The sequence below is a fragment of the Chrysemys picta genome, chromosome 12 (assembly GCF_011386835.1).
Source record: "Chrysemys picta bellii isolate R12L10 chromosome 12, ASM1138683v2, whole genome shotgun sequence".
NCBI classification, from domain to species: Eukaryota; Metazoa; Chordata; order Testudines; family Emydidae; genus Chrysemys; species Chrysemys picta.
The window spans coordinates 13999594-14130605 of NC_088802.1; the positions used below are offsets into that span (position 1 = coordinate 13999594).

Sequence of the window (131012 nt, forward strand, 5' to 3'; positions counted from 1 at the left end):
GCAGCATGGTCTGTTTGTAGTTGGAAACGCCGTCCCCAAACATATGGGCGTAGCTTTTCCAGCGCGTACACAATGGCATAGCATTCCTTTTCACTGATTGACCAATGGCTTTCCCTCTCAGACAGTTTCTTACTGAGAAATACGACAGGATGGAATTCTTGATCCGGTCCTTCCTGCATTAAAACTGCTCCCACGCCTCGCTCGGACGCATCTGTGGTTACTTGGAACGGTTTGTCAAAGTCTGGGGCCCTTAGCACAGGGTCAGACATGAGTGTTGCCTTAAGCTGGTTAAAGGCCTTTTGACACTCATTAGTCCACTGAACTGCATTTGGCTGTTTCTTTTTGGTTAGGTCTGTCAGCGGGGCGGCGATTTGGCTGTAGTGGGGTACAAATCGCCTATAATATCCAGCCAAGCCTAAGAAGGATTGGACCTGTTTCTTAGACTTTGGAACCGGCCACTTTTGGATAGCATCCACTTTGGCCTGTAGGGGATTTATAGTTCCTTGACCCACCTGGTGCCCCAGGTAAGTCACTCTGTTTTGGCCTATTTGACACTTTTTAGCCTTAACAGTTAGTCCTGCCTGCTGGATGCGCTCGAAAACTTTTTCCAGGTGCTCCATGTGCTCTGCCCATGAATCAGAAAAAATGGCCACATCATCGAGGTAGGCAACTGCAGATTCTCCCAATCCCGCTAGGAGACCATCTACAAGTCTTTGGAAGGTGGCGGGTGCATTTCGCAACCCGAAAGGGAGTACATTGAATTCATACACCCCTGCCTGGGTGACGAAGGCTGACCTTTCCTTAGCGGGTTCATCTAGTGGTACTTGCCAGTACCCCTTGGTTAAGTCCAAAGTAGAGATGAATTGGGCATGTCCCAATTTCTCCAATAGCTCATCTGTGCGTGGCATTGGATAGTTGTCAGGACGAGTTACAGCATTTAGCTTACGGTAGTCCACGCAAAAGCGTATTTCCCCATCTGGTTTGGGAACTAGAACCACTGGAGATGCCCATGCACTCTTAGAGGGGCGGATTATACCCATCTGTAGCATGTCCTGGATCTCCCTTTGTATAGCCGTTTTGGCATGAGGTGACTCCCGGTAGGGTGGGGTTCTAATAGGGTGAGCATTACCTGTGTCAATGGAGTGGTATGCCCGTTCGGTCCATCCTGGAGTGGCTGAGAAAATTGGTGCAAAGCTTGTGCACAGCTCCTTGATCTGCTGTCGCTGCAGACGTCCAAGGGTCATGGAGAGGTTCACCTCTTCCACGCCACCATCCTTTTTTCCTTCGTAGTAGACACCTTCAGGCCACTCCGCGTCATCTGTTTCCTGGGCTGTAAACTGGCAAACGTTTAATTCTCTGGAATAAAAGGGCTTAAGAGAATTAACATGGTATACCTTAGGCTTTATGTTGGAGGTGGGGGAGGCTATGAGATAGTTAACAGCTCCTAGGCGCTCCTGGACCGTGAATGGTCCTTCCCACGACGCTTCCATTTTATGGGCCTGGATTGCCTTTAAGACCATGACTTGGTCTCCTACTTTGAAGGACCGTTCTCTGGAATGTTTATCATACCAGGCCTTTCGCTCTTCCTGAGCATCCTTTAGGTTTTCTTTAGCAAGGGCCAAAGAATGTCGGAGGGTGCTTTGTAGGTTGCTTACAAAGTCTAGAATGTTTGTTCCTGGAGAAGGCGTAAACCCCTCCCATTGCTGCTTCACCAACTGTAATGGCCCCTTAACCTCACGGCCATACACAAGTTCAAATGGTGAAAACCCTAAACTGGGATGTGGTACAGCCCTGTAGGCAAAAAGCAACTGCTGCAACACGAGGTCCCAATCATTGGAGTGTTCATTTACAAATTTACGTATCATGGCCCCCAAAGTTCCATTAAACCTCTCCACCAGGCCATTGGTTTCATGGTGGTAAGGGGTGGCAACCAAGTGATTCACCCCATGAGCTTCCCACAGGTTTTCCATGGTTCCTGCCAGGAAGTTAGTTCCCGAATCTGTAAGGATGTCGGAGGGCCAACCTACCCTGGCAAAAATGTCTGTTAATGCCTGGCACACACTTTTAGCCCTGGTGTTGCTTAAGGGTACTGCTTCCGGCCATCGGGTAGCAAAATCCATGAAAGTCAGTACGTACTGCTTTCCTCTGGGTGTCTTCTTTGGGAAAGGACCCAGAATATCCACAGCTACGCGCTGAAATGGGACCTCAATTATGGGTAGTGGCTGGAGAGGGGCTTTAACCTGGTCTTGGGGCTTTCCCACTCGTTGGCACACCTCACAAGACCGGACATAATTAGCAACGTCCTTGCCCATTCCCTCCCAGTGGAAGGACTTCCCCAACCGGTCTTTGGTTCTGTTCACCCCAGAATGGCCACTGGGATGATCATGGGCTAAGCTCAAGAGCTTTACCCGATACTTAGTGGGAACTACCAACTGTCTTTGAGGATGCCAGTCTTCCTGGTGCCCACCAGAAATAGTCTCCTTGTATAAAAGTCCTTGTTCTACAACAAACCGGGATCGGTTAGAAGAGCTGAGAGGCGGTGGGGTGCTCCGCGCCGCCGCCCAAGCTTTTTGAAGGCTGTCATCTGCTTCCTGCTCGGCCTGGAACTGTTCCCTTGATGCTGGAGACATCAGTTCCTCCTTGGACTGTGGACTGGGGCTTAGTCCCTCTGGAAGTGATGCAGGTGCTGGGGCTGTTTCCATTGACTGTGAACCGCTGTCCGCTGGTGCACTATGTGGTAACTCAGGCTCTGGCTGAGCCTCTTGGGTAGGGTTATCTGCTGCTTCTGCCAGTTCAGGCTCGCTGGTGCCCTCTGGCATTGGAGTTGTAGACGGGTTTGCAAGCGCTGGACTCAGGGCTGGCAATGGTTCTGGTGCTGGTTGCGTTGCCAGTTCCGGCTCTGGGACTGGCTTTGGCTGGGTCTCTGGGATTGGATCCACTACGGCTGTTGCAGTCGTTGGCAGAGGATCCAGTTCCACCACCTTTGTCTGGGTCTCCGGTAACACAGACGGGGCCCTGGTGGACGGCTCAGGAACAGGGATGGGGGTGAAAGCTTGCTTAGCCTGGCTGCGGGTGACTATTCCCACCCTCTTGGCTACCTTCACATGGTTGGCCAAATCTTCCCCCAGCAGCATGGGAATGGGATAATTGTCATAGACTGCAAAAGTCCACATTCCTGACCAGCCCTTGTACTGGACATGCAACGTGGCTGTAGGCAAGGTTACAGATTGTGACACGAAGGGTTGAATTGTCACTGTAGCCTCTGGGTTGATGAGTTTGGGGTCCACTAGGGATTGGTGGATAGTTGACACTTGAGCCCCAGTGTCCCTCCAAGCGGTAACCTTCCTTCCGCCCACTCTCAAGGTTTCCCTTCGCTCCGAGGGTATGAGAGAGGCATCTGGGTTTGGGGATCTTTGGTGTGATTGGGGTGTAATGAACTGTAATCGGTTGGGGTTCTTGGGGCAGTGAGCCTTTATATGTCCCAGTCCATTACATTTAAAACATCGCCCTGCTAAGGTATCACCGGGACGAGGTTGGTTGGTGGAGACTGGTGTGGTGGGGTGAGAAGGCGTCTGGGGTTTCCCTTGGGATGTGGGTGGGGCCTTGGGTTGTCCCCGGTGGTAAGGTTTTGTTTCGGCTTGCCCCTTCTGATATTCGCTCCAACTGCTACTAGTTTTTTTTCTTTTCTGCCACCTCCACCCATTGGGCTCCAATCTCCCCCGCCTCAGTTACAGTTTTGGGCTTCCTATCTAGGATGTACCTTTCTATTTCCTCAGGAACACCCTCTAAAAACTGCTCCATTTTTACTAGGGAAAGCAGATCTTCCAGAGATTTAACATTTGCTCCTGATACCCAGGCATCACAATTTTTGTTAATGTGGTAGGCATGACGGGTAAATGACACATCCGGTTTCCACTTTAGGGCTCTGAACCGCCGACGGGCATGCTCGGGTGTTAGCCCCATTCTGAGTCTGGCCTTGTTTTTAAAAAGTTCATAACTGTTCATGTGTTCCTTAGGCATTTCAGCCGCCACCTCTGCTAAGGGTCCACTGAGCTGCGGCCTCAGCTCTACCATGTACTGGTCTGCAGTGATGCTGTATCCAAGGCAGGCCCTTTCAAAATTTTCTAAGAAGGCCTCAGTATCATCGCCTGCCTTGTAGATGGGGAATTTTCTGGGATGGGAAGTGGTACCTGGAGGGGGGTTGTTAGCATTGGCTGGTGCATCCTGCTTAGCCTTTGCTACTTCCAGTTCATGCTTCCTTTCTTTTTCTCTCTCCTCCATCTCTTTTTCTTTCAGCTCTATCTCTCTCTTGTGGGCCTCCTCTTTGGCTTTTTCTTCTCTTTCTCTCTGCTCTGTCTCGAGTTTTGTTAATTGAAGCAGTCTCTGATGTTTTCTTTCATTTTCTTCTGCTTCTAGTTTGGCCAGTTCTATTTTGTTAGCTACTTCTTTGGTAGTCATTTTCCTGTTTTCTTGTGCTGGGTAACCCCCTTTGCAGTTGACAAACTGGGAAGCTCTCAGCTCTGGCTGCTGCAGAGTTAACAGTAACTTTCTAACTAGCTACTCCCGAGGATGTAAAAAGAAAAAAAAAAAAAACAATTCAGCTTGTAAATACCTTTTACCAGTCATTTGCTAATTGAACCCTTCTCTTAACAAAGGACCTGTAAAAAAAAAACTTAACACCTCTGCCTTCAGGCAAGGAGAGATAAGATATGCATCTATCTACTTCCAGCTCGGCTTTCCAAGCAGCTAGAAGGAAAAAAAAATCTCACTGGCTTTTGGGTTTAAAATGATCCCACCGCTATTCACCATGTCAGGACTGAGATCCCCACTTTGAACTTTAGGGTACAAATGTAGGGGCCTGCATAAAAACTTCTAAGCTTAATTACCAGCTTAGCTCTGGTTCGGCTGCCACCATTTTCAATGGATTCCCTCCCTGGGAAACCTTGAAAAACCTTCACCAAATCCCTGGTGAAAACAAATCCAACCCCTTGGATTTAAAACAAGGGGAAATTAACCATTCCCCTCCTTCCTCCCACCAACTCCTGGTGAATCAAGATCCAAAACCCCTTTGGATCTAAAACAAGGAAAAAATCAATCAGGTTCTTAAAAAGAAGGTTTTTAATTAAAGAAAAAGGTAAAAATCATCTCTGTAAAATCAGTATGGAAATCAACCTTACAGGGTAATCAAACTTAAAGAGCTCAGAGGACTCCCCTCTAGTCTCAGGTTCAAAGTACAGCAAACAAAGAGAAACACTCTAGTAAAAGGTACATTTACAAGTTGAGAAAACAAAGGAAAACTAACACGCCTTGCCTGGCTATTTACTTACAAGTTTGAAATAGGAGAGACTTGCTTAGAAAGATGTGGAGAACCTGGATTGATGTCTGGTCCCTCTCAGTCCCCGAGAACGAACACCGTCCCAAAACAAAGAACACAAACAAAAGCCTTCCCCCCCCCAAGATTTGAAAGTATCTTGTCCCCTTATTGGTCCTTTAGGTCAGATGCCAGCCAGGTTACCTGAGCTTCTTAACCCTTTACAGGGAAAAGGATTTTGGAGTCTCTGGCCAGGAGGGATTTATAGTACTGTACACAGGACAGTTATTACCCTTCCCTTTATAGTTATGACAGAAGGGTAGAAGGGAGAACAGCAAAATAGAGACAATGGATTTCAGGAAGGCAGATTTTGGGAAGCTCAGAGAGCTGATAGGTAAGGTCCCATGGGAATCAAGACTGAGGGGAAAAACAACTGAGGAGAGTTGGCAGTTTTTCAAAGGGACACTATTAAGGGCCCAAAAGCAAGCTATTCCGCTGGTTAGGAAAGATAGAAAATGTGGCAAAAGACCACCTTGGCTTAACCACGAGATCTTGCACGATCTAAAAAATAAAAAGGAGTCATATAAAAAATGGAAACTAGGACAGATTACAAAGGATGAATATAGGCAAACAACACAGGAATGCAGGGGCAAGATTAGAAAGGCAAAGGCACAAAATGAGCTCAAACTAGCTACGGGAATAAAAGGAAACAAGAAGACTTTTTATCAATACATTAGAAGCAAGAGGAAGACCAAAGACAGGGTAGGCCCACTGCTTAGTGAAGAGAGAGAAACAGTAACAGGAAAGTTGGAAATGGCAGAGATGCTTAATGACTTCTTTGTTTCGGTCTTCACCGAGAAGTCTGAAGCAATGCCTAACATAGTGAATGCTAATGGGAAGGGGGTAGGTTTAGCGGATAAAATAAAAAAAGAACAAGTTAAAAATCACTTAGAAAAGTTAGATGCCTGCAAGTCACCCGGGCCTGATGAAATGCATCCTAGAATACTCAAGGAGCTAATAGAGGAGGTATCTGAGCCTCTAGCTATTATCTTTGGAAAGTCATGGGAGACGGGAGAGATTCCAGAAGACTGGAAAAGGGCAAATATAGTGCCCATCTATAAAAAGGGAAATAAAAACAACCCAGGTAACCACAGACCAGTTAGTTTAACTTCTGTGCCAGGGAAGATAATGGAGCAAGTAATTAAGGAAATCATCTGCAAACACTTGGAAGGTGGTAGGGTGATAGGGAACAGCCAGCATGGATTTGTGAAGAACAAATCATGTCAAACCAATCTGATAGCTTTCTTTGATAGAATAACGAGCCTTGTGGATAAGGGTGAAGCGGTGGATGTGGTATACCTAGACTTTAGTAAGGCATTTGATACGGTCTCGCATGATATTCTTATCGATAAACTAGGCAAATACAAATTAGATGGGGCTACTATAAGGTGGGTGCATAACTGGCTGGATAACCGTACTCAGAGAGTTGTTATTAATGGTTCCCAATCCTGCTGGAAAGGCGTAACGAGTGGGGTTCCGCAGGGGTCTGTTTTGGGACCGGCTCTGTTCAATATCTTCATCAACGACTTAGATATTGGCATAGAAAGTACGCTTATTAAGTTTGCAGATGATACCAAACTGGGAGGGATTGCAACTACTTTGGAGGACAGGGTCATAATTCAAAATGATCTGGACAAATTGGAGAAATGGTCTGAGTTAAACAGGATGAAGTTTAACAAAGACAAATGCAAAGTGCTCCACTTAGGAAGGAAAAATCAATTTCACACATACAGAATGGGAAAAGACTGTCTAGAAAGGAGTACGGCAGAAAGGGATCTAGGGGTTATAGTGGACCACAAGCTAAATATGAGTCAACAGTGTGATGCTGTTGCAAAAAAAGCAAACATGATTCTGGGATGCATTAACAGGTGTGTTGTGAGCAAGACACGAGAAGTCATTCTTCCGCTCTACTCTGCTCTGGTTAGGCCTCAGCTGGAGTATTGTGTCCAGTTCTGGGCGCCGCATTATAAAAAAGATGTGGAGAAATTGGAAAGGGTCCAAAGAAGAGCAACAAGAATGATTAAAGGTCTTGAGAACGTGACCTATGAAGGAAGGCTGAAAGAACTGGGTTTGTTTAGTTTGGAGAAGAGAAGACTGAGAGGGGACATGATAGCAGTTTTCAGGTATCTAAAAGGGTGTCATGAGGAGGAGGGAGAGAACTTGTTCACCTTAGCCTCTAAGGATAGAACCAGAAACAATGGGTTTAAACTGCAGCAAGGGAGGTCTAGGTTGGACATTAGGAAAAAGTTCCTAACTGTCAGGGTGGTTAAACACTGGAACAAATTGCCTAGGGAGGTTGTGGAATCTCCGTCTCTGGAGATATTTAAGAGTAGGTTAGATAAATGTCTATCAGGGATGGTCTAGACAGTATTTGGTCCTGCCATGCGGGCAGGGGACTGGACTCGATGACCTCTCGAGGTCCCTTCCAGTCCTATAATCTATGATTCTATGATTCTATGATCTATTATTGGGAGTGGACTACATCCACCCTGATTGAATTGGCCCTGTCAACACTGGTTCTCCACTTGCAAAGTAACTCCCTGCTCTCCATGTGTCAGTATATAATGCCTGCCTCTGTAAGGCCTGGTCTACACTACGACTTTAATTCGGTTTTATCAGCGTTAATTCGAATTTACCCTGCAACCATCCACACAACGACGCCATTTATTTTGAAATAAAGGGCCCTTTAAATAGATTTCTGTACTCCACCCCGACGAGCGGAGTAGCGCCAAAATCGATTTTAACATTTCGAATTAGGGATAGTGTGGCCGCAATTCGATGGTATTGGCCTCCGGGAGCTATCCCACAGTGCATCATTGTGACCGCTCTGGACAGCAATCTAAACTCGGATGCACTGGCCAGGTAGACAGGAAAAGCCCCGCGAACATTTGAATTTCATTTCCTGTTTGCCCAGCGTGGAGAGCACAGGTGACCACAGATAGCTCATCAGCACAGGTAACCATGCAGGCCGATAATCGAAAAAGAGCACCAGCATGGACCGTGAGGGAGGTACTGGATCTGATCGCTGTATGGGGAGAGGATTCAGTGCTAGCAGAACTTCGTTCTAAAAGACGAAATGCCAAAACTTTTGAAAAAATCTCCAAGGGCATGATGGAGAGAGGCCACAATAGGGACTCAGATCAGTGCCGCGTGAAAGTCAAGGAGCTCAGACAAGCCTATCAAAAAACAAAGGAGGCAAACGGTCGCTCTGGGTCAGAGCCGCGGACATGCTGCTTCTACGCCGAGCTGCATGCAATTCTAGGGGGGGCCGCCACCACTACCCCACCTGTGATCGTGGATTCCGGGTCGGGAATAGTCTCATCAGCTACACCTGAGGATTCTGCCGATGGGGGAGAGGAGGAGGAGGAGGAGGAGGAGGAGGATGAGCTTGCAGAGAGCACACAGCACTCCGTTCTCCCCAACAGCCAGGATCTTTTTCTCACCCTGACTGAAGTACCCTCCCAACCCTCCCAAGCCAATATCCAAGACCCTGACCCCATGGAAGGGACCTCAGGTGAGTTTACCCTTTAAAATATAAAACTTGTTTTAAAAGCAAGCGGTTTTTAATGATTACTTTGCCCTGAGGACTTGGGATGCATTCGCGGTCAGTTCAGCTGACAAAGCCTGGCAGCGTATGGTCCCAGTGTTTGCTGGCATTCAAGCAACATCCGTTCTTTATCTTGTTGTGTAATCCTCAGGAGAGTGATATCACTCATGGTAACCTGATTGAAATACGGGAACTTAATTAAGGGGACAGAAGTGGCCGTTCCTACTGGGCTGTTTGCCTGTGGCTGAAAATAAATCCTTCCCTGCAGTTAGCCAAGCGCAGATGGGAAATTGGCCCTGAGCTTTTCACGTTTGGCTAGCAGGGATCTTCCCTGTTACCAGCCACACGGTGGGGGGAGGGGTACCGTGATCATCCCAGAGAATTTATGGCGGGAGGGAGGTGGTGGGGGGGGTTAGTTTGGTTCCTGCAGGGATCTTCACTGATACCAGCCACGCGGTGGGGGGAGGGGTACAGCGATCATCCCAGAGAATTCATGGCGGGGGGGGGAGTGGTTAGTTTGTTTTCTGCTGCTTCTGAATGTTAACAGAAAAACCGCAGCACTCTACGGGCTTTGCTTGGTATGTGGGAAAGGAGGGCGCAGAAGCCGAAAGACAATGGCTTACCATGGCCGCATGCAAGCTGAATTCTGTTGCCCGGACCTGTGATCCCTAGCAGCAAAGCCACAGGCACTCAGTATTAAGAGGCAAAATGCGACCTTGCACAGAAATCACATGTGCTATGTAATGCAAATAGCGTTGGTCACCGTGAAAGAGTATAAGCATTGTTCTGCAAAATGTATCTTTTTAAACAATTCTCTCTTCTTTCCCCTCCCTACAGCAGCTGCAAATTCCTCAAGCCTCCCTCCTCCATCCTGAAGGCTATCACAGATAAGGCGTCATAAGAAGAAGACGCGAGACGAGATGTTTTCAGAAATTATGGAATCCAGCCGCAGTGACAGAGCTCATCTGAATGAGTGGAAGGAAACGGTTTCAAAGTATAGGAAAGAAGCCAGTGAACGTGAGGACAGGAGGGACCAATGTGAGGACATGAGGGACCAACGTGAGGACAGGAGGGACCAACATGAGGAAAGGAGAGACGCTCGAGATGAGAGGTGGCGGCAGGAAGATCAGAGGAGGCAGGATGCAACGCTGGGGCTGCTGCGTGAGCAAACAGACATGCTCCGGCGCCTGGTGGAGCTTCAGGAACGGCTGCAGGAAAACAGACTGCCGCTACAGCCCCTGTACCCCCCTCCCCCCTCCCCATGTTCCATATCCTCCTCACCCAGACGTGTAAGAACGCGGGGGGGGGGGGGGGGAGGCTCCGTACACCTTCCCATTCCACCCCAGTAGACAGCCCAAGCAAAAGGCTGTCATTTTTTTAACCTTTTTTTAGTGGCCTTTTCCTTCCCACGGATCCTCCTCCCAAATCCAACCCGGGTTCCCTCCCTCTTTTCCTAATCTATTAATAAAGAATAAATGATTTTTAAATGATAGTGACTTTATTTGGTTTGAAAGCAAGCTGGGGGAAGGGGGAGGGTGGGTTCCTTACAGAAAATGAGTCAATAAAGGGGGCAGGTTTTCATGAAGGAGAAACAAACAGATATTTCACACTGTAGCCTGGCCAGTCATGAAACTGGTTTTCAAAGCTTCTCTGATGCACAGCGCTTCCTGGTGTGCTCTTCTAATCGCCCTGGTGTCTGGCTGCGCGTAATCAGCAGCCAGGCGATTTGCCTCAGCCTCCCACCCCGCCATAAAGGTCTCCCCCTTACTTTCACAGAGATTGTGAAGCACACAGCAAGCAGAAATAACAATGGGGAGATTGGTTTGGCTGAGGTCAGAGCGAGTCAATAATGATCGCCAGCGACCTTTTAAACGGCCAAATGCACATTCTACCACCATTCTGCACTTGCTCAGCCTGTAGTTAAACAGCTCCTGACTCCTGTCCAGGCTGCCTGTGTATGGCTTCATGAGCCATGGCATTAAGGGGTAGGTTGGGTCCCCAAGAATAACTATTGGCATTTCAACATCCCCAACAGTTATTTTCTGGTCCGGAAAGTAAGTCCCTTGCTGCAGCCTTTTAAACAGAGTAATGTTCCTGAAGATTCGAGCGTCATGAACCCTTCCCGCCCAGCCCGCGTTGATGTTGGTGAAACGTCCCTTGTGATCCACAAGTGCTTGCAGCACCATTGAAAAGTACCCCTTGCGGTTTATGTACTCGGTGGCTTGGTGCTCCGGTGCCAAGATAGGGATATGGGTTCCATCTATCGCCCCACCACAGTTAGGGAATCCCATTGCAGCAAAGCCATCCACTATGGTCTGCACATTTCCCAGAGTCACTAACTTTCGTAGCAGCACCTGAGTGATTGCTTTGGCTACTTGCATCACAGCAGCCCCCACCATAGATTTGTCCACTCCAAATTGATTCCCGACTGACCGGTAGCTGTCTGGCGTTGCAAGCTTCCACAGGGCTATCGCCAAGCGCTTCTCAATTGTGAGGGCTGCTCTCATCTTGGTATTCTGGCGTTTCAGGGCAGGGGACAGCAAGTCACAAAGTTCCATGAAAGTGCCCTTATGCATGCGAAAGTTTCGCAGCCACTGGGAATCATTCCACACCTGCAACATTATGCGGTCCCACCAGTCTGTGCTTGTTTCCCTTGCCCAGAATTGGCGTTCCATGGATAGAACCTGCCCTATTAATAACATGATCTCCAAAGCACCGGGGCCCGTGGTTTCACTGAATTCTGTGTCCGTGTCCATGTCCATGTCCATGTCCTCATCATGCTTGTCGCTGCGCTGCCGCCGCCGCTGCCTCCTCGCCTCGTTTTTTTGGTCCTGGCTCAGCATAAACTCCACGAGAACGCGCGAGGTGTTTACAATGTTCATGACTGCTGTCTTGAGCTGAGCGGGCTCCAGGCTTGCCGTGGTATGGAGTCTGCAGTGTTCACCCAGGAAAAAAGGCGTGAAATGGTTGTCTGCCGTCCGTTGCTTTCATGCAGGGAGGGAGGGAGGGAGGGAGGAGGTGAGGCTGTACCCAGAACCACCTGCGACGATGTTTTTTGTCCCATCAGGCACTGGGATCTCAACCCAGAATTCCAATGGGCGCGGGAGACTGCGGGAAATATGGGATAGCTATGGGATAGCTACCCACAGTGCAATGCTCCAGAAATCAACACTAAACCCGGTACTTGGACGCACACCACCGAATTAATGTGCTTAGTGTGGCCGCATACATTTCGACTTTATACAATCTGTTTCCCAAATTCGAATTATATAAATTCGGATTAATCCCGTAGTGTAGACATACCCTAACTTTCACACTATGCATCTGAAGAAGTGAGGTTTTTACCCACGAAAGCTTATGCCCAAATAAATCTGTTAGTCTTTAAGGTGCCACCAGACTCCTTGTTGTTTTTGTAGATACAGACTAACACGGCTACCCCCTGATACTTAATGACCAAAGTGGCAGCAGCTCTGGATGACCCCACCCCCAGTTCCCCTTGCTGCAGGGGCAGCTGTGTGACTGCTGCTGGTGTCAATGGGGTTCACGTGGCTCAGGCCAGACACCTGGGCTGCGGAGCCCCCCACCCGCCATATCACTGGGAGAGCGTCTGGGCCCAGGGTGTTCACATCCCCGTCCTCACCCCTCCCTGAGCCCAGCCTGGCTCCTCACCTGGAACAAAGCAGCAGCGTCCACCGGCCTCGCTGCTGCCAGAGTCCCAGGTGCTGTTGCTGTCCCATGCTGAGCCTCTGGTGCTGGGACAAGGATCTTCTACCTCCTGGCCTGAGGGGGCTGGAAGGTCCTCAGTGACCGGGCAGGGCGATGCCTCCTGCTGGGAATGAGGGTTGGGCTCCTGGGGCCGCTGCTGCCCACATAACAAGCCCCAGAGCCACCCTGTCCGGCCCCCCTCCTGGGCTGGGTCCTGCTGTGAAACCACTTCCTCAGCCAGCTCCATTTGCGCCTGGTTGGGGCCTCTCCCAGCTCGGCGCCTGCGCCGGGAGCCGGTTTCATTTGCCAGAAGGCTGGGCACTTCCGCCTTCTGGCCTGGATGGGAGCTGCTTTTCCGCCAGTGGGGATGGAGGGGTTTCTCTGCCCCTTGGGAAGATGGCAGCTGCTTCCCTCAGGCTCTGGGGCCACCTGCAGAGCCTTCTTCCTGACCATCCTCAGGAGCCTGGCCATCCTGGAACCGAGCGGGGAGCCAGTGTGAGTCTGGGGTCAAGGCAGCCATTCACTCATGGGCCTTTTCGGTCCCTCCTCATCCCTGCTCCAACCAGAGCAGCCCCTTCTCCCCCCACAGGAGTGCAGGGAGTGCAAGCTATACACACTGGCAGGAGTTCATTGCATGATCTCCTCCCAACGTTCCCCCTCATAATCCCTGCTGCTGCTGCAATATCCAAGAAGTCTCATCCTTTTAGAGGAATGGGGTCAGTCCCAAAGACCATCGGTCACTCTGGACAAGCAGCCCCCTCCCATCGTCCCAGGCCACACTCCCCCGCCCAGCCTAGAGAAAGAACAGAACCCAGGAGTCCGGACTTCTTCTGGGAAACCATTCCCCACATCAAAGTCACAAAGACCCTAGGCACAGGAAGACCAGGGCCCTCCTCATTCCCCATTGATTTCCATGCTCAGCAGCTCACAGGGTCTGGCCCAGCTCAGAGACTCTCAGCCTGGGGAACAGTGTCCCACAAGGGAAGGGCTGGGAGCCCCATTGCTGGAACCTTTCCGAACACACTGGAGATGGCTCTGGAGAAGCCCCCGCCCAGTCTGAGAGTGAGGGGCTCTTGGGGGCTGTTTGCAAATTAAATCCCCCTTTGGAGATGTTCTCTCCCCGTGTTTTTGCCTCTTCCCAGACAGACAGGGGAAGCCACCGAGGAACCCTAATGCCACTCACATGCTCTAAAAAAAGAAGAACAGGAGTACTTGTGGCACCTTAGAGACTAACACGGCTGCTACTCTGAAACCTGTCACATGCTCTAGGTGATGGTGTGATGGTGTTGTCCCACAAACTTATACAGGATCATTTTAGGGGTCAAGACAAAGATGCCACATTTATTATGATAACAATTTGATTTATGTCCAATAACTAATATCTTAATCCTAATACACACACATTATACCTAATACCTATACACACACACACACACACACATACACACACACATTTACACACACACACATTTATCAGATGTTCTGCAGCTGCTGCATAGTTACCAGTCCTGCTTGAGTCTGTGGCTCGAGTTTGCAGCTTGGGTTCGTAGCTTGTGGCGGCTAACTAGCCAGGAAAGCCGGGCACAAGGACGAGCTGGGTCTCTGTTGCGCATGCACCGATGCCCTTCCATGTTGGTAGCAGAATGTTACCCTCCTTCAAAGTTTTCCATCTCACCCATCCTTTGTGTAGGCTTTAGTTTGAATCCAGAGTCTATAGGTCTTGCTGTGTCACGCTGCCTCCAGGTTTGGTGATTGATCACCCGTCAATTGCAGACATGACTTTCAGCCTGGGACCTGGCTTTGATCTTCTTTCTATTGTACCTTTTCTTTTTAGGGTGGATTCTTCTTACTTTGTTAGGGCTCTTGTCTGCATCTTCAGCCGTTGGTGTTTGAACTCTATTTAATCAGGACAGGCTGGGGCTGGAGGTTGATTCCATCATCCATACATACCTCATTCATACATCTAAACTAAACTAAACTAAGATTACAGAAGGGTTTGCAAAAATGAAGTAAGCCCTTACAAAATGGAGTAAGCGTTTTAAAATGGGATTTGAATTACAATATGGCAAACAGTGAACAGAAGTTACAATATAGAGAAGTATAATGGATGGAAAACAGTGAACAGAAGTTACACTGTAGGCAAGTGTAATAAATGGTGAACAGAAATTACAATACTGAAACAGTGCAAGTCTCAGTGATTTAAGCAGGAATTGGATTGATAGTGAAACTTACAAAGGCAGCTGACTGAACAGCTATGGCTCTTAACAAGCATCTTAACTATTAATTAGCCAGTTATTGGGGTAACCGGTTTTATGAATGAATATTGTTTCATTCATAAAACTTTACTTATGAAGTTACATTAATAAAGTGAACAATTAAAAACAATTTCATTCATCAGTTCTACAATGGATGGTGGATGTTCAGGGTCAGCAGATGTCCCTCACCCTCCTCCTCACTCCCCAAGCCCAAGGCAGGCTGGAGAGGGTGGTGATCTGAGGAGTTACCCTGCCCAGCCAGCAGGCAGGGTGATAACAGTGGGCGATCGAATGTCTGTGAAAAGAAGAGTTTGTCTTATTGTCAAGGGACAGAGAAACTTAGCCAGCAGCAGCGGGGTGCAGAACACTGCCCTAGTGCGGAGGTGACAGCGCCTCCAGGATCTTGACATCCCAGCACTTGACACACCTTCCTGGAGCCTCCTAACCTCCCTGGTCTGTAGTGATGAGACCCCAACCCCACTGATGGCAAACAGGCCTCAGCTACCGGCTCAGGGTCACACCGAGTGTCAGAGCCATGGATGGACCCCGTCACTAACCACTGCTGCACACTCCCTCCCACAGCTGGCAATTACAACCAAGCCCTCAGGTCCGGTCCCCCTGCCTTTGAGAGGGAGTGTCACTCCTGGTTCCATTGCTGCCTATTGATCTGTGGGACTTTGGGCAACTTACTCCCCCTCTCTATGGCTCTCTGGGACTCACATCCCTGAATGGGCTTTAAAAAAGACAATGGTTCAAGTTTGGCCCCAACTATTTCTTGTTTCTCTAGACTAGCCATTTTAGCAAAGTTTAGAATTCTTGACGTTCAACACCTGGAAACATCCCGTTGCAGATGGCTTGAAGATCCCTTATCTCACCCAGGCTCACTGCTGCCTGGAGTTAGAGAACTGACCCTATTCCCTTTGAACCTACCCAAGGTGTCACACAGCAAAGCGGTGACAGAGCCAGAAAGAGAAGCCAACAGTCCTGACTCCTGTTCTAACTAACAGACAACAACCCCCCCGGAGGCAGGGATAGAGCCCAGGAAATAAGGGGTGAACATTTTCATGGAAACCGTTTTCTGTCAGAAAATCCATTCAGACTAAACAATGTTGTTTCTTGAAATCATAACAAGTAGGATGAAAATTCTTTGCAAAAATATTTGTTTGCAAAATAACAGCATCTCCTGTTTGTCACAGTGCATTAAACTGTCTCGTCGTACATAAAGGGGAGACACTATGATCTACAAAATTAGATGAAATGCTTCAGTCTGAGCTAAGTAGTTGCTGCTCTTAACAATTTCAAAAGAATAAAATACAAATAAAATAGAATATTATGTCATAATCTGATATGGCTCAATGTGATAGGACACCTCCTATTCTGCACTGCTACTAGAGACACTCTTCAGTGGATCCCCATCATCCACCCATCATGAGGTAGGTGGGAGAGGATTGTTATTCACACTTGACAGAAGGAGAATCTAAGGCTGAGAAAGGAGCAGTGACTTGTCTTAGCTGATGCAGCCAGTCAGTAGCAGAGTTGCTCTCAAATGAACTACAGATGAACAATTGTTCATAGTAATTATTCAGCAAGTATTTTAGAAGAATTGGAATGTTAGAGAGGATCATGAACTGCTGCAAGACAATTAATGTAGAGCAGAATCAACATTGGTCAAACATATAACTGGTTGTGACTTATTTGCTTGGTCATAAAAGACCACAACAAAGACCAGCCTTTCCTCCCTGTCAATAGCCTCCTCTTCAGCCAATCAAGATTGAGACTTTGAGGGGTGGGAGGTGAAGGGTTCTCATCAAATAGCCCAAAGAATGGCCCAGGTCACTACTGAGGGGATCACTCTCGGAGCACTATTCCAGTCTCACCTCTCTGTGAGGGCCTCCCACAATGCCCCCGGCCCCTGCTACACACACAGAGCTCCTGGTGGTGGGAGGAGAGCAGAGGAAAAGGACAAAGGAAGCAAGAAGAGAAAGGTAGGAGGGACAGAGGAAAAGGGAAAACAAAAAGGAGAAACCCCAATGTCCACAGTGATTCTAAGAGACAAAGTCCTACGTTGGGAATACAGTGCTGCCACCTCAATCTAGTGTTTTCTGTTCCTAGAATTCAGCCAGCACCTGATGAATCAGACTGAACAGGTTCCAAACCTCTCGGAGGTTCTTACCTTCTATACAGGGATGTCTCTTTTCTACAAAATCAATAAAAGAAAAGGAGAAAACTCCAAAGAGGGTCCTCCTTGCGCTCACGTACGTGAAAGTGAATTCTCTTTCAGTCCTCAAGGAGAGACCTCAAGAAGGAGACATGCTGAAGCAAAGCCACAGGGATCTCCAAGGTTGCCCCGTCCTGCACCCCTGTCCTGCCTGGCTCATGTCAAGATCTCTCTGTGAGATCATCTCCTCCCCACCACCTTTGTCCAATAGGCTGAGGTCCTGCCAAAGGCCCTTATGATGTCACTGCCACACCCACCCCTCCCCTGAAGTGCTGATGTCCTGCCCCGTCCAGCCACATTGAATGTTTGAGCTGCTTCCCCTGGATCACCCCACTCAATGACTCTTCATTGTGGGGATGACACCGACTACACAGTAGAACAAGAGAGGCTCTTCCCCAGGCCGCAATCAGGTTTTCATAAGTTAGTAGACTTTATGGCCAAAAGGAACCATTAGAGCATTTAATCTGATCCCCTGCGTATCCTAATGCCTCCTGTATGTCAGAAGAGCTGGGTTTTTCTTTTACTCAAACATTTTCCAGAAAGTCATCTAGTCTTTATTAGAAGAGATCAAGAGATGGAGAAGCCATCATTTCTCTTGGTAGTTTCTTCCAATGATGAATCATCCTCTTACAAATCTGGGTCTTATTGTCATTATACTTTTTTCTGATTTCTGCTTCCATCCATGGGGTCTTGTCATGCCTGTCTCTGCTAGATAAAAGAGCCCTTTTATACTCCACATTTTCTCTCCATGAAGTCAAACAACTCACCTCTCATTCTTCTTTTGTATATACTAAACAGATTGAGCTTTTTCAATGTCTCATTATAAGGCATCATCCCCCTCACTCAATTATGAACCTTTTCTGTCCCCTCTCCAATTTTTTTAACATAATATTCAAAATGTGGACACAAGAACTGGAGTCAACATTCCAATATCAGTCTCACCAATGCTGTATCACTTCCCTTTCCATACTCACTATTCTATACATCCAAGAATGGCTTTAACCTTTTCTACCACAGTTTCACATTGACAGATCATGTTGAGCAGCTCGTCCACTATGGCCCCGAAATCCTTTTCAGGGTCACTGCTTTCCAGCGGACTGTCCCCCATTCTGTAGGGTGCTGCCTGACTCCTTTGTTACTGGAAGTATGGGTTTGCATGTGGCTTTATTAAAACCTAATTATTCAGTAAGTATTTTAGAAGAACTCGCCCATTAGAGAGAGAATCATGAATTACTCAAAGACAATGAATGGAGAAAAGCAGCAAGAGCAATCAAATACATGTTTGGTTCTGGCTTATTTCCTTGGTCTTAAAAGAGAGTAACAAGGACCTGAGTCACCTCCCTCACAATAGCCCCATGCTCACCCAATCAGCATTGAGACTCTGAGAATGAGAAAGCTGAGAGTTCTCACCAGATGTCCCAGGTCACCACTGGAGAGAGTCACTCTTAGAGCACTATTCCAGCCACATGTCTTTGGGAGAGCCTCCCACAATGAGAGTTGGAGTGCAACCCCCCCCCCCCCGCCAACCCCCATGCCACATGCACTAGGGTGACCAGACAGCAAGTGTGAAAAATCGGGAGAGGGGATGGGGGGTAATAGGAGCCTATATAAGAAAAAGACCCAAAAATCGGGACTGTCCCTATAAAATTGGGACATCTGGTCACCCTAACATGCACAGACAGGTCCTGGGTGTGAAAGGAGAGCAGGGGAAAAGGACAAAGATGCAAGAGAAGAAGAGAAAGGAGGGAGAGACAGGAAAAGGGAAAACAAAAAGGAGAAACCCCAAATGTCCCCAGTAATTCTAAGGGACAAAGTCCTAGGTCGGAAATAAAATGCTGCCCCCACAATCTAGTGTTTTCCTTTCCTAAAAATCAGCTGGCACCTGATGGATCAGACTGAACAGGTTCCAAACCTCTCAGAGGCTCTTACCTTCATACAGGGACATCTGTTTTTTGGCAAAATCAATAAAAGAAAAGGAGAAAACTCCAAAGAGGGTCCTCCTTGCGCTCACATACGTGAAAGTGAATTGTCTCTCAGTCCTCAAGGAGAGACCTCAAGAAGGAGACGTGCTGAAGCAAAGCCACAGGGATCTCCAAGGTTCCCCTGTCCTGCCTGGCTGATGTCAAGATCTCTCTGTGAGATCATCTCCTCCCCACCACCTTTGTCCAATAGGCTGAGGTTCTGCCAAAGGCCCTTGTGATGTCACTGCCACACCCACCCCTCCCCTGCAGTGCTGATGTCCTGCCCCTGTCCAGTCACATTGGATGTTTGAGCTGCTTCTCCTGGATCACCCCACTCAATGACTCTTCATTGTGGGGATGACACTGACTACACAGTAGAACACGAGAGGCTCTTCCCCATGCTACGCTTAGTTTTTCATAAATTTGCAGACGTTATGGACAGAAGAGACAAGTACACTGCTCACATGTGTGTTGTTGTTAGCGTACATTATTGTGAGTGTATACCTGAGTTGAAATCAATGTGCACGTGAGTTTTCTATTCCTGTGTGTTTCCTTGAGAATATACATGATGTGAATGTACAATATCATGTGTTTATTACTGAAAAATATTGTGTGACTACATGTGTGTTGTGACTGTGAATTATTGTGTATGTGTTTCTACATGTATATGATTGTGTATTGATGGGCAAATATTATTTTGTGCATGTGTATGTTTGGAAGTGAACATTAATAATGACTTACCACTGAGCCTGATATAAAAATCAAAAGCTGCTGTCTTCCTGCAGCTCCTAAGATAGTGAGATTTTAGTTCATTCAAAGATGATGCCTACAATGTCTCATTTCCTCACATGCCAAGTCCATCTCATTTCAGGAGTCTTTCAATGTCTGTATTTGCTGTCTTGTTAATTTTAAAACAAAATTTGCAATAATTATTTTGAGCCACATTTTCAAATGTCACTTTTATTCTGCATCCTGAAAGGACTCCAGAATTGTGCAAAAAATTACATATTTGGGCTTTTATTTTCAAGGGAGTCTAAGGAAGTTCATGCAGTAGATAGGAATTCAGAACTTGTTCCAGGCCCAGGTCCTCTAAGGTATTATGCACCCAGCTCTCATGGGACTTGGTTTTTGGTTTTGCCACTGACATACTTGGTAGCTCTGGGCAATAGCCAATACTTGGTGCTTCACAGCAGGTGAAAATTCAACTCATCCAGTGCTGAACATGGAATGTAACTTATTCCTTATGCCCGGAGGCCAGCTCAGAAGAACTCAGTTCCCATTCAGGCACCAAATGAAATGGTGCCCATGGATGAATTTAATCTGATAATGACATCAGCCTCATGATAGCCTCTAATGGAAGGAACTGTCAGAACTCAACTCTAGAGATGATCAGGGGAAAAAAGTCCCTTTATTCACTGCTCTGTCATTCTAAAGTGTCTATATGGCTGCTATGACTGCAGTATCTGAGCCAGGAGAGCTCAAAAACATTCCATCCCCATGTTTCCCAATGGATAAATCGCAGGGTTCAGCAAACAACATTTTCACAGAAAGTCTTCACTTTCCTTGAACATTTTCTGTTTTTCATTTAAAGAAATGAAAACTGGAAAAACAAATATTTTGGGGGTGAAAATTGTATTTTTAATTTAATTTAATATTTTTTGACAGTTTTCAGACAAAGAAAGTAGCCCTGGGAAGTAGCCCAGGGAGTTGTAGCTGTCATGCAGCTGTTACAGGAGGCACTATAGACAGCTGCAGTCCACAGGGCCCTGGGCTGGAACCCAGAGTAGAGGGTGGGCCTGGGTTCCCCCCAAACCTCCCAATTGACCTGGACTGTGGGTTCTTCCAGAGGGGAAGGTCTCTGGGCTGTTCCCCAACCCACATGGTGAATCTCTGAGGCAAGAAAATCTGCCAGTAAGCTGAGGACCCACCAAGATAGAGGAAGAACTTTGTCACAGAGTGTAAAACCCAATATGGACACACTTATCTTTATCCAAAGTGGCCTATTTTGGTTTATCTTAAGCCAGTGAGAAATCTAATTAAGCTAAATTGATGTGGGCCCATCTTAGGCATGTGTTTATCTAGTATAACTATTTTGGTCAGAGGTGTGACTTTCTACCTAAATAGTTCTAGCACTACAAACCATAGTGCGGCTGCATTTAGATCAGTGTAAAGGTGACTCTTCCTGGTAGAGCTTATTCACCTCCCCATAAGGAAACAGCTATACTGATATAAACACCTTTGTACAGGTATAAAGCTGGCTGCACTAGGGGGACAGTTAATCACATTGGTTTAAAAAGACACTGTTAGTTAAACAGGTGCGAATGCATATGAAGCAAAGGCCCAGCATTTACAGTTGTGGTGTTTAACGTGTTAATTCACAGTTAATGAGCATGAGTTAAAAGAGGCCCCAACACTCTTCTGACAAACCAAATGGCGAGTCCCTTCCTGTCTCCCCATCCAGGGAACTCCAGGTGCAGACTCTGCCCCACTGACTGGCTGTCACACAGGGGAAAGTGCTGCTGGGTTTCTGAAGACAATACAGAGAGGACTGGGAGCCATGTGATGGTTTGGCAAAGAGGACTCAAGCCTGAGGGATCCAGGACTTGGATGAAATGGTGATGTGAAATGTGGGGGGCGGGAACTGCAGCTGCAGAGAGACCTGGTCTTTCCTGGAAAGCAGAGCAGAGGAGTAGCAGGGGCTGGGGAACCTCAAAACTTTCCCTGACTGCGGGAAGCCGCCATTCCTGCTGGGGAGAAGGGAGACAGCCGCCAGGCAGCTTCAGAGCAGTTATTTGTCTGCCCATGTCCTCTCCACTTCCCATGAAATGATTCTGCATCCTTCAGCTATGACTACAATGCATGCAGGGAGTCAGCCACCTGTGTGCCTAGGGGTGTAGCAATGGCAGTGATGACCTCTTTGCCCAAGAACACTATCACATATGATAAGTAGCAGAGACATGAAGACAGGAGATGGTGGTGTGGAAAGGATGATGGAGGGATGGAGGGATCTGGTGAGAGTAGCATAGACACCAAAGACATGGTGTAGGGTATAAAGAAACCATGTTCCATGGGAGTCAGAATGGTACAATGATTATGGCACTGGACTAAGAATCAGGAGACCTGGGTTCTCTTTCTGCCCTGTTGGATAAGTCAGAAATTCTTAGTGCACCGACTGTAGATTAAAATAGGTTTGACTTCTTCAGGGACAAGAAACTGTCCAGAGCTGTGGCATTTGAGGCTTCCCCTCCTTGGTTTGGGTCCCTCTTAGATCTCCAAGGAGACCTTTGAGTGCTCTGGGCCACGTTCTCTGGTTTCATTAGAAAGATAGCAGAGAACCCATGGAGTTACAGAAGGTTCTGGTCAGCCTGGTACCTCTGTCATATGCTTTGCAGGAGTTCCTACATGATATCATGTAAGGCAAATGTCTTGCTTGGATTGGACTTAACTTTATAACCCCTGCAATGAAGAGGACCTGAGTGGATGGCTCCCCATTACATCAAACACTTTGCATCTTTTCCCAAATTAAACACATCTGAAGTGTTTTTGAACATCAGCCAAGCTAATTACTTATATCTGTATTTATTATTGCTGCACAATAAAGCCTCTAACCCGTTATAACAAGTGCCCATGTGAACTAATGGATGACATAGTGCAGCAATGACTTCTATTGCCTGTTGTGCTGGCACAGTGTGTATTTATGCAAGTTTTCAGTTGCAGAAGTTTGGCCTGTATTTATTTACTTCTGAAAAACACCGAAAGTTAGATTCTGACTGTGTGGCGACATCAAGGAATACAGAAACCACATGATAACATTTACTTTGCTTACTATATATGGGATTATAATAAAAATGTCATAAGAAAGATCCAGATTATAACTCTAGCCTGTATTCTTGCACATAGGTTCTTAAACCTGGACATTGCTGAGAACAGATTGAATCGGGCTCTATCCAGTACCACAGAAGTGATATCAGTTTGTACTGACAGCTACAGATTTTTCAAAATAGGTAGAAGAATTTCCACTTAGAACTATGACAGCATGTGAGGTGGAGAAGAAGACATGTAAAATTATCTATCAACATGGCTGTCCAGAGCAGATAATGGCAGATCTAGGTTCTGAATTGAATAATGAGGTAACACTTTACATTGGGTGTTGTTTTCACTATATGGTCAATTACACAATCACAGCAGTTTGATGGGGGCTGTTAGCAGCTACAAACGGAGCCCTTTGGAAGCCAGCACCCTGGTCACTGAGAACACCCAGGGCACCTGGTGCAGTGAGAGTAGGAGGGACTGAGTAGTTTGGGTTTGGAAGGGCAGAGGGGATCACTTGCACCTGTAGGGAGCCTGAGGAGGTCACTAGCTCACCGCCGAGAAGAAAGCAGCAGCATAAAAGTCTGTATCAGGGAGCCGGAAGGGGGCTCCTCATAACTGCTGCCATATTGTGATGCACCATAAAAAGTCATAAAGACACTTGGTGGAGGTTCCCTGGCAGACTGCCTGCTGCTTCATTCACACAGAGCTCTGCCAGCCAGGGGTTGCAGGAACTGATGGGGGAGCCCATTCATAGATAGACATTTACAAATGAACATTGCCTGGAATCTCTTCATGGCACTTCATGCTGTAAATTGTGAGTGACAACACATTTTTATGTCTTGTCAGATAGTAAAAACCATGTTGTATATTAACCTATTTGCCAACATACTGTAGAGACTCGTTCATAAGCTGACTTTTTTTAATAAAAAAGGGAAGCATCAGAGAAGGGGTTAGCTTATGAACTGGTATAGAGGGAGAGGTGGGACACAGCCCCTCCCCCCTACAGAGGGGGCAAGGAGCGGCAGCACACCCAGAAGGGAAGAGGTGAGACCAGAGTCTGTCTGCTTTTGGCCACGCTGCTCTGCCCCCAGCCTTGGAAGCAGCTGCAGCTCCGGAGCTGGCAGGCTGCAGCCCCGCCGCCTGGTCTGGCCCATTGGCGCAGACTGCACTTGTGTTACCCAGCCTGCCGGAGTAGCTCCGGGCAGGCCTGAGATACTCTCACCTAGCCCCAGGGCCTGCTCCAGGCACCAGCTTAACAAGCAGGTCCTTGGGGAGGCACGAGCGGCAATTCGGGGGCAGCAGGTCCCTCACTCCCTCTAGGAGCGAACGACCTGCCGCTGAATTGCTGCCGCCAATCGCGATCGCAGCTTTTTTTTTTTTTTTTGATTGGGGAGGCAGGAATGCTGGAGCTGGCCCTGCCTAGCCTGCCCCAGCTAAGGTGGGAAGGGATGGGATGGAGAGAGTGTGGGGGTTCTGGGCTACGGATGGGGTCATGTGGGGGGTGGTCATAGGGATTAATCCCCTGACCTCCAGCTTCTTTCCCCCCCAAATTTCCCCACCGGTTGCTGTCCCGGCCCGCCATTTTGTTTACTTAGGTCTACCTCTGTGCCTGCGGACACTCAAGGTAAACAAACTGTCTCAGCCCACCAGCGGCTTATTCTGATGGCCCGGGAGCCAAAGTTTGACGAACCCTGAATTATACGGTCGGTTTATGAATGGGTCATAAAAAAATTCCATTTTTACTTATCCATCTTGGGGGGAGCGGCTTATAAATGAACCGGCTTATGATCAAGAGTAAAAACCATGTTGTGTATTAACCTATTTGCCAGCATATTTCCACATGTAAAAACACACGAAGATTGGATAAGAAACCACAGTAATTACACATAATTCAGTGAGAATTAAGGAAAGGAACACAAATATTTCCAAAGGAAATTCTAGGGGAAAATTATCTATTTTTAGATTTAAATTTCCCTGTGTTTAAAAAACAGGAAAAACACATAGCTTCAGCAGCCCATGCCAGCTAGACACCAGCAGACAGGATAAAAACACAAATGAATCCATCACAAGATAATTTCAGGATATTTATTTTCAAATAATCAAGGTAAGTTTAGGGCAGTCTGCCATAAATGGCATATTGTGAATAAATCTTCAAAACTGAATTATGACATTGAAAATGTTCATATCACATCATGTTTAAAACAAAAAGTAGATCTAGCAATGCCATGTGATGTGCCTCAGACTCTGCTCAGCTCGCTCTTCAAGAAATTAGGTTCAATTGCTAATTTCAAGGAATTAGACCAATCAGTCACTATTTTTACAGAGCATTCCAGAAGGTGGTGGACAGAACCCAGAGGAATTGTGATGAATTTCCTGGAGCAACTTTCTTTTCTTTGTACTCTAAACCTCACATGACAACAAAAATATCACCCTTTTGACTGATTTATGGCCAAGAAGAAAACTTCACCAAATGTCATGTTATGTTTCATTAAGTGCCAGCATCTTTAATACAATTAAGTTAATTTGTGATGATTCAGTAAAGGAATACAACTCCTTCTCTTTTTCTTTATCAAACTACATTTGTTGTGTCCTTATAACCAAGAACATGAAGAGCCCGGCAGTACATTAAAATCAACAGTAGACAGTGACAGTACATTGTCTGAAAATAATGTTTCTAAAGACAAAGAAATTAAAAAAAGGAGATTGTAGAAGAGATTTTTATCTATAAGAAGATAGCATTTGATGTTGGGAAGTGTGTTTTGTTAATTGATGGGCTAACAAGAAAGGAAGGGTCATATTTTGAGTACCGATTATATTGATAGAAAGTTAAGAATCACATGAATTAATGCTGACAGAAGTTCAAGGAAAATTATATAATCTTGTGTAAGTTAATTTAAATATATTGCTTGATTAATTCTATCATTTTTCACCTATTAATTTTCAAAGATGTAGTGCAGGAGGTGGGTGTATGTGCCCTGCCTTCCAGAGAGAACCAGTCAAAACAATAAAGAGAGAGAGAGAGAGCAGCTGCACATGTGTGTAGTTGTGATGTTTATAACACATGTACATTGTCCCTGAACAACCCAGTCTGACAATTTAATAGTTTATTTTGTTGAGATAAATGATATTATTTAGAGAAGTTAAACTTCAATATAGTTTTCAGGGAAGAATCAAAAAATAAATGTAAATAATTCCATTTCTAAAAATACATTTAGATGCTTGTTTTTGAAATACGGTTGAAATGTAAATTAAAATGCTTTTGTATTTACACCTTGTTACAATACTATTTTCTTAAATAGAATAATCTTTTTTCCTTCATATTTTATATTAAGATTTCACCGGGGTAGAAAATACTGACAGGAGTGAATGACCCCATCCATCACCATCTGCTACCCCTGTTGCAGGGGACGGGGAAAGGTGAGGGCTGGGGGTTGCCAGGTGTCTGGTTTTCAACTAGAACCTCCAGCTGAAAAGGGAAACTGGTAGCATCCGGTCATCACAAAAAGTCCAGTTCCTGCAGTAACTGGCCCCCACCACTGGGGGCGGGAAGATCAGTGGCACTAGGAAGGGACAGTCTGTGCCGTGGGGTCACTGTCAGGGACAGAGATTCCCTCCAGCCTCAGCTGGGACCGGGCATATTATCAGGGGAGCCGCGTTTTTACCCGAGCGATAGGGATGGAAATAAGGGCGGAGTGTCCCGGAGAAGGTGTCAGTGAAAGTGAAGAGATGGGACCTGTCAGTCACATTGTAAAACGAGACCTCGCCTGCCTCATAGTCCAGGAAAATCCCCACCTGCTTTGGCCTGATGCTCACGGAAAGGAGGGTACAGGGGGAGGTGCTGGCCTTATATTTCCCATCCCTCAGCCACATGACCCAGTATCCATTCCCAGGTGTGTATGTGACCTTCCCCTTCCTGCGCACAGATTCTCTACAAACCCCCAGGTCCCAGCCTGTCTTGAGTCCCACCTCCACCTCCCAGTAACGCCTCCCGCCCGTGAACCCCTCAGTGCCCAGGACACAGTAACAATGATCAAATCTCTCAGGGTTGTTGGGCAGATCCTGGCATTTGTTTCCGCGTCTCACACGTTTCCGATCCTCAGACAGGATAAGCCAGGGATTTGCCGTGTCTGGATCCAGAGTCACGTCCACTGGGGAGAGAGTCACAGAGTCAATGTTGGGGAAGGGGCTGGTCACTGGGATCAAAGGGAAATTAACCTGCATCCCTGTTAATCGCTGTGGGGGGGAGGGGTTGTTTCCTGTGGGGAGTCAGGGCCCATCTGCCTGTGGGGAGACAATGAGGGGGAAAGGGCAGGAGGAGCGGGGGAGGGGTGGGAAGGTCTCAGTGGGGGAAGGGAGGGGTGGGGACAAGAAGAAACGTGTGAGAGGAGTAGAGGGGGGAGGGACAGAGGGGAGAGGCAGGCACAAGGTCATTGGGGGGCAAGAGGAGTAGGCACCAGGAGGACAGAGGGGTGTGAAGGGAAGGGCAGGTTCCCAAGGGCTGCAGGGGGTGAGGGGAGACGTGGGATCCATGGCAGAAGAAGGGGATGGGACCCTACCAAGAAAGGGGCTTCGGGGAGGGGGGGTGACAGGAGGCTCTCTGGGGCGGGTGATCCCCTAGAATGAGGCACTGATGAGCTGGTCTCAGGATTCCAACGCGCTCAGGGGCCAGGGGTGTAAAATAGCCCATAGCACAGCCATGCCCAATGGCCATAGCGTGTGCTGCGCTGGGGGAAATGAGCGGGGAGGGGAGCAGGGCTGGCAGGGGTCTGAACTAACCCAGAACTAGCCACCTAACTCCTCCTCCTCGTCACTCTGGCCCATCACATAACAAACAATGGCTAACATGTTAGATTGTTTTGCAAAAAATGAGGTAAGTATATGAATGTGCAGATGGACATTGTGTAGTATCTCTATCTACCTTCCTGGGTTGGGATGTTTGTAACTTTGCTAAATGTATTAATAAACAATTTGTAAATAGAAAAGAGTTCCTACAGTGTGAATGTTGCAGCTGTGCACATCGGGGTTCCCAACGATATAATAATTTAAATAATGCTGGACCTGATTTTGGGACAAAAACCTGTTAACCCTCAAAGCGAGAACTAAAAATTCTTAAGTAATCAACATAGAATCTATAGATCGGACTACATGCCCCTGTGATGTTGCACTCAATATGCTTTATGAAAGTATGCTTATGAATATGACGTAACTGGAATATATTTTTCACTAAATACCCCTTGTATGGTGTCATTAGAAAGCTTGTAATCTACTAAGTGTGTTCATGCTCTCTGTTTGCATGTATTATTTCTATATCTGGAGTTAGGAGAATAAGACATAAACTTGTATCACTGATGTAAACATATTAAGTGGAAGCCATTAAGGATGCTCCAGAAACAATCAGTTGTAAATGGCCTTAGATACTTGAAAGCCTTCCCGTGTACCTGTGGGCCAGCCCATGGGGAATGGAGAGTAGGGGTTTTACAGTGACATGTGACCATGTCACCTGATAAGGAAATCCATCTTAAATCTGGTACTTTTCCATTTAGAAGGAGGGGTGAGGACACAGAGAGACAAAAGATTCCCACCTTGTGACAAAGCTATAATAGGGGGTGGAGCAGGACAAAGAAGGCTGCCAGTCATGAGAAAACCCCTTCTTATCACCTGAGATGTCTGCTGGATCCAACAAAGACTGTACTGGGGAAAGGATTGGGCCCAGACTAGGAAGTAGTATAGTCTGTGAAAGAAGCTTATTGGAACATCTTTGAGGGCAAGATATTATCTGTAATCAGTTTCTTAATGTATTAGGCTTAGGCTTACATGTTTTGCTTTGTGACTTACTTTGTTCTGTCTGTTATTACTTGAAACCACTTAAATCCTCCTTTTTATACTTAATAAAATCACTTTTTAATTAATAAACCCAGAGTAAGTGATTAATAGCTGGGGAAGCAAACAGCTGTGCATCTCTCTCTCTCAGTGATATAGAGGACAAACAATTTGTGAATTTACCCGGTATAAGCTTTATACAGAGTAAAACAGATTTATTGGGGGTTTGGATCCCATTAGGACCTGGGTGTCTGGGTGCTGGAGACAGGTGCTGAGCTTTTCTTAGTTAAAGTCTGCTGCTTTGGGGGCATGGCCCAGACCCTGGGTCTGGGTTGCAGCAGGCTAGCTTGTCTGGCTCAACAAGGCAGGGTTCTGGAGTCCCAAGCTGGCAGGGAAAACGAGCTCAGAGGTAATTTCAGCACATCAGGTGACAGTCCCAAAGGGACCGAACTTGTCACAGCCCCCTCACACCCATTGCCATCCCCTTCATTGGCTCCAATCCTTGTCCCCACCCCCAGGATCTGCCCGCCCACTCCTCACCTGTCACCTCCTGCTGCTCCCCAACTACCAACTCCACTCACCTTCTTTCTCCCTTTGTTCCAGGAGTAGTGGGAACTGGTGGGAGAAGAGAACAAACTCCCTGCTGCTGAGCATCATCCAACCACCGCCTCCTCCTTCCTTCCTCAGACCCCCCTGCTCTCACCTGGCTTCCCAGCACCAACTGCCCCCCCCTCCTGTGCTGGTTTAATTAACACTGACTCATCCAGGCACTGGGCACTAGCACAGTGCATATGTGCAAGGTCCATGTCCTATGGTAGCACATTAGACCCATGCTCTGTGAAAGTCCCGTGGCATTACAGGGCTTCGCTCCCCAACCCCTCCCCTGTCACTGCCTCTCCATCCAGTCCAGTTCAGTGTCCTGTCTGTTATCGGAGTAGTGAATGGATGCTCTTGTTGTTAAAGTGCTGACCTAGGAACCAGCAGACCTAGGCACAGGTTTGCCACAGCAGAGGGCAGTCAGGGCTTGTGGTCCCTGGGAGGGGACATGAGGGGATGCTTCTCCTCTTTCCCTTGGGAGAAACTTTAAGGGCTTGTCTACATGGGGAAAAGCCCTGAGTAGCTAGTGCAGAACAGCTAGCCAGCACTGGCTGCCTGTGCAGACACTCTTATTCCATGCCAAGAGATCTCTTGTCTGGTTTGTATAATCCACACTGGAAGAATATGAGTGCAGAATATTCCACACTAGTTGTGCTGGGCTCTTCCCCGTGAATTCTCCACGCTGAGAAGCCTTAAGTGTGGGGAGAGGAGGTTTAAATTCCTTGTTCCTCACCCCATTGACCCTTCTAGAGCCACCAGCTGCCCCTCTGCCCTCCATCCACTCTGCTATTGCATCCAGCAGTGTCAGGGTTGTATAAGCTCATCAATTGGATGTTTCTGCCAAAAATGGTCAGCAGTGAAATAAACAATTAATTGACTGGAGGCTATATCATAGCAACAGAGAGCAGTGAAACAATTGTCTGTTTGCACCAGCTCCCCCTCACAGCAGGTACCCTAGCGGGGGTGCGAATAACCAAACCCTCAGACTTTCACACAGACAATGACATTTTGCCCGACCCCTTAGTTATTGTGAAAGCTGTAAGAGGACTGAGCAGGGACCGAATATCCCAGGGGAATGGGACTGAGAGTGACTGAAGCAGTATTAGCGTTAGTTACCTGCATAGCTTCGGGCTCTGGTGAGTCCTGAAATAATCAGACATGAGAATTTACAGAAACGAAATACAGACTTGACAAGTCCCATACTGCGAAAACCAAACTCCACAAACCAGAAACGGAGCTTACCCAGTTCTGCCAGAGGGTCCATAGGAATGAGAGGGGAGAAAAGAGAAAAAAGAACATAAATGAATCAATAGGAGAGATTCTCAATTACAGAAGTGCCCCGTTCTAAACCCAAATTATATTGACTTCAGTGGGAATTTTGCCTGAGTAAGGACACCAGGATTAGGCTCCTAATCAGTAGTTAGGGCTTCTGCTTTATCACATCTGATCCTGCAAACCCTCCCCACAGAAATCAATGGGACTGCACCTGTGAGGATCACTCATGTGAATCAGGGGGGCAGAATGGGGCCCATAGTGATAAAGGGTCCGATTCTCTCTCCTGCTCAGGTCACTGTGTGCAGGGATGGTGCAGACTGGCAGGAACCAGGCCCCCGGACATCAGAGAATTCCCCTGGCGTAGGGAGAGCTCAGCTGGGGTAAAACAGCGTACCTGGCTCCTGTGCCAACTACCCCCCCACCCTACCCCCCGGGGTGTAGGAGGCTTGTCAGGGTGGGAGGGGTTAGGAGGAGGTGTGCTGGGGCAGAGCAGAGCACAATCACCAATCTCAGGGACCACAGCCAGCTGGAGCAAATTAGAGCAGCCCCTGGGGCAGCCTGAGAATCAGGGAGCCATAACCAGCTCCCTCACTGCCCCCACCCTGTACCCCAAGCAGATCCTAGCACAGCAGAAAATCTGGGTCTCCAGCTCAAAGAACTCTTCCATTATAAGTGTTTACATAATGTGGATGATGCAGGTGTGACCACAAGAGTTGCTAAGCACTTGCAACTGCTGCTGGCTTCAGTGGGATCAGACCCATGTGCCTGATCCTACAGCTGTTGTGTGTGGAAGGCAACAGGGCTCAGGGGCCCAATCCTGCTCCAAGCAAACCAGTGGTGTGGGAGCATGTCAGTGGAGAACTCACATGGCTGGGCTCTATTGGTATAAATAATTATTGTTCTTGTTACTGGGTGTCTGTGGTGTCATGGAGTGAAGTTTGTTTGTTTGTGTTTAAGAGTATTTCCAAGGGTTGATGTTGTGAAAAATAAAACTGTTAATATTCATATTTCAATACCACAAATTTTCCATCCATTATTTCTGGATAATGTCTGGATTTCCCCTTGTTGTGTATGGTACCTGTAACAGTAACACATTAATTTTTTACACTAGCATTTCTTTGCACACATAGTTCTGAGTGTTCCTTTTCCAATTTAAAGCATAATCAAAACTAGTAAAAACACACATACCTTTCACTGCCTCGTATTCCTCTGGAAAGTAAAAGACATCGTGAGTTAACGTTGAGTCTCAAAACTTAATGCACAATAGTCAAGCTAACAGCAAAGTCTTCCTCACCGGTGATACGAATGTTTTGCAAGATTTGTCCAGAAGCCGCTATGCAGAGCACAGCACAGGAGCTGGCTTCTTATGGAGGCAGGGACCCAACTTTAGGGTTGCCAACTTTCTAATTGCACATAACCCAACACCCCTTTCCTGAGGCCCCGCCCCTTCCCTGAGGCCCTGCCCCCCACTTGCTGTTTCCCCCCTCTCTCCATTGCTCATTGTCCCCCACCCTCACTCACTTTCACCGGGCTGGGGCAGGGGCTTGGGGTGCAGAAGGAGGATTAGGGCTCCGGCTGTGACCAGGGATGAGGGCTTTGGGGTGCAGGAGGGGCTCCTGGCTTCAGCAGCAGTTTGGGGTGCAGGAGGGGTGGGCTCTGGCTGCAGGTGTGGGCTCTGGGGTGGGGCTGGGAATGAGGGGCTTGGGGTACAGGAGGGAGCTCAGGGCTGGGGCAGGGGGTTGGAGTGTGGAGGTGCAGGCTCCGGGAGGGAGTTTGGGTGCATGAGGGGACTCCAGGCTGGGGCAGGGGGTTGGGGTGTAGGGTCCTGGCGGTGTTTACCATGGCTCTTGGAAGCGGTCGCCAGGTCCCTGAGGCACTTAGGTGCAAGGGTGGCCAGGGAGGCTTTGTGCACTGCCCTTGGGGTGCAGGCGCTGCCCCTGCAGCTCCCAATGGTCACAATTCCCATCCAATGGGAGCTGCAGAGCCAGCACTCGAGGCATGGGCAGCACACAGAGCTTCTCTGGCTGCCCATGTGTCTATGGGCCTCAGGGACCTGGTGGCTGCTTCTGGGAGCCTGCCTTAGCCTGGGGTTCCCACTGTGCCACTGACCAGACTTTTAATGGCCCGGTCGGTGGTGCTGACCAGAGCTGCCAGGGTCCCTTTTCAACCAGGTGTTCTGGTGTCCTGCCCCAGCTGTTACATATACTTTGTATACACCTCAGATACTGCACAGATCAACATGGACCAAAGAGCAGGGTTTCTTGGCTCCACATCACTACTCTCTGTCCCTTCCACACTGATCCCTGCAACCCCCCACCCACCTACCTGTGGTGTTTAGATGCTGCATGTGATTATTAGAACTGGGAGCACTGGCTGTTGGGAGTCTGAAAGGACAGGAAACAGGAAGGAGGGGGAGGAGTTGAGGAAGCTGGGTGAGTTACAGAGTGTGCAGCTACAGCTTGGTAAAGAGATTTCCATTGTAAATAAAGTTCTGTTGAAGTTTGTTAATACCTTGCCTGGTGGATACAACACTACCCCTCATCATCCCCCATCCTCTGCACAGACACACATACCTTTAAGCCCTATACCCTGCCATAAATCCATATCCCAGGGCCAGTCTCCTGCCCCACTGCACATTGTTATTTGCATTCCAGTAGCATCTAGAGGTCACACTCAGGGCCAGGACCCATTGCGCTAGGTTCTGTACACACACACTCAGGACCAGGCCCCATGGCGTTAGGTCCTGTACGCACACACACAGGGCTGAGCCCCACTGCACTAGGTCCTGTACACACATACTCAGGTCCAGGCCCCACAACGCTAGGTCCTGTACACACACACTCTCCAGACTGGAAGGTGACACAATCCCTACTCCAAAGAGTTTACAATCTAGGGTCCTGACCCTGAAAATATTTATGCCCAGCTATAACTTTACTCAGAAACCTGCCCCTCTTCCCCACCCACCCCTCCAGGTACTGCCTCATCTTCCTCCTCCCCTTTATTGCTGAACTCAGTGAACCCAGTCTGAAAACAATGCTTATGCCTCCAACTGTCTTAGATCCCTTCCAGTCTGACGTCCCTCCTTGCCAGTCTAGTCAGACGGCTCTCACTGGGGTCCCTAATGATCTTCCTGGCCAAATCACAGCACCCACAATCTCGGGGGCGGGGGTTATTCCTCCCTCTGCACACCCAGGCCATTTCCAAACACCGCTGCTCCTTCCTGAGTGTTATCTCCAGTATCGTCCTTTTCTCTCCATCCCTGCAGCACAGGCCCTCACTATATCCCGCCACTATTAACATCCTCTTCTATGGCTCCCAGACACACCCACTGTCCCCCTTCTGTCCACACGAACTGCATCTAACAAAGAGACAGTCCCTGCCCCAGAGAGCTCACCCTCTGCATGGCCGATTGGGTACAACAGGGGGATGAAATACATAAGTGGGGTGAATGGGTTGGGAGGGGAAGGTAACGATAAAAACAAACCAAAGCCCAGCTCACCACGTGCCCAGCCAGTGCCAGACAGGAGAGATTCCAGGGGCTAACTGGTGAGGGACCTAAAGGCAAAGATAAGGAGCTTCTGAGGGAGTGGAGCTGAAGAGGTCTCAGTGGAGGGACACCAAATGGTGGATGTGGTAGCAGAGACAAGCCCCTGAAGGCTGATCCTAGCAGCCGTGTTTTGGATGGAGATGAGGGGACAAAGCAGCTGGTGTCAAGGCTGGACAGGAGGAGATCACAGCAGTGGAGGTGTGAGATGGTGGGGCCTGAACGAGAGCCTGGGCTGTCAGGACAGACAGGAGATGCTGAATCTGTGACGTGTTATGTACACAGGAGCAGGGAGACTGGGATGAGGTCAGGACATGGGGGCCCAGAGAGAGGCTGAGTCAGAGACGATGCCCAGATTTCTGGCCTGAGTGACTGGGAGAATGAATGCGCTGTTAGGGTGGCCAACATTGTATTTCAAAACTACAGGATAGTTTTTCTGCTCTCCCCAACCCCTGACCTGGGCTTACATCATGGAGCGGTTTTCCCAGCCAGAGCAGGGGAAATACCCCCTGGACCCCTCCTGAAAGAAGCCACCTCGAGCAGGTTCCAGACCCCAGGCCTCCCACTCTGCTCTGGGCTCCCTCCAGCCAGCCCAGGCCTCACACCCCAGATAAAGGTGTGTGTGTCTGTGCAGAGGATGGGGGATGAAGAAGGGTAGGTGGGTCAGGGGGTGTAGGGATCAGTGTGGGAGAGACAGAGAGTTGTGATGTGGAGCCAGAGCTCTGCCCTGTAGTAACATCATGAGGGGGGAATTGAAAAACATTGTGCGCCTTTAAAAATCAGTTTTATTTAATGAAGAACCTCACAGACTGCTCTGCATTAATCAGACCTGGGTGGTTATTGTATGGCATCGCTGCAGGGTGGAGCTGAGGGTGAAATCCTGCCCCCTCCTACATTACCAGGGTATGGAAGGGCCAGAACACAGGGGAATCTCATCTGAGGATCCTGTTAAATACTGGACAAGTCTCTCTGGGTTCATCTACACTGCAAAAAACCCCTCAGGAGTGGGTCTCACAGCCTGAGTCAACTGTCTCAGGTTTGTGAGGCTCACACTATGGGGCTGAAAAATAGCAGGATAGACATTCCCACTCAGGCTGGCACCTGGGCTCTGAAACCCGGCAAGGGGGAAGGGTCTCAGAGCCTGGGCTCCGGCCTGAGCAGGAATGTCTACATTGCTAATATTTAGCCCTGCAGCGCCAGTCCCAGTCAGTTGACCCAGGCTCTGAGATTTGCAGCCACGGGTGTTTTTTGCACAGTAGATATACCCACAGTCTCCAGCAATGAGGCTGACCAAGCTGGGCTGGTGTATTCATGACCATGGGCTTAAGGTGCCATTTCTGTAATTCCCATGGAGTTTATTAGGACAAATGGTCCCTTCCCCTTCAGAGCCTGTGTCAGCACCAGCAGCCCCTGAGCTCACTGCTTGGGCTCTGGTGCCGATATGGAGATGTTCTCCATCACTCATTCAAACAGGCTGTAACTCCACCTGCTAAAATTGAGCTAAAAGTGTTAAACTGAGACTCCACAGCATTAAAAATGGCTTTCACTTGAGTTAAGTTGTCTCAAGAGAGCTAACTCGATTGACATGACATGAAATCTTCAAACCATCCCATTGGTCCCAGACACTGACCTTTCTGTCTCTTCATGTCAGATCGCAGAGCCTCTAGAGGGAGAAAATGGAGAGACGTGAGATTTCACCCCGTAGTGTTTGTGGGGATAATGTTAATATCAGTTAATGTAACTGGCCCAGACAGCAGGGTCTCTAGAGAGAGAACAGGGTGAGAGGTCATCAATTTACAGATTCCAAGGCCAGAAGGGACCATTGTGATCACCTAGTCTGACCCCTGTATAACACAAGCCCGTGGGCTTCACTACAACAATTCCTAGAGAGGATCTTTTAGAAAAAATCCAATCTTGATATACAAACTGCCAGTGCTGGAGAATCCACCTTGGGATTGGCCCTTGGGAAACTGTTGCAACAGTTAATTAATAATGGTGAGATTTCACCCTGTCGTGTTTATGGGATAACTCTGCTGTCAGATAATGTAATGGGCCCAGACATTGACCTTTCTTGCTCTCCATATCAGGTCGTATGGTATTTAGGGAGAGAAAAGGGTGAGAGGTGAGATTTCACCCTGTCATGTTTATGGTGCGGTTCCTGCTATTCATGTAATTTTTCTGTAATTATGAAAGCGAGGCAGACAGACTGACAAACAGGACACACAGACAGATCTGTCTCAACATCCCTGCACTCAGCGTCCCTGCTGCCTCGGCCCCACTGACCATCACCTCTAGGGGCTGCTCTAAGTGTCTCCCCCAGGAGCCATCCCTGCTGCCTGGGCCCTGTCGCACTCCTGTCTGATCTGGCTGCTCCCCTCTGTGCCCATCCCCTGAACAGCCCCAGCTCTCCCCAGCTCCTGACTGTGGGGATGGGGGAGGGAAGTGAGCAACGGGAACGGGGCATTGGCCTGGGCTGGATAACGGACGGGGTTTGGCTGGCTCAATCCTAGGCCAATTCCTGACCTTGTAGGTGGTACTTGCCACGGGTCCTAATGATAAGTGGTAACAGCTCCTCTTAGATGGGGGTGGGGGAAGAATGGGGTGGAGGGGCCTTTCTTTAGCTAGATGCTCAGGTCAGCAGAATTTCAGGCTGAACAAACCTTAGTGTAGTTAAGATAACTGCTAATCTGTCCATTTTCACAGCCACTGCTTTGCCCTTCTGCAGCTCCTACTCAGCTAGATGGGTGGGGGGCAAGCACCGACTGGGTGGCAGAATTGACCCTAAACCCCCCCCCTCTCCTCCTTTGCTTTCTGTTTTTCCTGCAAGCAGCCAAGTTACAGATGTCGGCGCTCCAAGTCCAGCTCACTGAGCCCCACATGGTGTTTCAATCTGACCCAGGCCGATCCCCAGGGAACAGTTCAGAATCACAGTCGATTGGGATCCCTGAGTGAGATCTGAAGAAGTGAAACCACTTGACACTTCCCGGTTCAGACAATGTCATAATTTTTTCAGCTCCCTCTTCACCCTCAGCCTGGCTCCCACTGCCTGACACGTCCTCCAAACATTGAATCCATGTATCTCTTAGAGTTGCCAACCCTCCAGGACTGGTCTGGAGTCTACCGGAATCACCATCCATCTCCCAGTGACTACTGAAAGCAATCCAGAAGATTTTAATAGGAGATTTTAAGAAAATGACATTATGTCATGTTGGTAAAAATAGCTCCCGGAATAGGTTCAGTCAGAGTTGGCAACCCTATATCTCTACTTTTGTTTTTGTTTTTCAGTCAGTCAGTCAAGCAAGCAAGCAATTTCTCTCTCTCTCTCTCTCTCTCTCTCTCTCTCTCTCTCTCTCTCACCAAATCCCCCCTCTTGTTACTTCACCTTTCGCTCTGTGTTGCCTCCAGAAGCAGTAACTGGCCAGGGGAAAGAGAACAGCCAGCATCACCCCCAGAGCCACCATCCAAGGATTGACTCGTGGGAAAAACAGCTCTGCAAGAGAAAGTGCCATTGACTTGGGAGAAAACACGTGCAGAATGAAAGCAGGACACTGTGACAGTGGTGACACTGTGACTAGTTAAAAGAATCTCACCGGGAAATACACAGTGAGATGTGGCTCCTCTGTGCTTTATTATTAAGCCAATGAAAGTCCAAGCTTTAGCCTGGTTACTGAACATAGTTAATTAATGGGAGGGGGCACGTCAGGGGAAGGGAGGGAATAGGGTGGAGCTCCATGATGTTACAGCTATCCTTCTGTAGCCAATGCTGAAATGTATCAGATAAATTTAGGATATAGAGGTGAAATATAAATATTAGGGCTGCTGATTAATCACAGTTAACTCACGCAATTAACTCAAAAATATTAATCGCAATTTTAATCGCAATGCTAAACAATAGAATACCAATTGAAATTTATTAAATAGTTTTGTATGTTCTTCTACACTTTCAATTACAACACAGAATACAAAGTGTACAGCACATGTTGTTCATTTTAAGAACACTTTCACAGCAGATTTGACAAAAAGCAAAGAAGATACCAATGTGAGATTTCTAGAGATAGCTACAGCACTTGACCCAAGGGTTAAAAATCTGAAGTGCCTTCCAAAAGCTGAGAGGGACAAGGTGTGGAGCATGCTTTCAGAAGTCTTAAAAGAGCAACACTCAGATGTGGAAACTACCGAACCTGAACCACCAAAAAGGAAAATCAACCTTCTGCTGGTGGCATCTGACTCAGATGATGAAAATGAGCATGCATTGGTCCACGCTGCTTTGGACTGTTATCGAGCAGAACACATCATCAGCATGGACGCATATCCTCTGGAATGGTGGTTGAAGCATGAAGGGACAAATGAATATTTAGCGCATCTGGCACGTAAATATTTTGCGATGCTGGCCACAACAGTGCCATGTGAACAGCTGTTCTCACTTTCAGGTAACATTGCAAACAAGAAGCGGGCAGCATTATTTCCCGCAAATGTAAACAAACTTGTGTGTCTGAGTGGACAAGAAGTAGGACTGGACTTCTGAATGCTAAAGTTTTATATTGTTTTATTTTTAATGCAGGTTTTTTTTGTACATAATTCTACATTTGTAAGGTCAACTTTCATGATAAAGAGATTGCACTCCAGTACTTGTTGTGACGTTCCCCTCTGGTGCTATCTGCTAGGTCACTTCAATCTTTGAGTCTGGGAGCCAGACTTACCCTGCTCTGCTCTGAGAACCCCCACTCCTGGGCTGTTCAGACACAGCCTCTGGCATGTAAGCTGCTCCCAGCTACTCGCAACCGAATGACACTAGCCAATATCTCCGGTCCCAGACACAACACTAGGAGCCTCCATCTTGCAGTGTCTAGTTATGCCTGCTGGATACTGCAAGCTTATATAAGTTTTTCAATTTAACAAAGAAATTGATATATACCATGTTTGTTATGCCAAGGGGAGTCTCTGACACACTTCAAACCAAACGCATTGCTTCAAGTAGAATAAACAAACAGATTTATTAACTATAAAGATAGATTTTAAGTGATTATAAGTCAAAGCACAACACGTCAGATTTGGTCAAATGAAATAAAAGCAAAACACATTCTAAGCTGATCTTAACACTTTCAATGCCCTTATAAACTTAAATGCTTCACACCACAGGCTGTCTGGTTTCTCTTCAGCCAGGCTCTCCCCTTTAATCAGTGCCTCAGTCGCTTGGTGTGATGGGTGTAAATGTAGGTGGAAGAGAGAGAGAGAGCATGGCAAACGTCTTTCCCTATTATCATGTTCTTTCTTCCCTCTTGGCTTTGCCCCGCCCCCTTCAGAGTCAGGTGAGCATTACCTCATCACAGTTCCAAACTGACCAAAGGAAGGGGAGCGACTCCCTTTTGAGTCCAAGAAAACCTTTTGTTGTTGCCTAGGCCAGCGTCCTTTGTTCCTGTGATGCTGGGCTGGGTTTGTCCCATACATGCCCTGATGAGGTGTGAACTGCCTCTCTGCTCTTGGAGAGTTTTTGCCTGGACTTGCTTTAAGCCATGAGGATACATTTTCAGCCTCGTAACTATATACATGAAATTATAACCTATGACATTATTATAACATTACTGTATCAATTACTATAACAACCATGATCAGTGAATTATGAGCCTTCCGAATACACCCAACATGACAAACTTGGCATTGCATGCCACATAATCATTTTATAAAGATGAACATAGGGGGTAGGGTGTTCCCCCAAGGTACAGTGTCACACTTATATTAGGTGAATTGAAAAATACTATTTCTTTTGTTTTTACAGTGCAAATATTTGTAATCAAAAATAAATATAGTGAGCCCTGTACACTTTGTATTCTGTGTTGTAATTGAAATCAAAATACTTGAAAATGTAGAAGACATCCAAAAATATTTAAATAAATGATATTATATTATAGTTTAACAGCAAGATTAATTGTCCAATTAATCACAGTTAATTTTGTTAATCGCTTAACAACCCCAATAAATATTAATCAGTGTTGTAATACAGGCCTACTGGCCTCAGGCCTGTAAAATATCTGACATAGCCAAATTAGGCCTCAGGACTTAGTGTACATTAGCATAAGTACATTAATAATATACCTGCTGAGTTTGTGGCTGTTTGTGATATGCTGATGTTTTGAAAAGAAGTGCTGGGTTTGTATTATAATGTCTATGAGAAATCCGTACACATCACAAGACAACCGTTGGTAGCCGGGTGACAGACTTCTGCCTGTTACTATGTTGACACGGTGATGTAAATGTTAATGAATATAAGGGGAACTAATGAGTTCACCAATGAGAAATGGAGCACCCCAAAAGTAGTGAGGTATGGAAGTTGAAATAAGGAATAGGGGTTATAACCTTCATAAATATGTTTGAACCCCAGTGGGCATCAGCATAACAGATTATAAAAGCTGTACCCCAGCCTGTGCGCCTTGGTGGGGGGAGATGCCAGGATGATGGGCACTGGTGGTGGCGGTGATGAAGGTGAGGAGGATGAAGATGAGGAGTAACAGTTTGGGTTTGTCTGCAAGAACTGGTGTGAGTAGTGCAAATACTATGCATTCTATATTGGTTTCTTTCTACTTTGCCAGACTGCAGCATGTGTATTGTTTGGCTGGCTAATCAAAGTAATTAGTATAGAGAGAGCACTATGTAGTCTCTGTTGTGCACCATGGGGTCCCCTTTCTATTGATAACCTCTCTACTGTAGTCGATCTTGGGGGCTGAACTCTCACAGATTAAATTAGGTTAAACTGTCAGCTTACTGTGCGTTCTTGGTTAAAGTAACCCATAACCATAGATAAGGCTAAACCCCACTGACATAACTTCAAGCAGTCCCTAGGCTGCTCTAACTGATCCCAAGGCTGCAGCCAGTGCCGACTGGCCGTCAGAATCAGAGAGTTGTGACCAGCTTCCTGACACCTCCGACTCACCTCTGCTCAGTGGGGCTCAGCCACATGAGACAACCTGCCCCAAAATATGTTAATGAAGGACTTTAATAAAAACAAAATGTAAGTCTGGAAATTCAGAGTAAAAATGTCTACAGATTCCTGTTGCCTGGCCCCTGGAGCAATGGCTGAATAGAGGTATTAAGTGATTAGTGGTATATTGAAAACTGTGTACATATTACAAGTGTCACTTTAAATCCTGAGGTGATTCCTGGTGCTGCTTGTAGGTTGAGGGGCTATGCAGGGAGTGTACAATCTGGGTCCTCTGCAGTCAATCTGCAAAGAATCAACCTACACATAGGTGGGTTGAGCTCTACCTCTGCCTTAGGGAGCAGCCTGCTTTGTCTCTCTCTGTATTTGGCTGTGATGTGTTAGAGTTTTGGAGTCTTAAAAATAAAGCAGTGTTACATTGAAACCTTTCAGGAAGAGTATTTATGTTTTGTTTCTAACTCTCCATGTGTATGCTCTGAATTAAAAAATTGTAATTACAAATTACAAAGGATGAATATAAACAAATAACACAAGTATGTAGGGACAAAATTAGAAAGACCAAGGTACAAAACAAGATTAAACTAGCTAGAGACATAAAGGGTAAAAGAAAATATTCTACAAATACATTAGAAGCAAGAGAAAGACCAAGGACAGGGTAGGCCTGTCACTCAATGAGGGGGAAAAAACAATAAGAGAAAATGTGGAAATGGCAGAAGTGCTAAATGACTTTTTTGTTTTGCTTTCCATCAGAAAGGTTAGTAGTGAGTGGACATTTAACATAGAGAATGCCAGTGAAAATGAGATAGGATCAGAGGCTAGGGAAAGAAAAAGTTAAAAATTACGTAGACAAGTTAGATGTCTTCAAGTCATCAGGGCCTGATGAAATACATCCTAGAATACTCAAGGAGCTGACTGAGGAGATATCTGAGACATTAGCAATTATCTTTGAAAAGTCATGGAAGACAGGAGAGATTCCAGAAGACTGGAAAAGGGCACTATATTTGCCAGTCTATAAATAGGGAAATAAGGACAACCAGGGAAACTGCAGATCAATCAGCTTAACTTCAGTACCCAGAAAGATAATGGAGCAAATAATTAAGGAATCAATTTGCAAACACCTAGACGATAATAAGGTGATAAGTAACAGCATGATTTTGTCAAGAACAAATTGTGTCAAATCAATCTAATAGCTTTTTTGACAGGGTAACAAGCCTGGTGGGTGGGGGGAAGTGGTAGATGTGGTATATCTTGACTTTAGTAAGGCTTTTGATACTGTGTCCTATGACCTTCTCATAAACAAACTAGGGACATACAATCTAGATGGAGCTACTATAAGGTGGGTGCATAACTGGTTGGAAAACCGTTTGCAAAGAGTAGTTAGTGGTTCATAGTCAAGCAGGAAGGGCATATCAAGTGGGGTCCCACAGTTCTGGGTCCGGTTCTGTTCAATATCTTCATCGATGATTTAGATGGTATCATAGAGAGTACACTTATAAAGTTTGTGGATGATACCAAGCTGGGAGGGGTTGCAAGTGCTTTGGAGAATAGGATTAAAATTCAAAATGATCTGGACAAACTGGAGAAATGATCTGAAGTAAATAGGATGAAATTCAATCAGAACAAATGCAAAGTACACCATTTAGGAAGAAACAGTCAGTTGCACACATACAAAATGGAAAATGACTGCCTAGGAAGGAGTACTGCAGAAAGGGATCTGGGGGTCATAGTGGATCATAAGCTAAATATGAGTGAACAGTGTAACACTGTTGCAAAAAAAGTTAACATCATTCTGGGATGTATTAGCAGGAGTATTGTAAGCAAGACATGAGAAATAACTCTTCCACTCTACTCTGTGCTGATACGGCCTAATCCGGAGTATTGTGTCCAGTTCTGAGTGCCACATTTCAGGAAGGATGTGGACAAACTGGAGAAAGTCCAGAGAAGAGCAACAAAAATGATGAAAGGTCTAGAAAACATGACCCATGAGGGAAGATTGAAAAAAACTGTGTTTGTTTAGTCTGGAGAAAAGAAAACTGAGAGGGGACATGATAACAGTTTTCAAATACATAAAAGGTTGTTACAAGGAGGAGGAAGAAAAATTCTTCATTAACCTCTGAGGATAGAACAAGAAGCAATGGGCTTAAATTACAGCAAGGGCAGTTTAGGTTGGACATTAGGAAAAATGTCCTAACTGTCAGGGTGGTTAAGCACTGGAATAAATTGCCTAAGGAGGTTGTGGAATCTCCATCATTGGGGATTTTTAAAAGGAGGTTAGACAAACACCTGTCAGGGATGGTCTAGATTATACTTAATCCTGCCATGAGTGCAGGGGACTGGACTAGATGACCTCTCAAGGTCCCTCTCAAGGTCCCTTCCAGTCTTACGATTCTATGATTCTATAACAATCACATCATTCGGAGCGTACCAAGAGGTTATTAAGCAGTCCAGCACTTTGAAATCTCAGATGAAGAGTACTTTACAAATGCAATATTCTTATTATTACAGTGATGAAATATTCATTCTGTATTAACCAAGTTATTTGATAGATAATAATACATAAAATCTGAACCTTTTTTCTGAAAATTAAGCTGCTCTTACATAAGATTTTGTTTCTGAATATTTTGGGCTGATCCTTTATTGCTAGCACTCCCAATGCTCCCACCAACCTGGTTATGCAGGAAGGCAGGATCATAGAATCATAGAAGATTAGGGTTGGAAGAGACCTCAGGAGGTCCTCTAGTCCAATCCCCTGCTCAAAGCAGAACCAACACCAACTAAATCATCCCAGCCAGGGCTTTCTCAAGCCGGGCCTTAAAAACCTCTAAGGATGGAGATTCCACCACCTCCCTAGGTAACCCATTCCAGTACTTAACAACCCTACTAGTGAAATAGTGTTTCCTAATATCCAACCTAGACCTCCCCCACTGCAACTTTGCTTCTTCTTCTGTCATCTGCCACCACTGAGAACAGTCGAACTCCATCCTCTTTGGAACCCCACTTCCTGTAGTTGAAGGCTGCTATCAAATCCCCCCTCACTCTTCTCTTCTGCAGACTAAATATGCCCAGTTCCCTTAGCCTCTCCTCATAAGTCATGTGCCCCAAACCCCTAAATCATTATCATTGCCCTCTGCTGGACTCTCTCCAATTTCTCCACATCCCTTATGTAGTGGAGGGACCAAAACTGGATGCAATACTTTGGTTGTGGCCTCACCAGTGCTAAATAGAGGGAAATAATCGCTTCCCTCGATCTGCTGCTAATGCTCCTACTAATGCAGCCCAAAATGCCGTTGGCCTTCTTGGCAACGAGGGCACACTGTTGACTCATATCCAGCTTCTCGTCCACTATAATCCCCAGGTCCTTTTCTCCAGAACTGCTGCTTAGCCAGTCGGTCCCCAGCCTGTAGCGGTGCATGGGATTCTTCCATCCTGAGTGCAGGACTCTGCACTTACCCTTGTTGAATCTCATCAGATTTCTTTTGGCCCAATCCTCCAATTTGTCTAGGTAACTCTGGACCATATCCCTACCCTCCAGCGTATCTACCTCTCCCCCCCGCCCCGAGCTTAGTGTCATCTGCAAACTTGCTGAGGATGCAATTAATCCCATCATCCAGATCATTGATAAAGATGTTGAACAAAACCGGACCCAGGACTGACCCCTGGGGTACTCCGCATGACACTGGCTGCCAACTAGACATCGACCCATTGATCAGGCCCATTGTGTGACTGAAGTGAAAACCTATAATGTATATTCACAGGGGAGATCAGAATTATGCTATCCATGGAGATCTGTGTTTACTCCCTTCTGTGCAATTAAATACACGTTACAACCTGATCCTCAGTTCTGACTCCGGCAAAACTCTCATTTAAGCCAATGGAAGTTTTGTCAGAGTCTGAACTGCAGGACAGGGCCCGTAGTGCAGCTCTCACACTCATGTGGTATTTTCAGGTGTCACCTAAGCAGCAATGCTCAGATCATAACCAGGGCTCTTGTGCTAGTCAGGAAAAAATGACTTCATTAGCCAGATTTCCATAAATACTCAGCACCCAGGAACTCTCACTGAGAACAAAGGAGAATTCCCCCCCACCCCACTGAGAACTGTGATAGCCACAGAGAAGTTAGCTGCAAATATAAATACTCTTGCTGGAAGGTTGCAGCGTAATATGACTTTATGTCTTAGAATCCAGAACCTTAACACACAAGAACCCAAACCAGAGGGGGATGCTCTCTAAGGCACTGGGCACAACTCACCCCACCTTGCTTTATGTTGGCTCGTCTATAGGAACAGTTTCTGAACAGCAAGCTGGGGTATAAATCCCCTCACACGAAACTGCTGCCCATTAACTATCCATGTGGACCCTGCTGCCATGCACTGGAAGCTCCCTGGTGCACATTGCTCTGTTCCAGTTTCAAAGCAAGGTAGCTCAAAGCGCACTACGGAATTGTTAGTGCATGTAGCAGGGTCCACACAGACAGACAGTGCCCAGCAGGCCAGTGTGAGACAGATTTACACCCCAGCTTGCCACAAACTAAATGTTCCTGTAGACAAGCCCTTATTCTGCTCACACGCTTTGCTACAAAGCCCTCTAGCCTGCAAACAGGACCTGGAACCACCCTCTCTTAAAGTGATAGCTTGCAATTCCAACACAGTCCTCACTATACCACAAGAACAAAGGAATTCCCTCCCCAACCCCCAATGAGAAGAATGATGATTGCTGGGTCCTGCGTTCTTATGAAAATCTGGCCAATGACATCCCAGCCTGCAAGGTGTTAAACACCCTCAGCTCCTACTGGGGTCAAAGGGTACGTCTACACTGTAATTAGCACCCACAACTGGCCCGTGACAACTGACTCAGTCTCATGAGGCTCAGGCTAAGGGGCTCTTTAATTGCAGGGTAGATATTTGGGCTCAGGGTGAAGCCCAAGGTCTGGGATCATCCCACCTCACACAGGTGGGAAGCCTGGACTCCAGCCCCAGCCTGAATGTCTACACCAGAATTTAACAGCCCCTTAGCCTGAGGCCCTTACCCTGTGCCAACTGGCACAAGCCACCTGCGGGTGTCTAATTGCAGTGCAGATACATCCAAAGAGAACTGAGGTTGCTCAGGACTTTACAAGACGTGCTCAGCACCTTGAAGGTCCAGGCCAATATACAGGAGACACAATGATAAATACTCTCTGCCCATGTCTGCAGTGTCTCAGTCTATCCATGTGCGGCACAGACAGGCACTGACCTGCAATGGAAATCACTGACTCTCTCTCCTGGTTGAGTCGGGGGTTCCTGACACAGCAGGACACTTTCTGGTTGGACTCTTCTGTTATAACAATGGCAATCTCTGTTTGAAACAGGCCATTGGCCTCTTGGAATATGTTTTCAGAGGCTGATCGTAAGACCTGCCCCTGGAGATCTCTCCACTGAGCCTCGGGTTGTGGGTACCATCCGGCTGATCGACACACAACCCAGATCCCTCCATCCTGATGTCCCTCCACAGAGATGGCAGGAGCAGAGCCCAAACCTACAGAAGAAATAAATGAATTTGTGATAATCCTACAGTGCTCAGTAATGAGAGAAAATCTTCATTACACTTATTAAAAGCCATTTCCTATTAAACTAATAATCAAATGTGAGTCCACGATTGTGGCTGGCCAGTTAATCTGGTCAGATTCCTATTTAATATACAGCAAGTAAAGTTAATGTTAATGTCAGGGCTGTTCTATGCACAAACTTCCTCCAATTTAGCTGAAATTATTTAGTTAATCAAGAGCAAATCCCTGTGTGGACACGCTGAAATCAGGAAGGAATTGACTCAAGATAAATCAATGTAAGCCATTTCCAAAAAGCCATTTCATTTAAGAGTGTCCACACCGATGATTGCACTCATGCATTAAACCAGTGCATATGTATGTGTAGACAAGCCTTAAATTAATTCACTAATAAAAAACCTTATTACAGGGGAGTTTGGGTTGCTTTGGCAGTGCCTTGTACCCTTCCAGAATGCAGAAGTGGGTGGTAGTAAACTGGTAGCTCCATAGGTGCTGGAACTGGGGGTGCTGCTACACCCCCTGGCTTGAAGCGGTTTCCATCATATACAGTGTTGACAATTTGGTTCAATGGATCTCAGCACCCCCACTATACAAATTGTTCCAGCGACTCTGGGTACCTCTGAAAGCCAGGAAATACACTCAGCAAAACAGAAACACAAACACTAGATAACAAGGAAATGCAGGGTTTAGGTCACGCGTCCCACACCAGATCACACGGGTTTTTTTTTTTTACTGATGAGCTAAACTGAAATAAAAAAAATCAAAACAAGAGTCTTGTACCATAACCACAGGTGTGAATTCAAACAGATTTCATTATTGAGGGGTCAGTCTGTGTTCAGAGAGGCCCTTAGGGTGTTTGTAAATTTCACACAGAGGGAAACAACCAAGAAGCAGAGACAGAGAAGGGACGGGTGTCTGGAGCCTTCCCGCTCAGATTCTTGCCCAGAAGAGCACAGGCTCAGGAGTCCTCTCCCAGAAGGGACGTGACTCACAAGGCTTTGGTCCGACAGACTCATGAGAAATGCCCAAGAGCCACAGACGAGAACTGAGGTTAATGGGACTAAGGTGAAAATTATATGTAACCTCCCCCCACCCCCTGCAGTGCTTCTGCTGCTGTTCCTTTTAAAAAGTCGTAGCCAATATTGGTTTTGTTCCTGCCAGAAGAGTGGAGCAGCTGTCCACTGACTCCAGCTAGCTGGGGACTAGCAGGTAAACAAAGGAAAAAATTGATGAGCAGTAGGGCATCTCCAAGGGTGGGGGCCAATTCCACTCCCAAGTGTAAAGAAAAAAGGTCCCAAACTCTTCAGTCAGGGCTGGTCTACACTAGCAGCCCTACAGCGGCACAGCTGTGCTAATGCAGCTGCACCACTATAGTGCGTCAGGTGAAGACACTCTATGCCAGTGGGAGAGAGCTCTCCCGTCTGCATAATAACTCCACCCCTGTGAGAGGCGGTAGCTAAGCTGGCAGAAGAAGATCTCCCACTGACATAGTGCTATCTTATACTGACCTACGCACTGGTGCACTTACGTCACTCAGGGGTGTGGGTTACTTACCCCCATAAGTTATACCAAAGTAAGAGATAGCGTAGACAAGCCCGTAGTTCAGCCAGACCCAGAGGGCGACGGCCACACCACAGGGGAGGTGAAGATCTTTGCCCTGAGCGTTGATACTCATAGGCCTACTTTTACTCATTGCAGCAAGAAGATAACCACAAGAAGGACACCAGCCTATTCGAAGAGCTGGGTGCTGGCTGCTGGTTCAGCTCAGGGCAGGGTGGTCACATTAATGCCAAATCAGCAGTGTATGATTTAAATTCATAGGGTGTGTGGCCTGGGAACCATTTGGTACTGAAGAAATCTGTATGTTTGACACTAATTTTGTTGCTACTGTTTGCAAAGTATTTGTTGTGTGGATGTCATGATAAGATTATTTTCAGATTTATGAGGAGTCTCAGTTAACCCTCAGCTTGACCTTTTATGAACCTAAAGACTGTTTTAGTTTGAGCAGCTTTACTACACTGTGGTGTCTTTATTCCGAACTGGAGCAACTCAAGGGACAGGCATCCACGACTGTCCAAATGTGCATATTTATCTCGTGTGTTTTTATTCATGGGTGAGACTTCCGCTGTCAGACCAGACTGAACCCACTCCCTCTTCCTGCAGTGACATGGAATTATAGTGGCTACTTGTGCAACCAAAGTTGGGTAACTTTACAAAAGGGAATGATCTTGTTGGGGTTATAAAGTGAACTCTGTGTAATACCCAGTCTTGGCTGTGCTTGGCAGCTCAGGTTACTCAGAGTTAACAGTTATTGTGCTGTGGATGGGAGTGAGTGGCTGGAAGGGTTTTGTTATATCCTTGGGGGCAACAGTTTTAGGAAGAAATCACTGGAGACACAGAGAGCTGTAAATCTTGTAGCAGCCATTTATTTCCACACTCAGAACTAATCAACAGCCCAGCCACGCTGGCTGGGCTATCCCCTAATAATCTAACTCAGTTGCCATAGCAACAGAAGTTTCTATTACCACGACAACCAAATACACAACATATCCGTCCCCCGTTAATAAGAATGTCCCCTAAATAAAACAAACACTAAATTAGAGAAGGAGGGTAGACTGCCTCCATTCCCGGCTAAACCCCGGGGATTATTTTGCCCTGTAACCGTGGGTTCGCCCTAGCTAAAGATCCAGCCGATGAGGAGGCCTTCTGTCTCTAGGTGGATTACGGCGGACTTCTGGTGTTGTTGCACCCGAAAGTGTCTTGGGTGCGGGCCTGACAATGGGCTCAGAGTTCATAGGGTGAATGGGTGAGGATGTGGTATCAGCTTGTGCCGGGCAGAAGGGTATCTCTGCCGCTGGCAGTAATGGAGGGGAAAAGTCAGGAACAGGTGACTCTTGGTTCGGTGTCTTGCAGGAGGTGGTGAAGTCAGGCAACTCAACTGAAGATGTGTCCTGATATGACCTGGCAGCAAGTGATCTACATGTCGCTGCCAGGTGAGATCCTCTGCAGTCCGGACTGTGTAGGAAACATGCCCTGTTTGAGCGATGACAGTGGCAGGGACCCATTTAGCTCCAGAAGTATAATTCTGAGCCAAAACCGGCTGTCCTGGACTAAAGGTTTGGTATTTTGCTCTGGGTGCACGCCTGATGACTTGATCTTGCTGCTGACGTTGCACAACTTGTTGGGGTTCAGAAGGTTTCAACAGATCAAAGCAAGTGCACAGCTGTCGTCCCATCATTAGAAAGGCCGGGGATGCCTTGGTCGTAGCATGAGGTGTGTTTCCGTAGGATAGTAAGAAGGTGTCCAGACGCTTTTGAATGGACAATTGTCCCCTTGCCGATTTCAAAGCTTGTTTCATTGTCTGCACAAATCTTTCAGCTAATCCATTGGTGGATGGATGATATGGTGCTGAAGTGATGTGCTGTATCCCATTTGCCTTCATAAACTTTTGAATCTCCTGAGAGACGAACTGTGGTCCGTTGTCACTCACAAGTTGTTCTGGCAGACCGCAATGACTAAAGAGTCCCCAGAGTTTTTGAGTAGTACTCTCTGCTGTAGTGGACTGCATTATAGAGGCTTCTCGCCATTTAGAATGGGCATCTACCACCACCAAGAACATGCTTCCTTCAAAGGGGCCAGCGAAGTCAATGTGAATACGTTGCCATGGGTTTTCAGGCCAGTTCCATGGATGTAGGGGTGCCCACTGGGGTGCATTCCTCACACCCTGACATGACATACAAGCTCTTGCCTTCTCTTCAATAGCACTGTCCAATCCAGGCCACCAAAATAGCTTTGTGCAATTTCCTTCATGCACACTATTCCACAGTGACCGGAATGGAGCTGTTCTAACATCTGTGATCTCAGTGGTGATGGGATAATGACACGTCTCCCCCACAACAAACAACCAGATTGGATTGATAACTCCATTCTCCTGGACATGTAGGCAACAAGGTCGGGTGAGACCAGAGAGGTTCGTCGAGATGTTCCATGTATCACCAGGTCCATAACTTGGGACAATACTGGGTCAACTCAAGTTGCCTTCTTTACCTGAGTAGCGGTGATGGGTGTATTCTCTACCTATTCAAAGTAAAAGATTTCCTTCTGGGCACTATCTCGACGGTTGACTGGCAAAGGCAGCCTTGAGAGACCATCCGCATTGCCGTGCAGAGTGGATTTCAGATATTTGATTTCATATGTGTGCGCGGAAAGCAACAGTGCCCACCGTTGCATACGACTAGTGGCTAATGGAGGAATGCCGGTGTGGGGTCCAAAAATTGAAGTCAGGGGTCGATGGTCTGTGAGGAGAGTAAACTTCCGTCCAAACAGATACTGATGAAACTTCCGAATTCTGAAAACGATTCCCAATGCCTCACATTCGATTTGGGCATAGTTAGTTTCTGCCATGCTTAGAGTGCATGAAGCAAAAGCAATAGGTCTCTCTTCTCCCGAAGGCATAATGTGAGACACGACTGCTCCCACTCCATAAGGTGACGCATCGCAGGCCAACTGTAGGGGTAAGGATGGATCGAAGTGCGTCAGAACTTCAGAATTTAGCAATGCATCCTTAGCTTTGTTAAAGGCAACATCACAGGCTTCAGTCCACTTTCAGTTCTCCTTGTTCTGCCCAAGGAGTTCGTGAAGTGGTTTTAGCAGTGTGGCTAACTGTGAGATGAACTTTCCATAATAGTTCAATAGTCCTAGAAATGAGCAAAGCTGGCTAACATTTCGAGGAGGGGGAGCCTCCACAATAGCCTTAACTTTGGCAGGGGCCTTACAAAGACCCGTAGCATCAATGATGTGTCCCAAATATTCAACAGAGGGCTGGAAGAATTCACACTTGTCTTTGTGGACTCGCAGTCTGTACTCTTCCAGTCTTTGTAGGGTAGCCTCTAAATTCTTTAGGTGATCCTCCTGATTCCTTCCAGTGACCAGGATGTCATCCAGATAGCACTGGACTCCTGGCAAGCCACACAAGATCTGGTCCATAGCCCTTTGGAACAGGGCGGGAGCAGATGTTATTCCGAAGTGTAGGCGACAGTATCGATAAAGCCCCTTATGTGTCACAATAGTCAACAGCTCTTGGGACTTTTCATCAACATGCATCTGTAAATACGCTTGACTCAGATCAATCTTACTGAACTTTTGTCCCCCAGCCAGGCCTGCGAAGAGGTCATCGATGCAGGGAAGCGGGTATTGCTCTGCACACAACACTGGGTTGACAGTGACCTTAAAATCACCGCAAATCCGGAGGGAGCCATCTTTCTTCACTATTGGAACAATAGGAGTTGCCCATGAATCATAGAATATCAGGGCTGGAAGGGACCTCAGGAGGTCGTCTAGTCCAACCCCCTGCTCAAAGCAGGACCAATCCCCAGAAAGATTTTTACCCCAGATCCCTAACTGGCCCCCTCAAGGACTGAACTCAGAACCCTGGGTTTAGCAGACCAATGCTCAAACCACTGAGCTATCCCTCCCCACATGGGCTATGGGCAACTGGTATTAGGACTCCATTTGTGACCAGGCACTCCAGGTCCGCTTCAACCTTCGGTCTGATGGCATATGGCACAGTTCTGGCTTTCAGATATTTTGTTTGACTGTCAGGTTTAATGTTCAATGTCACAGTGATTCCTTTCATACTTCCCAGATCCTCTCCAAAAACAACAGCATGTTTCCTTAGTATAGTGGTCAGACTGGTTTCTTCTTTAGTCACTCGGTGCACTTCTGCCCAATTCAGCTGGATCTTCCTAAGCCAAGACCTACCCATTAAGGCTGGGTAATTACCTCTCACCACAAACAGTGGCAATTTAGCAGCCTGTCCATTGAGCTCCACCTTAACATCAGTAGTGCCCAACATGGGCACGGCTTCTCCCGTATATGTCTTCAGCACTGGTTTTGTTGCTTTAATTGGAAGATGCTGTAGCTTTTCTTTATACACAGTCTCTGAGACCAGCAAAACGGCTGCACTGGTGTCCAGTTCCATGCGTATAGGTTTGCCGTCCAACAACGGGGTTACCCAGTATTCATGTGAGCCCAGTGCCAAAGACAAAACGTGGAGTGGCTCTTCTTCTTGTGAGGAGGCGTCTCCTTGTCCATCCTGGGTCTGCTCTAGGGCATGCAGATTTCCCTTTTTGGTCGGCCAGACCACAGGCCTCTTTTTCTTTTGTTTACAGGCACATTCAATGTGTCCCTTTTTGCCAGTGTCGACACACCAGGTCCTTACACCAGCATTCTGATGCAGGTGACCCGGCTTACCTCAGCAGTAACATTCCTGACTCCCCACAGTTTTGTGGGTAGGTTCTTGTGACACCTTATGCACCCTAGGGGATGCACTGATGTATTGCACCTCCTTTGTAGCCAGTTCCATGGAGACAGCAATAACAATGGCCTTCTGTAAGGTAAGCTGAGCCTCTGTCAATAGGCGCTTCCTTATAGCTTCACAGTGCAGGCCACACACTAACCTGTCACGTAGGGCATCATTTAACATCTCCTTCAATTCACAGTGTTCTGGAAGCTTTTTCAAAGTTGCTACAAATTGTACAACTGTTTCATCATCTTTCTGGTCTCTTTTGTGGAACCTATACCTTTCAGCAATTACCAGTGGTTTTGGAGAAAAATGGGACCCCAGAATTTCCATAATGTCACTGTAAGATTTAGTCTCTGGCTTTACGGGGTGCAGTAAGCTGCGTAGCAGGGAGTAGGTCTTAGCCCCTACAACACTTAAGAATATTGGCACCTTCTTCTCTTCTGTAATGTCATTTGCATTAACAAAAAACTCAAAACGCTCAGTATATACATGCCATTGCACTATAGTCTCCTCAGAAGGTTCCAGTGGCCCTGTAAGTGTAGCCATGGTTTTAGTTTCAGTTTGCACAGACAGAGCAAACAAGCCAGTTCTCACCCCCTTCCAGCAGCAAACAAGGTTTGTTTGTTTGTTTTTGTACCTTAACTTCTACTTCCTTCTGTTGCTGGGGCAGCACAGAGATCCCATCCTCGTCACCACGTTGTTATATCTTTGGGGCAACAGTTTTAGGAAGAAATCACTGGAGACACAGAGGGCTGTAAACCTTGTAGCAGCCATTTATTTCCACACTTAGAACTAATCAACAGCCCGGCTATCCCCTAATAATCTAACTCAGTTGCCACAGCAACACAAGGTTCTATTACCATGACAACCAAATACACAACAGGTTTCATGTAGAATGTAATATTGTCAGTGCATTAAAATGATGAGAAACACAAAGTACAAGTGTATCAGAGTAACTGGCTATGGCTGTTTCTCTTACAGTAGTGATTACAGGCAGGAGAGGCGGAGCCCTCTGAAATTGGGGTGGTCAGGGCTACTGGCCCCCTCTATGGCCCTGCCACTGCCTCACCTCTTCCATCCAAGGCCCCAACCCCAGCAAAGCCAGAAGCTGGAGTGGGCTGGAGCTGCAGATCCTCCACCTGCCCGGGGAGAGTGAGAGCAGGGCTGGTGGTGAAAAGTGGGAGGCAGGGCCGGCTCCAGGCACCAGCCCACCAAGCATGTGCTTGGGGCGGCGCCTGGAGGGGGGCGGTGCGGCGGGGCGCTCCGGCCCGAGAGCGGGGCCGCGACTGGGCTCACCGCCCTCCCCGCGGTGCTCCTGCCTCCGGGGGCTCTCCACCCTCCCCTCGGCACTCTGGCCGCCGGGGAGAGCGGAGAGCCCCGGTCGGGCTCGCCACCCTGCTCACGGCGCTCTGGCCGCCGGGGAGAGCGGAGAGCCCCGGTCAGGCTCCCCACCATGCTCCCGGCGCTCTGGCCGCCGGGGAGAGAGGAGAGCCCCGGTCAGGCTCCCCGCCCTCCTCCCGGCGCTCTGGCCGCCTGGAGAGCAGAGCCGTGGCGGGCTCCCCACCCTCCCCCCGGCGCTCCGGCTGGTGGGGAATTGCTCGGCGCCCGCCCCTGCCGCGCTGGCGCGGGGGGGGGGGGGCGGCGGCGGCGGGTGGCTTTTTTGCCTAGGGCGGCAAAAAAGCCAGAGCTGGCCTGGTGGAAGGGCCATGGGAGTGAGGATCCTGGTAGCAGCTTGGCTCTGGACAGGAAGACCAGGCAGCAGCCCGTCTGGGAATAGGGAGCTGGGAGCCTGTGGGGAAGCTGGGCTCTATTTGGAGCCCTCACCCGTCCCGTGGTGACAGCCGAGCTGTGAGCTGGAATTTCTTGGCAATTTTACAGCTCCATCATGAAACCGTGAAATTGACAAGACAGCCAACAATCGATGTAAGTAACCCCACTGTCTGCATGGATACTGCGTCACCTGAACTACACCAACATAAGCCCTACACCTCTCATGGAGCTGTAGTACAGCACTTACATCCGCAGGAGCAAGGCTGTAGTGTGCACACTGACATAATTAGGTTGACGTAAGCTGTCTTACATCGACCCAACTCTGTGGTGTAGACCAGGCAACAGTCCACTGTGCTATCCACTAGGCAACCCTGCCTCTCATTTAGTGCTGTTCTAGCTTATGTGCATAGACTTCATTTTCTCTAATGATGGTGGATGAGCTGCTCCATAATCTTGCAGTTTCCAGAGCAGGAACAAGGGACTGGTTCTCCCTTTCATGAACACAGACAATGCCTCTCACCACATGCTGTGCAGCAGGGACAAAGGGTTGAATAAGAAGAACCATTGGAAGGAGCTGAGCACTGCTTAACTGATGAGCAGGGAGGCTAAACTCTTCCACTACTTTCACTTACAAAGCTAACATATTTGTAACCCCCTTGGGGTTTAGAGAGCACGGTCCCTTTAAAACCTGTCCTGGGGCAGAGGAAGTTCTGGGAGTTCCAGGGGGAGGAGCATAGGCACCAGCTTCTTCCAGGCCCCCGGGGTAGGGGTGCTCAACCTCCCGCTCCACCCCAGGCTCTGCCCCCACCCCACACCTTCTCCCAAGTCCCCACCCCCTCATTTGAGCACTCTCGGCCCTTGCTCCTCCCCCCTCCCTCCCAGCTCCTACTGTCCGCTGCAATGAGCTGTTCCACGGTGTGCAGGAGGTGCTGGGAGGGAGAGGGAGGAATTGATTGTTGGGGCTGCCGGCGGATGGGAGGTGCCTGGGGGAGGAGGTAGATGACTCCCAGTGGGTGCTAAGCACCCGCTAATTTTTTTCCATGGGTGCTCAAGCCCTGGGGCATCCACGGAGTTGGTGCCTATGGGGAGGAGGGTGGAGAGAGGGAGAGTGACAGGGCATGTGTGTCTGTAGCTCCCAAGAAGAGAAGCAGCTGAGAACCTGTCTGAAGCCCAGGAGGGACAGAGCAGCTGACAGGGGTCACCCCAGGACAGGAGCCAGGAGGAGCATTGTGACAGGAAGGAATCAGCTGAGAAGGACAAACCAGAGCTGGACCCAGTATCCCTGTCACCCAGAGCTGTATGGGGCCGTGAGTACGGGAGCTTGTGACCTTGCATTGGGAATAAAGGGGGAGGCTGTAGCCAGGTAAGTGGGGAGGTTGTTGCTCTGCGTGGCTTTGCAGAGAGCGGCAGAAGAAGGCACCAGAGGGGATTGTTGGGGAAAGTTCACTGGCGCCAAAGATGACCAGGAGCACCCAAGACTCACCACTTCACTGGAACTCTGCCCAGGACACCTGAACTCTTGAGTAGATGCAGTACTTGGCGCCTACCCTTTTATGTTGTGGTACCACTGGGGCCTTGTGTTGAATCTCAACCTGTTTTATCACCCCCCCCCCCCCAATATTCCTCCTGTTGTTTTTCTACCTTCATCCCTCTGTAAATAAATATTTCCCCTTCCTGTATTTGTTGTACTCTTCCAGTGTGTGTGCGTTTACCCCAGAGGATTTTGAACAGTGGCCCCTGGTGCAGGGATGACTCGTGCCTGCTGAGAGTGGGGGGAGGCAGAGTGAGGGCACCTAGCTTCAGCAGTATTAACAAGCATGCTGAGTATAAGCCAGGCAGGAAATCTGGGGGAGCACATGACCCCGCATGCTCCCTGATGCATCACCTGTGCCCTGGGTTGGAAGGGAGTTACCCTGCTGCGCTCCAGTGCGCGCCTGTTCCTGGCAGGAGCCGCTCTGCAGAGCAGACTCCATCTCGGCCACAGGAGCTCTATAGTTACATATTAGTTCCCAACAAATACTCGTCAATACAGAATTACAGTTGCCCAGCAGGGCCTTGTGCCTTTCCAAAGTGCAGAGAGCGGCTAAACTTAAATGACTGAAACCCAAGAGATACAAAGTAACGGCTCACAGCACCCCCACCCTGCAACCTTAACTCTGCCTCCTGGGCTGGCAATAGGCACTGGGAACGGTTCAGTGAGGGTGTTGCCGTAATAAACAGGGATGAGGAAGGGCTATGAGAAGGTGCCATTGCTTGTGCTGTGTTTCTTCAATTTGGATTCTAGCATCTCTCTGCCCTCACTCTCACTGCCTTCCCCGTGTTCGGAGTCGCTGTAGTGACTGGTGGAGGGATTAATTCGAGCAGGCTGGCAGAGCTGTCACTGTGATATGAGGAAAGGAATCACATTTGCCTCATTTCAGTGCTGAGGTCTGTAGGCTGTGTCAGGAGAAGTGCACAAAGGTGTCTTATTGCCATGGGGATTGTCAGCAGTCTGGTGTTTGCTGCACCTGACCTAAACCTCACATCACCATTACAGAACTAGCTACACCTGTCCCCTTGCTGGATGGACTCTCTAGTTCAGGGGTCAGGCCTTTAACCATCTTGGGGGGGGAGGGGATTCCTCAACTCTCCCACTCTTATACCAGGATCTGGGCTACAGGACCCTGTTCATCAACCATTATAACCCCGTGGGTGTCAGATGCAAGCCAAGATCAATCCCAGCTGGTGGTGTCAGTGTGGGGAGGATCAGCCATTCTTTGGCCCCAGGAGATCACAAACAATGTTGTAATAACCACACATGTTAATCTCACCTGATTTTTCAGGGGTGTTTCTCATTAGCCCCTTGCGCTAATGACTCAAATTTAGCTCACTAACCCTACCCCAGACTCCAATGAGTCACAGCCATTTTAAAGACAATCTGAGTATGCATGTGGATTTTAGAGACTTTCAAAAAAAAACAAACAGCTGTTAAAGAGTAAACTAGAATCAACCTTAACCAGAGCAGAGCTACTGCTGCACTATAATGAGAAAAATCAGGTGCCATGTCACAATGAACTCTCTGACTCCACTAATTACCCTGTTGAAGACATCAAAGTATCAGAACAAGTTACTGACCTGCCACCTGCAGTTCCAATAAAGCTTCTTCATAAGACACACTGGATTTAAAAAAACACTTGTACTGCCCATCATCGGAGGGTCGGATATTGTGTATTCTCAGGGAAACTCTCCCATTGGTGATGTCGTCTTTCAAGAGCTCAGTTCTTCCTCGATATTCTGGCATCTGTTCTCCATACTGATCCTGCCCATCATGGTACAGGTGCACAACTAGTGAGTACTTGGATCGGAACCATCTCAGCTCCATGTTCTCAGCGCTCATCCTAGGGGAGAGGTGGCAGGGCAGGGCGGCCTCCCCACCTAGGGAGGCAGTGATTGGACGGTCAGGTCCAGTCACTGTGAATTGTGCTGTGAAATGTACAATAAAAAATGGAAGTTAAACTGGCGAGGGGCTGGGGTGGCATTAATTCAGCAGTCAGACACCCAGTAAGAGAGCGCCCTGTGTTAGAAGTGAACACCCCATACCCATGCAGTGCCCTAGACATGTCTATGAGTGCAGAGAGTCACAAGTTGGGGTAACTGCATCCCTGACTCCCTCTGCGGCCTGCTCAAGGAATGTTCCCTTAGGTCTCAGACCTCCAGCCATCACCTCTCTCCAGGCAGTGACCCACGTCCTTCTCCCTCCACACTGGGGTTTTACGCTTGCAGTCTCCCTGCAATTCACTGTGGTTTTCCCAGCAGGCCTGACCAAACACCAGCACCTGCACTTTGCTTTCTATCCCAGTGCTATGGACAGCGTGTGCTACCAGCTACCAAACAGCTCTTCCAAAGCAGAGAACATTGAAGGCTAAAAGCCTGACAGAGAAAAGTTACCATAAACCAACTGAAGGTCTGAACATGTTACACTTATCCAAAAGGATTCTCATCTGGCACATGGGACTCTCTCGTAGGGTCCAAAGTCTTTCAAACCTTTCTCTAAGGGTTTGCCCTCTTGGTTAACAGGTCCTGTCACTTTGCAGCCCAAGATCCCAGGCCTCAAGTGTTTGTACCAAAAGTCTTTGTTCTCTTTGGCATCTGGGACCTGATTTGAACTAGTTTGTGCAATTCTCCCTAGGGGTGGCACTTCTCTAGAGCTGTTACCTGTCCCAGCAGTAATTATCTCCCACAGTATGTAAATCCTGGAGGAGATGGGGTAACCCTCCCCCATGGAGTAGATTACAATCCCGAGCCCACGCAGTTACACATAGCACAAATAGATACTATTTATACAGGGGATACAAAACTATACAGAACATTCATAAAGTTAATTTGATAGTCTCCTAAATGCTGCATGTGGCTGCAATATCTGTCACCCAGAGTTCACATGTGAACATTAGACAATTTCCTGATTATATCTGAATAGGGATCAACCCTTCTCTTGGGCACCTTGGGGATAATGGATATTGGGAGGACTGATTCTCTGATACACCAAGATCTTTTCATGCTGCTCCAGTGCGGGGCCCTCCCCAGCTGGTGTAGGGATGGTGTAAGGGCCTGCAAGGTGTAAAGATGTGAAAACAGATAATCATCACCACTCTGCAGGTGGTGGCTTTAAAGGCAAAGTCAGAGGTCAGATAACGGAGAGGGGGAAGGAGGCAGATAGAAAAGAGCAGGGGGAAGAGAACCAGCCGTTGTGGAACTGCACAGAAAGGGGGGTCTCAGGGCAGAGATTCAGCATCAGGAGACAGAGAGAGAGCTGGTTAAATTAGCAGGATGGAAACCACAGCAGGGGGAAACCAGAGAGCCCGAGAAGTTGTGGAGGCAGCCCCAGGTGTGGAGTGGGTCACTAAAAGGGCTGCATTGAGAGCACAGAATGAAGAAGCCGGCAAATACCCTCAGATCCTCATTCTCAGATGAGATTTAGTGCTTAGCCCTAGTGCAGTGTGAGTAACCGGAGAGTCAGGGATTCATGATTTGTTTGTGGCTGAAGAGTCTGATCTGTGACTTATACGGTCCGGCAGTGCAGTGCATAGGAATTGGGTAGTGTCCCTTTACATAATCCGTGAGCCCTTCAGGGGTGAAAGTAATTTAAAGGACTTACCGGTACGGCCAGTCCTGAGAGGAGGTGGGGCCTCAACCAGAGGAGGCGGGGCCTCAACCAGAGGAGGCGGGGCCTCTCAAGATTTAAAGGCCCTGGGGCTCTGGCTGTGGCTGGGAGCCCCAGGGCCCTTAAATCACCCCGGGGCTCCCAGCTGCAGAGGTGGCTGGGAGCCCTGGGGCTCTGGGGTGAATTAAAGGGCCCAGGGCTCTGGCCGCTGCGGAGCCCTGGAGCCTTTAAATCCCCGCCGGAACTCCAGCAGCCAGGCTTGGGCGGGGATTTAAAGGTAGGGTTACCATATTTTGTGCCTCCAAATGGAGGACACTCCACGGCCCCCGGCCCCGCCCCCAGCCCCGCCCAACCCCGCCCCCTCCCCAAAGTCTCCGCCCCCTCCCCTGCTTCCCGCGAATATTTGATTCGCGGGAAGCCTGAAGCAGGTAAGGGGGCTGTGGGGGGAGGAGGCGCGGCCCAGGCTGGCCCCCCGGCGTTTCCAGCCTGGGTCGGCTCGGGCCCTGGGGTGCCGGCCCCGGCCGACAACCCCCGGCCCGCCCAGCACTGCCGGCCCCCGGCGGCCCGGCGCACCCCCCGGCTCCCCGCCGGCCCGGCCGACCCGGCTCCCCGCCGGCCCGGCTCCCCGCGGGCCCGGCTGACCCGGCTCCCCGCCGGCCCGGCCGACCCGGCTCCCCGCCGGCCCGGCTCCCCGCGGGCCCGGCTGACCCGGCTCCCCGCCGGCCCGGCCGACCCGGCTCCCCGCCGGCCCGGCTCCCCGCGGGCCCGGCTGACCCGGCTCCCCGCCGGCCCGGCTCCCCACGGGCCCGGCTGACCCGGCTCCCCGCCGGCCTGGCTCCCCGCGGGCCCGGCTGACCCGGCTCCCCGCCGGCCCGGCTGACCGGCTGACCTCCCGATTTTCCCGGACATGCCCGGCTTTTGGGGATTTCCCCCCGGACGGGGATTTGAGCCCCCAAAAGCCGGACATGTCCGGGAAAATCCGGACGTATGGTAACCCTATTTAAAGGGCCCGGTGCACTGGCCATTGCGGGGAGCCCTGGGCCCTTTAAATCCCTGTGAGCCCAGCTGCCGGAGCTCCAGCGCAGATTTAAAGGGCCCAGGGCTCCCCACAGTGGCCGGAGCCCTGGGCCCATTAAATCACTGCCACGGAAGCCGGTCCAGTCCAGCACAGCATACTGGCTCTTGCCGGTACGTTGGACCGGACCGGACCGGCTTACTTTCACCTCTGGAGCCCTGTAATTGTGCTCACCATGTGCTATGCTTTAGAAGCCACCTGTCGGCGCAGAAGCATGTGTGTAGTAGACCTGACAAGATTGCATATAGATAGTAACTATGGTTTCTGGAGCCAGCAGTGCCCTGTGGTTTCTCCATGTTGCTGGTTGTTGTGTAAAGAGCACAAGACACACCAGGCAGCGGGTTGAACAGACGCTGTTTATAACACAAGGCAGTGATGTGAGATGGATGGTGATCAGGGCCGGCTCCAGGCACCAGCCCACCAAGCATGTGCTTGGGGTGGCGCCTGGAGGGGAGCGGCACGGTGGGGCCCCGGCCGGGCTCTCCACCCTCCCCCCAAGTGCTCCGGCCGGTCGGGGATTGTGGGCCTGCGGCCGGGCTCGGTGCCCTCCCCTGCCGTGCTGGTGCGGGGGTGGCGGGTGGCTTTTTTGCCTAGGGTGGCAAAAAAGCCAGAGCCAGCCTTGATGGTGATGACCAACAATAATAGCAATAGGCAGCAAACCCAGCGAGGAGGCCGGAGTTCCTACCTGACGCCAGTCTGTGAACCTGTAGAGTGAGGCAGAGAACGACATAGCCAGGCAGAGCGGAGCTCACTGTGGAGCTGGGAGAGAACAAGGGAACCTTCCTCATCATCGTAGCTTGGTCTGGGGAACAGGAGAAATAACAAACCAGTCGGCGAGTGAGTGGGATGCAGTGACAGCTCCACGGGGCATTGGGGAGGAGGTCAGACATCCTGTACCAGGGAAGGGAATGGATTCAGACAAACAGGCGTTGTCTGCACCTGTTCTGACCAGGGTTAGATGACTTGGTGCTTAAAATGCCATATTCAGTGGCTGCTTGTCTTCATTAGTGCTTGCACCATGGCTACCACTCATGGAAACCAATGGCAGCAATCCAGGGACACGTTAAGAGACAAAGCCAACAAGGCTGAAAGAATTGGGTTTGTTTAGTTTGGAAAAGAGAAGACTGAGAGGGGACATGATAGCAGTTTTCAGGTATTTAAAAGGGTGTCATAAGGAGGAGGGAGAAAACTTGTTCACCTTAGCCTCTAAGGGTAGAACAAGAAGCAATGGGTTTAAACTGCAGCAAGGGAGGTCTAGGTTGGACATTAGGAAAAAGTTCCTAACTGTCAGGGTGGTTAAACACTAGAATAAATTGCCTAGGGAGGTTGTGGAATCTCCATCTCTGGAGATATTTAAGAGTAGGTTAGATAAATGTCTATCAGGGATGGTCTAGACAGTATTTGGTCCTGCCATGCGGGCAGGGGACTGGACTCGATGACCTCTCGAGGTCCCTTCCAGCCCTAGAATCTATGAATAGCTTTTACTGCTACTTCTTGTAAGTATTCTGCTGCGTGTGCATTTCCTGATGTATCAATTGTTTCTGTAAGGAAGACGTTCCCTTCTTCTGTTGTCACACAAGCACATACAACAGGATCATTGTGGACATTGCTCCACCCATCAAGACTCAGGTTAACAATTTTACCCTCTAGACTTTTTGCACACTGCTCAATTTCTCTTTTATACACTTTATCCAGAAATTTGCCTGCAACATCTGCTCTGTTGGGTGGACTGTATCCTAGTCTTAATGACTGAACCTGTTAATGAAGTGTTGGTCCTCAATCATATGGAAAGGAGAGTTTGTTGCATAAACAAACCGGGCAATTTTTTAATCAGTTACCTCTTTTTGTAATCTGCTGGTTCTTATCACAAACGTAGCTATGGTTGTTTCTGGATGATGGAGATTTTTTTCCTTTTTGCTACAGGTGATGTACTGTGGCTATGTGACATACATGTGACTGAAACACTATTATTGGCAGATAACTCTGAAACTATAGAAAATGATGGTGATCTTGACAGTGGATAGTCTTCAGAATCCTGTATTTTGAGGCTGGATTCTCCTAAACAAAATAAGTCATTGCAGTTATTTAATTAGTATTACCATACTGCTCATTTAGTATTACTCATTGTATTCACTGACACTCAATACTACTTTAAAGGTGAAATTGTAAAAGGAAGATCTACCTATTTCAGCTATTTATTTTTTAACACAACTGCATCTAAAATGATAGTACCATAGAGTAACAACTATATTTTTTGCTCAAACATGAGATTCAAGAATAAACCAGAAGGAAGACAGGCAGTCCTTAAGAAAGAAGTATGAAATAAAAAAGTTTACCAACCTGAAGATCCTGCATGTTCAGACATGTTCCTTTCATCATCTTCAACGCAGCTTCCTCCTGAGAAAGAACACTTCTCATGATGTTGTTTCATTTGGGAAACCAGGCCTTGCATTTCTTTGTTGTACTGTTTGCATTTTGCACACATGCCTGTCTTACCCACAGGTAGAGAAACTTCATTAAAATATTCCCAAACTTGGTCTCTTTTACGGCCTGCTGCCTGTGATGATTTGGGTCACAGAAACCCCCTTGGGACTGCCACCTGATGTGCTGAGACTACCTCTGAGCCCGCTTTCCCTGCGAGCTTGGGACTCCAGTACCCTGTCTTGTTGAGCCAGACATGCTAGCCTGCTGAAAACACAGACCCAGGTCTGAACCATGTCCCCCAAAAGCTGCAGACTTAACTGAAAACAGTGCTCCTATCTCTAGCACTCTACCCAATCGTACTAATTGTCAGGGATTGGGTAGATTGGGTTGTGTTAGTGGGAACTGTATCTGAGGGGGTAGAAGGGATGTGACCTGGGATCTGTCACCTCTTAGGTAAGGGCCTTAACTGTTGACCTCTGGGGTAAGTTGACATGGGGCTTCCTCACTTCTGTGTGAGCGCGTGAACCACCAGGCTACAGAGTTATTCTCATGTGGTGCTCTCACTCTCTCTGGCCCAAATGGGAGAGCCCAAGCTCCAGTATGATTCTGTAACCTGGTGGTTACATCCATCATCTAGGATGTGGGAGACCCAGGATCCAGTCCCCCACTCCAATGATTCTCTCATTATTTATACACAGTGGAACAGCTTCACCAGGACAGACTGAGGGACTCCACAGCAGATATCCTGGAGCCCAGTGATTCAGGCACTGACATGCAAGATGGCAGATCCCCGTTCAAATCCCTTCTCACGCTCTGCCTGAGGGTGGATTTAAACCAGGGGCCTGCCACATCCCAGAGGAGTGCTCTAATTGCTGGGCTAAAAGCTACGAGGGAAGGGCATCTCCTCCTTTCCCCACCCCCTGCACAAAGCAGGACCAATCCCTAACTAAATCTCCCAATCCCTAAATGGGGAGGGTGTGTGACGGGGCAGCCCTGCCCCGCACTAGCTCCAGCAGCGTCAGACCAGTAGCTCTGACGGAGGAAGTCCCACCCCCTTCATACTGGGCATGCTCCAAGTGCTCTGGGAGTATAAAAGGAGGGAATTCAGCTCAGTCTGGGCTGGCAGCCGCAGGGGAAGGAACAACCCGGGAAGATCCTGCAGAGAACCAGCCACCACCCTTGAACTCGCTGGGATCTGAAGCTTCCCCTGGCCAGCACAAAGCCCTGCTGTGGGAGGAGCCTGAGGAGGTGACGGAACCGGAGACCCGTGGAGAACCTGGAGATTCGTGGGAGACTCCAACTCTCAAGATGGTAGGAAGCTACTCGGGGGGATGACGGACTGGTACCTTGCCCCTGGTAAGCCTCAGCCTGTTTTTGTAGGATCTCCCCACTGAGCCAGTGTCAAGGCCCTACGACCCTGTAACCAGGGGCAAGCCTATGGACTACGGACACTGGGCTGAGCTACCCTGTAACTAAGGGCAATTCTATGGACTCCGGCCTCTAGTCCGTGCTACCATGTAACTAAGGGCAATTCCATGGACTCTGGCCATTAGGCAGTGCTCCCCTGTAACCAGGGGCAATTCTATAGACTCTGGCCGCTAGGCCGTGCTACCTTGCAACGAGGGGCGTCCCTCACACAAGGTAATAAATTACTTTCATGATTAAGCTGGTTGCTTCTCTCTCTCTCTCTCTTTTCTACCTGTAGCAGGGAGATTTTTTGTTTTGTTTCCTCATTCACTCTGCAGCAACGCTCCTTGTACCTAAACTAGAAGATCCCTGCAGCACCCAAAAATCCTGTGGGGTCTGCTCATCAAGTAGGTTACTACCAGAACAATTGTGATGTGAAGGTGGGGATAGAGACGTGCTGAACCTGTGACATACGAGAGTGGCAGCTTGGAAGTGCTGCTCGACCCAGCCTACTGAGTCCAGGGACATATAAGGGATCAGCTAGCGAGTGCTGATTAACCTGGTCCTCTCAGACACACTCTGATAATGTGCGTGCGTGTATGTGTCTGTATAAGAACACAGGTGACACAAGCAGTACATTGATAGAAATACAGAACATGCCCCCCCCCCAGAAGAGTAACCCTAATAAATGACAGGTTTCAGAGTAGCAGCCGTGTTAGTCTGTATCCGCAAAAAGAACAGGAGTACTTGTGGCACCACATGCATCTGAAGAAGTGAGCTGTAGCCCACAAAAGCTTATGCTATAATAAATTTGTTAGTCTCTAAGGTGCCACAAGTACTCCTGTTCTTTTTCCTAATAAATGAGCATACCCCAAAGTAACGGGGAAAGCTGGTAACAGACAGTTACTTAGCACCATATTTTCTCTCAGTTTTCTCTTTTCCAGACTAAACAAACCCATTTTTTCAATATTCTCTTATACGTCATGTTTTCTAGACCTTTAATCATTTTTGTTGCTCTTCCCTGGACTTTCTCCAATTTGTCCACATTAAACACTTCCCCGCTATCCACAAGGTTTGTTACCCCGTCAAAGAAAGGTATCAGATTGGTTTCAGGGAGGGAGAGGAATTATTTAAGTTCAGTACCAATGTGGACACAAGAACAAATGGATATAAACTGGCCATCAGGAAGTTTAGACTTGAAATTAGACAAAGGTTTCTAAACATCAGAGGAGTAAAGTTCTGGAATAGCCTTCCAAGGGGAGCAGTGGAGGCAAAAAACATATCTGGCTTCAAGACTAAGGCCTGGTCTACACTAGGCGTTTATGTCGAAGTTAGCGCCGTTAAATCGAATTAACCCTGCACCCGTCCACACTGCGATGCTATTTAGTTCGACATAGAGGTCTCTTTAATTCGACTTCTGTACTCCTCCCCGACGAGGGGAGTAGCGCTAAATTCGACATGGCCATGTCGAATTAGGCTAGGTGTGGATGGAAATCGACGCTAATAGCTCCGGGAGCTATCCCACAGTGCACCACTCTGTTGACGCTCTGGACAGCAGTGCGAGCTCGGATGCTCTGACCAGCCACACAGGAAAAGCCCCGGGAAAATTTGAATTTGAATTCCTTTTCCTGTCTGGCCAGTTTGAATCTCATTTCCTGTCTGGACATCGTGGCGAGCACAGCAGCACTGGCAACGATGCAGAGCTCTCCAGCAGTGATGGCCGTGCAGTCTGGGAATAGAAAGAGAGCCCCAGCATGGACTGATCGTGAAGTCTTGGATCTCATCGCTGTGTGGGGCGATGAGTCCGTGCTTTCCGAGCTGCGATCCAAAAGAAGGAATGCAAAGATCTACGAGAAGATCTCTAAAGACATGGCAGAGAGAGGATACAGCCGGGATGCAACGCAGTGCCGCGTGAAAATCAAGGAGCTGAGACAAGGCTACCAGAAGACCAAAGAGGCAAACGGACGCTCCGGATCCCATCCCCAGACATCCCGTTTCTACGAGGCACTGCATTCCATCCTCGGTGCTGCCGCCACCACTACCCCACCAGTGACCGTGGACTCTGAGGATGGGATACTGTCCACGGCCGGTTCCTCAGACATGTTAGGGGACGGGGAAGATGAGGAAGGAGATGAGGAGGGCGAGGCAGTTGGCAGCTCTCACAACGCTGATTTCCCCGACAGCCAGGATCTCTTCATCACCCTTACAGAGATCCCCTACGAAGCGTCCCCAGCCATTACCCCGGACACAGAATCTGGTGAAGGATCAGCCAGTAAGTGTTGTAAACATCTAAACATTTATTTTTAACAAAACAGGAATATTAACAATTAAAAGAATGGGTTGTTCATGATTAGTGTGCCCTAGGCGCTTAACGGTTTAGTAAGGGGCAGTGCAAGTTTTGAAAAGAAATCTAGCAATGTCCGGTTTTCAGTGATTGTCCTGCACAAGCCGCTCTACTGTGTATTCCCTGCTACTGCAGCTACAGTAAAATGCGGTCTATATGTGCGGGGATAGAGCAGTAATCCTCCTGGGACATCTCGATGAAGCTCTCCTGGAGGTAACTTGAAAGCCGTTGCATGAGGTTCTTGGGGAGAGCGGCCTTATTGGGTCCTCCGAAGTACGACACGTTGCCGCGCCACGAGATTATCAGGTACTCGGGGATCATTGCTCTGCACAGCAGGGCGGCATACGGCCCTGGTCTTTGGAGGCTTTCCCGGAGCATTCTCTCTTTGTCGCTCTCGGAGATCCTCATCAGGGTGATGTCGGCCATGGTGACCTGCTTTTAATTAGGTAGGGGAATGTTAGTGTTGGGACTGCTTTCCCGTTCCTTTACAGAACTGTCACCGCTGGTTTGCAGCCACGCGGTGGAGGCGGGAGAGGGGCAGCCGAAAGGGATCATTCCCGGGGACAGCCGCGAGGGGGTGGGACAGGGGCAGAGTTCCCGCTTGCCGGATTGCTGGCAGCAGGGACTGACATTGATTTAAATGTGAAATGAGGCCAGTGGTAATATAAAAGTTTTAAACTGCCACAAGTGTACGGCTTACCATGTCTGCCTGCAACAGAAATTCCGTTGTGCTGCCTCGCTTCTCAAATGTGCTGTTCAAGACCCCAGGCACAGAATGCGAAGGCCGAGAATTCGACCTTGTGCTGAGTGCGCATGTGAAAGGTGCTGTGCATGGTCTTGTTCACAGAGAAAGACTATGTTCTTTGTTCACAACTACATTTATCTTTCAGAGGAATTCACTCCCTTTTTCCCATTTCCACAGCCCCGTCTGCGACTGTCTCACAACCTAGCCTGGAATCACACTCCCAGAGGCTAGCGCGGATTAGGCGTAGGAAGAAGAGGACACGGGAGGACATGTTCTCTGAGCTTATGGCCTCTTCCCAAGCCCAGGCAGCACAGCAGACCCAGTGGCGGGAGAACTTGACCCGAATGCACCAAGCCAACATGGATCGGGAGGAGAGGTGGCGGCAGGAAGACCAGCAGGCGACTCAAACGCTGCTTGGACTACTGAGGGAGCAAACGGACACGCTCCGGCGCCTTGTGGATGTTCTGCAGGAACGGAGGCAGGAGGACAGAGCCCCGCTGCAGTCCATCTCTAACCGCCCTCCCCCGCCACCAAGTCCCATACCCACCTCACCCAAAGTGCAAAGAAGGAGAGGCGGCAGAGTCCCTGCTAACTCTCACTCCACCCCTGCAGAGAGCTCTAGTAGCAGAAGGCTCTCATTTCCCAAAATTTGAAAAGTTCTTTCCTTCCCGCCTGACACAAGCCCACGTCCAAGTTTCACCTCCCAATGCCATGTGTAGTTGATAATAAAAAATTCGTTTCTGTTAACTACTGTTTCAATCATGTTCTTTTGGAGGAGGAGGGGAAAGGGGGTTGGAAATTGGACAGGACAGTCTCCTTTGGCAGGGTACATAGTCGGGGGCAGGCACAGCAGCAGGGCACATACACAGTGCAGTGATGCAGTGACTAGTTGCCCCGGTTAGTCTGGGAGGTTGTTTTGATGTAATGTTGGGGGGGGTGGGTTGCTCTGTGACTTTGTGGCGGGGGAGGGCAGTTACAGATCTTAAGCGCCGGTCCTTAGACAGGATCACAGAGCCACACAGCATGGGATCTGTAACCGTCCTCCCCCTGCCACAAAGTCAAATAGACCTCCCATACACACAGTCCCGATCAGGAGGGGTGACAGGCTCCGTTGAAACAAGCATCCCACCGCAGCGGAGCCTGTCAATCCTTGAGTTTAGAAGCTGCATTCGCATCACAACACTAGACCCGCCCCGCACCACAGTCTGCGTCCCAGTTTTAAAAAATTCCCGCTAAAACAGTATTAAAGAAAACGGTGTGCTTTAACAAAGTAGAACTATTTTTATTTCGACACGTGTGTTGGAGGGGGGGTGAAGGGGGTATGTAACTGGATAGGATAGTCAACATTACCTGGGTAAAGAAACGGGGGCAGGTTTAGCTTCTCAGTACACAAACTATAAAATCACAGGTTACCCTGCTCACTCAGGAACTTTGCTTTCAAAGCCTCCCGGATGCACAGCGCTTCCCGCTGGTCTCTTCTAATCGCCCGGCTGTCTGGCTGTGAGTAATCACCAGCCAGGCTATTTTCCTCAACCTCCCACCCCGCCAGAAAGGTCTCCCCCTTGCTCTCACAGAGATTGTGGAGCACACAGCAAGCTGCTATAACAATGGGGATATTGGTTTCGCTGAGATCACAGCGAGTCAGTAAGCTTCTCCATCTCCCCTTGAGACGGCCAAAAGCACACTCCACCACCATTCTGCACTTGCTCAGCCGGTAGTTGAAGAGTTCTTTTTCAGTGTCCAGGGCGCCAGTATAGGGCTTCATGAGCCAGGGCATTAGCGGGTAGGCTGGGTCCCCGAGGATGACTATAGGCATCTCCACATCCCCAACAGTTATTTTGTGGTCCGGGAAGTAAATACCTTGTTGCAGCCGTCTAAACAGACCAGAGTTCCTGAAAACACGAGCGTCATGAACCTTGCCCGGCCATCCCACGTAGATGTTGGTAAAACGTCCCCTGTGGTCCACCAGTGCTTGCAGCACCATGGAAAAGTATCCCTTTCGGTTAATGTACTGGGTGGCCTGGTGGTCCGGTGCCAGGATAGGGATGTGAGTTCCATCTATGGCCCCACCGCAGTTTGGGAATCCCATCGCTGCGAAGCCATCTATGATCGCCTCCACGTTTCCCAGGGTCACTACCTTTGGCAGCAGTACATCAACGATTGCCTTCGCTACTTGCATCACAACAACCCCCACGGTAGATTTGCCCACCCCAAACTGGTTCGCGACTGACCGGTAGCTGTCTGGCGTTGCAAGCTTCCACAGGGCTATGGCCACTCGCTTCTGTACACTCAGTGCAGCTCGCAACCGGGTGTCACTGCGCTTCAGGGCAGGGGACAGCAACTCACAAAGTTCCAGGAAAGTTCCCTTCCGCATGCGAAAGTTTCGCAGCCACTGGGATTCATCCCAGACCTGCAGCACTATGCGGTCCCACCACTCAGTGCTTGTCTCCCGTGCCCAGAATCGCCGTTCCACGGCATCAACATGACCCATTGCCACTGTGATGTCCTCGGCGCTGGGTCGCCTGCTTTCTGACAGGTCTGTGCTACTCTCAGACTTCAGGACATCACCGCGGTGCCGTAGCCTCCTTGCCTGACTTTTCTGCATCTGCCTCAGGGAAACCTTTATGATAAGCTGCGAGACGTTGAGAGCGGCCACAACTGCAGCGATGGTCGCAGCGGGCTCCATGCTCGGAGTACAGTGGCGTCCGCGCTGTCAATGACTGGAAAAGCGCGCGAACTGTTTTCCCGCCGGCGCTTTCAGGGAGGGAGGGCGGGAGTGATGGACGGATGACGACAGTTTCCCAAAAGCACCCTCGACTCATTTTGTTACCCAGAAGGCATTGCCGGCTACACCCAGAATTCCAATGGGCAGAGGGGACTGCGGGAACTGTGGGATAGCTGACCACAGTGCACCGCTTCGAATGTCGACGCTATCACCGTTAGTGTGGACGCACAAAGTCGAATTACTGTCCTTAGTGTGGACACACACGCTCGACTTTGCAATATCGATTACAAAAATTCGATGCAAGTAAAATCGAACTACTCTCGTAGTGTAGACAAGGCCTAAGTTTGATAAGTTTATGGAAGGAATGATATGATGGGATAGCCTAATTTTGGCAATTGATTGATCTTTGACTATTAGCGGTAAATATGCCTAATGGCCTGTGATGGGACACTAGATAGGGTGGGATCTGGGTTACTACAGAGAATTCTTTCCTGGGTGTCTGGCTGGTGAGTCTTGCCCACATGCTCAGGGTTTAGCTGATCGTCATATTTGGGGTCAGAAAGGAATTTTCCTCCAGGGCAGATTGGCAGAGGCCCTGGGAGGTTTTCACCTTCCTCTGCAGCGTGGGGCACGGGTCACTTGCTGCAGGATTCTCTGCACCTTGAAGTCTTTAAACCACAAGTTGAGGACTTCAATAGCTTAGACATAGGTCAGGGGTTTGATACAGGAGTGGGTGGGTGAGATTCTGTGGCCTGCGTTGTGCAGGAGGTCAGACTAGAAGATCATAATGGTCCCTTCTGACCTTAAAGTCAATGAATCTATGAGACATGATTTGTTCTTGACAAATCCATGCTGACTGTTACTTATCATCTTATTTTCTTCTATATGTTTGCAAACTGATTGCTTAATTATTTGCTTCATTGTCTTTCTGGGTACACAAGTTAAACTGACTGGTCTGTAATTCTCCAGGTTGTCCTTATTTCCCTTTTTATAGATGGACACTATATTTGCCCTTTTCCAGTCTTCTGGAATCTCTCCTGTCTTTCATTACTTTTCAAAGATAACTACTAATGGCTCAGATATCTCTTCAGTCAATTCCTTGAGTATTCTAGGATGCATTTCATCAGGCCCTGGTGATTTGAAGACATCTAATTTGTCTAAGTAATTTTTAACTTGTTCTTTTTCTATTTTTGCCTCTAATCTTACCTCATTTTCATTGGCATTCATTATACTAGATTTCCAGTCACCACCAACCTTCATGGTGAAAACCAAAACAAAGAAGTAATTAAGCACGTCTGCCATTTCCACATTTTCTGTTATTGTTTTCTCCCCCTCGTTGAGTAAGGGGTGTACCCTGTCCTTGGTCTTCCTCTTGCTTTTAATGTATTTGTAGAATGTTTTCTTGTTACCTTTTATGTCTCTACCTAGTTTGATCTCGTTTCGTGCCTTGACCTTTCTAATTTTGTCCCTACATACTTGTGTTATTTGTTTATATTCATCCTTGTAATTTGACCTAGTTTCCAATTTTGTAGGACTCTTTCTTGATTTTTAGATCATTGAAGATCTCCTAGTTAAGTCAGGGTGGCCTCTTGCCATACTTCCTATTTTTCCTATGCAGTGGTATAGTTTGCTTTTGTGCCCTTAATAATGTCTCTTTGAAAAACTGTCTTCAGTTGCTTTTCCCTTTAGTCTTGCTTCCCATGTGATCTTGCCTACCAACTCCCTTCTTGAAATCCATTGTCTTTATTTTGCTGTTCTCCCTCCTACCATTCCTTAGAATCAGGAATTCTATCATTTCATAATCACTTCCACCAAAGCTGCCTTCAACTTTCAAATTCTCAACCAGTTCCTCCCTATTTGTCATAATCAAATCTAGAACAGCCTCTCCCCTAGTACCTTTCTCCACTTTCTGAAATAAAAAAATTGTCTCCAATACATTCCAAGAACTGGTTGGATAATCTATGTCCTGCTGTGTTATTTTCCCAACAGATGTCTGGGTAGTTGAAGTCCCCCATCACTACCAATAACATAAGGTTGTTCTTATTTGCTGACTTGCCGTAATTTGCTAAAAACTGCTATATGATGTAGCTAATTCCTATATATAGCAATTTCTTAAACTATTGGGTGTGTGAAACTGCTGCTATCTGTAGGAATGTGCTACCTGTAGCAGTGCTATCTGATGTAGCTAATTCCTACAGATAGCAGTTTCACACATCCTATGGTGTGAGAAACTGCTATCCATAGGAATTTTCTACCTGTAGTAGGGAAAGGTAGTGAATTGTTACCATTAGCAGTTACTGATACATATGGTTGATCTTATGTGCTGACTTGTCCTAATTTGCTAAAACTTGACAGTGGTGTGGGAAGGAAGCATAAAGTGTTCAGCTTCCAAATGACCCTGCCTGGATCCATGTTAGTGGGACACGGGACACGTGGAGGATAACACTGGTCTACAATTTTTGAGAAGTCGTCTGCTTCAGAGATAAAATGTGCTATTTATTATGTATTTTGATGTGCTGAATTCAAATATGACCATTAAAACAACTGATTGGCTACTGTTTCTAAGATATTTAAGTTTTTACATTTTATGTCTATGTATATTGTGTAGATAGTAGAGTTTTAATCATAAATTGTAAACCTAGGTCTTTTCATGTGTTTATGGTTGCTTTACATGATAATATTTCACCTGTCCTGTTTATGTAACACTTTAAAAATCAGCAAAGGGGTTATATACATAAAATTTATTATGAAACAAAAGGCAAAAAACTATTATGTCCATAGTTTAGTCCTATTCAGTGTCTACTCAGCACTTCTTGGCTTGTCTCTTGTATTCATTAAATGGAGCATTTCTTGTCACTGTCCAGCAATAGTCTGCAAGCATTGATGGGCTCCATTTGCCCTGATAGCGTTTCTCCATTGTTGCAATGTCCTGGTGAAATCGCTCGCCATGCTCATCGCTCACTGCTCCGCAGTTCGGTGGAAAAAAATCTAGTTGAGAGTGCAAAAAATGTATCTTTAGTGACATGTTGCAACCAAGGCTTTTGTATGCCTTGAGGAGGTTTTCCACCAACAACCTGTAGTTGTCTGCCTTGTTGTTTCCGAGAAAATGTATTGCCACTAACTGGAAGGCTTTCCATGCCGACTTTTCCTTGCCACGCAGTGCATGGTCAAATGCATCATCTTGAAGAAGTTCACGAATCTGAGGACAAACAAAGACACCTTCCTTTATCTTAGCTTCACTTAACCTTGGAAATTTTCCACGGAGGTACTTGAAAGCTGCTTGTGCTTTGTCAATGACCTTGACAAAGTTCTTCATCAGACTCAGTTTGATGTGTAAGCGTGGTAACAAAATCTTCCTTGATTCAACAAGTGGTGGATGCTGAACACTTTTCCTCCCAGGCTCCAATGACTGTCGGAGTGGCCAATCTTTCTTGATGTAGTGGGAATCTCTTGCACGACTATCCCATTCTCAGAGAAAACAGCAGTTCTTTGTGTATCCAGTCTGCAGACCAAGCAAGAGAGCAACAACCTTCAAATCGCCACAAAGCTGCCACTGATGTTGGTCATAGTTTATGCACCTCAAAAGTTGTTTCATGTTGTCAGAGGTTTCCTTCATATGGACTGCATGACCAACTGGAATTGATGGCAAAACATTGCCATTATTCAGTAAAACAGCTTTAAGACTCGTCTTTGATGAATCAGTGAACAGTCTCCACTCATCTAGATTGTGAACTAGTGTAATTAACAGTGTAATTAACAGTGTTGAGGGCTGCCATCACACCATCGATGTTGTTGCAGGCTACAAGATCACCTTCCATGAAGAAGAATGGGACAAGATCCTTTTGATGGTCACGGAACATGGAAACCCTAACATCACCTGCCAGGAGATTCCACTGCTGTAGTCTGGAGCCCAACAGCTCTGCCTTACTCTTGGGTAGTTCCAAATCCCTGACAAGGTCATTCAGTTCACCTTGTGTTATGAGGTGTGGTTCAGAGGAGGAGGATGGGAGAAAATGTGGGTCCTGTGACATTGATGGTTCAGGACCAGAAGTTTCATCCTCTTCCTCTTCCTTGTCTGACTCAAGTGAGAATGATTCTGGTGCATCAGGAACCGGCAGTCCTTCTCCGTGGGATACTGGGCGTATAGCTGATGGAATGTTTGGATAATGCACAGTCCACTTTTTCTTCTTTGACACACCTTTCCCAACTGGAGGCACCATGCAGAAGTAACAATTGCTGGTATGATCTGTTGGCTCTCTCCAAATCATTGGCACTGCAAAAGGCATAGATTTCCTTTTCCTGTTCAACCACTGGTGAAGATTTGTTGCACAAGTGTTGCAGCATATGTGTGGGGCCCACCTCTTGTCCCGATCTCCAATTTTGCAGCCAAAATAAAGGTGATAGGCTTTCTTAACCGTAGTGGTTATACTGTACTTTTGTGATGCAAAAGTCACTTCACCACAAACATAGCAGAAGTTATCTGCACTATTCACACAAGTACGAGGCATCTCTGCTCACTTTGGCTAAACAGAAATGTGTCCCTTTGCAAAATCAAACACTGACAAATAAGAGAGCACGACACTGTATGGTTTCTAGAGCTGATATAGGGCAATTTGTTCAGCAGAGTGATGTAAGCTTCGTTATGATTGCATCATCCATGACTTCTAGGAATAACATGATGCAATTCATATCATGTATGACGCAATACCAGCTTCAGATTGCATCATTCATTGTTTTGCCTAAAAAGCAAGTACTGTCCAAACCCAGTCATAGATTTATTCATAGATCCAGTCAAAGATGTATTTTAGTCATTTCTGGTTTAAACTGAGATCCCTTCCCTTTATAACTCACTTATCCTCCGCCATTCCCAAGTCAAGGGTCGTATATACTGACCCAATAGCGTATCTTGAAAACTAGAGCCAATCAACAATTTGAAGCATCATTTTCGTTCTCAGTGACCCAGAATTAGTAAAGTTTGACTACATTTATTTCAGAAGCATTTTGGCTGTAGAGCAGTGTAATTAAAGTCTTAATTTCCTTAGGGTTTGCCTTCAATATACTTCTGTGCCAGTGCAATCTCTGACCGTTACAGTGCATCAACTCAGCAGGAGGCACCGGCAGTAATGCCCTTGTCCTGTTGCCTTGACTGAGAGAGGTTCTGATCAAAGGGAGCGTAGATTCCAGCCAGCTCCTGGGGTAATATCTCATTGGAGATGAAAGGGCTTGTTCAGAAAGAGATTTTGAAGTCTGTAGGGTAAAGATGATCCAGATGGATTTGTCTCCATGCAGCTCTATGTTATTCTCTGGGGGCTGAGTAGAAAGGAGAGAGAAGTATTTTGGATTTCCTATATCCCTTACTGAGGACCATCTATGCTCACCTAAAATTTTTCCTGGCAGAAGCAGTTCCTATCTATTTATTACAGGGTCAAAATATGGTTGACATCACACAGAGGCATTAGTGGTGGGGGAGGTGAGAAGAGGGCCAAAAAGTCCTTTCCCTCCCACAAACACTCCCATGCATGTGGAAGCCATAATGTTGCTGCTGCCTAAATACCCTGATGGCAAAGGGGTAGGCACAGAAGGCACTGCCAGCTATACTGAGCACCCCAGAGGAGCCAGGCACAGTGTGGAGTTTTTGTTGCTACACCTATTCTGTATTGGTGAGGGCAACCCTCACTCCCCAGTGCTCCTGGTGGCCCCAGGGCTTCCCCTGGCTTCCACCAGCACAAACACCGTTCCTACCACCATTGGTTGGAGATGTACCACCTTCTCCTCCTCCCCACCATTGCTCAAGCGTTAGAGCCATCACTGAGCCTGCAGTTGGTAAAGTGCTCGTGATCTCTATAAAACATTACACAGGTTGATTATAACTGTTCCTCCTGAGGATCTCAAACTCAGATAAACCTTAGTGGGGAGGCAAAGAGTTCTATTGAAAAACTGCTGTGGTGGTTTTGGTGAGGTGAATAGCTCTTTAAAGGTTCAGGCTTCTCCCATGAACAAATGAGCCAATGAAGCAGCCTACCAAAATAAACAACCCTACCCTGCTATTTACATTAATTGATGCTGAATAATGCAGCTGACAGAATGTGATATAAACAAGTTTTGCACAGAAAAAATATGTCACTGCAGTATTTTCCTCAGACATTGAGACTGGGGGGGTGTTCAAAAATACAGGGGAGGACTGATGAGGGCTGAGACTGTTCGGGCAAAGGTGGGCTGTATGGCACCATAGTAAACACGGAAAAATGTTTCACGGCCATTAGATTTAACTCATGTTTTTAAATCATCACGCAAATTAAAGTTGGCTATACAAGCCTACTATGAAGCACTATATCTACATCCTTCTTGGTTTCTTGTTGTAATTTTGCACAGCTTTGTTAATGAACTTCTAGAATGCAGTGCATTCATTTTTGGTGGCTTCCCATGTGTTAGATACTTCCAGTCCTTCATGATATGTTCATGATCAGCCATATGGCGACTTGTTTCAGAACACAAAATTCTACTCAGTGAGGAAAAAGAATGCTCATCTGTAGCTGTTGTGACTGGGAGTAGAAAGAGATCAAATCCTCCATCTTTCATCCCAGGAAACATAGCACAAAAATTGGGTTAAACCATTAGTGATAATAAAGAAGAAGTTGAAATCAAATCTACATTCGTTCATCCTATGATATTCAACTCTGTGTTCAAATTCTCTATTCTCTCCTGATCACATGCCATCCCCATTGCTGGTTGTAGCTTACTCGACTCAATTGTTGGTGTCTTATAAGACAGGCCTCTGTAAAAGCTATGTAGAGGTTGATGGAATCCAAAAGTTGTTGCTGTAGAGATGTAAGAATCGAGTCAGTGTACTTAAGTGTTTCAGCTGGCTTAACAAACACTTCTTGTCTTCTTCATTTACGGAGTTAATATAAGTGCCCTAATTAGTCAACTTCTGAACTGAAGTCTTTGCTTCTTCCAGTAGGTTTTCAATGGACATCTCTCTGATTGATCCAAGTGTAGATTCCATTGCTGGACAGAGATCTACTACCATTGTAGCAGATGCCTGGATGGCATAGTATAATGACCCAAGTGGTTTCAACAGTAGACTTACAAGAGAGAAGGTGATTGTGTTCTCTGAACATAGTAACAAAAGTAGTGCACCAGCCTCACTACTTAGATCCGTCCCATCTCGGTAGATACTTTCCAAAGCCAGTAATAACGGTTGCAGTAATTTTAAAACAAGAACCAAGGATCGCTCATGAGAAAGCCAGTGGATTTTCCCAGGTTGGACTAATTTGAACTTCAGTCCCTATGTATCTTCTATATTTTCCAAGATGTTCAGTCTTTTTGGACTCTTGCTGAAAAAGAGTATAATGAAGACATTAAATTTATAACTTTTAAAAAGCTTTTTGAAGATTCTGAAGCTTGTACTAGTGTTAGTTGGAGCAGATGGCCTCTGCAGTGAGTATTGGAGAGATCAGAGTTACAGTTTTCTCTGAGCAAAGCTTGTACTCCTCCATGTCTTCCAGAGAAGTTTGCAGCTGTATCAAATGCACAAACAGCCATCTGTTTGGAGTTGAATTGACAAGCATTTAACTCTCCTAAGATGTGGGTTTCACACGTGCAGCTGATGTGTCTTCTATAACCTGAACATCTAGAAATTCATCTGCTGACCTACCACTGATATCACGGTAACATAGGCAGTGACGTAATACTTGACACCCATTTGCATCGGTGCATTCATCAGCCATCTATGCACATTTTCTGAATGCGGTGAGAGAGTTCTTCACTTTTTCAACTGCTGAGTTTTTCACTGTTGCACTGCATGCTTCTAATCAGTCAGTTGAGTTTCTTGCAGAAAGATAGTGAGAGTTCGCTGGTCTTGGTTGGAACCAGTGTCCAACTTCTGGATTAACAAATCACAATGCACCCAACAGTGGCCTCCATACGTTGTATATTCTTTTAAAGTATGTATTGATGTTTTCCAGTGCAGAGGGAGTTTGGCTGGGGCTAGCGGGGTCACAGGCAGTTTCTCGGCTGGCTGCAAGGGGCTAGAGGCAGACAGCCCGGGTGGGCCAGCAGCGGGGCTGGGGGCAGACAGCCTGGGCAGGCCAGCAGCTTCTTGGATGGCCACAGGGGGCTGGAGGGAGATGGGTGGGCAGCTAAGCAGATTCAGTGTCTGGCACCCATCTTTGGCATGAAGACTGTAAAATCCCAACTTCCCTCTACTCTGAGACCCATTCTGAACCTCCCAAGCCAACTCAGTAGCTTATTCACTCTCTCACAGTCTGACCCCTTGACTGGTTTCACCCCTGATGGGAGTTTCTGGGTGTGGTTCAAGTCCTTAAGGGAGGCTAGGTCCCTCCTGCCTCCAGTCTTTCTCCTGAGACTTCCGGTTCTGGCAATGACATGGCTCCACTTGCGTAAAGAGCATGTCACTTTTAGAAACAGTGATAAATGCTATAAAACAGAGGAATTCATATTTGGACACAGACGTGTTCCCCAAACTGTCACAATGCATGATCTTTGAGCTTCATTAAAACACTGCTTTTTAGTATGTATTTGTGTTCAGAAGATTTCATACCATACTAAGTAATTAAATTATGTACCAATAAAACAAATACAAAATCTATTAATAACATGTTGTAGGATCACACTGTGTTTTGGCCATCATGGAGATACTTAAAAGAAAAAGATGAAACTCCAAACAAGACAAAGTACAGCTCTCCAAGCTTGGCTGGCTGCAGGAGGCTGAGACTGGGGCTGGGGGGAGGCAGGCAGGTGGGTGGGCAGCTTCTCAACTCAGGGGAAGGGAAGGGACCTAGGGGGAGGGGCAGAGTGGGGGTGGGAAGAGGTGTAGTGGGGGGTTTGGGGGGTGTAGTGGGGGCGGGTCTCAGGGAGGGGGCGGGGCTGGGATAGGGCACCCACTGACAAAGCCAAAAGTTGGCACCTATGGCGTCTCCCCATCCCTCACCCAGGCAGTGACTTGTCCCGTGTCCCGACAGGTGACTGGGGTGGGGTTGATCGTCACTGCCATGGGAGCCTGTTAATGTCTCTTCCTCACTGGTGTCTCTATCCCTGGCTGTTTGCTTTGCCCATGTGCTGGGAGCTCTGAGCTGCTCCCCATGGAGGGAGAACAGGACAAACCAGCCTCTGGTGACTGGGGGTCTGGGCACAACTGGGCCCTTGGGGGAGAGGCTCAGGGGTCTATGTGCTGGGCTGGAGCCTTTCTGGTGTCACTTTCTTGTGTGTCTGGTCCCTACCCCTGCCTCCTCCCACCCCGGTAGCTCCTGCTCCCCCGGCCATCCCCTAGGTGGGCTCCAGCTGCGGGCTGGGACTCTTGCCAACTTTCTGACAGAACAAAGCTGAACACCCTTGCCCCACCCCTTCTCCGAGGTCCCCCCCCCACTCATTCCATCCCCCCCCCACCTGTCCTGGTCCTACCCACACCCATGTCACTTACCGAGGCTGGAGCACTAGTTCTGCACACAGGGTTACAAAGCTGGAGGGTTTGAGAGCCGACCCTTCATTGTTATTTTTGTTACATTTGTAGCTGAATTGACGGGGCTGAGCCTCCTCCCTGTCTGGACCTTCTGCGCACTTCAAAACTGAAAGTACCAAAGTAGCGGGAAGTTGAAGTACCAGTCTGTGTCCCTGGCTGGTTGGGGCAGAGCAAATTCCTGTTACTTTAACAGCCCCACCCGCAGGGCACGGAGCTGGTGGGGGCAGTTTGCCGGGTGAGCCACTGTAGGGGTGTCAATGTCCCCCCCACACACACACACCAGCTGCTGTTCCTGCTCCCCAGGGATCACTGGATTCTCAGTAATTCCCCTGCCCAGCACAGTCTGCCACAGCTTTGTCTGGCTGAGAAAGTAAAGCAGCAGCAGCAGCAGCAAAAAGCACCAGCCAGTTCACAGCCTGCCACACCCCTGCCCTGGGTGGAGGCAGAATGAGGACGGGGGGGATGCTGCGTGACTGAGTGGGAATGGGGCAGGAAGCAACAGCTGATCTATGGTAAGAGCAGGAGATCAGAACGGACTGAATGTAACTTGAACTGCTCAGCTGTAGCTAGCTCCGCTCCTGCAGGTGCTCAGGGGAGCAGAGCCTGGGGGGGATCAGGGCAGGCAGCAGCTCAGGGGGAGGGATAGCTCAGTGGTTTGAGCATTGGCCTGCTAAACCCAGGGTTGTGACTTCAATCCTTGAGGGGGACATTTAGGGATTTGGAGATTTAGTTAGGGATTGGTCCTGCTTTGAGCAGGGGGTTGGACTAGATGACCTCCTGAGGTCCCTTCCAACCCTCATATTTGATGATTCTATAACTTGCAGAGCCCTGCCCCTCTCGCACCCCCCACCCTCCAGCACAGCTGGGCGAGGAGAAGCGTTTGTGCAGAGTCACTTTCCTGCCTGGCTCGGGTCTCTCCCCTCAGCTGCAGGCTCAGGGGCTGGTTCCAGCCACCGCAGAAAGTCCCCTCCCCCCCCAGGGAGTGTAATGGCCAAGTCTGAGTGTCAGTGAAAGCTCCATTGCAATTGACATACTACACTACGCTGACTATGGTGAGAGACTGTGCCACACACTCTCAAAGAAACTGAGGAACCACCTGATCAGCATCCTGTACAGCAGACAGGAGAAGCTCAAGAATGAGCTCTCAAAACTGGAGACTCTCATACAAAACCAATCTTCCACGTCGCTGGACTTTACAAATATGAGACAAGCCATTTACAATGCACACTTCACTTCTCTACAGAGGAAAAAGGACAGTAAACTATCTAAACTCCTACATGCCACAGGGGGCTACAACAGTGGTATCCTCAACTCACCTAACAATATTGTTAATCGATCCAACCACACACTTAGCCCGGTGGAAGAGTCTGTCCAATCTCGGGGACTTTCTGCCCCACCATCCCCAGGAACATGATACAGTTCTGTGGAGATCTGGAAGCCTACTTTTGTCATTTCTGACTCAAGGAATATTTTCAACACACCACTGAACAGTGCACTGACCCACAGGAACCCTCCTACCAACACTACAAGAAGAAGAATTCTGCTTGGACTCCTCCTAATGGTCGAAATGACAGACTAGACCTCTACATAGAGTGCTTCTGCAGACGTGCACAGGCTGAAATTGTGAACAAACAGCATCACTTGCCCCATAACCTCAGCAATGCCATCCACAGCCTCAGAAACAACTCTGACATTATAATCAAAGGGGCTGACAAAGGAGGTGCTGTAGTCATAATGAACAGGTCAGATTATGAATAGGAGGCTGCCAGACAACTCCCCAACACCACATTCTACAGGCCACTATCCTCTGATCCCACTGAGGAAAACAAAAATAAACTACACCATCTGCTCAGGAAACTCCCGGCTACAGCATGGGAACAAATCTACACAGACACACCCCAAAGTCCTGAGCAGGGGTATTCTATCTGCTACCCAAAATCCATAAACCTGGAAACCCTGGACGCCCCATCAACTCAGGCATTGGCACTCTTACAGCAGGATTATCTGGCTAGTTGGACTCTCTCCTCAAAGCCTACACTACCAGCACTCCCAGCTATCTTTGAGACACCACGACTTCCTGAGGAAACTACAATGTATTGCTGATCTTCCTGAAAACACTATTCTGGCCACCATGGATGTAGAAGCACTTTACACCAATATTCCACATGAGGATGGATTACAAGTTGTCAGGAACAGTATCCCTGGTGAAGCCACAGCAAGCCTGGTGGCTGAGCTTTGTGACATTGTCCTCACCCACAACCACTTCAGATTTGGTGACAACTTGGACCTTCAAGTCAGTGGCACTGCTATGGGTACCGTATGGCCCCACAGTATGACAACATTTTTATGTCTGACTTAGAACAACGCTTCCTCAGCTTTCGTCCCCTAGCGCCCCTCCTCTACTTGCGCTACATTAATGACATCTTCATCATATGAACCCACAGAAAAGAGGCCCTTGAAGAACTCCACCTGGATTTCAACAATTTCCACCCCACCATTAACCTTAGCCTGGACCAGTCCACACAAGAAATCCACTTCCTGGACACTACAGTGCAAATAAGTGATAGTCACATAAACACAACCCTATACCGGAAATCTACTGACCTCTATACTTACCTACATGCCTCCAGCTTCCATCCAGGACACATCACACGATCCATTGTCTACAGCCAAGTCCTAAGATACAACCGAATTTGATCCAATCCCTCAGACAGAGACAAACAGCTACAAGATCTTTATCAAGCATTCTTAAAACTACAATACGCACCTGGGGAAGTGAGGAAACAGATTGACAGAGCAAAACGGGTACCCAGGAATCACTTACTACAGGACAGGCCCAACAAGGAAAATAACAGAAAACCACTGGCCATCATGTACAGCCCCCAGCTAAAACCTCTCCAGCGCATTATCAATGATCTACAACCTATCCTGGAAAATGATCTCTCACTCTCACGGACCTTGGGAGGCAGGCCAGTCCTCGCTTACAGACAACCCCCCAAGCTGAAGCAAATACTCACCAGTAACTACACACCACACCACAGAAACACCAACCCAGGAACCAATCCCTGTAGCAAACCTCATTGCCAACTCTGTCCCCACATCTACTTTAGTGACAACATCAGAGGACCCAACCACACCAGCCACACCATCAAGGGCTCATTCACCTGCATGTCTACTAATGTTATATATGCCCTCATGTGCCAGCAATGCCCCTCTGCCATGTACATTGGCCAAACCAGACAGTCTCTACGTAAAAGAATAAATGGACATAAATCGGACATCAGCAATGGTAACATACAAAAGCCAGTAGGTGAACACGTCAATCTCCCTGGACATTCTATAACAGATTTGAAAGTAACTATTCTTGAACAAAAAAAAACTTCAGAAAAAGACTTCAAAGAGAAACAGCAGAACTAAAATTTATTTGCAAATTTAACACCATTAATTTGGGCTTGAATAGGGAGTGGGAGTGGCTGGCTCACTACAACAGCAGCTTTTCCTCTCCTGGAATTAACACCTCCTCATCTATTATTGGGAGTGGACTACATCCACCCTGATTGAATTGGCCCTGTCAACACTGGTTTTCCACTTGTGAGGTAACTCCCTTCTCTTCATGTGTCATTATATAATGCCTGCATCTGTAACTTTCACTCCATGCATCTGAAGAAGTGGGGTTTTTTACCCACAAAAGCTTATGCCCAAATAAATCTGTTAGTCTTAAAGGTGCCACCGGACTCCTTGTTGTTTTAGTGAAAGCTCGGGGGGAGGGCGCTCAGGGCTGGGGCTGGAGGTAGAGGCTGCGGGGAAGCGGCGGGTCTCACACTGTTATGCTGTAACCTGCAGCCCGGAGTGGAGGAGTCCCTGGGCGCTGAGCCAACGGGCTGGATTCTTGTGAATCACATGAGTTCTCCTCCCCCCCAGCCCCGCTCCTTCCAAATCAGGGAACAGGAGCAGGAGGGGGAGCAGAGCCCAGATTTGGTGCCGTGTCCCTGCTGCTCAGCACAGATGCTCCCAGCCACCGATTCCACCTGCAACCCCCCCATCTCCCCAGCCACTTCCCCAGCAGCCCTTAGTCACAGCTGCACCCCCTGACACCAACATGATGATTGAAATGGGAGGGTTTGCAGGATCAGGCCCTCATCTACTCTCTCATATATTATTGCTCCATATTTCATACAGGGGAAGGTGGGATCCAGGAAGGGGGTGAGGGGGGACTTCAGCACTGGAGTCCAGGTGGGGAAGGAGCTGAGATCCAAGCAGCTGAAGCTGGCCAGTATGTCAGGAACTGCTTCCAATAGGAATTTGCTACCAGTAGCAAAAACCAAAACTCACTTGAAGGCTGGAGCCTAAGGGCATGGCCACGCATGCAGATGTAGAGCGCTTTGAGTTAAACCACCCTTCGGAGAGTGCAGTAGGGAAAGCGCTGCAATCTGTCCACACTGAGAGCTGCAAGGACACTGGCGTGGCCACATTTGCAGCACTTGCAGTGGCATAGGGAGCAGTACATTATGGGCAGCTATCCCACAGAGCACCTCTTCCCATTCTGGTGCTGTGGCTTGTGGGAAGGGGGTGAGGCATTCTGGGTCCTGTCCCAATGCCCCGTGATGCATCGATTTGCATCCCAGCAATCCCTGTCCTTCCATCCACATTTGGCGCCATCTTTCAACATTTTTTTTGTGCTGCCCGCTTTCCTTCCTTTTCAGTCTGTGGGAATGGAGCCTGAACCGCTGAGGAATATGCTGACGAGTCTCGCCAGCACGTCACGTTTGGCAGTCGAGTTACTCCTTAAGATCCAAACTGACAGTGAGGACTTCGACGATGATATTGACTCGAGTAACGCATATGACAAGAGATTGCTTGTGGCATTCACGGACATGCTCACCACCGTGGAATGACGCTTTTGGGCTCAGGAAACAAGCACTGAGTGGTGGGATCACATTGTCATGCAAGTGATGAGCAGTGGCTGCAGAACTTCTGGATAAGAAAAGCCACTTTCATGGGACTGTGTGATGATCTCGCCCCCACCCTGCAGTGCAAGGACACGAGATTGAGAGCTGCCCTGATGGTGGAGAAGTGGGTGGCTATTGCAATCTGGAAGCTAGCAACTCCAGACAGCTACCAATCGGTCGCTAACCAGTTTGGAGTGGGAAAGTCTACTGTTGGAATTGTGTTGATACAAGTTTTCAGGGCCATTAATCACATCCTGTTCAGAAGAACCGTGACTCTGGGTAACATGCATGACATTGTGGCTGGCTTTGCACAAATGGGTTTCCCTAACTGCGGAGGGGCGATAGATGTGATGCATATTCCATTTCTGGCACCAGCCCACCTAGCCTCCTAGTACATTAATCAGAAGGGGTATTTCTCTGTGGTTCTCCAGGTGCTTGTCGATCACCGTGGGTGTTTCATTGACATTAACACAGGCTGGCCAGGAAAGGTGCATGACGCACACATCTTTTGGAACACTGGCCTGTTCAGGAAGCTGCAAGCCGGGACTTTTTTCCCAGACCAGAAGATCACCATAGGGGAATTTGAAATGCCAGTTGTGATGCTTGAAGACCCCGCTTACCCTTTAATGCCGTGGCTCATGAAACCCTACACAGGGAGCCTTGACAGCAGCAAGGAGCAGTTCAACAACAGGCTGAGCCGGTGCAGAATGACTGTGCAGTGTGCTTTTGGCCGTTTAAAGGACTGTTGGTGCTCTCTGTATGGGAAGCTGGACCTGGCCGATGACAGCATCCCTGTGGTTATATCCGCGTGTTGTACCCTCCATAACATTTGTGAAGGGAAGGGTGAAAGATTCACTCAGGCATGGAACTCGGAGGGTCAACACCTGGAGGCTGAATTTGCACAGCCAGAGAGCAGGGCTATTAGAGGGGCCCAGCGCGGGGCTGCAAGGATTAGGGATGCCTTGAGGGAGCAATTTGAGGCTGAAAGCCACCAGTAATGTCTGGTGCCCTGCACGGGAGTGAAGTGCAGTGGTTCCCATGTTAGTAGGAGTCTGTGTTTGCTACGCTGACTTGCAGTGCCTGTTGCTTTCCTGGGCTAAGGTATCTTTTACTTTATGCGATAATAAAGCATATTTTCAAAGCCAAAAATCCATGTATTGAAAAGAAACACAACTGCTTGGGAAACAGAAAGGGCCAGGGGGTGGGGTGGGGAACAGAACAGTCGCAGATTTGAGTATGTCCCTGTTATCATACTCAGCCTTCCTGTCTGGAGTGCTGTGCAATGCGTGCTGCCCTTCAGGCTGGCTATACTGCATGGTGATGGGGGCTGAGTGCCGTGGGTAAGGGTCGTAGTTTTCAGGGCTGGGTGGTGAAGCTACAGTTGTTGGGGACAGCTGATGGCAATAAGAACCCGGATGTTGGGGAAAGTGGGTTGGAGGTGACATGGGGGCACAAGGGAAAGAGTTTTGGGACAAGGGCTGCAGGGGGCGGCGGGTGTGGTAGTGCTCCGCCTGCATGGCTATGAGCACCTGGATCGAGTCCGCTTGGTGTTCCATGATGCTTATCAGCCGATCCGTGCTTTGCTGCCGGAGTTCCACGCTTTTGTGCCGGCAATCTGCATTCTGCTGGCGGATCTTCCTTTCGCTCTCCCACCTCTCCTGCGCTTTTAGATTCTCGTTAAGTGACTGCTGCATTACTTCATGCAGCATGTCTTCTTTGCTTCTACATGGCCTCTTCCTAATTCTTTGCAGTCTTCGGCTGGTGATTACACGGACAGCTGAGATCTCAAGGTTGCATCTGTAAAGGCAAAATCCAACACTTAACAGAGGCAGCTTTGTTCACACCAGACAGAGCAATGATTCCCCTGTACTTAAGGACAAGCACAGTCTACACAATAGCATAATTTGCCTGTCCCAAAGCAAGCGCACATAACCCACAGGAGCCCCAAAATGGTGAGTGTGGAAGAAACGAACTCCACTCTCAGGTTGGAAGCAACAAAATCAGAGACAGCTTTATTCAGGACATGCATTGCAAGGGAAGAACACAGCTGACAGAGAGCATCTCTGCCTTAGTTTCTTTAAAGTACAAGCAAAATTACACAAGCATTTATACCCCTTTGTGAGGTGCATTAATTAAAAACATCTGCATTTTATTTAGGCTACTTGCTATTTATTTCAGTATTTTTTCACTTTGTCTTCTTAAGACATTGTTATTTCAAGGCTAGGTCACACTGACTATTCTGTGGTTTTCCACTTGCTTCTGATGTGAGCCCTGCTTCTACAGGTCTCACGATATTAGGCTAAGACTTGACAGAACAGTTGCTCTGTCTCTGGCACTTAAATGGCTGCACTTAAACCTTTTTTTTTTCTTTTCCTGAATCATAGAATATCAGGGTTGGAAGGGACCTCAGGAGGTCATCTAGTCCAACCCCCTGCTCAGGGCAGGACCAAACCCTAGACAGATTTTTGCCCCAGATCCCTAAACAGCCCACTCAAGGATTGAACGTACAACCCTGAGCTTAGCAGGCCAATGCTCAAACCACTGAGCTATCCCCCCCATCCTACTTCCACATGAGTAAGCACAGGGTCAGGGGAACTGATTGTTTCATGGCTGTAGTGTCCTCTGGGCTTCTGTGCCCTGGGGAGAGCCAGCAGCTGCAGGGGGATCCTATACCGAACACTGTCCCCACATTTTCCATGGGATGAGTTCATCTTGGAAGATATCTCGCTGCTGAGGGTGACCTGGGAAGCAAGGGAGGGTCTTCTACTACAATGCGGCTTCCGCCCTGGCCCATATGCAGCTTGCCTGTGTGCAACAATGGTCCCCCTGCCCCTCATGGCACAGTGATGTGGACATGTTAGCCTGACTGGGACAAGGACCACAGTGACTCTCCCAAAAAACCTGTGCAAGAACATTGCCAAAGTTCTGTATGAGACCTTTGAAAAGATCACTGAGGCCAAGAAAGCACATCAACGCCTTATTCCGCATCTAGGCATGCATGCAGCCCTAACCCTCCTTGCCCCAAGAGCTCTCACCGAATAACTTCCTTCCCAGAATAAAAGCCGCTTACAGGGCACCTCCTCTGGTGTTTGTCCTTCCCCAAGCACCGGCCACCGTAACTGGCTGCCTTCCTCCTGGCTTGAGAACAGCTCCCGGCTGCATGCATCTAGGGATTCTGGGGTGTCTTCCTCCTTCTCAGCACCCTCACTCCTGCTTTCCTCCTCCTCCTCCTGCCTTGTTGAACTGGACTCTGAAGTGTCCATGGTGGTACTGGGAGTGGAGGTGGGGTCGCCCTCAAGTATCGTGTCTAGCTCTTTGTAGAAATGGCAGGTCACAGGGGCAGCACCGGAGCGGTTGTTTGCCTCGCGGGCCGTGTGGTAGGCATTCTGCAGCTCCTTCACTTTAACCCTGCACTGCAGTGCATCCCAGTCATGGCCCCTTTCCATCATGTCCCTTGATATCTGCCCGAATGTATCATAATTCCTACAGCTGGAGCACAGCTGGGACTGGACAGCTTCCTCCCCCCAAACACTGACGAGGTCCAGCACCTCACCATTGCTCCATACTGGGGATTGCCTGGCGTGTGGAGGCCTGGTCACCCGGAAAGATTCGCTGAGAGCACTCCACGCCTTGCTGAGCAGACAGGAAGGGGATTTTCAAAATTCCCAGAGATTGTAAAGGGCGGGTCTGACGGTTGGTCACCTGAGGGCAGGGCAGTAGAGTTCAAAGTGATGACCAGAGTGGCTAGAACAGGCATTGTGGGACACTTCTGGAGGCCAATCAGAGCACATTAACAGACCAGGGCATCCACGCTGGTGCCGCGGTGCTCCAGCGGGGGCACATCAAACATTATTCCACTCACTGAGGTCAATTAGCAGGAGCGCTCTAGCCTCAGAGTCAGAGCACTCTATGTGCCTTGCCAGTGTGGATGTGTCGTGAGTTAGAGCGCACTGGGCTGCTTTAATGCGCTCTAACTCGCAAGTGTAGCCATCCCCTAAGTGTTTGCAGTAGCAGTCCCCTAGGTACCTGTTTTTGCCGCTAGCCATGTGCACTGTTGCCTCCCACTAGGCACCCACAAGCCTATGTCCTGACCAATCCCTAGCACGAACCATGAACCTGAGGAAGACAGGTGCTCCTCTGCTTATCTCACCTGCAAGGTCTGAGCCAGCAGGTCTGCTCAGAGGCCAACCTTTAGTTCCAGTCTCATACAAAATCTGGCCAGAGGAGGATGTGCCATCCCAATAGTTAGAGCACTCACCTGCAATATGAAGAGACCCAGGTTCACTGCCCCTCTGTGTGACAGAGAGAATGGACTTGAATTGGGGTCTCCCACACCTCTTAGGAGAGCTCTCTAATAACTTGTTTCTAGTGTGTTTCCAAGTACTGAAGTTAGGCTGACTGGTCTATAATTCCCTGGGTCATTTTTGATCCCTTTTTAAAGATAGGTACAATGAGCCCTTCTCCAGTCCTCTGGGACCTCACCTGTCCTCCATGAGTTCTAAGAAATAATTATTAACAGTTCTGAGATTGCTTCAGGGAGTTCTTTATGTGCCCTGGGGTGAATTTCATCAGGCTCTGACAACTCCAATACATCTAACTTATCAAAATATACTTTAACCTGTTCTTTCCCTATTTTCACTGGCATTCCTTCCCCCTTGCAGTTAATATTAATTGTGTTGAGTATCTGGTCACAATTTTAGTGAAGATTGAACCAAAATAGTCATCTCTTCACCTCCTGTAGAGTATATCGTGGTACGGAATGTGCGGCGAACATCCATACCCCCAAGAGATGCAGTGAAGCCAACCTAACCCCTGGCAAAGACAGCACTAGGTCTATGGTAGATTGCTTCTGTCGACCTAGGGAGGTGGATTTCCTACTGTGTTGCTGTAGTGTTTCTAGTGTAGACCTGGTCTCTGGCTGCAGAAACCTTAAAGTCTGACAGTCCCCTGTATTTGCATAGTTAATCTACCTGTGCCACAGGGCCATCAAGCCATTACCATCTGGCAACGGTTTGGCAAGGGGCGAGTTCAGACTTCTATTTTTCTGCTGAACTCTGTCAATTTGATTACCAGATTGGAAAGGGCAGATCTTGAAGACATTTTGTAAAGGAAGAATTGGTAAGATTCAGACATGACTCGGAAGTGTGGGGCTACAGAGAGGGCTGAATCGAAGACAAAGCCCAGTTCATGGCCTGAGTGACCACCCCCATGGCGCTGTCCATGGCAACTGATAAAGGAGGGTGAGCGGGAGGGTGGATGTGGGGAGATTAGGAGCTTTGTTTCAACCGTGTTGCGTTTAATGTGATGGTGGGATACCAGTGAGGACAGAGACAGGAAGACAGACTGAGGTTATAGTTTGGACTGACAGAAACAGGCCCAGAGTGGATAGGCTGATCTAGGAGTTTTCAGCATAAAGATGATAATGAAAGCCAAGTTTTTTTGAGATTGCCGAAAGATAAGATGCAGAGGCTGAAGGGAGGAGGGGAGGTGTGGAGTGAAGCTGAGGTGCACAGACTGTGAGGTGGGGAAGAGGAGGAGTAAAAGTTTTACAGTAGTGCCTAGGGACCTAGGGTGACCAGATGTCCCGATTTTATAGGGACAGTCCTGTTTTTTGGGTCTTTTTCTTATATAGGCTCCTATTACCCCCTACCCACCGTCCCGATTTTTCACACTTGCTGTCTGGTCACCCTATAGGGGCCCCACGCATAGACCAGGGCCTCATTGCGCTAGGTGCTATACAAAACCAGACCAAACAGACAGTGGGATGCTTGTGGCTAGGTCCTTCCAGAGATGCACTGGGGACACCACTGGGATGAGCCAATGTGCAAAGTGAGGGCTAACTTAGTTTAAATGCCACTGTTGGTGTCAGGGACGGCAGGTTATAAAGGCTCGTGGTGCCCGGGCACCAGGAATATTCAAGTCTGGGGGCTGTGCTCCACAAATATTTGGAGCTGGGTTTCTCCCCTGGCCCTGCCTGGAGTGGGCCATGCCCCCCCTCCACCCCAGAGTGTCGCCCCCCCGCCCCCGCCTCGGAGCTTCCCTGCCTGAAAAAAAAACAGCCCATGCCTCTCTCCCTTGCTTGTGCTGCCGGCTGCCTGCCGCTGCTTCTGCCTAGGGCTATAGAGAGCAGCGCCCGGCATACTGTCGGAGCACCTCAGGAGAGAGTAGGGGGGAGGAGGCACGCACGTGCTTGGGAGCCCTCTCTCCCATCCCCCGGCACCCACCTGGAGGAGACTCCAAGGGGACTTCCGGCCAGGAGATGGACATCTGGAGTGGATCTCACTCACCTGAGCAGCTGCTGGGGCTTCAGTGAGGTTTGACCCTGTGATCCACCCCCTCCCCTCACAGCCCCCACTCCTGCGCAATGCTGGGCAAGGGGCAGCCCCATCCCCAGTGAAGCTATGGTGAGGGGCAGCAGCAGGGGAGGCCACACGTGATGGCAAACCACCCCCTCCCGGTACCCACCATAGGGGAGGCAAGGGGGCTTTCTGGACCTGAGAGACACCCTAGGAGCATGTGCAGTAACCGTGGTGCAGAGTGAGTGTGCAGCGGGGGGGGGGGGAGAAGAGGAGAGGACCCTCCCCCAGAGCTTGCTGCTGCCAGTGCAGGGGGGGAGTCCTCTCTGGCCCTAGCCCTGGGGCAGCCTGTCTGCACCCCAAGTTCCTTATCCCCAGCCCTGCCCCACCCCAGAGCCTGTGCCCCCAGCATCCCAACCCTGAGCACCCTCCTGCACTGTAAATCCCTCATCCCCAGCCCCACCCCAGAGCCCTCACCTGAGGGGGAAAACGTGCAACTTAAATTTGGTCAACAGTTTGGAGTATCATTGTGTTTAGCACAATACTTGATTATTTTACACCCTTTAAAGTATGTAACTAATCGTATATAGGTGTTATGAAGTGGGAATGTTCTTAATGTTTTCTCTGAATGCTATGTGAGTGCCTCAGTTTCCCCTATGCATTTCTCAAGGATCTAGGTGGTGGGATAAGGGAGTGTGATTGTTGCAGAGCCCAAGAGGGCCAGTGTGATGCAGTCTGCACAGACAATGGCCGACACCCTGTCTCCTGGCAACTGATGGCCTGGGCCGCTCTCCTGCAAGATGCCAACTGAAGGTGTTGGCGAACAAAGAGATCAGGTGGCCTCTAATGCCTGGAAAAGAGACAAAGGCCAGAGGAGGGAGTGTCAGTGCCTGGGCGGACTTCCGGGAAGCACATTGTATGGAAGGGGATGCTGGGATGCTTTGGAACTACTCCATACAAAGCCAGTCAGGACTCTGGGGGAGCCTCCTCTCTCTGAACATACTGTCTCCAGGGTAAGAAGCTCACATGGCTTCACCTTCCTGGGTCTGATCTCAGAGCATTCAGCATGCCCTGCCCCACCGTGCGCTTTCCACAGCGAGTCCGCCCAGGCAGGTCCTGGGGCAACCAGAGGTCCCTGCACCCCAACTCTGCAGTCAGATGTGACTCTCAGCCAGCCGGTAAAACAGAAGATTTATTAGACGACAGGAACACAGTCTAAAACAGAGCTTGTAGGTACAGAAAACAGGACCCTTCAGTCAGGTCCGTCTTGGGGGGTGGGGAGCCCAGAACCAAGTTCTGGGACTCTCCCCATTTCCCCAGCCACTCCAAACTGACACTCCCTCCTCTGGCCTTTGTGTCTCTTCTGGACGAGGAAGCCACCTGATCTTTGTCCCCAACACCTTCAGTTGGCACCTTGCAGGGGAAACTGAGGCACCCATACAGTATTCAGAGAAAACATTAAGAACATTCCCACTTTGTCACAACAGAAGCAACAAAATATAATACTGTATATTGAAGCAGGCAAGTGCTGCTTCTGACTTTCCACTTTTAATTGACCCTTGTAATCTTGTGGTGCCGAGATGTTGTAGCTTCATTTTATATCGGCTTACAGGGCGGGAGCAGGGGGGCACCACCAAAAATTATACAAACCTGCCGCCTATGACTGGTGTGAGTGAGAGGAGAACTCTGGCTGGCAGGTTCACCCCGCACTCGGCCCAGGCGTAAATGACAGCAGGAGGTGCAGGGCAGGGGAGAATCAGGCCACTGTTGCTTAAGGCCCCGGCTGACAGTCAGTATCTGCTTCCTCCTGCCAGCTCGCATGCAGTGGAGCTTTCCGGAGAAAGCCCTGTGGCCATGTGAGTTTCCTTCACTACAAACTGTCTCTCTCCTGCTACTGCCCCACCAGCTGCCTTGCTCAGCTGCTCTGCCTCTGCCCTCACACTGAATCCCACACACAGCCCCAGCGCTCTCTGGGTACATCTACATTGCAGCTGGAGGTGGAATTTCCAGCTGGGGTAGACGTACCCTGTAAGCTTAGACTGAGTTTGTGAGCTAAAAATACCAGTGTAGCTGTGGGGGCAGCTGGAGACGCTGGATGCTCAAGTATCTACCTAGATTATTGGAAGGGATCATACTTGGGTGTCTGGCCTATCCCACCACCCACACCACTACAGCTACACTGCTATTTTAGGTGCTCTCCCTTGACCAAAGCTAGCACATATACATCTACACTGATCCCTTTAGGATCCCTTGATGATGGGCAGGGCTAATTCAGGGAGATCAGGGGGTTAAAAAGCCAGTTCATAAACAACCAGAGGAGCTAGTGAAGAGAAGCAGCAAACAAGGGAGTGCTGGGAGGGTATTTAGAAAGGGAGCGTGATAGCCAGAGACACCTAATAAACAGTCTCTGAACTCCCTGCAGCCCTCAAGAAACAAAAACACATACACAGAGCAAACATACAACCCCCCTACAAGACTCAAAGTAATGCAGGCAGAAGTCCAGCAGCAGGATGGGAGCTCTCCAGTTTATTGCACTGAATGCCTTGTGGGCAGGTGGCATATGTGGGCATTAGGTGCAAGCAACTCCTGGCCCTCAGAGATGGAGTACAGGTTCTGGAGACCAGAGTGGCTGAAGGTTAATGGGGAGACACACATTCACTGGAAGGAGAGAGACGGGGATTTCTAAGACCACAGATAAGCCCCATGTAGTGACACCCCAACCTGTCAGATGCTCCCAGGCTGTGAAATATGGATTGAGACTCCGGGTGTAAAATCCTTCGTGCTGCCTGTGTCACAGGTTTCTACACAGCTCCAGGAAGGGTCGGGGGCACGGGCTGTAGCTATGGTGTCCGGTATTCCACATTCTTTGCTTGTGGGGAATGATGTTCTGGCTGTGAACACAGAAGGGCTGAATCAGCCCCCTCAGGAAGCTGCAGACAGGCAAAAGGATGTGTGAGCAAACCGCAGATAGAAGAGCTGACAGGGAAAGGGGGTCACATTACCCTGGTTAGACTCCCAGAGCATGGGCAGCATGTTTAATAGGCAGGGGAAGGCTGAGCCTGCCCAAACAGCCCCACGTGGCCCCGCCCATGCTCCGTCCAGAGCCCCCCTCCCTCTGCTGCTACTTGGCCCCAACCCAAGCAGGCTACTTCTCTCCTAGGAAGGGAGCCCTGCTGGGGCTGGGGCTCGGGCTAGGGTGGCTGGGACTTGGCATAGCTGGGGCTGCCCGGTGCTGTGGGGCCCCGGCACTGGGGCCATGCTGCCCAGCACTCCAGAGCTGGGGGTAAAAGGGGGCTGCATGCCACCTGCCACTCTGGGGCTAGGGGGCGCTGGGCCCGCCCGGTGCTCAGGAGGGGGCTGGTGCTCTGAGGTTGGGGTTGCTCATGCCCGCCTGGTGCTCCGGGGCTGGGGGCCACATTCCCACTCAGTGCTCTGGGGGGCTGCACGCCACCCCTGGCCCGGTGCTCCGGGGTTGGGGTGGGGTCTGCCTGGAGCTTAGCGGGGGGCTCTCAGCTGTAGGGGGATCTGGGCTTAGGGGGGAGGAGAAGGGAGGGGCGGGGTCTCAGGTGGAAGGGGTGGGCTGGAGCCTAGTCTCCCCGAGCCTGTGGTTCACCCACCGCCCATGTTCCAGAGGAGTTAAGTGACACCCTCAGATTTGCAGGCAAAGGCCTGAGGAGGAAATGGGTGAGATCCTTGCTGCTCCGGAGAGGGGACAGGACCTACTGACTGAAAGGGAAATCCACTGGCCCTAAGCTCAGCTCAGGGAATTAAGCTCTCTGCTAACCCATCGGAGGGACTCAGGAGCTGTACAGACCATGAGGTTGGCAGTGTCTCCAGCCACAATTTAGGGACACGGAGGCAGCTGCAGTGCACTGCCAGTCTATGGCACTCAGCCAGGGGGGAATTCCCAAGCGGTGGATCACAAGCTGCTTGGGAGATGGTGAAGGATCCTGAGCCAGAGGGGAGAGGGAATTCAGCTCACCTTGACTCGCGGGGGGGGGAGGGGGGAGAACCTTCATCCAGCATTGGGGCAGCCAACCCCGTGGGGGACAAAGGGACCACCACAAACTCTCTAGACACTGCATGGGAGGAGGGAGGGGGAGAATCATGTCTCAAGTTTACATGCAAAGGTTCTGGGCTCTAGCAAGGGTAGGAATTGGCATGTGAAAGCTCAGCCCCATGAGATCTGAACTGAGAACTGATTCAGGATAGTTGACAAGCGACTCTATGGATTTTGGAAGGATGCTGCTGGCTTACTAGCCGAATGTTTGTTATCTGAAGAGGTGAAATATGAAACTGTGACAAGCAATAGCAGAACTGCCATCCAGGGAATACACCCATCAAGGCAATAAGCCAATGGGTTCTCTAGGATGCCGGTCATCACCTTTGTTACCTCCACTTCGGTAGGGGGGAGATGTGACAAACTGACAATATCTGTAATATCCTGAACACGCCTTATGGAATTAAGATAGTTTACGACAGAATCATAGAATCATAGAATATCAGGGTTGGAAGGGACCTCAAGAGGTCATCTAGTCCAACCCCCTGCTCAAAGCAGGACCAATTCCCAACTAAATCATCCCAGTCAGGGCTTTGTCAAGTCTGACCTTAAAAACCTCTAAGGAAGGAGATTCCACCACCTCCCTAGGTAACCCATTCCAGTGCTTCACCACCCTCCTAGTGATAAAGTTTTTTCCTAATATCCAACCTAAACCTCCCCCACTCCAACTTGAGACCGTTACTCCTTGTTCTGTCATCTGGTACCACTGAGAACAGTCTAGATCCATCCTCTTTGGAACCCCCTTTCAGGTAGTTGAAAGCAGCTATCAAATCCCCCCTCATTCTTCTCTTCTGGAGACTAAACAATCCCAGTTCCCTCAGCCTCTCCTCATAAGTCATGTGCTCCAGCCCCCTAATCATTTTTGTTGCCCTCCGCTGGACTCTTTCCAATTTTTCCACATCCTTCTTGTAATGTGGGGCCCAAAACTGGACACAGTACTCCAGATGAGGCCTCACCAATATCGAATAGAGGGGAATGATCATGTCCCTCGATCTGCTGGCAATGCCCCTACTTATACAGCCCAAAATGCCGTTAGCCTTCTTGACAACAAGGTCACACTGTCGACTCATATCCAGCTTCTCATCCACTGTAACCCCTAGGTCCTTTTCTGCAGAACTGTTGCCTAGCCAGTCGGTCCTCAGCCTGTAGCAGTGCATGGGATTCTTCTGTCCTAAGTGCAGGACTCTGCACTTGTCCTTGTTGAACTTCATCAGATTTATTTTGGCCCAATCCTCTAATTTGTCTAGGTCCCTCTGTATGCTATCCCTACCCTCCAGCGTATCTACCACTCCTCCCAGTTTAGTGTCATCTGCAAATTTGCTGAGGGTGCAATCCACGCCATCCTCCAGATCATTAATGATCTTATAGAATTACGGTTAATACTTTTGGGGTCTATTGTCTTAAAAATGCAATTGTGTGAGTGTTGTTGTTGCATTGTATGTAGTGGGGGGATACTAATGAACTTCCCCCATTATCAGTCTTTGTAGTCACCCTTGCCCCCACCCCCCGAGATATGCATATGCTAGTTGGAACTGGATTCTCTAGTGACCCAGAGACAAAGAAAAGCTTTTTGGATAAAAGCCTGAGTTTAAAATGACTCATGGCCTTCTTCCTGGTCCAGCAAATGGGCAGAACCCTGGTCCCTTGAGGGCCCAAATCCTTAGGGGAGGATTGGAAGAACTTGGCCTGCTGAGGATTCTCAATATCAGATGCTCTGATGAAGGACTATACCTCTGTTTTGTTCAAGGCAATACTTTTTATGGAGAAACCGTATTGGAACTGCAGCTAGCAGATCAGTAACTTGTCAGTTTTAGCTTTGTGCGGTTTGCAGGCTTTGTTCTTTCCTATTACAACAACTGTGGCTCCCTGCTTGTGAAATATTTTACAATAACACAGTGTATGTAACTTTCAGCAAACAGCCACTTTCATGGTTTAGAAAATATGCTAAAAACTTTCCCAACATGTTATTAAAAACATTTTCAGGATGGCCAAGGCACTTCCTTCCCCAATCTTAATTGACCCTAAAGAGGGCTTTAGTTAAGAAGGAAAGGACTTCTGGACACATATGGCCTTCCAATTGCTCTGCAGTCATTTCCAGGCTGTGTGGCTAAGGTGGGACTGACAGACTTTTATGGTCTTCTCATTGGTTCACTGTTGGTTGTTGCTTTGGAGAGTAGTTAAAATCAAATGCAGTGTTTTTATTTGCAGAAACTGTATAATAGTGATGGAGGTGGTGAGTGTGATGGGTTCTCCCTGGGGTGCCACCTGGAACTGAGGTACAGCTGAGCCCTCTCTCTCACCAATCTGGGTTCCCTCTTGCACTGTGACATTGTGACAAGCTGCAAAGCCCTCCACACTTGCACGCACACCAACATCCTCAGGCAGGGACCACACCCAGCTGTGTTCATGAATGCATCTGGCCAGGCACTCACGAATCAAGAATAGCGAGGCTTCAGGCAAAATACCCCCCAGCTTCCCAACCTAGGACACTGGAGCTGTACCAAAAAGCCTGACCAGTAATGATTATTACAATTACCCAGTTCGTCCCTTCCTCGATGTGGAGAGGAATATGCACAAAACCTTTGTTAACTGAGCTGAGATTTTTCCCAACACTCCACTCAAACCACACTGTTTTAGGTAAAAAATATAAAATAGATTTATTAACTACAAAAAGATAGTTTTAAGTGATTATAAGTGATAGCAAAGAGATCAAAGTAGATTACGGAGCAAATAAACAAAACCACAATCTAAGCCCAATATGCTACATAGGGTTTGAATAGTTAGTTAGTTAGCTAGTATAAACAGTTGGTAGATGTTTCATACACAGGCAGGATTTCCTTCTTTCCCACCTGAGACCAGCACTTCACCAGTTCAAAGTCTGTGCTCTTCCAGAGGTATATCCAGATGTGTTGTGGGGAAAGAGAGGCCTGTTGGTGATGTCACTTCCTAGTTTTATAGTTTCTTCAATATGGTGGGAACCCCTTTGTTCCAAGTCAGGTTCCCAGCCCAGTTTGTGGAAAAATACAGGTACCAAAATGGAGTTCAGTATCATGTGATCTAGTCAGATGCCCCTGCATGCTTGAGGAGTCATGGCAACCATTATCCATAGGCTGTCTGAAGTGTCCCCCGGTGAGGACAGGACTTTTCCATGTCCTATTGTTTTTGCTGATGGGCCATTAGCCTTGTCTAGCTTCTTCACTGTTGTACCCAAAAGGCTAGTTGTGGGTGTTACCCAGGACAAGCACATTTGAAATACAGATGCATAGTCAATATTCATAACTCCAGATACAAAAATGATACATGCATACAAATAGGATAACCATACTCAGCAAATCATAACTTTTCCATTGACACCTTACATGACACATGCTCGGGGTCTTACTGATCGCCACATTTGGGGTCGGGAAGGAATTTTCCTCCAGGGCAGATTGGCTGAGCCTCTGGAGGTTTTTCGCCTTCCTCCGCAGCATGGGGCAGGGATCTCTAGCAGGAGGGTCTCTGCCGATTGCAGTCACTAAAAACAGGATTGGGGACTTCAACAGCAGAGTCCAGGGAAGGGGTAGGGACGGTTTTATGGCCTGCAGCATGCAGGGGGTCAGACCAGATGATCATAATGGTCCCTTCTGACCTTAAAGTCTATGAGTCTATGAGTCTATGAATCTTGTATAAGATGCAACATATTTATATCATAATCATATTACTACGGTGAATATGGAGTGCAGAGTGTCACAGTGGGGAGGGAAAATTATGTATTTACCACTCTTAGACAAGACTTAGCATTTTTCCCCTGCTGCTTTGACACTGTAACCATGAAGTCACTTAGACTTTTTTAAAAATAAATATATCTATCCAATGCACTAATGATCAGATTTTCAAAAGTTCAGATCCTATTCAGGTATCTACGTCGTCATATCTCCAAAGGTGCTCAGCACTCAGCTGCTCCTGTGTTCAGACAACGATATCGCCCACTGACTCAATGAACTTATTTTAAATATTTGTTTACATTTTTTGTGTCCATGAGTATTGGGATTGCAGACATTCCAGTATTCGTTTGTACTTTCTACTGACTACCCACATGAATAAGTGCTTTCTAGTGTGAGTAAGAGACTCACAAACTGTTCCTCATTCCTCTGCTTTATAAATTAATTCATGGAATTGACACCTTTATGTATTTTCCCCTTAGGTCTGGGCTCTGCTCCTCTCATCTCTGTTGAGGGTCACCAGGATGGAGGGATCCGGGTGGTTTGTCGATCAGCTGGTTGGTACCCAGAGCCCGAGGTGCTATGGAAAGATCTCAATGGACAACATTTACCATCACTCTCTGAAACAAAATCCAGAGGGGATAATAACCTGCTTGAAACAGAAACTGCGATCATTGTAACAGAACATTCAAACCAAAACTTGTCCTGTTGCATCAGGAACACCGTTCTCAATCAAGAAAAGGAATCAGCAGTTTATATGGCAGGTCAGTTACCATCCAAATCCCACACTGAACTCACCACCACTAGAAACAAAACAAAATATAGGAAAACAAGAACTGAAAAGTCTGGTGGATATTTCATAATCCACATACAAACACAGAAGATGGAAGGCTGGTATTTTTACAAGGTCACAGCTTAGGCAATTTATTCCCTTCATTGTGAGTATTCAGCCTATCAAATTTTGGGTTTCATGTAAATTTAATGTTAAGTCTGACTTTCCTGATATTCTAGCACACATGCACATACAGACACAAACGTCCAACCTTTTGAGAAGAAACTTTCACTCAATCCACTGATGCAATATGTTCCTGCAACCTTCACTTCATCTTAATGATTGTTTTGAATGTGGTGAAATTTTGTACTCTGGCTTCTTTGTGATCTTCCTGCTCCCCCAACTCTTTGTTCATTACTTGTGTGAAACGTCACCTCAGTCATGTGATTTCTTTCTATCGACTTTCAATGGGACTTGTGCTCCTTAAGTCACTTTGGTCTGGATCCACAAAGGGACTCATTTTACCCCTGTCTACACACAAAAGTTGCACTGATTAACTATGTAGTTAATGGATGACACTTGCTTGGGTGAACACTCATACAAGTTTCAGAGCGCCCTGTATAGATTTAGCTCCAGTCAATTCCTTACCAACTTCAGCTAAATAGAGGTAGGGCACTATTAAGCAGATTTATGAGTTAAGGTTTTGTGCATCAATTTATTCATATTGGTGCAACCCTCATATGCTGTCAACTCTTGAACCAATTTAAGAATAGCCACAGAAGAGGGTTGCTCCAGTTTCACTATCAGAGCACAAACCCTGTGCAGAGAAAGCTTTAGGTACATTTCAAAAATTCCATCCTGGGTAGATGTCTGAATCACTGTGAACAAAAGAACAGTAAATGAAGATTAATTAGTTTGCTACAGACTTGTTTGGAGAAATTGTGATTATGATTCCTTCAAATATTTGGGGGGTAATGGTGGATTTTTCAAAAATATTCTAATTAAACTGAAAATTTCTGAATGTTGCTGAACACTAAGATTAAATTATTTGCTGGTGTAACTCTATTGAAGTCAGTGGGGTTTTATGAGCAGAGAATTTGCCCCTGAATTCTATGGCTCTCTGAATAGCAATGGATCAAATCAGGCCTGCTTTTTCCAGGATAAATCAGTGTTAAATCTGTGTTGATTGGAGCCATTTTTAAAATCAGTTTCTGGTATTTTGTGTAGTGTAGACATGGCCATTCTTTCACTCTTATCTCACAGAAATCCTGCTGGGTACTATTTATCTATTTGTATGGAATAAAAACATCTGACTTTCATCACTGCTTCCAAACAAAGGCAATTTCTGGGTGTGTTTTTTTTTTCAGATCAATTTTTCCCGAGGGTGAATTCCTGGATGGTGGCTCTGAGTGTGATCCTAGTGGTTTTGTTTGGTTTCCTTGGCCTTGTCAGGGTTCCATCCCCACTCTGAACTCTTTGGTACAGATGTGAGGACCCGCATGAAAGTCCCCCTAAGCTTATATTTTACCAGCTTAGGTTAAAACTTCCCCAAGGTACAATTCCTTTCCTTGTTTTTGGACAGTATTGCTGCCACCACCAAGTGATTTACACAAAAATTTAGGAAAAGGGTTACTTGGAGTCCCTATTCCCTGCAAAAATATTCCCCCAAGCTCCTTCACCCCTTTCCTGAGGAGGCTTGAGAATAATGTGAATACCGACCAGACCCTTTGTTTTTAGGACACTGAAAATCAATCAGGTTCTTAAAGGAAGAATTTTATTTAAAGGAAAAGTAAAAGAATCACACCTGCAAAATTAGGATGGAAGGTAACTTTATAGGGTAATAAAAAGATTTAAAACACAGAGGATTCCCCTCTAGGCTCAGCTTTAAAGTTACAAAAAAAACAGGAATAAAACTACCTTTTAGCATAGGAAAATTCACAAGCTAAAACAAAAGATAATCTAACACACCTCCTTGCCCCTACTTACAATTTTGTAAATTTAGATGGATTATTTTAGGTATGATTTCAGGAGATGTTTTACCTGCCTGGTCTCTCTCTCTCCATTTGGAGAGTGAACAAAACAAAGAGAGCCACAAACCACCACCCTCTTCTCAGGGGGTTATCACTATCTGTCTCTGTCCCACTTGAGAGAACGTTCTGCAAAGCCTACCCTCTCATATTTGTACTTCAAAGATCTTTTTTGCTAACAAAGTGTAGTGCACCTCGACATTACAGTGATAGGCCCAATAGAAATGCCCCTGTGATAAATCAGTAAATAAACACATTTCTTCTTCAGTTAGGAAAAAAAAAATCAAATCAACTGTCAGATAATTCAGACACAGATGTCCATGCTCCAGGTTCATTTCACCCATAAAGAATATCTGCCCAATTTCCAAATAAACTGGACTTGTCCCTCCATGCTCCTAATGGATTTTGTACCTATAGGCTGTAGACTTTTAACACTGTTTCATGAAGCAGGGAGAGAAAAATAATTTATATTTCTGTATTTTTAAGGGAAACTTACTGAAGAAGTTGGTACGTTTCAATTTTCCTTTTTTCTAAAAATACAAATTTTGACCACAGTCACACAATTGTATATAGACTTCTTGGTTTCTATGATTTATTTTTATTTTTCTGTGTTTGTTGGGCTGGGGAGGGTTGAGGTGTGTGTAATAGGCTGAACCATTTTAGGGCCAGATTGAATGTTTCCAGAGAACCCTCTCCCTTTAAAAGTCCTTCCAATTAGGGGGTGAGGTTGGCATAGCTACATGTCTGAGCGGTGCAAGTTTTCAGTGCAGAGCAGCCCTCGGTCTGAGTCTTTCAGAAGAATCTATAGATGTCTGGTTTGTTAATTAAGTTGTGATGAGGTGGGAATTTTGTGCAATATTTTTTATGAATTCTATGTATGCCTCAGTTTCCTCTATATGTGACATTGTTACCCAGTGGGTAGAAAAGGACTGTTTGTTCTCAGGCTAAGAGACATCAGTATTGATGTTATGGGCCTTAGTCCCCATATCGATGGAGCATCTGAGAAGACAATGGCAAATGCAGTCATTGGATATTGACCCCTAGCAACCAACAACCCAGAGGGAGATGGATTTCCCCACATCTAAGCAGGGAAGCTGAGCAACATTCCCCAGCTCAAGAACCAAGGACTGGAGAGGTGTGAGATGGGAGATTAGAGCTGGCTGCTGGAAGGAGTCAGGGCTCTGTAGTCTGAACAAGGAGGGTTGGATGGACAAAGAGACAGAGCTTGAACAGTGGGGTTCACTACACAATCTGGGCTCTGGGATGATCAGAATGGTCTATGCTTTAACCTTCAATTCTCTATGATAACCTATGCCCTTCCTATGATGTGTCCAGTTGACTAATACACCCGACTGTTTTGAGAATGCTCTTTGAGTGCTGTTGTCACACATCACCGGTGTGGTGCTCTGCGCTCTGTTCAATTATGATAACAGTTGGCTGCATGCATGTGTTCCCTCTATGTGCTGCCCTGGCTGTACAGATAGGTGACACAGCAGATCCTGAGAGAACCGCCCAATGACCACAGACTACAATAAGGTACAAAGGCACCCGGCCAGGTTTATTGCCAAATGAAACAGTCTCTAGCTCCCCAGATCAGATGTCTACAGCTCTCCTAGTACATATGTGCTCCCTGATAATGGACCGGCTCAGTCAGTGGCAGGATTTACCACTGCCCCCTAGGCCAGACAAAGACATCCACTCAGAGATGAATTCTTATACACAGGTACAAACAAGTTACACATCACTCCTGACATATCAAGGTACAACCCCTCTACGCTTTAGGGTGCTGCCTCTCTCCTAGTACATGTTGGTTCAAACAAACAAGTCTATCCATCATATTATCCTTTTGACCCCGTCTCATAGACTCATAGACTTTAAGGTCAGAAGGGACCATTATGATCATCTAGTCTGACCTCCCGCATGATGCAGGCCACAAAAGTTGACCCAACCCCTTTCCCTTGACTCTGTTGTTGAAGTCCCCAAATTCTGTGATTTAAAGACTTCAAGTCACAGAGAATCCTCCAGCTAGCGACCCCCGCTCCCCGCTGCGGAGGAAGGCGAAAAACCTCCAGGGCCTCTGCCAATCTACCCTGGAGGAAAATTCCTTCCCGACCCCAAATATGGCGATCAGTAGAACCCCGAGCATGTAGGCAAGATTCTCCAGCCAGACCCTCATTGGCCATTGATACTATTTACCAGTGATGGCACGCTGTTGATTTGACTAAAATCACGTAATCCCATTAAACCATTCCCTCCATAAACTTATCTAGCTTAATCTTAAAGCCAGACAGGTCCTTTGCCCCCACTGTTTCCCTCGGAAGGCTGTTCCAATATTTCACCCCTCTGATGGTTAGAAACCTTCATCTAATTTCAAGCCTAAACTTCCCCATGGCCAGTTTATATCCATTCGTTCTTGTGTCCACATTAGTACTGAGCTGAAATAATTCCTCTCCCTCCCTGGTATTTATCCCTCTGATATATTTAAAGAGAGCAATCATATCCCCCCTCAGCCTTCTTTTGGTTAGGGTAAACAAACCGAGCTCCTCGAGTCTCCTTTCATACGACAGGTTTTCCATTCCTCTGATCATACTAGTGGCCCTTCTCTGTACCCGTTCCAGTTTGAGTTCATCCTTTTTAAACATGGGAGACCAGAACTGCACACAGTACTCCAAATGAGGTCTCACTAGGGTGACCAGATGTCCCGATTATATAGGGACAGTCCCGATTTTGGGGTCTTTTTCTTATATAGGATCCTATTACCCCCACCCCCGTCCCGATTTTTCACACTTGCTGTCTGGTCACCCTAGGTCTCACCAGTGCCTTGTACAACGGAAGCAGCACCTCCTTATCCCTACTAGATATACCTCGCCTAATGCATCCCAAGATCGCATTGGCTTTTTTCACTGCTACGTCACATTGCCGACTCATAGTCATCCTGCGGTCTACCAGGACTCCGAGGTCTTTCTCCTCCTCCGTTACTTCCAACCGATGCGTCCCCAGTTTGTAACTAAAATTGTTGTTAGTCATCCCTAAATGCATCACCTTACACTTTTCGCTATTAAATTTCATCCTATTTCTGTTACTCCAATTTACAAGGTCATTCAAGTTTCCCTGCAGAATATCCCGATCCTCCTCCGTATTGGCAATACCTCCCAACTTTGTGTCATCCGCAAACTTCATCAGCCCACTCCTACATTTGGTTCCGAGGTCAGTAATAAATAGATTAAATAAAATGGGACCCAAAACCGAACCTTGAGGAACTCCACTGGTGACCTCCCTCCAACCTGACAGTTCACCTTTCAGTATGACCCGCTGCAGTCTCCCCATTAACCAGTTCCTTATCCACCTCTGGATTTTCATATCGATCCCCATCTTCTCCAATTTAACCCATAATTCCTCGTGTGGTACCGTATCAAACGCTTTACTGAAATCGAGGGTATATTAGGTCCACCGCATTTCCCTTATCTAATAAGTCTGTTACTTTCTCAAAGAAGGAGATCAGATTGGTTTGGCATGATCTGCCTTTGGTAAAACCATGTAATTTGTCACAATTGCCATTGACCTCAAGGTCCTTAACTACTTTCTCCTTCAAAATTTTCTCCAGGACCTTGCATACTACTGTAACCCTTCTGCCCATCTAAGTTGGCAGCAACAAGGGCCGGGTTCTGTATCTAGGGGTTCCGCTTCAATAACGCAATGCAAAACCGGCTCGAGCCCCCACCCAGTGACCTGGGACAATTACATACCACCCCCTGGGTGCCTCTAAGAGGCAATACTTCCCCTCTCGCAAGCACGGAGTCTGAGTGTAACAGAAAATGTTTAATAACATGAGGTAAACGACATCAGCATTAAATTGGAAAAACACCACAAACAGGATTCATAACACAACCCATGAGCAAAAAAAAAACCCCACCCCAGCAAGTTGGGCTGTGTCCTTTCCCTTGGGTTCTTGAAAGCAGCAACCCAAGGATCACCAAAGTCCCAAAATTCCAACAAACCCCCCAAGTCTCTGTCCCTGGTCAGTGCAGCCCCAGAGTTCGGGGGGGGGGGCACACCAGGCGTTAAGGGGCACCTTACGTGATCCAAGGCCGACGGGGTTCCGCCGCAGCCTTCACCACAAGCCGCTCCACTCCACCAGCTGTCCCGTGAGCTGCTCCCGCCATCCCACGAACTGCTCCGGCAGCTGCTCCACTCTGCTCACCAACCTGTGAGCCGCTCAGCTCTGCTCCACTTCAGCCGTCCCTTGGGCCGCTCCCACAAGGCTCCGCTCTGCTAGCTGCTCCTCCAGCCACTCCGCTCCGCTCTCCGACCTGTGAGTCTCTATTCACTGGGTTTTGTAACCCATGCCCCTTGTCAAGCAAGTGCTACTTAGGTAATGGTGAAGGACTCACTCAGTCCTTCTGTCATACAACAGGTTCACTGCCCTTGATTCACAGAATCAGGGTAACAAAACTTTATTCTTCCTGCCCCAATAACAAAGAAACTGGGGATCCCACACCAGCCAAAGTAACCACTTTGAGTTGCTGTTGTTTCATGCCAGGCGAGTGGGTGTGCCTATGCAAACCAGATCAGCCCCTGGAGTTCTTTTCCACACTCGCCATAATTCACCACCAGATATCAGGGTAGAGCTCATCCTGACTCTGCTTACACTACAGATGTTAAACTGACAGGCCTGTAGTTACCCGGGTCACTTTTTTTCCCTTTCTTGAAAATAGGAACCACATTAGCTATTCTCCAGTCCAACGGTACCACCCCGAGTTTAAAGATTCATTAAAAATTATCGCTAAGGGGCCTGCTATTTCTCGCGCCAGTTCCTTCAATATTCTTGGATGAAGATCATCCGGTCCGCCTGACTTAGTCCCGTTAAGGTGTTCAAGTTTGGCTTCTACCTCGGATACAGTAATCCCCCCTCCTTTATTCCCCTCTGTCACGCTGCTACTATTCCTAAGCCCTTCATTTGCCTCATTAAAGACCGATGCAAAATATTTGTTTAGATATTGTGCCATGCCTAGATTATCCTTAATCTCCACTCCAGCTACAGTCTTCAGCGGTCCCACTTCTTCTTTCTTTGTTTTCTTCCTATTTATATGGCTATAAAACCTCTTACTATTGGTTTTAATTCCCCTCGCAAGGTCCAACTCTACACGGCTTTTGGCCTTTCTCACTCCATCTCTACATGCTCTGACCTCAATAAGGTAAGTTTCCTTACTGATCCCTCCCCTCTTCCACTCTTTGTACGCTTTCTGTTTTTTCTTAATCGCCCCTTTGAGACGCTCGCTCATATAGCTCGGTCTAAATCTCTTGCCTGCTAACCGTTTTCCCTTTCTCGGGATACAGGCCTCCGACAGCTCCTGCAACTTTAACTTTATCCAGGGTAGATCCCGGCGGTCTATAGCACACCCCAAGCACTATCCCAGGGGAGGCTCTAGTATTTCTTTTACCCAGTGTGAATAGTGCCCAGACAGACTCTGTCTTATCCATTCCATCAGTTATTATTTCTTTACAGTTTACCTCATTATTGACATACAATGCCACCCCCCACCTTTACCTTTGTTCCGGTCATTCCTAAACAGCACATACCCTTCCATACCTGTACTCCAGTCATGACTACCGTTCCACCAGGTTTCGGTTATTCCTACGATATCTGGTTTCATTTCTCCAACTAGGAGCTCCAATTCCTCCATTTTGTTACCTAGGCTTCTCGCATTGGTGTATAAACATCTTAATGTATGCCGTTTAGCCTGTCTCCCATTAGTTCTGCAATTTGTTACGGACCCCTTACTGTTCATCCCCCCTGTCCTTCTTATGTCCAATCCCATCCCCCCGGTTATATCTGTTCTTATCTCATCACCCTCCTTTTCAATGTTGGAATCTGGCGTGGAGATTAACTGGACATCTCCCAACCGTCTCCCCCAAATTCCTAGTTTAAAGCTCTTCTGATGAGATGAGCCAGCCTCCCTCCCAGAAGTCTATTTCCTTCCCTCCTCAGGTGAAGTCCATCCCGTGAGAACAGTTGTCTGTCCCCGAAAGCCTCCCAGTGGCCATACATCCCAAAGCCCTCCTTATAGCACCACTCTCTTAGCCAACTATTTATCCTCACAATCCTGTCAGCTCTTTGCTGCCCTTCTCTGGGAACAGGCAGAATCGCACTGAAGATGATCTGAGCCTCGATTTCCTTGAGCGTCTTCCCCAGCCTGGCATAATCTCCCTTGATTCTCTCTAGCGAGAACCTAGCCGTGTCATTCGTTCCTACGTGAAGGATTATCAAGGGGTTCTTACCTGCTCCTTTTAGGATCCTTTTCAGCCGCAGGTCCACATCCCGTATCTTAGCGCCCGGTAGACAGCACACCCTTCTGTTCTCTGGGTCTGCCCTGGTCACAGGCCTGTCTAACCTCCTCAGTATGGAGTCCCCAATCACGTAAACCTGCCTTTGCCTGGTGACAGTGCGATCTACTAATCTATTCTCTGTTCCCTCTAATTGTAACCCGTGTCCGTTCCTATTTTCCCTTATACTTCCCCTTGTGCCATCCTGTATCCTCCCGGGGCCCATATTTGGTGCTGTCTCCATCAACTCCTCCTCCCTCTCTATGGGACTAGCTGCTCTTCTCTTCTTCCTCACCCTCCCACCTTCAGTTACCACCTGCTGCCCCCCCTCCTCGTTATCCAAACACCCAAACCTGTTCCTGAGTTCTATTTTCCCTTCACTGGCCCTCCTTTTCCTTGGCCTGCTTCTCACGGTCACATGCTTCCACTGCCCTTGTTCTCCCTCTGATAATCCCTCCTCACACACCGTAGCCCCTGCTTCCACTTGAACCCCTGAGCATTCCCCTTCAACCCCTCCTTGCCTTTCCTCCATCAACTGCTCGAATCCCCTTCTAAACTCTACCAGGGTATCTACCTGCATCTCCAACCCTCGAATCTTTTCTTCCAGCAACTCTATTAGGCGGCACTTCATACAAACATACCTCTGTTCAGGCTCCCCCGCTAGCACCGTATACACTCCGCAGCTTCCACATGCAGTCATCTGCATTGTGTCCCCTGCTGCTTGGCTCATGGCTGCTGCAGTCTCTGCCCACAGCACCTGGGGACACAGAACACACGACACACCGCGCCCTCCTGCCTCCCCTTCCACCTCCCCCTGCAAACTCCCACTCAAACTCCCCTGTTAGCAGCCCTGTTTGCTGCCTCCTGTGCCGCTGCTCGCTGTCTTTTAGGATGGGTGAGTCTGTTCCTCATTATTTCTGTGGAATGTGTTTGTACCAGACTGTTCTGGTGCCATCCTGGTCCATGTTTATCCTATTAGTGCTTGATACCCTTTAGATATATGTATACATCCAATTGGCAGCCTTCTTCTTGCCAACTTTTGTGAACAGAGCCTGCCTCTGGCTCACAGCTTAACTTTGCTTTATGTTAACAAACTCTTGACTATTCCTTTGGTTCAGGCCTCAGGCCTCTGATACCAAGGGTTTATGTTTCAGGGCCTCATCTTACTAGAAGTGCCACTGCAAACGCTTGGTGAGGTGCGTTTATCTCTGAAGAGTGTGCGAGTCTCTACCAGGAGTATCTCAGTTGGACTCACTGAACAGAGCTCAGAGTGCAAAGCAGGGGTGCTGAAGGCCGAGAGATCCAGTCTGAGGAAGTGGTGAAGCTGTGTGGCTCACCCAGTAGGAAGAGAGGGACACCTAGGGAGTCTGGCAGACCGAAGAGTCTAGAAACTGTTGCAAAGCTGGGGGTGTAGCACTGATCAAGTGAATTCATGACAGAAGTTTCAGTACAGCTAGTTCCAAGACAGGGTTTATCTTCAATCGCTCCCTGCTGCAGTCAGCTTGTACCTGGTCTGAAGGACCCTTGTGAGTGGCAGAGGATCACAAGTTGTCTTCCAATGACTCTGTTGTAAGAATCAGCTACCTCTGAGTTCCAGCAGCCACCCCCTTCCTGTGACAAACTCTCCTTTTTGAGATCATTTCCTCCAAGGGGAGTAGGCCCTGCAGGATGCCTGTTTAATGCCAGTTGAGCCCAGAGGAGTTTTCGTCTTTTCCTGACTGGCATAGGGATGTGCCCCAGAACAGGGTGTGATAATCAAGTTTCATAAAATTTAGGGTAAGTGTAAATTAGACAAAATTCACACCAAAATGTTATCTGGGGTGGTGGGGAAGCAATAGAAAAGAGGAAACTGAACAAAAATAATCACCCAGCTTTAACTTTGATGATAAAGAGAAACAACACATAAGGGAAGGAAAGCTCATAATAAACATTTATATGTATTTCTGTTTATGTTTTAGGGAAACAAGATTTAGAAATTGGTAAGTTTAATTTTCTTTCCTCTGAGAAGAAAGTTTTTGTACAAAAGTGGATCCTCATGTGGGAGTGTAATCGAGTCATCGGTCACAGGCTCTGACTTTTCTTTTTACCGGTGGGTGCTCCATCCCCACTCTGCCCTCTCCCCCGAGGCCCTGCCCCCACTCTGCCCCTCCCCCAAGGTTCACTCCCCTTAGCACCTCCCACCCACTCCTCTCTGCCCACTCCTCCGAGGGCCCCTGCCCACCACTCACTCCTCTCCACCCTCTCCCCCAAGCGCCTCTCACCTGCCGCTTGCTCCAGGGGGCAGAGAGGAGTGAGTGGTGGGGGCTTCGGGGGAAGAGGTGGAGTGAGGGAAGGAAGGGGTGAAGTACAGATGGTGCCACAGTCCCTGGTTGCTGAGCCAGTCCCAGGGTCCACCCCAAAATAGCTGATTGGCAGTCAGCCCTGGGACCCTCCCCCAAGTAGCTGATTGGCGGCCAGCTGGTGGGTGCTGAGTACTCCCTGTTGTTTTTCCGTGGGTGCTTGAGCACTGGAGCACCCACAGAATCGGCACCTATGCATCGGTGGATTAGGTGGCCTAGCAGTTAGCACACTTAGTGCCACTCCCAGTGGGCAGGTCTTGCAGTCCTGGTCCTCTTTTAATTGGAGGTGCAGGGAGGTGGGCAGTGATTGGGGAGCCCAGGCCCACCCACTACACCAGGCTCTGACCCAGCACCTAGGATGGTCAACAGTGTCTGGCCCCCAAAGATATCCTCCAAATAACTCTCCTTGGGTCACTTCCTACCAGCTGCTGGTCTTCCCCAGCTTCAAGTCTAAGATAAGGCAAAAAGAAAAAGAAAAGGCACCAAACCATCAGCCCCAACCAGGCCCAATTATGTAGTCAGTCCCTCAGTGAGGCTGCTCCAGTGCCCTTGTCAGTAACCTTCAGGGTAGGTCTGTCCTCCCATGCCTCTCCCTTCTGAGCTGGGTTGCTTCCTTTTCAGCCTTTTCTCCAGTTGGAGCATGATCTGCAAGGCTGGAGGGGCGGGGTTACCTGGGCCCAGTACTGTTCTTTCACCCTGTCATACCCTGTGTGGTGTTTATGTACCCCTTGCTTTTTATTGCTATTCTTTTTTGGAGGGGTTAGTGTAATTCTGTAAAATGTGGGGAAGTGCTAAACTGAATAGATTTCACACCAAAAGCTAATTTGAAAAAACTGATAAGCAATAGAGACATGGAGTCACAGAGTTTAAGATCAGAAGGTACCACTGGATCTTCTCATCTGATGTCCTAAAGAGGAGGTTGATGTCACTCAGTCTTCACTGTAATATAGATGATAAAGAGAAATAAAACTTAAGGAAAGGGAAATGCCTAACAAAATATATATTTATTTCTCTAATTTTTAGAGGAACGAGATGAAGAAATAAGTAAGCGTCATTATCCTTCCTCTGAAAAGAAAAATTTTGTACCAATTTGGAGTCTCATGTGGGAGTTTGTTTAATTGTGGTGGAATTGTTTGCTTTTAAATTAAATTTTTAAAATCGTTGCAATAGGAAACCTTTTTTGTTTGTTTGCTTTTTACTATTATTATCATTCTTTTTTGGGGGTGGGGTGGTTGCTTTTAAATGCAACTTTATAAAATGTGGAGAAAGACTAAACTGCATGAATTTGAACACCAAAAGCTAATTTTAAAAATTGATAAGCAATACAGTAGTAAAGTAGGTAGTGGCCAAGAAAATATGGCCCGGGAGGAATTGTGGGAAGGCACTGGAGAACTATCAGCCCCTGAGATGGTTAACCCCCCTCCACACTGCAAAGTGGGCAGGTAACCAACCTGAATTAAAAGGGTACCTGGGCTATTGCCTACAGGTTTTTTGCCGCCCCAAGCAAAAAAATTTTGGCTGCCCCCCCGCCGTCCCAGCCCTGGGCCCTTTGCTGCACCCCCCTGCTGCCCCAGCCCTGGGCTCTCCCCCCCCACCCACAGCCCCTGCCACCCCAGCTCTGGGCTTCCTCATTCCTCCCCACCATTGTCCCCCCCACACACACCTCCTGCCGCCCCAGCCCTGGGCTCTCTCCCCCCGCACCTGCGCTCTTCTTCCGCCGCAGCCCTGGGTCACTGGTAACTCGCTCCCACGGCAGGTCATTCAGCAGGAATTTTAGATGTGCACAGAACACAGAGAGGATTGGTTCCCATATGGTTACAGAAGTGCAGTAAAGTGGAACAATTTTCAGCTTGTGTGATTGGAGAATATCTGGATGCATATTATAAGACTGTCCAACATAAATGAGGAAAAGTTGAGGTGCCTTTATTATTCTTTTGTTCCACTCTTTCTTTCTATGGGGAATTTGCCAATGCGATATCACTGTCTTCCTTTTACACAAACAAACAAACAAACAAAAAGGCAATGGCTGTTGAAAATAGCAATTCCAGTCCTAATAACCACTAGGAAGCATTTCTTGCTCAATTTTATCCTACTTTTTCTACAGCAAGTTACAGTGGGTCAGTATATTTGATTTGGGAGAAAAGAAGTAACAGCTGCCCAAACTGAGCTTGAGCTAGGGTTACCATACTTCTGGTTTTTCTCGGACATATCCGGCTTTTTGGTCCCCAAATCTCCGTCCAGGGGGAATTGCCAAAAAGCCGGACATGTCCGGGGAAATAGGGAGGCTAGGAAATCCGAATCTGTGTGTGTGGGTCGCCCGCTGTGACATCATCTCGGTGCGACACTCGGCTCCTGCCCAGGGCATACTGGGGGCTGTAGTCCGGCCGGGCCTCACGCTCCAGGGAGAGCCGGGAGAGGGGAGCGGCCGAGAACTACAACTCCCAGCGGCCCCTGCGACGCGACCAACCTGCCCCTGTGAGGCAGGAAGCCGTCGGGGGAGGGTGGCGCGGGCCCCTGTCCTTTGGGTGGGGGGTGTCTCTGGGCACCGCTCGGCAGCCATCGCAGGGCTGGGGGGCGCCCCAGGGGGGATTGTGGACACCAGAGCGTTGTGTGGAGCCGGCACTGTCCGGATTTGCGTCCCCCTGGGGCTGGAGCTGCACCCCCGGCCCCGGGCACCAGTCACGTAGGGTTACCACACGTCCATTTTTTCAGCAATCAAACCCCCGTCCGGGGGGAATTGCCAAAAAGCCGAACATGTCCGGGAAAAATACCGGCCGGGCACTTTCCCTCCCGGACTCCAGCTGCTCTGATCCTCCCCTGACTCAGACTTCGGCTCTGTTTAAGAGCCAAACTGCCCGAGCCAGCGCTACCGGCTTCGGGCAGCCCCCGTGCCTCCGGACCCCGAGCCGCCGGCTGGGCACTTCCCTTCCCGGGCTCCAGCTGCTCTGCTCCGGCGGCGCAGGGTCTGGAGGCACGGGGGGCTGCCCGAAGCCGGTAGCGCTGGCTCGGGCAGCTTGGCTCTTAAACAGCCGAAGAGTCAGGGGAGGAGCAGAGCAGCTGGAGCCCGGGAGGGAAAGTGCCCGGCCGGGGGCGCAGGGTCCGGAGGCATAGGGGCTGCCCAAAGCCCGAGCGCTACCGGCTTCACGGGTTTGCCGGGCAGCCTCCAGACCCTGCGCCCCCAGCTGGGCGCTTCCCCTCCCGGGCTCCAGCTGTGCTGGGGAAGCGTCGGCCGGGGGCGCAGGGTCTGGCGGCTGCCCGGCAAACCATGAAGCCGGTAGCACTTGGGCAGCCCTTTTCGCGTGGCTGGGAGGGAGGAGGGGGACTTAGGGCAGGGACTTTGGGGGAATGGGTGGAGTAGGGGCGGAGTTGGGGTGGGGCCGGGGCCCATGGAGTGTCTGTCCTCTTTTTTTATTTTTTAAATATGGTAACCCTATTACTGGGTGGGGGCTAGAGCCGGTTCTGTGTTGTATTGTTGAAGAGGAACCCCTAGATATTGAACCCGGCCCTGGTTGCTGCTGACTCCAACGGGCAGAAGGGAAACATTAATTCACAGCGACGGTGTCCACAGCCACACACAGACTTGCACTGAAACAATGGGTGGGAACTAAACCCCCTTGAGTTATTTCAGTGACAATGTGTGTGCAGAGGAGCCTTGGCTTGGCTGTGTCTTGCTGAACATGTAACCACCCGCCTGGGACCAGCCGGGCTAAAGGGGCTCCCTGGGTTAAGGTCAGTGGCAGCTGGTGTATGCTACTGACAAGGCAGGAAAACAGCAGCGACTCATTAATCAGGAGCAACTCCTGAGCTGAAGGGTGACATTATGGTAGATCCTGTAAGCCAGTGGTTTTCAACTGTGGGTCGTGACCCACTACTGTTTCGTGGAATGTAAGGCTCTGGGTTGTGGTGGCTCTGGTCAGCTCTGTGCCCTTAAAAGTTCCGTCAGCAGTGCTGCCTGGCTAAGGCAGGCAAGACCCTACCTGTTCCAACACCACACTGCGCCCTGGAAGCAGCCAGCAGCATGTCCGGCTCTTAGGCACAGGGCTCCACACGCTGTCCCCACCCCTAGCACTGGCTCCCCACTTCCCGGCCAATGGGAGCTGGGGGAGACGGTGCCTGTTGGTGCTGGCCGCTTCTGGAGCGCAGTGCGCTCTGTGGTGCAAGGACAGGCAGGAAGCCTGCCTTAGTACCGCCACTGCGCTACTGACCAAGAGCCTCCTGAGGTAAGCCTACGCCCCACCCTTGGGTCCCAATCCCCTGCCCCAGCCCTGAGACCCCCAAACCCAGAGCCTCTTCCTGCACCCAAAACCCTCATCCCTGGCCCCACCCCAGAGCCTGCACCCCCAGCCCAGAGCCCTGACCCCCCCTTCACCCCAATGCCTACCCCAGCCCTGAGCCCCACAACCCAGATCCCCCTCCTGCACCCCAAACCCCTAATCCTCAGCCCTACCCCAGAACCTGCACCCTGAGCCGAGAGCCCTGAGAGCCTCCCACACCCCAACCCCTTGCCCCAGCCCAGAGCAACCTCCAAAACCCTGAACCCCTCATTTCTGGCCCCACCCCACAGCCCTCATCCCTGCACCCCAACCCTCTGCCCCATCCCTCAGCCCCTTCCACACCCCAAACCCCTCATCCCCTGCTCCGCTGGGTCACGGGCATCAACAATTTTCTTCAACTGGGTTGCCAGAAAAAAGCCACTGCTCTAAGCTTGGTGACATCGCAGTCTAAAGGTCACAGTCCAGCCCCTTCAAAACACCCCCTCAGAGCTGGAAAGGAGATTTTAGGATTAAACTTTGTAAAACTCCATACGCAGAAGGGAAAATAATAATCCTACCCACTCCCCACCCACATCCTGCCCCATTCCAGCTGTCCTGGTCTCCTCCAGTCATTCTGGGCCAATTCTGAGCTCATAATCACTGTGTGGACTGGTTCTGCTGAGGGGAAATACGAGTCAGGGATCCATGTTTTGGCTTTGTCTGACTCTGGGCAGAGGAGTGTCAGCTCAGAGAGAAGGGACAATGGGGACAATGATGGCTTATGGGAGTTGGGGGGGGTTGGCATGGCTGGGCTGGGGATTGTGGGGGTGGGGTGGCTCCACTGTCCTGTGCTGCTTATTGGTCAGTCTTGGGCATCTGTGGTGCACCAGATGGGGCGGGGGGGTGTTTTGGGGGTTTGCTCCGGTTGTATAATGGCTGTACCTAGGGTCCATTGGTGTAGTGTAGGAACGCTACAGAGAGCAGTTTCCTACACTACACCCGGCTGGGGATGCTGTGGCCAGGCGGTGTCCCGGGGCCTGGGGGAGCAGCCACAAGACCAGCGGGTGTGTCCGGTGCAGGAGGTTTGGGGCTCTGGGGTCTGCTGCACAAACCAGCTGCTCAGGGGGCAGTGGGGGCCTGGGCTGCGTCTGCTGTAGAAGCCAGGCTGGGCTGCTGCTGCCCCCAGCGGTGTCTGTACTGAGGAGAGACCAGCACTAACCCCCCTCTGTGCCCAGCCTGGGGGGGACTTTCTCCACTGGCTGGAACCAGCCCCTGGGGCAGCCCCGGGCTCTGCCGATACCAGCCCCTGAGCTGGAGCCTGCAGGTGAGGAGAGACCTGGGGGGAAGGGCTGGGCCCAGGCAGGACAGTGACTCTGGAGCTTCAGCTCTCACAGGCCGTGGGAGGCACCTGCCCTCACACTGTGCTCAGCTCCGGTCTGGATCTGCCGCAGGGGCCAAAACAGAGGGAAGGGCACAGGGGGTGCAGAAGGACCAGGATGGGGCCCCAGCGGGGTTTCCCCTTTGTCTCTGGGCAGTAAAGTTGTCAGGAAGGTGAAGGCTGAGAAATAAGGCGGCTATAGACAGAAGGAGGGAGCGGAGGCAGGATACATGGTGGAAAGTGGCAGTTAAACATCTCTGCCCAGTCAGGGTTAGTCTGCACTAGACGCGCTAAGTCGGCGCGGCTGCACCGCGTCTGGTGAAGACTCTCTGTGCCAAGGGAGAGAGCTCTCCTGTCGGCATAGCTTCCCCCTCTCGCGGAGGTGGAGTAGTTGTGTTGGCGGGAGAGCTCCTCCCACTGACATAGTGGCTGCTGTGGACAGCACTTAGGCCACTGTAAGTTGTGTTGCTCAGGGGGGTGGCGTCATTACACTCCTGAGTGACTTAAATTATATTGATGTAAGCGGTCGTGTAGACCTGCCCTTAGGGAAGTAACAGGAGAGAGGAGCACAGTGGCCAGCGCAGAGGAGAGGTGAGATCAGAGGGTTATTCTCTGATTTAAAAATCTCCCCACATTACCACCCCCCTCAGAGATCAGTGGTGGAGTCCCTTCATCAGGTAAATCTCCCCTGTATTCAAGTGCTGACAGGTGCATTCTAGCTTCATCAGCTACAGCAGGCCTGAAAGGACATGGACTGGGTGCATTTGTATGAATATTTCCAGACAAACCCTCTTCCTTATAACTAATGTGATACCTCCTAAAAGGAACCCATGGAGCCCTTGGAAGGATTGGGACACTTAATGTTTTTGCTCATTGTGACGTTGCACCCCATAATGCTTTATAGAAATATGCTTATGAGTGTAAATATGACATAACTGGAATATGTTTTATGCTAGATATGCCATGTAACATATCTCTTCAAAGGTTATGATCTACTGAATATATCCATCCTATTTGTATGCATTCATCATTTTTATATCTGAAGTTATGAGTGTTGGCTCTATGCTTCTATTTAAAGTGTTTGCTGTAGGAAGCACATAAGGCAGATTTGGTCAACATAGTGTGAAGGGGTTATTCAAGTAAATGGGAGTACTTAACTAACAATGGACTTTGGGAGATGCCAAGCCACATCTGAGCTTTCCTGGGAATGTTCAAATTAACGTGTAACCAATGGCATTAGCCTGCAGAAAGCTGAATCATTCATAGACATGGGACTTGCCCAGGTGGCTACAAACTCCATCTTGTTGCTGTGATTTTGCACAGGAGAACAAAGGTGTTTCTGCCCACAAGAGAAAGAATATAAAAGGCCCTGGAAACCCCTCCATTTGGGCTTCAGCTGACTCAAAAGATAGCCTCTCCACCCCAAAGAGATGCCTGAAAGAAATTGGAACAAAGGACAGTAACTACAAGGGTGTGAGTGATTGCTGGACCCAGACTAGGAAGGAGTCTAGTCTGTCAAAGAAGCTTATTGGAACATCTCTGAGGGTGAGATTTACCTTATTTAGTTCCCTATTTTATTAGGCTTAGACTTGCGTGTTTTTGTTTTATTTTGCTTGGTAATTTACTTTGTTCTGTCTGTTATTACTTGGAACCATTAAATCTTAATTTTTATATTTAATAAAATCACTTTTTACTTATTAATTAACCCAGAGCAAGTAATTAATACCTGGGAGAGCAAACAGCTGTGGATGTCTCTCTATCAGTGTTATAGAGGGTGAACAATTTATGAGTTTACTCTGTATAAAGCTTATACAGAGTAAAAACAGATTTATTTGGGGTTTGGATCCCATTGGGAACTGGGTATCTGGTGCTGGACACAGGAGCACTTCTTAAGGTGTTTTCAGATAGCCTGCAGCTTTTGGGGGACGTGGTTCAGACCTGGGCCTGTGTTTGTAGCAGGCTAGCTTGTCTGGCTCAACAAGGCAGGGTACTGAAGTCCCAAGCTGGCAGGGAGAATGGGCTCAGAGGTAGTCTCAGCACATCAGGTGGCAGTCTAAGGGGGTCTCTGTGATCCAACTCATCACATTCATCTTAATGAAAATGCCTATTTCTTGCTGGGAGCTCTAGCCATATGCACAGAAGGGAGGATTCTTAGTTGGTTTGGGGGGGAAATATTTTTTGTTTCAAAAAAGTATATTTAAAAAAAAAAATAGCTGTTAAACACTCTGAGAATTTCCAAACATTTTTAAAAAGGATGTTTTGCTAGGGAGGAAAGGCCTGTCAAATTTAATCCCCCAAGGAGGTTGATTGGATTCTCCATCATTGAAATGACCTTGGTACAAAAATTGGGAGTGTGCTAATAAAATTTGTGGAAGACACAAAACTGGGAGTTATTTCCAATATGGAGGATGACCAGAGTATCATACAAGAAGATCTGGCCAACATTGAAAGCTGGAGTAATAGAAATTGGATGAAATTTAATAATGAAAAATGCAAGGTCATGCACTTAGGGACTAAAACAAGAATTTTTGCTATAAGATGGGAATGTATTAGTTGGAAGTGACAGAGGAGAAAGACCTGGGTGTATTGGTTGATCATAGGATAACTATGAGTGGCCAATGTGAGGCAGCTGTGAAAAAGGCCAATGCAATCCTAGGATATCAAGTGAGGTATTTCCAATAGAGACAGAGAAGTCTTAGTCCTGTTATAGAAGGCCCTGGTGAGACCTCGTCTGGAATACTGTGTGCAATTCTGGTCTCCCACATTTAAGAAAGATGAACTCAAACTGAAACAGGTGCAGAGAAGGGCTGCTAGGATGATCAGAGAAATGGAAAACCTGTTTATGAAAGGAGACTCAAAGATCTTGGCTTGTTTAACCTAGCCAAAAGAAGGCTGAGGGGTGATATGATTGCTCTCTATAAATATATCAGAGGGATAAATACCAGGGAAAGAGAGGAGTTATTTAAGTTAAGTGCCCAGGTGAACACAAGAACAAATGGATATAAACTGCCCATCAATAAGTTTAGGCTTGAAATTAGAGGAAGGTTTCTAGCCATCAGAAGAGTGAAGTTCCAGAAGAGCCTTCCAAGGAGACCAGTGGGGGCAAAAAACCTAAATGGCTTCAAGACTGAGCTTGATAAGTGTGTGGATGGTATGATGTGATTGCCTAAAATGCCATGTATCCAATCTGCGAGTGCTAGCAGCAAGTATCTCCAATGGCTGGTGATGGGACACTAGATGAGGAGGGCTCCGAGTTACTACGGAGAATTTTTTCCCAGGTGTCTGGCTGGTGCATCTTGGTCAAGGTGTAAGCGATCGCCATATTTGGGTACAGGAAGGAATTTTTCCCTGGGTCAGATTGGCAGATTCCCTGGGAGCTTTTCATCTACCTCTGCAGCTTGAGGCACGGATCACTTTCAGGTTTAGACTAGTGCAGGCGTTCTCAAACTTTATTGCACTGGGACCCTCTTCTGACAACAAAAATTACTTCATGACCCCAGGACGGGGGAGTGAAGCTTGACCCAGCTCAAGCCCCACTGCCCCGGGTGTGGGGGCCAAAGCCCGAGTCCCACGGCCAGCCTGCGCTCCCCCCTTGCTCCTCCGGCCTGCTCCAGGCAGGAGGGCCAAAGCTGAAGCTCAAGGGTCTGGGGCTTGCAACCTGAGTCCTGCTGCCCAGCACTGAAGCCCTTGGGCTTTGGCTTCGCCCCTGGGCAGTGGGGCTTGGGCTTCAGCCCCAGGCCGCAGCAAGTCTAAGCCATCCCTGGTGACCCCATTCAAAGGGGGTTGTGACCCACTTGGGGACCCGACCCACAGTTTGAGAACCAGTGGACTAGTGTAAATCAGTAGCGTAGCTAGCGGGGTGCAGGGGAAGCAGCCGCTTCCCCTCAGCAAATTTGCCAAAAGCGGCGCCTTTCCAAAGGCAGCCGCCGGCCGGAGGAGTGAGAGGGGGTGCAGGCTGGCCGCTCGCAGCGCGTGCGGCCGCTCGCAGCGCGGCCAGCAGCCATGGGGGGGCGGAGGGCGCGCGGCCGGAGGATCAGGGTGGCGTAGCATGAGGTCAGAGGAGTGGGGGGGCACAGGCTGGCCACCTGCAGCACAGCCGGAGGAGCGAGGGGGGAGCGCAGGCTGGCCGCCAGCAGCCTGGCCAGCAGCCATGGGGGGACGGTGGGTGTGCACAGCTGGAGGAGCAGGGGGGCGCAGCATGAGGCCCGGCCCTGCAGCTGCGGCCAGAGGAGCGAGGGGGGGGCGTAGGCTGGAGGAGCAGGGGGGCATAGCAACGGCCTGTGCTCCCAACGGCGGCTTCCCTCGGGACCGGGGGCCCGTCTCAGGTGGTGCTCCTGGGCACCGGAAGGGAGAGAATGTCACATGCGGCTTGCTCAGCCTCCAGCATCGACGGCATTCTCACCGCGGGAGAGGCACGCGCAGACGGGACCCGTCTACTCCGCTCAGCGCGAGTCGGCGGCCTGGGTCCTAAGGGGGATCGTGGGCTGCCCAACTTCGGTCCGGCCTCACCCCTGTCTCTCTCTCAGTACTGCTGAGTCTTTCCCTGCTTCTTGGTGGTTGAGCGGTGCCGACTGGTGGAGGGAGCCTCACTCCGCACTGAGGATGTGGTGCCCGGCGCCGAGTCGGGTCGGCGCACCAGTGCCGGGGCCAGCACAGATTCCATTAGCAGGGCCCAGAGCCAGATATCTCTCTCACGTTTAGTCCGAGGCTTGAACGATCTACAGATCTTACAGCACTCACTTACGTGGGTCTCACCCAAGCAGCGGAGACACTGAGTGTATAGGTCGCTTCTTGGCATAGAACTGCGACAAGAGTCGCACGACTTGAAGCCTGGGGCACGGGGCATGCCCCAAGCCCAGCAACTAACTAAAGAAGCTATTCAACTATTGAAGACGACATGTACTACTAAGGCTAACTAGAAGAGCTACAGCTAGGCTGGAGCACGAAGTTCCGACTACCTTCACTAGCGGCAAGAAGGAACTGAGGGTGGGGGAGTGCGCAGCTCCCCTTATAGCGTGATATAGAGGTGCCACTCCAGGGGTCACCGCGGTGCTCCCCTCCCCCCCCCCCCCATGGGTACTGCTAAGAGAAAAAATTCCAGCACCAGTGCACGTGGCAAGCACACACACCTACTGTGGAATACACCTGAGCAATCACTCGAAGAAGAACTAATGTATGCTAAATAGATTTCAGTTGTAGGATAATAGAAGTATAAGGTTGATAAGTATTTAGGAGTGATCAGTATGCATTAGGAATATAAGTAAAGCACAGCAGAAATGCAAGGCCTAGGCTGAGGCCTGTAATATTTCAGCTCAGCCATATGAGGCCATAGGCTTAAGAATGCCTGACGTAAGTGAGTGACCAAAGAATGACCCTATGCCAGTAAGGTCACAAGACTACTGGAAAGATGTGCCAACAGGTGATGTTGCAGAAAATGGAACGCAATGTACTGTTCAAGATCATGAGATACCTTATTGTAACATTGTTTATAACACATATCCTGACTGCAGTGTACATGTTATGCATAGATGCTAATGAAAATAAGAGGAACCACAAATAACATAGGAAAAACAGGCCCCCCAATATTTATGGAGTATGGAAATACAGATAAGGAAAAGGCAGGGGACACCTTCATACACATGCATAGACAGTTAGGTGAAGTCAAAATTACAACATAAAAGAGGGTTCCAAGCAATGTTCCCTCTAATATTTTCCACCCATGTGCAGAATAAATTTTGGTAGGTGCAGCACCAATATCGAGGTAATGTGCGGATGTGCGCCACCACTACAAATTAAAAACGAAGAATATTAAAACAAAGGAAAATTAAGGTGCCCATCTTAAGATGTTTATTTAATATGAAATCAAATAACAAGAAAATTAACACTGCCCTTGTAGTACGTTTATTTTATCATCCTTTCTAACAACTCAAGCTAGTAAACACACCAAAATGTGACATACTGAAAACAGCTGTATAAATAAAACAAAATCATGGCCATTAAATGAAAGACTAAAAAATATGCACCAGAGGCCCAATTTAATAACCTACTTGACAGTGTATTTATGCAAGTTTTCAGTTGCAGAAGTTTGGCCTGTATTTATTTACTTCTGAAAAACACCAAAAGTTAGATTCTGACTATATGGAGACATCAACTATTATAGAAACCACTGTGATGTTCTGTACCTCATGGGAACACCCTACACTCCCATGTTCATCCTTATAATATGATTGTGGGGTATCTAAGGAAAAGTTTGTCATGTTGGGTGTCTTTGGAAGGCCCATGGTATACTGAGAATTGTTGTTATGGTAATGTTATAGTAATTGTTGTCATAGTAATGTTATAGGTTGTAATTTCATGTATATATAATTATGTGGCTGAAAATGTGTCCTCATGGTTTAAAGCAAGACCAGGCAAAAACTCCCCAAGAGCAGAGGGGGTTCACACCTCATCAGGGCATGTATGGGACAAACCCAGCCCAGCCTCACAGGAACAAAGGACACTGGCCTAGGCAATAAAGGATTTGTTGGACTCTGGATTGAGTCACCTGCCTTCATTTGGTCAGTTTGGGACTGTGATGAGGTAATGCTCACCTGAAGGGTGGGGGACAAAGCCAAGAGGAAAGAAAGAACATGATAAAAGGGAGAGGCATTTGCCATGCTCTTCCTCTCTCTCTTCCACCTCCATCTACAGACATCACCACCAAGTGACTGAAGCGCTGATCAAAGGGGAGAGCCTGGCTGATGGGCAACCAGCCAGTCTGTGGTGAAAAGCATCTAAGTATGTGACAGCATTGAAAGTGTTAAAATCAGCTTAGCTTAGAATGTGTTTTGCTTTTATTTCATTTGACCAAATCCGACTTGTTATGCTTTGATTTACAATCACTTAAAATTTATCTTTGTAGTTAATACATCTGTTTGTTTGTTGTACCTGAAGCTGTGCATTTCGTTTGAATCATGTCAGAGACTCCCCTTGGGATAACAAGCCTGGTACATATCAATTGCTTTGTTAAATTGATCAACTCATATAAGCTTGCAGCGTCCAGCAGGCATAACTGGACACTGCAAGACGGAGATTTCTAGGGTTGCATCTGGGATTGGAGATATTGGCTAGTGTCATTCGGTTGCACAATCCAAGGAGCAGCTTACATGCCAGAGGCTGTGCGTGAAGAGCCCAGGAGTGGGAGTTCTCACAGCAGAGCAGGGTAAGGCTGGCTCCCAGAGTCAAGGATTGGAGTGACCTAGTATATCACCGGTCCAGACAACACCAGAGGGGAACGTCACAACCACATTATAACATTTACTTTGCTCACTATGTATGGGATAACAAAAATGTCACAGGAAAGATCCAAATGATAACTCTAGCCTGTGTTCTTGCACATAGGTGGTTAAATCCTGGGAATTGCTGGGAGCAGATTGAATCGGGCTCTATCCAGTCCCACAGAAGCGATACCAGTTTGTACTGACAGCTACAGATGATTTTTCAAAATAGGGAAAAGAATTTCCACTTAGAACTATGACTGCACATGAGGGGGAGAAGAAGACATGTAAAATTATATATCAACATGGCTGTCCAGAGCCGACAGTGGCAGTTTTAGGTTCTGAATTGAATAATGAGGTAACAGTTTTACATTTGGTGTTATTTTCATTGTATGGTCAATTACACAATCATGGCCGTGTGACGGGGGCTGTTAGCAGCTACAAACGGAGCCCTTTGGAAGCCAGCACCCTGGTCACTGAGAACACCCAGGGCACCGGGTGCAGTTAGAGAAGGAGGGACTGAGTAGTTTGGGTTTGGAAGGGCAGAGGGGATCACTTGCACCTGTAGGGAGCCCTGATGAGGTCACTAGCTCAGCGCTGAGAAGAAAGCAGCAGTATAAAAGTCTGAATCAGGGAGCAGGAAGGGGCTCCTTATAGCTGCTGCTACATTGTGATGCACCATAAAATGTAATAAAGAGACATGGTGGAAGTTCCCTGGCAGACTGCCTGCTGCTTCATTCACACAGAGCTCTGCCAGCCAGGGGTTGCAGGAACTGATGGAGGAGCCCATTCATAGTTAGAAATTTAAAAATGAACATTGCCTGCAATCTCTTCATGACACTTCATGCTGTCAATTGTGAGTGACAACACATTTTTATGTCTTGTCAGATAGTAAAAACCATGCTGTATATTAACCTATTTGCCAACATATTTTCCCATGTAATAACACAATAAGGTTGGATAAGAAAGCACAGTAATTACACATAATTCAGTGAGAAATAGGGAAAGAAACGCAGATATTTCTGAAAGAAAGTTTAGAGGGAAATTATCTAGTGTGACAAAGTTCCTCCTCTATCTTGGTGGGTCCTGCACTTATTGGCGGATTTTCTTGCCTCAGAGATTCACCATGTGGGTTGGGGAACAGTCCAGAGACCTTCCCCTCTGGAAGAACCCACAGTCTAGGTCATTTGGGAGGTTTGGGGGGAACTCAGGCCTGCCCTCTACTCTGGGTTCCAGTCCAGGGCCCTGTGGACTGCAGCTGTCTATAATGCCTCCTGTAACAGCTGCATGACAGCTACAACTCCCTGGGCTACTTCCCCATGGCCTCCTCCAAACACCTTCCTTATTCTCACCACAGAACCTTCCTCCTGGTGTCTGATAACGCTTGTGCTTCTCAGTCCTCCAGCAGCACACCCTCTCAGCTCCTTGCGCCTCTTGATCCCAGCTCCTCACACTCACACCACAAACTGAAGTGAGCTCCTTTTAAAACCCAGGTGCCCTGATTAGCCTGCCTTAATTGATTCTAGCAGCTTCTTCTTAATTGGCTCCAGGTGTCCTAATTAGCCTGCCTGCCTTAACTGGTTCTAGCAGGTTCCTGGTTACTCTAGTGCAGCTCCTGCTCTGGTCACTCAGGGAACAGACAACTGTTCAGCCAGTGACCAGGGTGTTTGCCTTTGAACAGACTCCTGTACCTCAGTGGCCTGGAAGGAGAGAGGCCGAGAGCTGCTCCTCCTGCTTCTAGGCCCTGGGTTTTCCCTACAACTGCTGTTTGTTGCTGCTGCTCCAGCTACTCCCCTGGCTGGACTAACCCCCCCCCCCCCCTGCATCTCTGCTACTTGCTGGCTGGCTGGCTGCTAGACCCCCCTCCCCCCCTCTTGGTTGTTGCTGCTCCAGTTACAGCCCCGGGGGGGGGGCTGCTGGCCCACTCCCCGGAGGAGGGAGGGAGCCAGCCATTGCTCCTGCTGCTGAGGACACCACCACCATCGACCACCACCTGAGGGGAATCCTTCCTGCTGGCCACCAGACTGCCGCCTAAAGCTGCTGTGTTTGCTGCTGGGAGCTGCTGAAGCCCTGAAGAGGAGGAGAAGGAGAAGAGGACCATTTGCCAGTAGAGGAGCGCGTAAGAACAGACCACCGTGGAGGGGGTTCTCACGGAGTGAGTAACTTTTGAACTGTGCTCTTGTGGTGGGGGTCTAGACTGTGTTTGTGGGACACAGGGGGTGTGGCGTGGAGCCTGCCCCCTGGTCTGTCTGTGTCCCCCCGACCCCCATCACCACCATCATTGTTGCCTCCTCCACCACCCCCACTGGCTAGTCAACATCTACATCAAGCTCCTGCCTCTGGGATTTCAGCTGCTCACCTAGGCTTGCTATGCCCTGTTGCCACCATTGGGCCTGATACAGCAGCCAGCTTCCAAGGACTTTCTTTTTCATTGCAAGGGCACATGGGTGCACGTGCCCCCCCCTTTTGGACTGACCCCCTCCCCCCTGCAGCAAGCCCCCAGCTTTGCCCCTGCTGCCTACCCGTTTGCCCCTTACTGCCTTTTGCCCCTCCCTCTTGCCCCAGCCCCTCGCTAGCTCTAGTTTGTTTGCCTGCCCCGCCTTTTCCCTCTGCAGCCTTTGTTTGACCCGTCCCAGCCTCTGAAGCTAGCCCTGTGGTTCCTCTGCCCCATTTCCCGCCTGGTTGCTCCCTTCCCCCTGCGGTCCCCTTGCCCTGATTAGCCCCTCCCCTCGTGCACCCATGTCCCCTCCTATGCGCTTGTGCCCCTCCCCGTTTTAGTTTGATTCTGTCTCACTGCCCCCCCCCATGCTGTTATATCTTCCCTTCCTTCGTGCAACAAGAGGAGCCGGAAACCTTCCCTGAGTCAGTGACTGACCCCTAGCCCTTGATATCCTCCCCCATCCACCCCCCCTTTTTTTTGGCGCCGTCCTCCCCTGCCTACAGCCTAACAGGGAGGAGTGGTCGACCTGCTTCCCCCCTTCCCTATCCCCCCTCCAGTGTTTGCTCTCCCCCCATCCTCATTATGGCAGGGGACGAGGAGAGTAAGACCCCTCGGGCAGACCCTGTTGCCCCTCCTCCACCCGCCCCACCATCATCCCCCCTAGCCTCTACCTCAACCGCCGCTGCCGAGCCACTTGCTACCACCCCTGCTGCAGTGCCGGCAGCAGTGGGTAACGAGGTGACCTCCGCTGCTGCCACGTCCCTCGCCCCCTCTGACTCTGGGGGAGTCCCCCCAGCCGGCAGGAAGGGCCAGGGCATGAAGAAGGGTAAAGGCCCCGCTAAAAAAGCCAGGCCCTCCATGGCAGGGGGTGCCCCCACTGCCGCGGCCCCGCAACAAGCCGCGGCGTCCCTCCCTGCTGTTCCCTCCACCAGCTCTATGGGTGTCCCATCCCCAGTTCCCAGGGCATACGCCCAGGTGGCGGTGGCCCCCCCGCCTGCCGCTACATCATCTTCCCCCATCCACCGCCTCTGCTACCATCTATAGTGGCCGGGGCCCCTTCCCCATCTTGACCAGGAAGCACTGCGTCCGTTGCCTCCTGGTACCCACCTCGCCCCACGTGTAGACCTACGTGCGGGCGTTGGCGAGGGTGGTGGGGCCCACGGCCATTGTGGCGGCCTCCAAGATGTACGAAAAGGTCATCTTCTTCCTTGCATCTGAGGCCGCCGCCCAGGAGGCGGTGGAGAAGGGCCTGGCGGTGGGGGGCGTGTATGTCCCCCTGGAGCCGCTAGAAGACCTGGGCGCCCGACTGGTCCTGACTTCTGTCCCTCCCTTCCTTCCAAATGTTGCCCTGTTACCCGCCCTCTCTACCCTGGGGAGGCCAATCTCTGTGGTCAGCCCTCTCCCATTGGGCTGCAAAGACCCCGCCCTCTGTCACGTCCTCTCGTTCCGCCGGCAGATACAGTTACAACTGCCGCCAGCGGCACGTGACAGTGAGGCGCTCGAGGGGTCCTTCTTGGTCCCCTACCAGGGGGCCTGCTACCGGGTGCATTATTCAACGGGGGAGGCCCGGTGCTACCTCTGCCGGGCAATAGGACACGTCCGGAAGGACTGCCCCTTGGCCCGGCACAGAGGAACATCAGGGACCCCCGAGCCCCGGCGGGGCGCCGGCCCAGTCATCGCCGGCGCCGCTAGCTGCCCGGCACCCGAAGCCGCCCCTCCTCCTTTCCGGCCCACCAACGCTCCCGCTCGGGCCCAAAGGGTATCTCCCCCAGTGCGCCTAGACGAGCGAGAGGGCCCCACCTCTGCCGCCTGTGATCTGGCGGGGCCTGTGGAGGAGGTTGAAGTAGGGATATCGCTGGGCATAGAAGAGGGCATGCCCCAGAGAGAATCCTCCCTCCTGCATGCTGCCCCACCATTACCTCCCCGAGTCCCTAAGCCTTTGCTCTTGCTCCCTGACCCGACTCCTGTTAGCCAGCCCCCGGATGATGCCATGGAGGGATGGTCCTTAGTACGGGGGAAGCGGGACAAGCGGAAGGCTCGAGCTCCACTCCTTCCATCTGATGTGGTAGCCCCCTGGAAGACCAGGAAGGGGGGCACCGATGCTGAGCCTTCCGCTTTGCCCCCGGGTGGGTTTTGTCCACCATTACCGGCTAGGGAAGACGTGGCAGCATCGGAGGATAACACTACCCCTCCTCCGGAGTACCTTCCTATGGAAGCCCCTGATGGAGCCCCTCTCGCCCCCTTACAATCTGAAGCCCCTGCAAGCACCAAGGCGAGTGTCGCTTCGGGTGCAGGCGGGAAGAGCCCTGGGGTGATGGACGGTGATCTCCCCTCCATTTATGAGGAGATCAAGGCCCTGGGTCTGACCCCGGTTACCCAGGGGGAGGACGACCCTCTGCCAGAGGGCCTCGATCTGAGCGACCTCGCCTCAGCACCCCCTTCCCCATCTTCCGTCCCCTTACCCACTGCTTCCGCTCCCGCCTCTGAGGAGCCCCTGGACTCTTCCACCATCCCAGCTGCAGATGGCACCCCGCTAGCGGCCGCTGAACCTCTTGAGGCGATGGCCAGTGCCACGCAACCGGGACCCGAGTCGCCAGGGGACTCCCTCATGGCGGTGGGACAGCCGACCTCCTTTCCGGGTGGGGGCCCCATCGTTGATTCTCCACCTACGGCTGCCGTGGCCTTACCATCTGCCTTGGAGCACGAGTCTGGCATCGCCGAGGGCCCACCTCCCTCCCCGCAAATCCCTGAGCCCATTTGCGGGGTGTTACCCCCCCCACCCAGTGGCCTGGCTGCTGGGACCCCCGATCCCAATATTGCCCCTTCCCCTGTCCCTATTCCTGATTCCAGCCCTACCCCTGACACTGACCCCGTCCCTGTCCCCTCCACTTCCCGTGATGCTTTTGCCACCCCTGGGGCTGTCTCCTTCTATATCCCAGAGGATGACCCCCGAGGAGCGGCCTTTGTTTTTCCCTGTCCCGACCCACCAGGGGCTGCTATTTTCCCTCCGCCGCCCCCCATTGAGCCAGGATCTGAGGCGGGCCACATGGCGTCGGCCCATCGGACGCCACGTCGAGGGTCTGCCCCCTGCTTGCCCGTCTTGGTGGGCCATGGGGCTGTGACAGGGGCCCCGCTGGGGGATAGCCATAGATCAGTGACCCCACGCCCCCATACGCTGAGAGAGGAGCTACGGGAGTTCCTTGAGGACGTCCGTGGCTCCCGCAACAAGGTACAGCTTGCACTCCAGCAATGGGGGGATTTCCATCAGATCCTCCGGGCCACGAGGGCCCTCATGGGGGAGGGTAAGAGGACCGGGAGGCAGGCCGCCGCGGCCTACCAACGGGTCCGCCTCTTCCGTGACTCCTTAATCGCTTATGGGATAGGTCACGGATTGTTGCGCGGCCCGACGGAGGCCGTAGGTGTCTCTGCTAGCGAGGATCCCCCCCAGCCCTCCTCATGGCACCGATCATCTTCACAACATTAAACACCCGGGGCTGTAGGATGGGTCTCCGCAGGAGCCAGATGCTCTCCTTCCTTCGGGAGGGGGGGTACTCTGTGATTTTCCTGCAGGAGACCCATACGCATCCGGCCGCTGAAGCTAGCTGGCGGCTGGAGTGGGGGGACAGGGTCTATTTTAGCCACCTCACAGTTCGTACAGCTGGAGTGGCGACCCTGTTCTCCCCCGACCTACGGCCCGGGGTGCTGGGGGTCACCGAGGCTGTGCCAGGCCGCCTGCTGCACCTCCGGGTCCGCATGGAGGGGCTTGTGGTTAATCTCGTCAACGTTTACGCCCCGACATTGGGCCCAGAGAGGTTGTGTTTTTATCAGCAGGCGTCCGCCTTCCTCGGCACCTTGGATCCTCGCGAGTGCCTGGTCCTGGGCGGGGACTTTAACGCCACCCTTGAGGAACGGGACCGCTCGGGGACCGAGCAGCACCCAGCCGCCGCGGATGTCCTTCGGGAGATCGTCGAACATCACTCCCTGGTGGACGTCTGGCGCGACCACCACCCGGATGACGTTTCGACATTCATTTTTGTCCAGGTGGAGGTCCATCGGTCGTACCACTCCCGGTTGGACCGCATCTATATGTCACGCTTTCATCTTTCCCGGGCCCACTCCTCCAGCGTCCGGCCGGCCCCTTTTTCAGATCACCATCTAGCCACCGTGACAGCCTCTCTCTGCACGGAGAGGCCGGGGCCGGCCTATTGGCACTTTAATAATAGCTTGTTGGAGGATGTGGGCTTCGTGGCATCCTTCCGGGAGTTCTGGCTGGCCTGGCGAGGGCAGTGGCGTGCCTTTCCCTCGGCGTGGCGGTGGTGGGACCTGGGAAAGGTGCGTGCCCGGCTCTTCTGCCGTGACTACACCCGGGGCGCCAGCCGACGGAGGGATGCGGCGATAGGGCAGTTGGAACAGGAGGTCTTAGAGCTGGAGAGGCGTCTGGCCGCCAGCCCCGGTGATCGATCCCTCTGCGGAGCATGCCAGGAGAAGGGGGAAGAGCTGCGGACCCTCGAGGACCATCGGGCCCCAGGTGCCTTTGTTCGATCCCACATCCGCCTCCTTCGGGAGATGGATCGCGGTTCCCGCTTCTTCTACGCCCTGGAGAAAAAGAGGGGGGCTAAGAAGCACATCACCTGCCTTCTAGCAGAGGACGGCACCCCCCTCACGGATCCGGCGGAAATGTGCGGGAGGGCCAGGGCCTCCTACGCAGGCGTTTTCTCCCCGGATCCGACCAATCCTAACGCTTGCAGAATGCTCTGGGATGAACTCCCGACGGTCAGCGCAGGCGACCGAGACCGGCTGGAGCTGCCTCTCACTCTGGCCGGGTTCTCGGAAGCCCTCCACCGCATGCCCACCAATAAATCTCCGGGCATGGACGGGCGGACCGTGGAGTTCTACCGCGTGTTTTGGGACGTCCTCGGCCCGGACCTTGTCACCGTCTGGGCCGAGTCCTTGCAGGGCGGGGTCCTCCCTCTTTCGTGCAGGTGAGCCGTGCTCTCCTTATTGCCGAAGAACAGGAACCTCCGTGATTTACGGAATTGGCGTCCCATCTCACTCCTCAGCATGGACTATAAAATCGTAGCGAAGGCCATCTCGCTGCGGCTAGGGTCCGTGCTGGCGGACATGATCCACCCAGACCAGACCTACACCGTCCCGGGCTGCACCATCTTCGACAACTTGTATCTGGTCCGGGACCTCTTGGAACTCGGGTGTAGGGATGGT

General features: G+C 49.1%; 2 protein-coding genes across 2 annotated transcripts; one reads left to right on the forward strand and one right to left on the reverse strand.

Annotated features, from left to right (window-relative positions):
- Window positions 1-27028: 27028 nt before the first annotated feature.
- Window positions 27029-80428, reverse strand: LOC101935446 (butyrophilin subfamily 1 member A1-like). The gene is made up of 9 exons (XM_065565082.1): window positions 79959-80428; window positions 63212-63268; window positions 62710-62929; window positions 61557-61673; window positions 57771-58118; window positions 46273-46554; window positions 37489-37596; window positions 30530-35769; window positions 27029-30430 (listed from the first exon to the last, which is right to left on the reverse strand). The coding sequence occupies exons 4-8, from the start codon at window positions 61660-61662 to the stop codon at window positions 35678-35680; spliced, it is 936 nt and encodes a 311-aa protein (XP_065421154.1). The 5' UTR covers window positions 61663-61673; window positions 62710-62929; window positions 63212-63268; window positions 79959-80428; the 3' UTR covers window positions 27029-30430; window positions 30530-35677.
- On the forward strand, window positions 65990-68538 carry LOC135975021 (uncharacterized). The gene is made up of 2 exons (XM_065565058.1): window positions 65990-66974; window positions 67969-68538. Exons 1-2 carry the CDS (start codon window positions 66398-66400, stop codon window positions 68442-68444), a joined length of 1053 nt encoding a protein of 350 aa, XP_065421130.1. The 5' UTR covers window positions 65990-66397; the 3' UTR covers window positions 68445-68538.
- Window positions 80429-131012: the final 50584 nt, after the last annotated feature.

Bases quoted from the DNA above. Each gene is read 5' to 3' on its own strand.
- LOC101935446 (XM_065565082.1), bottom strand. From the start codon at position 61,662: ATGATGAGGAAGGTTCCCTTGTTCTCTCCCAGCTCCACAGTGAGCTCC. The intron at 46,555-57,770 runs GTCAGTAACTTG...TTTCTTCTGTAG, and splicing joins ATTGGAACTGCAGGTGGCAG to GTTTGGGCTCTGCTCCTGCC. The intron at 37,597-46,272 runs GTCAGTGCCTGT...TTTCTCTTGCAG, and splicing joins GTCAGTGATTTCCATTGCAG to AGCTGTTTTTCCCACGAGTC.
- LOC135975021 (XM_065565058.1), top strand. From the start codon at position 66,398: ATGCAGAGCTCTCCAGCAGTGATGGCCGTGCAGTCTGGGAATAGAAAG. The intron at 66,975-67,968 runs GTAAGTGTTGTA...CCATTTCCACAG, and splicing joins ATCTGGTGAAGGATCAGCCA to CCCCGTCTGCGACTGTCTCA.